Source organism: Panicum virgatum, chromosome 3K (assembly GCF_016808335.1).
Source record: "Panicum virgatum strain AP13 chromosome 3K, P.virgatum_v5, whole genome shotgun sequence".
Classification (NCBI taxonomy): domain Eukaryota; kingdom Viridiplantae; phylum Streptophyta; class Magnoliopsida; order Poales; family Poaceae; genus Panicum; species Panicum virgatum.
In genome coordinates this window covers 23,882,082-24,023,430 of record NC_053138.1, presented here as the reverse complement: position 1 = coordinate 24,023,430, position 141,349 = coordinate 23,882,082, and the positions used below count along the sequence as shown (strand labels likewise).

The 141,349-nt window shown below is 44.6% G+C and overlaps 10 protein-coding genes, 1 non-coding gene and 1 pseudogene across 24 annotated transcripts; 5 read left to right on the top strand and 7 right to left on the bottom strand.

The window, feature by feature from the left end:
* Positions 1–31,935: 31,935 nt before the first annotated feature.
* Positions 31,936–36,920, bottom strand: LOC120698523. Of its 2 annotated transcripts, XR_005684877.1 has the most exons (12): positions 36,705–36,920; positions 36,341–36,617; positions 36,154–36,273; positions 35,963–36,064; positions 35,591–35,735; positions 35,396–35,476; positions 35,217–35,303; positions 34,785–35,134; positions 34,176–34,480; positions 34,029–34,097; positions 33,855–33,917; positions 31,936–33,743 (listed from the first exon to the last, which is right to left on the bottom strand). XR_005684877.1 is itself a non-coding variant. In XM_039982168.1 (4 exons), the coding sequence occupies exons 1-4, from the start codon at positions 34,609–34,611 to the stop codon at positions 33,628–33,630; spliced, it is 684 nt and encodes a 227-aa protein (XP_039838102.1). In that variant the 5' UTR covers positions 34,612–34,774; the 3' UTR covers positions 31,936–33,627. The 2 variants fall into 2 exon arrangements, 1 of the variants encoding a protein (XP_039838102.1); XM_039982168.1 differs by lacking the exons at positions 34,785–35,134; positions 35,217–35,303; positions 35,396–35,476; ... (3 more) ...; positions 36,341–36,617; positions 36,705–36,920 and having other exon boundaries at positions 34,176–34,774.
* A 1,828-nt stretch (positions 36,921–38,748) lies between these two features.
* LOC120698522 (cytochrome P450 94C1-like) lies at positions 38,749–40,961 on the top strand. Its single transcript, XM_039982167.1, has one exon. It carries the CDS (start codon positions 38,917–38,919, stop codon positions 40,495–40,497), a length of 1,581 nt encoding a protein of 526 aa, XP_039838101.1. The 5' UTR covers positions 38,749–38,916; the 3' UTR covers positions 40,498–40,961.
* Positions 40,962–54,960: 13,999 nt separating this feature from the next.
* Positions 54,961–79,330, top strand: LOC120698521 (sulfate transporter 4.1, chloroplastic-like). 2 transcript variants are annotated; one of them, XM_039982164.1, is made up of 17 exons: positions 54,961–55,493; positions 56,747–56,795; positions 56,900–57,101; positions 60,581–60,749; positions 69,653–69,718; positions 69,811–69,918; positions 70,527–70,634; positions 70,708–70,773; positions 71,112–71,172; positions 71,291–71,418; positions 72,237–72,278; positions 72,431–72,547; positions 72,642–72,693; positions 78,236–78,374; positions 78,472–78,557; positions 78,720–78,796; positions 78,877–79,330. In XM_039982164.1, exons 1-17 carry the CDS (start codon positions 55,203–55,205, stop codon positions 79,198–79,200), a joined length of 2,085 nt encoding a protein of 694 aa, XP_039838098.1. In that variant the 5' UTR covers positions 54,961–55,202; the 3' UTR covers positions 79,201–79,330. The 2 variants fall into 2 exon arrangements, with proteins under 2 accessions (XP_039838098.1, XP_039838099.1); XM_039982165.1 differs by lacking the exon at positions 69,653–69,718.
* An 829-nt stretch (positions 79,331–80,159) lies between these two features.
* Positions 80,160–80,266, bottom strand: LOC120701629. The gene has a single exon (XR_005686194.1). It is a non-coding gene; the product is annotated as a small nucleolar RNA R71 (small nucleolar RNA).
* A 2,057-nt stretch (positions 80,267–82,323) lies between these two features.
* Positions 82,324–84,382, top strand: LOC120698520 (60S acidic ribosomal protein P2B). The gene is made up of 4 exons (XM_039982163.1): positions 82,324–82,567; positions 83,047–83,142; positions 83,446–83,669; positions 84,044–84,382. The coding sequence occupies exons 2-4, from the start codon at positions 83,055–83,057 to the stop codon at positions 84,068–84,070; spliced, it is 339 nt and encodes a 112-aa protein (XP_039838097.1). The 5' UTR covers positions 82,324–82,567; positions 83,047–83,054; the 3' UTR covers positions 84,071–84,382.
* Positions 84,383–84,785: 403 nt separating this feature from the next.
* On the top strand, positions 84,786–87,612 carry LOC120698519 (annotated as a pseudogene).
* Positions 87,613–87,932: 320 nt separating this feature from the next.
* LOC120698517 (protein ROS1C-like) lies at positions 87,933–99,349 on the bottom strand. Of its 10 annotated transcripts, none has more exons than XM_039982157.1 (20): positions 99,137–99,298; positions 97,891–98,306; positions 95,641–97,770; positions 95,219–95,309; positions 94,249–95,099; positions 93,770–94,089; positions 93,319–93,398; positions 92,895–92,979; positions 92,526–92,617; positions 92,357–92,425; positions 92,182–92,218; positions 91,787–91,869; positions 90,586–91,020; positions 90,059–90,095; positions 89,927–89,990; positions 89,622–89,761; positions 89,256–89,321; positions 89,039–89,153; positions 88,924–88,962; positions 87,933–88,437 (listed from the first exon to the last, which is right to left on the bottom strand). In XM_039982157.1, exons 2-20 carry the CDS (start codon positions 98,255–98,257, stop codon positions 88,316–88,318), a joined length of 5,223 nt encoding a protein of 1,740 aa, XP_039838091.1. In that variant the 5' UTR covers positions 98,258–98,306; positions 99,137–99,298; the 3' UTR covers positions 87,933–88,315. The 10 variants fall into 10 exon arrangements, with proteins under 10 accessions (XP_039838091.1, XP_039838093.1, XP_039838090.1 ...); XM_039982159.1 differs by having other exon boundaries at positions 98,551–99,293; XM_039982156.1 differs by having other exon boundaries at positions 97,891–98,322; positions 99,137–99,293.
* A 14,582-nt stretch (positions 99,350–113,931) lies between these two features.
* LOC120698516 (arginyl-tRNA--protein transferase 2-like) lies at positions 113,932–119,306 on the bottom strand. Of its 2 annotated transcripts, none has more exons than XM_039982150.1 (6): positions 119,039–119,306; positions 118,219–118,257; positions 116,737–116,887; positions 115,458–116,609; positions 114,663–114,978; positions 113,932–114,308 (listed from the first exon to the last, which is right to left on the bottom strand). In XM_039982150.1, exons 1-6 carry the CDS (start codon positions 119,163–119,165, stop codon positions 114,183–114,185), a joined length of 1,911 nt encoding a protein of 636 aa, XP_039838084.1. In that variant the 5' UTR covers positions 119,166–119,306; the 3' UTR covers positions 113,932–114,182. The 2 variants fall into 2 exon arrangements, with proteins under 2 accessions (XP_039838084.1, XP_039838085.1); XM_039982151.1 differs by having other exon boundaries at positions 113,932–114,299.
* A 4,102-nt stretch (positions 119,307–123,408) lies between these two features.
* LOC120698515 lies at positions 123,409–126,045 on the bottom strand. Of its 2 annotated transcripts, none has more exons than XM_039982149.1 (5): positions 125,576–126,045; positions 125,408–125,471; positions 125,153–125,307; positions 124,655–125,065; positions 123,409–124,049 (listed from the first exon to the last, which is right to left on the bottom strand). In XM_039982149.1, the coding sequence occupies exons 1-5, from the start codon at positions 125,795–125,797 to the stop codon at positions 123,804–123,806; spliced, it is 1,098 nt and encodes a 365-aa protein (XP_039838083.1). In that variant the 5' UTR covers positions 125,798–126,045; the 3' UTR covers positions 123,409–123,803. The 2 variants fall into 2 exon arrangements, with proteins under 2 accessions (XP_039838083.1, XP_039838082.1); XM_039982148.1 differs by having other exon boundaries at positions 125,153–125,313; positions 125,576–126,044.
* Positions 126,046–127,461: 1,416 nt separating this feature from the next.
* On the top strand, positions 127,462–129,267 carry LOC120700744 (protein FAR1-RELATED SEQUENCE 5-like). The gene is made up of 2 exons (XM_039984980.1): positions 127,462–128,476; positions 128,726–129,267. Exons 1-2 carry the CDS (start codon positions 127,462–127,464, stop codon positions 129,265–129,267), a joined length of 1,557 nt encoding a protein of 518 aa, XP_039840914.1.
* A 4,186-nt stretch (positions 129,268–133,453) lies between these two features.
* LOC120700743 lies at positions 133,454–134,317 on the bottom strand. Its single transcript, XM_039984979.1, has 4 exons — positions 134,312–134,317; positions 134,246–134,279; positions 133,961–134,122; positions 133,454–133,788 (listed from the first exon to the last, which is right to left on the bottom strand). Exons 1-4 carry the CDS (start codon positions 134,315–134,317, stop codon positions 133,454–133,456), a joined length of 537 nt encoding a protein of 178 aa, XP_039840913.1.
* A 964-nt stretch (positions 134,318–135,281) lies between these two features.
* Positions 135,282–138,084, bottom strand: LOC120700742. Its single transcript, XM_039984978.1, has 4 exons — positions 138,036–138,084; positions 135,718–136,340; positions 135,456–135,596; positions 135,282–135,332 (listed from the first exon to the last, which is right to left on the bottom strand). The coding sequence occupies exons 1-4, from the start codon at positions 138,082–138,084 to the stop codon at positions 135,282–135,284; spliced, it is 864 nt and encodes a 287-aa protein (XP_039840912.1).
* Positions 138,085–141,349: the final 3,265 nt, after the last annotated feature.

The window sequence follows — 141,349 nt, the reverse complement described above, 5'->3', positions numbered from 1 at the left end:
GCTTTCCTCTTGGGCAGGATGCCGAACTGGTCTCTCAATATTGCACTGACCTGCTCCACACTAAGAACTCCTGGGGCCGATGGTTCAGCACTCGGCCCGGTAGCGTACTTTGCCAACCATGCTTGTTTTTCCGCGTCTGCTCCAGAAGCTCCTGGGTTGACCATCTGCACCGAGCGTGTTGGATTGGTGCTGTCAGGGATGTAGGCGCACGTGTAGACGTGCGGGATCTTCTTGGGCGGCTCGGTGAGGAATTGGCCTTCTCCAGGATCACCGCCGATCTTGTGGACGACGTAGATCGGTCGAAACCCACTGGCGAGCAGCGACAGGCAACACGAAGAGCTGGGAGGTTGCCGGGGCGCTGGCAGGAACTGCTCCCTCGTCGACGGCCCGCAATTCCAGCACACGCCGCGGCTTGAGAAGACGCAGGGCGTGCCACCTGACCTATACCCGATCAGGAAGGTGTGGACGTGTTTGCGACGATTAGCCTGCATACACAAACACGTGGAAACATAAGTCCGAGCCGTGGTCGGCTCCCCGGGACGACTCTTGCATCAGCTTTAAAGAGCCGATCGAGTCCCGGTGTCAGATTGGATCTGCATCTATCCAGATATTGATGAATAAAGCAAATAACTGTAAAGCTGCTTCAATTAAATCTAGTCAATCCAATGCACGATGGTAAAAGCTTCACTGCTGAATCGGAACATCCTACACGTGACTGGGCCTAATGAACGTAACAGATAACTAAACCAAAACCCAAAACAGAGGCCTAAGAACTAGCAAGAGCCGATTCCCGGAACAATCCCTATTAAGGCTAAGATAAAGCATCTAGTATACCACCGGATCATCCAACCCGTTTGCAAGGCCTAATCTAACAGATATTATGCCAACTCTTAGAGATAAGAGCAAACCATAACAGATTAGATCTACTAGACATAAAAGAAGCAGGGTGTTGTCTCTGTGCAACTAATTCTATGCGACAAGAACTAGCATAAGATTAAAACATGACTGCACAGAGACAACATGATATTCGTAGATGATAAGCAACGAAGCACAATAGATCCACTAAAAGCCATGCTACGAACATCAGGATAACTCGCATTACTCGCCATAAAAAACGCTTCAGTACGAGTAATACCATGGTAAAAGCAAGAACAACGCTGCCCTGATCGCGTGAAACGATCAGGGCAGCATGGCGCTTACTTGGATGAAACCCTAGGATTAGGGGTGGCGACGCACCGAGATTGTTGTTTGCGAGACATGATGACATTCTCCTTTTCATGAATAACATAGGGTACATATTTATAGTCCGGAGACTTGGGAAACAATCTAAGCTAATCTTGTCCCGATCGGACTCTATCTCTAATCTTAAACTAAATCTAAAGATACATGGCCCATGTGGCCCAAATGCTCGCGCAGGAGCCGATTTACAAGCCTTCTTCAATCTCCTGCTTTAAGCCCATCTTGCTTTCGGCCCATAAATTAATCCTGTTAATTTACGGCGATAACAATGGTGCGCTTCACCCCTCCTCCCTGCGGAAGGGAGACGAGGGTCGTAATCAAAGTCGAGGGTTTCCCTGAACGCCTTCACACGGGCCTAGGCTCGGGGGCTCCTCGCACACCATGGCTCAAACCGCACCACTCGAATAAGTCGACAACCATCAATTATAAAGCTCCACGTGTACAACCAAACCCCCCGCTATTAACGTACGCTCCCCTAATGATTAAGCTGAACGCCAGGTCGCTGTACCAGCACGGAGAATGCCGAGGGCGGCTGAAAGAGTGCCGTTGCCGGCTGAAAAAAGACGCTGGACGGCCACCCCGGTGAGGCAACCCAGTGGGACAACGTTTATAGCCCTTGGACGAGCACAAACTCTCCTCCAAGGCCTCGGGGGCTACACCCGCAGGTGCGCTGATGCGCCCCCGCGAAGGAGACTTCACGCATATTCGAGGGTCGTAACTCTCTGTACACCACTATACCCTCGGTCATCCTCCCCGTAGAGAACAAAGAGGGACTTTATTGCTCAATGCAAATAAATATTACAAAGGGTTACCGGCGCGAGGCCGTCGAAAGATACAAACACGTTGCCACCTACGTGGCAATTTTCCCTGTCTTGGGGAGGAACGAGTGACAAAGAAAGGTACCGAGCCCCTGGCTGACGCAACGGCCAGGCTGCTAGGGATGCGAGGAGCAGCCCCCAGGCCGCACGGGTCCAGCGGAATGCTCTCCTTGCAAGCCTTCTTCTAGCGTCTCCTCCACCGAAGACCTCGCGGGGGGTCAAGCTGGCGGACAGCGCCCTCCGCACCATCTCCCCGAGAGCAACCTTGTTGCCGGGGGGGACGACGCGAAGAACAGCCGCCAGACCTGGCGCCAGCGCCACGGTCAGGCATCTCCATCCCCCTTCAGGCTAGGGGACATCGCAGGAGCAGGACCCCACGGGCCCAATGCTCTTCTGCTGATCCCACTTAAGCTGAGGGATGGTGCGCACGCCCACTCCGGTCTTCCCCCACCACTCGCAAGCACTCTTCTAGCGCCAAAGCCTAAAAAAGCCAGGCCACCCCATCTGGAGGCCGGTCGCGAAAGGCAAAAGAAAACATTACAAGATTTAGGCGATGCTGGAAGAAAGAGCTGGGAGGATGCAGAGGCAAGGGAACGCCACGACCCCTATTTATATCTGTGCCAGGCACCAAGCTTCAACCCTGTCGAAGAGCGGAGGCTTGGGTCGCCCATGACTACTCGGCACTACACGAGCAAAGGATGCCCTCGGTCACCGCGCCAAGACGCAACTGAACAAAATAAAGCAAAGCTGAGCCCCTGGACGCTAGGCGGCATGACATAGGTTCAGGCCGACCGCCCTCGAACGGTGCGCCGCAAGGCAACCAAGGAAGGCAGGGCCAAGGCCCCAAGTGCGGGACAGTGCGACGGAAGCGCCAGCTGCCGAGCAGACGACGCTATCGTCGCCCTGGCCCCCCTCAGCACGCGGACACGTCTTGTCCTTGAAACAAACAAACAAAGAGGCGCGCGCCTTGAAGCTCTCCCCCCGCAGGCGCACTACCCCGACTGACGAGTTGTCACATCCGCCGGGCAGGCGTTCAGGCGCATCTGGCGGGTGCGCGACATTGACCGATCACGTCAAAAGGGGAAGTCGCCGAATCAACCTTTGGCCGAATCCCCTGACTCGACCAAAGCCTCGGGGGCTACTGTCGAGTACCACAATTAGGGACACCCTAATTGGGGTACTCAGACTGCTTTAAAAACGCAAACACATGTTAAGCGACTGAGCCCACGAAGGCCCACGGCCTCCTTCCAAAAATGGAGGAAAGGAAAGGACTCAAAGAACCCAGCGTGCGGCCCATTCGCATCCCCCTCGAACCCGCAGGACAATCTCCGCCTCGCTCGAGGGTAGCGAATCTACCCTCGAGCAGGTAAGTCACCTCCGCCTCGCTCGAGGGTAGCGAACCCACCCTCGAGCAGGTAACTCATCTCCGCCTCGCTCGAGGGTAGCGAATCTACCCTCGAGCGGGTAAGTCATCTCTGCCTTGCTCGAGGCCACCCTTCGGCACAAGGGACGAACGGCCCCACTTCCCAACCGCTCGCCGTACGAAGGCATTGAATGCCCATCACTCTTCCACAAGTGCTCAGGACAGGCGGCGTCAGACCGCCATTCCCACAATAGCTGTGACAGGAGTCCCATCCATCACGTCTGGTCACTGCTCCGCCATCCCAGACACTGTGGCGGTATTGTGGAACCTGCGACGCGGGACAAGATAGGCTCGGTACTGTTCCTGTCACTATTCTGCCAACTCCGGCCGTCCGGACTCTGCCTCATCATACGCATGGCCCCGGGCCCACCTCTCGCTCGGGAGGGGGTCCGGTGTCGCCACGGGCCCCTCGAGGAGGGATGTCCATCACCCGCAGCCGGAGTCCCAGACCCCCCTCGAGGGGTCCGGGACCTCCGCGTGTCTCCCAGACTTCCTGGTGCGCGCGCCTGCACTCCGTCCATGGGGTTCAGGGCCGCCACGTGCCCCACCCCCACTGATGCACGCAAGACTTTGACCTGCGGGGCCCACCGAACGCCACCACGCCACATTTGGAAGACCGTACCTCCAACAGCGGCGACCACGCCGCTCGCTAGGACTGGCAGGGCGCCGGCACGATATTCGCAAGACCAAGGACGATATCCACGACAGCTGCCACGCCCAACGCCATGTCCCATAGTGTACTTTCTACAGTATCCGACCACTGTACCCCGTGATTCGGGGGAAAACGACGACGTCCATGCCCCCACTCGTGCGCGCCGCCCCTCCTTGTGACTATAAAAGGAGGAGGCAGGCTTCCTTTAGACAGGACGACGCTTCAGGACGTGATCCATCATCACTTACGCTCCGGCATCCCTATTCGCCACGTTCAACCTCTCTTCTAGCAGAGATTTTGTAACATCCCGAAAACTCACTAAATTAAATCATGCGCTAAAACTGTTTCCCGTCGTTGAGCTCGACCCCACCTTAAAACCCTAACCCCAACTTTCCGGGAACATCCCTGTTCCGATCTTCCGATCCCCGAAAGACCTGACCCGACACCCGTATCCAGCACCCTGTTTCTCCCTCGACCCGTGCGTCACGTTCACGCGCGCCCAAGCGCCGCGCGTGGCCGACCGAGCGCCGGTGACGCCGCGAATCCCGCTCTCTCTTTCTCTCCTTCTCCCTCTCTCTCCTTTCTTTCCTTTTCTTTTTCCTCTTTTCCATTTCTTCCTTCCTTTTTCTTTTTTTCCCCTTTTCTTTCTCCCCTTCCTCCCTCCTCTGCCGCGCGGCCCAACCACGCCGCCCTCCCCACTCTCGGCCTGCTCTGCCCCGCTCCCGAGCGCTGCGCGACCCAGCGTTCCCCCCCTCGCCCCTGCTCCGCTCGGCCGTGCGCCCCGCCTGCCCAGCCCGTACACGCGCCCACGCGTGCGCACGACCGCGCACGCCACGCTGCAGCACCCCGAGCCGTGCGCGCGCCCACGCCACGCCACGGCCGCCTGGCCGCACCCGCACGCGCAGCACCACGCCGTCCGGTCCCGCTCGCCTCTGCCCACGACGCATCACGTCGCCGGCCGCATCACTGACCCGCCCGCACACGCCGTCGCCTAGCGCATAGCGCCGGCGATCACGCCACAGCGCCACCTGCGACGGTCGCCGCCTCGCGTCACCTCGCCGCCCACTGGCGCCGTTGACGACGCACAGTGCCGCCTGTCGAGCCGTCACATCACCGGCGCACACCTCGCCTTAGCTCGCCGTGGACGCCCGCACAGCGTCGAGCCGGCCCCCACCGCCATTAACTCGGCCGCCGACCTCCGCCCGCGTCCCGCCAAGCCGGCACCGCCTTGCTCGCCTATAAAGAGCCCTCCCCAAGCTCCACCGCCACCACCGCACAGCTTCTTCCGAGCCCCAGCACCCCACTGCCACCTCCAGCCTCCCTCTCCTAGCTTGCAGCGCCGCCGCTCGCCTTTGCAGCCGCCGGCAACCGCGGAGCCCCCTCTCCACTGCCCCTCGGCCCGAATCAAGGTAGGATTGGGCACCACCGAGGCCCACTGGTGCTCCTCCCCCTCCTCTTGACCGCCGCCGCCCCTTTGGATTACCAATCCAGAGCCACCACCGCCGGCCGAGTTGCGGCCGGGGATCGACCCCGCAGGGCCCACTCTCTCTTTCCCCTCTACCCCGAGCCACCGCCGAGGCCCGGAGCGCCCGAATCGGGCCACCGCCGGTGCCGCTCGGCTCCTCCTCTGTTTCCCGTGGAGGGAGGAGGAAGAAGGGGGCAAATTTGCCCCAAGCCCCCTCCTTTTCCTCTTATTTGGTTAAGAGCCCCCCATCTTTAACCATTTTGCAAAGTAAACCATGCCCTTTATCCTATTTCAAAATAAACCCCTCCCTTATACAAACATGGTTCTAAATAAACCATTGACCCTTCCAAAATAGTCCAGATATTTCTAGAAATTACAAACAGGCCCCTGCCTGCCCAAGAATAATTACAACAAGGTCCCTGACCCCTTATTTAACCACTCAACCTTTGATTAACCTATCATTTCATGCACCAAACGAACTCTGATCGGCACGAAACTTTACCACGCCTCTTTTAACTTAATTCCGTCCATGCCATTCAGAAACCACTCGAAAATATTACTCTGTACTCCATATTTCATGTGTTCCCGATTCGAGCTCAACGATAGATCTCTATTTTCTGAATATTGATTGTATGCTTGTTTGTGTGCGCTGTAGACCACGGAGTGAACGAAGGAGAGCCCGTTAATGAGCAGTGCTGTGAGCAGGTGAACGAGGACCCGTTCCGCGACCCCGAGCTCGAAGCTCAAGACATCCCAGAAGGCTTTGAAGACGGCAAGTTCAATCCCATCCTTTGATGCATGTTTCTGTCCTAGTTTTTATAAACACAACCCAATGGCCTGCTTTATAGAAATTGCATATGTTTTGCTTGCATAAAAACCCGGTTGGATAGCCACCCCTTGATTTGTGATGACCATTCTTTGACCACCTAGATTAATGTCTGATTTCGCTTGGACATTAATCATTATTAGAACACTTAGGACTTTACTCATGATACTATTTTATAAAGAAAATGCGTGCGTATGTGGTATGGGATAAATGTGGTGTTTTTGTAAAGAAAGTTCAGACAGGATGGATGGCATTTCTACAGATTTGCCATTTGGTGTGCTCGTGCCAATGTGGCAGGGCAAAGAAGGGAGATATCCATCTTGTCGTGTCTAAGGACCGAGTTGGTGTGTCATCTCACCTAACTCCACTATCGTGCAAACCACTCGACCATTGAATGGGCAACGGCGTAGCATAAATCCCACTAGTTGGTGTGATAGCCATCAGGAGGGCTGAGAGCAACGGGTGACCAAGGAGCAGGGATATGCTCAATGTGAATTATACCCCGGTTATACCTCAGAGTTAGGTCGATGACCCCTTGGTGACTCCCGTGATGGCTAGTCAGGCTTAGCTAAGGTGGGTAATGGCTATGTTGGGATCTACACCGACACGACGGTGTTCGAGTTGTGGTATCCTACTTGTGGGTAAAGTTGCACACCTCTGCAGAGTTAAAAGCTATTCGAATAGCCGTGCCCTCGGTATTGGGCGAGTTACGGTGTGGTCACATAACTAGTGTTTCTTCGGGATGGGCTGGCGTGAGTTGTTTTGGAATTGTGTCCGGCAGTTGTGCCGTGTGCTACGACGGACGGGGAGTCCGGTAGCAGTTTTAAAACTTGAACTCCGTGTTACTACAAAAACTGATTTCTAAAAGGTTTTCTGTAAGTAAACCCCTGCATAAAATATCGTTTTTTTTGCAAATTAAACCGTAACCTTATCCTTGAGTTACCTATGCATATTATTCTGATATAACTCCTCCGTGGGTGTGGTTGAACTTGCTGAGTACGTTTGTACTCACCCCACTCTTACTTTTTACAGAAGAAGACCCAGACTTCGTGTCAGACGACGCCGAGTAGGGTTATCGTTCTGCACCCAACCTTGCTTGTGGAACCGGCCCTGTCGTGATGCCTTCGCTGTCGCAGTACTCTGAGCCCGCGCTAGACCCCATGTGGTTTGCGGTCTGGTGTTATGTCGTAGCTTGGTTACTTATTATTATTATCTGTATCGAGTGTCCTCCAAGGTTTGTACGGTTATGAACCATCGGATGTAATAAATGTGGCATCAGCCTCCTGGGACTGATGATTGTATCACATTTAAGTCCTCTCTTATGAGGGGATGTTTCAGACTTGGGAGCATTCCTCCCTCTCTCGCCTCGCTTGTACCCCCTACTACAAGCACTCCGGGTGCAAGATAATACAGTGCCCTCGCACACCCCCTTTGCTGGACGTACGGCTCCGCGGCCGGAACCAGGATAAACCGTGCGTTACTGTGTTGTCTCCTGCATCATCATCTGGGACGAGAAAACACGCAGCATTTATTAGTTGGGATCCGGCCCCCCGGGTCGGGACAACGACATATATATATATATATATATATATATATATATATATATATATATATATATATATATATATATATATATATATATATATATATATATAGGTAGAATATGTGTGCTTGCATTTACATAGGTGAGTAAAACATATGTATGTCAAAACTCATCAAGAATTTCATCCATACAGATTCCAAAAGTGGTCCCAATCCTCTCCTTTATTTAATGAGACTAGCTTATCAACCCGTGCTTCCGCACGAACAATCAGAATTAATATAAAAATGATAGATTATAGCTAATAGTTATAATTATCTATCTCACACCTTCTTTCATCTATTAAATATTCTACCACATACTCTAAAATACATATTTATCATTATCTATTTGCAATAGATTTTATTATCACACCTCCATATATGTTTGATATATATCTAATTGAACTATTTGTTTGGAAATTGGTATTCTTATCTCTTCCATCAACACGAATATATAGTGATATGTGGGTAGTATTTTTGTATAAACAATAACATGAGTAATATATTATTAATGATAGAAATAGTAATTTAGAATTCCATATTGGTGCACTTTAATATTTTGTTATCATTGTATAATTTAGATTTAGATTTAGGGGTTACTTTAACTTTTAATAATAACATATTTCAATAATTTATATGTAAATTTAGGGAATTGTTTGCATTATTTTTATAATGGCATAGGTGGGTAATTTACACGAAGGTTATAGAGTTGCCTTAGATTTTATTAATAATGGGAGAGGTGAGTACATTTAGAATAGATACATGTTTTGAGGTTACTCCCTCCGTCCCAAAATATAAGTCATTCTAGAAATTTTAGGACAAATTAATAAGAAGGTAAAATGATCATATTTACTCATATTTATTATCTATATTTAGCACTAATTGATTTTTGCATGCACATGCACTTTCTAAATAGGGTATGATGACTTGTTTTTGGGACAAGTTTTGAATCCTAGAATGACTAATTTTTTGGGACGGAGGGAGTATTTTAGTCTATTTTCATAATGGCAGAGGTGGGTAATTTATTAGGAAAGATAAAAGATCCAACGCCTATTATGATTAGAGCTGTCGGATTGATGGACGGATGTTTCTGATTTTTGTGAGAATTTCTAAAAATTTTCTATTTTTTTATAGTGTCCACATAGAATCCTATGTAGCTTGACGTGGCTTCAAAGGAACCTCCAATTAGTAATAGTAAGATAAAATGGTGTGCAATATGAAAACACAACAAAATAGTGGGAGTAATATATCTCATCCATTCGTAAATGTACCGTGCCTTAGAATGTCGTGATCATACTATTTATCTCCGCCATGAATTTAGAATTGCAAAATTTCACAAATCTAGCTATTTGGGCAAGTCATGGATACAATGTCATTGAATTTGTCATAAAAATAGTCCTTAATACAGTAAATTTATACTTCTATTTTATCATCGTAATAAAAAATATAATGGTATAGATGTGCACCGAAAACCAGATCGATAATTAAGTCGTTTAACATTTACAAACAAAGAAAGTTAGGGCTCCGTTTATTTTTTTTATATACACATGTTACTCTTTTCGTTTCAAAATATAGGTTGTTTTAATTAGTTTTTTCTTAAATTATATTTCTTTAATTTTATTCAAGTTTATAAAAAATGCAAGAATGTCTACAACGCCGAGTTAGTTCCGTTGTAATTTGTAAAGCATGTCTTGACGGCGTGTTGGTTATTTGATATCGTAAATGTTACTATATTATTTTGTAAAGTTGGTTAAAACTAGAAAAATTGACTCAAGACAACTTAACCGACATTTTGGAACATAAGAGCACTACATTAAGCGGCTTCAAAAGAGAAGTTCACCGCATGAACTGTAAAAAGGTTACCAGCATGTCATATGCAGGTCAGAGACTGGATGGCACTTTTGATGGCGTCTTTTTTTTTCTAACGGTGGCTGCCCCTGTGGCAAACAGCCAATCATGCCAATACGCAAAATGCTCCGAACCAGCAAAGAACCGAGACACGCCGGCCCGGGAGCGGGTACCGCTAATTTACGGTTAACCGTAGGGAGAGGATCGCTACGGTCGATCTCCCGACCGTTATGTTTTTTTTCCGTTTTGGGTAATTTTTTGTCGTTTTCTGATAAAAAAATCACAGAAAAATTTTGAAGGGCGAAAAGTCAGGAAAAAAAACAAAGAAAAAAATTTTGGAGGGTGGAAAAATTTTCTTGGCAGAAAAAATTTTTTAAGAAAATTTTTTGGAGTTAGAAAAAATTGAAAGAGAAAAATTTACAAAATCAATTGAAAAAAATTGAAGAGGAATACTTTTACATCCAAAAAAAACTCGAATAAAAAAATTTTGTATCAAACAAATAAAAAAAACCGGCCCCGCATCCGCCGCGTCGCCTCACCGCCGGCCCCGCCGCGCCGCGCCTCCCCGCTGCCTCCCGTTGCCGCTCCGCCCCAAGGCAGGCCCGCCGCCGCCCTGTCGCTGCTCCGCCCCGAGGCGGATCCGCCACCGCGCGGTCTTGGTGACCGACGTGGACGCCGTCTCGGAGGGGGCCGAGGAAGGGGAGGCGGAGGAGGAGGATGCGGCGAGCGGCAGGAACGGCCGCCCCGCGGTGGCCCCGGCGGGGGAGGAGGACGGGCCACCGCGGCAAACACGGCCGGCGCCCATCGGCGGGGGTTCAAGATCAGGCAAGGGTTCCGTCCCCGAGCGGCGGCGATTCGGCACGGATCGGACGGATCGGGGTGGGGCGCGCCGGATTCCGGCGCGATGGTGTGGGGATTCGGGGTGCGGAGGGAGATCGATTTGGGGGAATTTGGGGCGAGGAGGAAATGATGGCGACGACACGACGGAGGAGGAAGAGGAGGAGGTGGTGTTTGGTTTTGTTTGATCCGGGTTGGGTTTGGGACTCTGGGTGGGTTAGTGGGTAATTAAAGCGGCTCGCGGTCGGTCATCGACCGTGAGTTGGTGAGTTTACGGTCACCCGTAGATTCATCATCGCGCCCGCGAGCATCAATCGATTGCTGCCTCAGCTTAAAATCCCAGCACGGCAACCGGACAGGAGCCTCGGCACCCCCGGCCCGGCTCCGTACGGCGCGACGGCGACACCCTCCGTCCGGTCCCGGCCGCAGCAGCTGCGGCTGGCGCCTGGTGGCGGACCACGTCCGACGTCCGGGAAGCGCGCATGCCTCCAACTCCAACCGGCCGGGCGAGCCCACCGTCCACTGTTCCGCGGTCAATCGCGGGGGTCGCCGCCGCCCCCAGCGGACAGCGCCGCCTCGTACCGTCACCGCTCACCAGACGTACGGCGTGTCCTGGTACTGGGCAGACGCCGCCGATCGAGCAGCAGCGAGGCGAGGCGTCACCGTCCCCGGATCCCGGTCGCGGGACGGGGACCCCGAGAGCGCGCGAAGGCGTCGCGGATAGATGTGGCGCACACTCTGGCCACGGGCGGATCGATGTGGCGTGTGCTCCTTCTGCTCTGAATCATGTGAAACTGTGAAGCCATTTGCCTCCTTGTTGTCGAGCTGCTGCATTCGTCGTTCCTGTCGACGGGGCCGGCCGGCTCGGTCGTCGCACGAGGTCTGTCGCGTGGCTGTGCCAGATGCCAACGTGCATCTCATCTGATTCAGGCGCACAGCTACTGCATCAAGGCTCAGTGATTCCATTTCCATGCCCGTCACCGGTCACCCTCGTGCAGAAATGAACCCAGAGCCCCAGCTGCGACTAGCCAACTAGCAACAGTTCGTCCATCTACACGCGAGTTGCGTACGTGCACCGAGGAAATGCTTTAGGATGACAGCGAGTCTGCGAAGTGGTGGTGGAGGGCAGGAGGGGTAAACGCTGTAGTTTTCAGTTTCCAGAGGCTGGCAATTCGCTCTCCCAATGGACTCGCCACTACTCACTCCACGGAGTAGATTTTTTTTTTCTGTCGGAGCTGCAGCGTGCAGCAGTGCCTATCTATCTGCGAGACTGACCACTCGGGGACCGGACCGGATTGGATCGGATTTGTAGCACATCGTGGTTACTGCGTTGCTGCCGCATCGTGTCACCTACTGATGTTACCTGACGAAAGCTTCGTTGCGTCCGCATCGGCTGCCCACTCACCAAGAAGTGAACTGTAAACGTCTCCTGCTTATATGTGCAGTGACGTCAAATTCAGCAAGATGCACATTTCTGCAAGAGTAAAATGCACGGTAGACAACTGAACTTGCAGTGCTGTGTCAAATAGATCCATAAATTTAGAAACCGGACATCTAGTTCCTCGAACTTGCGAATCCGTTCACCCCAGGTCCAGTCCGGTTTTACATGGCACTATGCGGACATGATTTGCTACAGTAACCCCCAGATTTGATACAGTACCGTGGTTTTGTTTTTTTCTTTTTTTAATTTATTTCAGCTGAATCTTTGAAAAATCATAACTCTTCGATACGACATCGTATAAAGATGATTTTTATATGAAAATTGTAGCCCTCGACGAGATCTACAACTCTCTAGTTTTGAGTTTTTTCATTTGATGAAGTGAAGTTGCCCAAAAAAAATTATATAAAAGTACAGCACCATAATAATCACGTACTTCTACTTGTCGCACTAGAAAATTAATATATTTTTCTGTTTGTTGTCAAATGAAGACACTTGTATACTAAAATTTTAGCACTCTAAAAGATCTAGATTCTTAGAGTTTTAAGTTTTTATATTTAAAGTTGTTAAGATGTCGATAAAACAGTACAAAGCAGCATATTAAGTACGCGAAAGACGTTTAGACTTTATACTATTTTATCAACATCTTAACAACTTTAAATGTAAAAACTCAAAACTACAAGAATCTAGATCGTTAAAAGTATTAAAATTTTGGTATACAAAGTGTTTTCATTTGACAACAAACAAAAAATATATTAATTTTCTAATGCGACAAGCAAAAGTACGCGATTATTATGGTGCTGTAATTTTATATAATTTTTTGAGCACCTTAACATCGTCAAATGAAAAAATTCAAAACTAGAAAGTTGTAGATCTCATCGAGGGCTATAATTTTCATATAAAAATCATCTTCATCCGATGTCGTATCAAAGATTTATGATTTTTCAAAGATTCAGCCGAAATAAATTAGAAAAGAAAAAACAAAACCGCGGTAACTGTAGCAAATCCAGGATTACTGTAGCAAACCCCAGCCGCACAGTGCCATGTAAGCCATGCAAAACCGGACTGGATCTGGGGTGAACGGGTTCGCAAGTTTGAGGGGCTAGATGTCTGGTTTTTAAATTCATGAATCTATTTGACACAGCGCTATAAATTTAGATGGCCACGGTGCATTTTACTCTTTCTACAAGCATCAGGCAGTAACCAAAACTATAACCTAGTCAATCACAACTGCTGCTTGCTTATACAAGTTCGGAATTTTAGGCATCGGAATTCTGATCTGATGACAACAAGTTCGGACCCACACCATGTGGGAGAGCGACATGCATATAGCAATACTTACGGCACTGCTTCACCATTGAAGTGTGTCTTAAGCGACGACGACCATCATATCTCAAACAGCTCTTTCTTCAATTTCCTATGCTGCTGCTGCCCTTGAGCATGTGCAGCCCTAGAAGCTAGAGCATACGAGCGCGTTGGCAGTGTCTTAAGAGCCGATCTTCGCACGGCAAAATTGCACAAGCTAGGCAACAGCCAACCTAGTAGCTAGCCGTCACTGTTCACGGTGCCTAGGATATCCAGTAGACACCTAGGACTAGGAGGCTGTGCGTGAGCTCATCTCTGATTGGCGTTTTTTTTGTGGCAACATTGCACCAAGGTAGCGGTGGGTCGTTAGCCGTAGGGGGCAGGGGAAAAAAACGCATCTCGGTGTGCACATCGCTGTGTGCCGTCCAGTCCAATGGATGCGGCAACGAGACCGGTCGCGTCAGGAGAGCAGCGTCTGATGGCGAAGATCATGACCTGTCGCCATTGGGTGGCGCGCAAGCTCGTCCACCTGACTGCTATCCATCACCAATTATTATTTCCCTCCCTCTCCGGGAGCGAGAGAGGTGAGGATGAAGTGCGTGTGATGCACTGAATGTAACTGATGCACAGAGCAGCCGCAATGTGCGTCCGGCACAAGACATAGGAAGATGGGACTAGTAGCAGGTTGTAGTAGTGATCTAAACATATACACAATATATAATAGATTTAAGTTGGGTCCCACAATAAAAAATCATCAATCCAGACCCACGTGAGAGCAGATTTCTCAGCTGTGCTGTCTAGCATAGGAGCGGACGTGATGTCAGAAATAATTTTTTTTATTCACTAGTACCCAGTAGTAGTGCTCCTCCTACCATCTCCACAATATATCTTACCCATTTGAAGCTCTTGCTACCCCCTTACTACCTCCCACTGGTGATATTTCTTTGCCACTCCCGTTCCTCAGTTCCGTTCGTGCAGTTAGCTTGTGTCATGCTCACTGGATGCTGAAATCAGATGACGCAGATGGACCATATACGTACTCGCTCGTTGCACTGGCTCAACTACTCAAGGTCTCAAGGCGCTCTAGCGGAAATAAATCGCCCTCCCAGACAAAGTTTACATGTTAAGCGAGTCACACGATGGTAACGGATCATATTCTAGGAGTCTCTTCGCAATCCAATTTACCCGGTACATTTTTAGTTTAAAATTATATAAAATTAGAGTCCATTCTTTAGATTATCTAAGCTAAATTTTAAGACCATTTAGCACTCCTACTCATTGCGTGAGTTGTTCGAGAGCAATGCCGTTTCGTTTTTTTCGTGGTTGTTTTGGTAGCTATTTTGGTCGTATAAGGTTTTCAATGGGCTGTTGGGGAGGGTTTTTGCTGAATGCAGTTGCAAAGCTACATGTACTCATTGGGGTCGTCGGACTCCGATAAAATCTACAAATTCTTATGTATAACACTGTTATATACGTATTTGACTCCGTCGTCTCAGTGGCGCCGATCCTGTGGCAAGCTCGACTGGCTTTGCCCCTGGCTGAATGCGTCTTTGATTTGGTGGTTGATCATCCTCGAGCTTACGAAAGAAGGATTAAACGTGATTCAACCGATAAGGAGTTCAGTAAACTTTCATTCAAGACTTAGAGCGCATCGATTTGGTCAGATGGTTTAAGGATAAGTTTAGTAGGGCATCAAAATTCGGCATATCTATAGATGGTTGTAGTTGTTTTTGTTTTGTTGATAGCAAGTTTGCACCTACAAGAGTGTGTTTCTCTGCTCTATCTCCTGGTCAAAGTTTTCCATAATGTCCATCGTCACAAAATGAGAGATTAGTGCATTACTCCTGCTTTATTCAATGAATGGCATCTGCGTTATAAAAAAAAATACTCATAGCACTCAAACGCTCTCACTTTTTTTCAACGGTAGACTTTGATTTCCGTTGCTCTGCTCTGCAAACGAACAGAGGATGAAGGCACGAGGTCAATAGATATTATCCCCAGAAAAGGTATTTCGGTGGAACATTCACCCGTCAACTTCCCCCGCTTACCAATCATATACAGAAACTTTGGAGTGGCTGCTAGCTGCATATAGTATGTGCATTTCATAGTATATATCGCGTTACCGTCCGGCATCCGTTGATTCCTTTTGGCCTCTCAAATACTGAAAGGGCGCCGTGATCGAGTGATGATTCCATAATGGCTCAAGTTGATATATATATATATATATATATATATATATATATATATATATATATATATATATATATATATATATATATATATATATATATATATATATATATATATATATATAATTGCATATAATGTAGAACCCATTTACAACTTTACAAGGAGTAAGGCCCTGAAGGCCGGCCTGAACCTGATCGAGAGCAGATATTTCACTGAAGGCCCTGCCGTGTTTAGTTTTAAAAATTTTTCTCCCAAAACATCACATCGAATATTTGAACACATGCATGGAGTACTAAATAAAGTCTATTTATAAAACTTTTTGCACGGATGGGTTGTAAATCGCGAGACGAATCTAATGAGCCTACTTAATCCATGATTTGCAACAGTCTACAGTAATCATTCGCTAATCATGATTAATTAGACTCATTAGATTCGTCTCACAATTTACAATCCATCCGTACAAAATTCTTTATAAATAAATTTTATTTAGTACTCCAAAATATTAAGATTCCTTTAAAAAAATTTGGCAAAGCGATGGTCTGGGTGCACGTACGGTTGCCGCATCAGCGTCGCACAGCGGGATGGCGCTCGATCTCCACGACCATGGAGATCGAGGACTTGTGAATTTGCGATGCGCCGATGCCTTTGCGACGAAGGAGAGGGCATACGAGGTAGTGGGGGAACAAAGGGGAGGACAATCATCTGCCTGTAGTTTTCCGTGGTTCGAACCTACGGCAAGTGTCTCGGGAAAATGGAGAAAGGGGTAAAGAAACAGTGATCTAGATCCTACTCCAAATCACACACGCAATCATTGTTTCGGTAGGCCCCTGCTAGGTACATGTGCCTAGGCCTACATGTGCCTGTGCTTATCAGCGGAAGGAGAATAATTGCACCCATATGATTACTAGGAAGAAAGGCGCGCTACACCGCGCCTGGAGAATAAAGCAGTCCGTAGAGCACAAGGCTCTTAACCTTGTGGTTGTGGGTTCGAGCCCCACACTGGGCGTCTTTGTTGGGTTCTCGGCTTCTTTATAACCCAATCAATATGCATACACGAAGGTTACTTGCAAAGTAAAGAGACAGAGTGTCGCCTTCGTATTAGCCCGTGTCCAGTACAGATTGGTTGGGGGTATTTATATCCCTAACCTTTGTTAAATAATGACTATAATGCCCCTACCTTCTCGGAATATCCTACGAATATTCCGAGCCGTATATCATTTCAGTCAGATTGGAGTATACAAATTGTCCACCCTATCTGATTCGTAATCGATACGGTAACCTTCGGATCAGCGGCCGATCTTCGTACGCTTCCTTGGACCTTCGGTAGTTCCCGGAGACCTTCGGGCGGCGGATTGACTGTCGGCCTCCAGCAACCTTCGGTAACCTGTAGAGACCTTCGGCTTCTTCTGGGAACCTTCGGACACATCTGTAGACCTTCGGACGGCGAAGCGACCTTCGGGCTTCAGCAACCTTCGGCTTACTTGGCTCCCGTCTTGCAATTTCGGGCAACCTCTGACGTCCGAGACGGTGATCCCCAACAGTGTGACACTGTACGTATCTAATTCGTTGATCTTTTCAATACCCAGTTCCTTTATTCTAATCATGCAGTTTGTCAGATGCTGCCAGAAATTATGCCTCAACCTTTTTGGTTGTGAGACTAACAATGTACAGCAAAGGATCCCACATATTTGTTATAATGATGTTGTACTTATATAGGAAAAGACCCAAATGATGATGTACTGTACTTTACATACACACAGAAAAAGAGATAAAAAATTGTGACAATTGCGGTCCCCGACTAAAAATACTTGGAGACTTCCGATGGAATTATGGGAGTAATATGACAATTTTGATGGACACCTCTGTTTCTATGACTGCTACTTTTAGCTGTAAGGAGCATGCAGGGAAAAAACTCATATATCAAATACATCTATAATAGCTGCTATGAGTACGTAGGTGCTAGTCATAAAATACAACACATCAATCTATTTATAAATACATCTGTGCGAGAGCTCACCTTTTAACTTTGTCCTTACTCAAGTTCGAATCTGTCAACAATGTTCATGTCTGGATGCCCAATTGCCCATATCAATCGATCTAAGCCAAATAAATGCCTTGGAACTTGTAAGAGAAATGAGGCAGAAACCTGACTGCAATAGACCATACTCATAATTTTGGAGTCCAGTCCTATCACATATCTATATTTCATTCTTTTACAGCATATGTGATGCCATATAACCGCAAACCTATGTTATTCGGAGAACTTATGAATGCCATGTCTCCCTATTACTGCTACTCTAAGAATATTTTTATTTGGTAGGTTGTGTACCACAACTTATCAACCAAGCATGTAAATGACAATACAGTTCTATGATTATTAACAGCATAGAATTGATTGCAGTAGAAACCAATCTAGAAAAAAAAACCATCAATCACATGTTATGACACAGTTGCCAATTTGATCCACTAATCAAAAGTCACGTAACCATGGATATCTCAGAACATGGGTCATGTATTTCAAGTTAGGGTAAAAAATGCACCAGCATGTTGCACTTTGCTCTATGAATAAACTGGTAAGCCTAATCATGTATACTTTCAATTTGGAAATAAAGTTTTCTCTGCTAGTTTACTGATATCTTCAGAAATACAGCTATGCACTTTGTACTTCTATTTGTTATGCAGAAATATAGGCACCTATTTGTAATTGCAATTAGATGTAATGCCAGAAGGGAAATCAAATGTTCAAAAGTACTCTGCAGTTTGTAGTTGAAATAATTTGTAATGGCAGATCTGATCCTGCAAATAAAAGAAAAAAGTACCACTAAATTAGGAGCGGAAGAAATGGATAAAAGATAGCAAACAAAGTCGCAATTTAAAATTACTGTCAGTGAATTTGATAAAAGTGGCTAGTGCAGCCACACTCCGCGGATAGCTATGAATATTAACTACTGATTATAGTAATAATACCATGAGAACAAAGGCTCAAACAATACTTGGAAAAAGAGGTGAAAAAGAGGTATAATAAGCAAATTATTTCTCACCAAGACACAATGGGAAACCCAAGCAATAGCTCAATGCTTTACCACTCAACTGGCAAGCTATAGATTGTAATCAGAATAGACACCAATACTCAGCATGTTGTCTGATGCATTGTAAAGAGAGGTTCATTCATGTTCTCAGATTTGTTCAATAGAGAGGCGCATGTAGAATGCATGTCAGATATTAATTAGCACAGACCTTATCAGGTCACTACTAAAGTTCTCAGATGCAATGAGCAAGGTTCATACAGAAACTCATAGTATATTAGACAATAATCACTAAGAACCTTAGGCAGCTTGTTTGGTATGTTACTACATCTAAGGGGAAAGAATCATCTAAGGCAATGGGCAAGATCCGTGTGGCTTTATAGGAAATCAACCGAACTAATCTATTATATTAATAAGGGAGTGTTAAGAGAAGCCACCACGTTCGTCGAGAGGATCTAGAAATTCTCACGTTAATTTAAAAAAGAAAAGGATTTGCACCGTTGGATTCTATGAAGATCTAACGGCCTAAACTAACTCAAGAGTCCGTATCAAATACGATCAATAAATAGCTAATTTCGGAATTAAAATATTAAAAAAAATTAGTACATGCCCTAAGAGTTCATAATGAACACGATTGGTAAGATATCAAAATTTGGAATTAGAAAATTTGCACTCTTGCTTGCCCGTCCACCAGTAGACTGTTCATTTCGCCTTGATGTCCTTTTCAGAGTTCACGCATCCATATATACTTATGTTGCGCTTACCATCATGGCAAATAGGTTCCCTCCCGTGACAGTCCTGCTTGCCCGTCCACCAGTAGACTGTTCATTTCGCCTTGATGTCCTTTTCAGAGTTCACGCATCCATATATACTTATGTTGGGCTTACCATCATGGCAAATAGGTTCCCTCCCGTGACAGTGTTCGCTGGGGCAAGGAGGGAGCTCGGTACATCCATAATATAAGCTTATCCGTGAGAGTTATGATTGCTCGGTTCAAGTTACAGGTGGCCTATTAGGATTCAGGATCTCGGGCTGGCAGATAGTTGCTTGCTGCCGTTTGCATTGGCGATCATCGGAGTTGACTGGAAGCATTTGGACACAGCAAGCAAGGCAGATTCAATGATTCATATCAGTGCAACAAAAGGAAAAAGTAACGGCACCCTCCATGCAAATTAAACACAACTTAATACAATCATGTGTTTGCCTCTCCTGCAATGCATGCAACGCTGAACATGGACAGCATGCGATCGCTCAACTCAACTGATAATGTGAGCCTGGTGAATGGTGTGTTCGTATCGTCACTATTGATCTCGATTACATATGCATGTGGGTTCGAGCTATAGTGAGATATTGATTTCATTGGTGATTGATAAACAACTCAATTTCGACCCATTAATGATCTAGACGCTACACTTTGTGGCGAGAGAGAGAGAATGAAGAAAAACAACATATAGAGAGAAGAAAGTGGGGAATCTTGCTTGCCCAAAGATCAAAAGGTGGTACGAGGGTGCTATATAGGTAGGATGGTAAAGGGTTTAAATTTTAGTCTAGACATTTTAAGGATCAGGCTAGAATTGGGGCTCATATTGAAAAACATCATATAGAGAGAAGAAAGTGGAGAATCTTACTTGCACAAAGATCAAAAGGTAGTACGAGGGTGGTATATAGGTAGGATGGTAAAGAGTCTAAAATTTAGCCTAGACATTTTAAGGATCGGGCTAGATTTGGGGCTCATATATATATATATATATATATATATATATATATATATATATATATATATATATATACACACACACACACACACACACACACCTCCCTTCCTCCCCGCCGCCGCTCCGCCTCCCTCTGACCCGCCGCAGCTGGCTTCTTCTGTCCCCGCCACTGCGCCGCCTAGGGTTTGGCACGGCAGCTCATGGGGCATCAGGCTGCGGCGCGGAGCTTGCTCTCAACTCCGCTCGGCTCCTCCCGGTCGCGCGCGCCCAGCCCCGCGCTACCGTCGCCGCCTGGCCGCGCCGTCGCTGCCCTCGTCCCCGTAGCCCTGCCCGGCCACGCCGCTGCGTCGTCGCAGGCCCCGCCCAGCCGCGCCACTCCACCCCACCGTCACCCTCGCCCAACTGCTGCCGCCGCGAGCTCGCCCGGGGGAGCTCGTCGCCGTTCCCCCGAGGAGCTCCCCGCCGCTATGCGCCCCATCTCCAGAGGAATGGAGTGGGGGGGGGAGAAAGAAGAAAGGGAAAGGGGAAAGGGGAAAGTGAAAAGGGGAGGGGGTTACGGGATCCGGACTGGTGACGGGTGGGTCGACCGTAAGTTTGGAAACTTACGGTCACCCGTAGATTCATCATTGCGGTATTAGAACCATGGTCCATTACCATGCCTATATATGGGGTAGACAAAGATCCCATAAAAAATACAATTGATCTATTACCATGAACCCACTTGAAATTACTAAACAGAGTTGTCGTATTAGTGAACTACACAGTAAAACAGTGTCAACAATCATTTGTAGTAGTTATTACTAAAAATTTTTCAGTAATTTTAGGTGTAGCTACATCTAAGGTGTAAAATAACATATGTAGGTATAGCTTCAATTGAAGAGAAATTTAATAATAGAAAAGATAAATAATCAAATCGGTATCAAGAATATAATAATAGAGGTACCATAAATGATGAAATTTGACCAAATAATAAGATACCATTCTTTATCTATTTGAAATTATGATGGGACAAAAGAAAAATAATCAATCCATGGGTGTCTGGATTGGCTAAAATAGGAGCGCCAAATTTATCCCTAGGTGCCCATGGGCTAAATATGGAGTAGCCCATATTTAACCCTCTTATTTGGCATCCAAATAACAGAGCTAAGTTTAATATGAAATCCAAACATCCCCATATAATACTTAACTGTTAAATGAATCCAATAGACTTGCTCATGGGTTTATAAATTACCACAATAATATGTCAAAATATAAATATCTCCACCATTGATCTTAGTGGATTCATGACATAACGAATAGATTTTCTATGATACAAGGGTAAACTAAAAGCATCTTAGGATGGCACACCTATAACGATTACATTAAGTGCGTAGTATATAAGTGCCAGAGTGAATTACTGTTTGTAGAATCATCAAGGTGCAATTTAAAAAAAATCATCAAGGTGCAATGGGGGAGTTGAGGACATTCGTTGTGCCCTAATTTTTTTGGCACTAGTCTAGAGAAAGATTAGTGGAGCAAATGTGAGAAACGGAATACAATAGGTAAATCACTGGTGGAAGGCAGAGAGGCTTCCTAGCTATGGGAGGACGCACGAGGCATTGGTACACGTCAGCGAAATAATTTTAGAAGTAAAGACTTTTGTGAGACTATAGAAAAACATAAGTCAAATAGAAAACTATGAAACAACTAAAAACTAAGGATCCATAGTGACTCCAAGATAATATAATTTGGTGAAATTATGCATTTAAACTATGTTTATACATTAGATATTTACTTTTATCATGTACATGTTTTGCGTGATAAAATAATATGATAAAAGGCGATATCTTAAACTAGGCTATTCAGGAAAAAATAATAATAATGAAACAACAGACAAAATCACTTGAATACATTTAATTTTAAATTAAAAGGATCCCAAATATTATCATAAAAAAAGTTAGCTACCCGCGCTATTTGCGCGGGCCACCTTGCTAGTTTTGTATTAAAAGAGAGAGATGTCTCAGCCCGGAAGAGAGAGAGAGAGCGCATCCCAACCGTCATCCAGCTTCCCTTGAAGACGCCGATGCCGACGCTGCAGGAAAAAAATGGATTTGATGTCGACATATGCGACATGGCAGAATAAGGAGAGGGCAATGGCGTGAGGCTTGAGCTCAACGAAGACCAGCTACGGAATGCTTTCTTGGAGTAGAGAGGTGAAAGGCGAGGGGGAGGAAGAGGCGACCTCTATTGTGGTCGGCACAAACCTGCGCACCACAGGAAAAATGTGATTTGGGGATGGGGTGTGCAGCTCAATAGGGGGAGGAAGAAGCGCAGGCTCGCATCCATGTGAGTGTGACTCCAATCACGCTGCACTCCAGCATCTTTTTACCTTCGCTCATTGTTGCCGTCTTGCCCTTGGCGATTCGGTGGGTGGCGACGGTCTGCTTTCCTCACGGTGGGTAGGGGTCTGATTGTGGGTTTGAACAGCAGCTCGGCTCGACGAAGGCCAGCGACGGCGCGGAGACGATGGCACAAGAAGCGAGTCGAACCAGACAAAGGCGATTTGTTTGATAGGCAAGGACGAGTTACCGGCCGGAACCGGTCCGGTTACCGCGGTTACCGGTCTAACCGGCCCGGACCGGTTCCGGTTCCGGCCGGTTTTAAACCGGTCCAAATTCAAATTTTAAATTTGAATTCTAAATAATGGAAAAATCCCAAAAAAAATCTTAAAAATACTTCAAGTTGCGACGAATCTAATGATGTCAAATTTTTTCAAATATTCGTTCATTTAGTATACTTTGCGAGCATTTGAAGTTAAACAAAAAAAATGTGCATACAAAAATATACAAATATAATGTAAAAGTAGTAAAAAAAGGTTGGAAGGTTCATTTAGGCTAAAACATGTTATACAAACATTCATTTAGTATACTTTGCGGATATTTGAATTTAAACAAAAAAGAAAAAAAAATTGAATTTAGCGGGTTACCAGTCAAACCGACCGGTTACCAGTCAAACCGACCGGTAACCGGTCAAACCGGACCGGTAAACCAAGCTAACCGGCCGGTTAGCCGTTCGAAACCGGTATAACTGCGGGTTTTGAATTCAAATTTGAGTTTGACCGGTTTTTACCGGTAACCGGTCAAACCGGACCGGTTAGCCGGAACCGGGCGCCGGCGTTTCGGTCCAAACGGTCGGATAAAAAAACCCTGAGGACGACACGTTGGGCTTCAGCAGCGGCAGCGCTTAGGATGGACGCAACTTACCGATGGGCGCTAGCATGACGTGGAAGCTACGTGCCCAGGAAACATGCGCTGAACGCTGGATGGCCACCCTTTCTTTCAGTGATATAGATTTACATATTTAGACAGGACTTCGCCAAAAAAAATAAAACAAACATGATCCGTTTTGCATATTCAACCCCGACATGATCCACAGTAGAAACCGTCAGTCCCCGTGCTAACTTTTCTCAACATAACCGAAATGGCTAAGCGTGGCCATCTACTCCCTTAGTCAAATTTGGGTAAAATGGTTTTGCGTGTAAATAAAAAGCATACTCTTGATCTACGAAGGCTAAAATTTTGACATCTTAAGGTACGCTCGAAGATGGACGTGAATATATTTATGTCATCTTACTATTACTAATTAGAGACTCTTTTTGAAGCCTACAAGTGAAGCCGTTTAGGATCGTAGGTGGATACTCTAAAAAATAGAAAAATTCTAAAAATTCTCACAAAGAATCATCCGGCCACCAATCTGACAGCTCTAAATATAATAGTTATTAAATTTGTTATCTTTTAGAATTACCCACCTCCGTGATTATAAAAATAGACTAAAATAACTCCTAAACATGCATCTAAATTATCCACTTCTATCATTATAAAAAGATATAAAGTAACTCACTAATTTTCTTGTAAATTACCCACCTATGTCATTATTAAAATAATGCAAATAACCATCTAAATTTGTATATAATTATCCAATTATATCATTATAAAAAATTATATTGAACCCTAAAATTTGAATCTAAATTATATAATTATAACAAAATATTAAAGTGCATCAATATAAAATTATAAATCTCTATCATTATTAATTATATTATTATTTATATAAAACTACCCACACAATATGTACCACCATGTATTCATGTATGATGAAAGAGATAAAAATATCAATTCACAAATAAATGGTTCAATTAAATATATACCAAACATACATAGAGATGTGATGAAAAATAATATCTATGGCAACTAGATAATGATAAATATGTATTTTAAAGTATGTGTTAAGATAATATTAAAATATATCAGTTGTTGAAAAATACTATTATACCGCTATAACGCGCTATTTTGTACATTGTGAGTCAGACATATTGTTGTCCGCGGACATAATGCCTATATCAATTTATGTTTTGAATCCGGTGAGCATGTTAAATGGACATCAAGCCTAGCAAGTACGACTCCCTTCATTCTCAAATATATGACGTTTAGGACAACAAAATTAGTTTAACTCGTCAGTTCTTTCCGAATCGCAAGAATGCAAGAAGCGAGCCCTTGCAATTCTCATTTTTCTCAGGGCGGTGCTTGTGCGGTTGTGCCCATGCTCCGTCTTCCCGGTCGACACGACGACACGCAGGGAGCCCCTGATTTCCCTCTCGTGCCACGAATTTTTCCTTTCCCGATCACACGTCCTTATCCGCACAGTTCCGCGAGCCTATCCAGCTGACGACGTTCTTAGCGCGTAGCGTAGCCGAGTCCGCCACCCCCCGCACAGCTCCGCACACAAAGTGCACAGTGCACCGAATCATCGGGGACCGGCCGTGTGGCCTAGTAGATGGCCGGCCGGCTCCCTGTCCGCTCGTCCCCTCCCCCCCCCCCCCCCCCCCCCCCCCGGCAGGCATTGCCGCATCGGGGCGGTGGACGAACACGAACCCCGCGGCCCGCGCGGGAGCCCGCTGGTCCCGGCCTCGTCAGATACTTTTTTTTTTTGAAATATTGCGGCCTCGTCAGATACTCAGATCAGATGCCCGCGCGCGTCAGTGCGGCGGCTGTTCACGCGCAGGCGCCATGGCCACGGGCCGGTGCGTCGTGCGGGGGGGGGGGGGGGGGGGCGCAACGTGCGCGCGCGGCATGGTCCTCGGCGTGGGAGTGGGACGGGGAGCGGAGGGGTATGTCGACGACGGTGCGCGCAAGCGGACACAGGCCGGCCGGCGGGGGATCGTCGGACCCGGCCCCACGGCGGCATGTCGACCGAGGAACATCCGGCCAGAGTGGCGGCAGCCTTCGGGTGGGGTGGCCCGCGGCGCTCTCGGCACGGTGCGTGCACTGCGTGCATGATAAGGATGACTGATTGGCCTGGCGAGCTGACTGGCCTCGGCCTCGATCGCTCTGTCCGCGCGTCCCAGCTCTTTCGTTTCGTGCAGGTGGTGTGTCGTGTCCGCTAGCTCAGTGCGGTGCTCACCCGCCGTCCCGGCGCCGGTACGACGTCCTAACTTGATGCCTGGCCGACTGGTGAGCTTTGCCGGCGGTACTGCGGTCGGCTCCGGCGATTCCTTGCCTCGTCCTTGGCGCAGCACGAGAAACACGTTTGCACGGGCACGGGAGCGAGCCTGAGAGCCTGCGTCTTTGCTGTCTGTCCATCGAGAGGATCATATCGAGGGACTAGGGAGCGTACGCGACGTCCGTTGCGTAGCTCGTTCCGTAGGCCTGACATGTTGGTTTTTGTATTGTATATGCAGACTGGAATCGCCTGTCCTTGATGTGAGTTGTGAGATCTGGAGAGAGTGAATCGATAGGACTTGGTTCTTTGCAGCTCCCTAGTCAATGTCACTGTGAGGTCAGTTCCTGTACTCCCCTAGTCTGGAGCCAGTTGAAGCCTTGTCATCGGCCAAACAAGTAACTCATCGTCCATCAGATCTAGATACCAATATATATATAGTTAAATAGGAGTATACCTTAAGATAAAAAAATGACTATCTTATAAGTTATATGCCATTTTAATAATGATTCGGCCTACTATATACAGTCAGTAGTCAAATTTATGCTACTTTGACTGTTAGAAATACATACAAAACACGTCGCACCTATAGTCATTCACCCATATTTTTGTCTTAATCAAAAAGTGGATAATGTTTGCAATAAAACATTTTAAATTTTGATGGCTAGCTTACCCATACGAATAAGATCTCTGAGCCGAACTTTGACTAATAATGTTACCAGAATTTTCGTAAAAAATAGATCCATTTGATTAGGCCATGTCATGGACCAAAAGGGGTTAGTAAAGGATTTCAAACAATTTCTACAAGATTTCTTCTTCTTTTCTTGCCACAAATACAAACAGAGCTACTTTTCACCACTTGCGCTTCTGGATGTCGGGATCATAGGTCATCGAGATAAATGATTGGTTGGCGAATCTATCATGACGTTTCTGCATTACTGTTCGAAGGGGATAACCGTTAGGAATCTGTCTCACATGGCAGCATTGACAATGACTTATTAGATGTATTATGCTCATGACAACAATATTTTTAGGACAGCTCGGCAACAATTATGGCAGGTAGAAGAAAGCGTTAACACCAGAGCCCTCCTCGTCACACACCTCGTATGTTTCTAGACAGCTAGTACTGCACTGATTAGTTCAGATGACTCATCATCATGTTATTCTTGGTTTGTGGAGACCAACTAAGCTGAAATATAAAAACGCCTGTGGTCGTTAGAAAAGGAGTTGAATCGAGGGAGCTCAAGATCACTAGTAAGGTGAAAGCACGGCTATACTAAAGGGGCCAGAGGCTAGAGTAAGGACGCTAGCTATAATATACATCCAACTCATTGCACCATGCTGTTATTTTTTATGAGCTCTCAGAACAATTAATTTTGATGGTGTTCATCAATGAGAGCGGATATGGAGCATTTAATTTTGTCCAAAATATTGGATGCCGTGTCGTGTCATCAAAGGTGTGCGTATCTTGCCCAAAATACACCTTCATTCTATCTTCTATAGACCCCGTTTGGATAGACTAAAGTTTAGTCCGGGCTAAACTTTAGGTGACTTAAATATTAGATAATTACTTTCTCTATCCCACAAAGAGTGTCCCTTTAGAAAATTTCAGACATATTATTAGTAGTGATAAATAATCTTGTTACCTCTAATTAATTATATAACCTTGTTACCCTAATTATTAATGTTTACATATAAGCCTTTCTCATATGGTAGTATATGGTCGTATTGTGCACCATAAAAAATCTTATTAATTGTAGCAGTTGTGATGGAAACCGTGCTATGCAGGTGTATTGGAAACAGAAAAATAACATCTAATGCATTTGCATTTATTAAGGAGAGTAACTGGCCTTATGTCAGCAAAGCGTGAGCTCTCTGCCTATCTATTTGATAGGATCCTCTCAAAAACAACATGTTTGATGGGGAAGATGCATATTTGGCTGCGTTAGTACTAGTAAGTCAACTGATATCAACTCGCTGAATAAATGTAGTCTTGTCATGGTTTCTCGGATCTGTGACAGAATAAAAAGTATACTGTCAATTAAAACACAGTCACTAAGTCAATCACATGGTGAAAGAGAGAGAGGCCTAATAATCGAATTTTCTGATAAACAAATTATCTTCTTTTGCCTAAGACATTCTTGCTGATCAGGACCAAAAGGTCCAAATTCGTAATTTCTTTTTGAACTCTTATTGCAGAAGTGGAATTTTGTTGCGAAAGGGCCTGTAGCCTAGTGGTTATAAGAGCCTCGGTAGCACCTGAGGTCCTGGGTTTGACTCCTCATGGGAGCGAATATTCTGGGATTTAACGGCGTTGTGCATTCAGTAGTAGGCGACGTTCCCGTCGACAGCGATGCGCCTGTGGTGACTTCATCAATCTCGAGGATTTGCATTGCCGGCTCAGTCTTCAAAGATGCTCATAGGGGTAGGGTTTGCGTACGTGTATTCATAGGGTGTGAGTGTGCGTGCGTTGTGAGTGTATGCATTGTACTGTGTAATCTCAAAAGAAGTGGAATTTTATCCTAGTAAGAAGAAGAGTTATAGTCGAATTAAATTGTTACGTAGTTGTTTTTGCCTGCCAGAAGTTTGGCTAGTTACAATAGGCAACATAGCTTTAAAAAAAAACAATAGGCAACACTATGGTCAAACACCGTGTGGCCAAGTTTTGGCACGTGGAAATGACATCATAACTTGATCGGATAACGGGAATTGTAAATTTCTTACGTAGTCGCTTTGTCGATTAATTGATCCTCAATACAGAACATTGGGAAAAATTATGTTTGCAGCTAATATAAAAACAGAACTTTATTGTGTAAGATTTATATGTTTGACAGACTTTCAAGTTCTAAAATAAAAAGATCCATTGATCCATCGGACTGACGCCGGCAAGATGCCACGCAGAGGAAGCACACCATGTGACCCATCCATGTGATGATCAGATACAAAATTTGTTTGCAAAATAGTTAACGTTAACTTCCTAATCCCTAATGGGTGGTTACCCCTACTCCTCTAGCTAGTGGCCATACCGCCATAATGAAGAAAGAAATGAGCTAACTTTGTTTAGAAATGATTGTAATGCATGTACTCCCTCCGTTCTAAAATTTAAGGCATTTTGATTTGTTCTAAACCAAACTGTTTTAAGTTTGACCAAGTTTATATAAAAGAGTAATAATATTTTATATATCAAATGAGAATAGTTAGATCCATTATGAAATATATTTTCATAATTTACTTATTTGATGTGCTATATGTTAATATTTTACTCTATATGTTCGGTCAAACTTAGACTACTTTGATTTAGGACAAAGCAAAATATCTTATATTTCAAGATGGAGGGAGTAGGCAGGAAGATGCAAAAGGCAAGAACATTATCCTTCATCTAAGAAATGTCTTTAGAAAAAGGTGCTCCACATAGCTCAATTGGTTGCATGCATGATGTATACGTCTAGTTTTTATGAATTTGGAAAACTAGATATAGTTACTCTTCCTCTAATAATATAGTACGTGCATTTCCACATTGTCCTATATATCAGGTAACATTTTTTTAGAAAAAAAAAGAGTGTCCGGCCTCCGTGACTGCACACGGCTAAGGTTTACAGAATTATCAACTCAAAAACAGATCATAAATAATAAGGAAAAGCACATACTGGCTAATTAAAGAAATAAATCAAAAGTGGAGCCTATTATTATATCTATCCATTCCTTGTGAAGATATTCAAAACGATGACCTCTAACGCTTTACTTGCCGAACAGACAGTCCTTTAGTTCCTCACGCTGTAACAAGGACAAAAATCAAAGCCAATTCACTCCCTTGACGACAACCTTCATAAAAGAGGAATACATTTTTTCTCTCAAAAAACAAGTTGTTACGTGTAAATAGCCCAGGTAGTTGCAACGGTCCCCATAAACCCCATAAAAATTAATGTGTCATTTTTTTACCTTAGTAGGGTGCACGTGCGTGCCGCACCTGTTTTAGAAAAACCAAATAAAAAATTATGTTACAAAAAATATGTATTCATAGCCACATCTATCATTAGCTTGTGGATACAATATTTAGTACATTGTTAGATACAAATTTACCCAAAATAAAATTTTTGAGATATACAGATCATATGGACATGACCATACATACATGCAATCCATTAATGACATCGCAAGAATTATATAGGAGGGTAAAGGTGAGAATAAAATATTTGCATTGGTCATATCTTGATTGTAGCACATTTTTTTCCAAAAAATCCACATATGAATGCCACATCTAACATACATATTATAAAAATTTAATGATGCATAATCTTCACACCATGTCCCAAACGATTAAAGTTCCATTAAGTAAAAAAAACCAATCAGATTGGCCCTTTGAATTTATAATGTATTAGTGATAACCAACAACATCTACACTAAAAAAATACATCATATGAGATACCTTCATTTTGAAGACCGTAGAATATCTCTGAAAACAATATTTTTGGTTCTTCTGCCGGTGGGATCAAGATCTTTATTAGGTTTAGCTAGCATCCATGTAGTTGAATGTGAAACACCTCTTGATAAGGCAACATATAGTTGTCTATGAGAGAAAACAAGCTCTGGAAGATGGATCCCAACATTTGGTATATTTTGACCCTGAGCTTTATTTATAGTCATTCCAAAACCGAGTCTTATTAGAAATTGTTTCCTCTTGAACTTGAAAGGTAGTGAAATATCCTCTGATGGAGACAAGGGAATCCTTGGTATAAAAAGTCAATTTTGAGCATGCTGTCCATTTACAATTTCACAATCAATTGTATTGTCCTTAAAAGTTTTCACTATAAGTCGAGTTCCATTGCACAGTCCATGATGAGGATCTAGATTTCGAAGAAGTATGACATGGCAGTTCTTCTTAATTTTAAGCTCATGCAGAGGAAGACCATTTGGAGTAATTGAGTTCAGAAAATCAAGAGGATAGTTATTAGTTGAATCATCATCTACAGAATCATGACTGTAGTAAACCTTTTCTTCTCCAGGAAAAATTGCAATCATTATCATGTTGAGGCTATCAACATACTCATTTCTTGTTGACAAGATAGCACGCTCGCACATGTAACTGACGGAGGTGCAGTTGTTAGCTAGATCAGGAAACACATGATCGAGGAGAGTATCAATAGACTGATCATCATTATACTCAAGTATAATGTCATCTGGCAGATCCACATGGTCATTTGGGAAGGTCTTTTCAGTTTCATCACCAATTCTTAATAGAAACTACGAGAACCATACATCATTCTGGGCCCTCATGTTCTGCTTCAGCCGTATTATCTTGATATCATCCCATATATAGGACCGAAGCAAGGTAGCGTCACAAATTTGTGCTCTAGTACCTCTAGGAACAACATGCAGAACTTGTCTGAAATCCCCTCCAAACACTATAACTTTGCCCCCAAATGGTAGATCAGTTCCTGTAATATCCCGTAACGACCTGTCAAGTGTCTCCACAACCTGCCTTCGTGTCATCGCAACCTCATCCCATATAATTAAAGACGCCTCACGTAACAATGCAGCTGTACCACTTTGCTTGGTAAAGTTACAAACAGAATAATCTTCAAGTTTTATGGGAATTTTGAACCTCGAATGAGCCGTACGACCACCAGACATGACGGATGTTGCAATTCTGGATGTAGCTGTAGCTACTACGATGCAATCCGTGGATCGAACTCTGGCCAAAAGAGCCCTGTAAAGATATGTCTTCCCGGTCCCACCAGGACCATCCACAAAAAATACTTTCCTTTTATTACTAATGACATGATCAAAAATTTCTTTAAAACCTTTCATTTGCTCAGTATTGAGAGACTCGGCTAATTTAATATCTTCATCAGATATGACAATTTTTCTCTCCTCAGTTAGTTCCCTATAATAATCTCTATTTGTCTCATCTGCTTGGCCAAAATTTTAATTATCAGTAAAAATATATAATAAAAAATAATAATAGCAACACCGCATCGCAAATAAAGTTGGGAAAATATATTACTAGACTGATGCATACGTGGCAGGCCATAATTTCTAATGTCTTTACCCATCGAGGAGAGAATATTTGCAATGTCCCTAAGGACAAATTGCTCAATACTTGAAGAATTTCCACGAACACGCACATAGTTCTCAGCCATTGATTCAAAATGTTTGTCCCAGAGGGCACGGACGTTTGTGTACTCGCAGAAAACCATAATAGTGGCAAACATTCTTATGAGAGCACATGGCATCTGAAAAGCTACTGCTTCGCTAAGTGCATTGTCGAGTGACCTATCTGTTTCAACAAGACCAAGTTTCTCACAGTATTCTCTAAAAGTAGGACTCACCACACCACGAACTGTTCTGATTGATATGAATGATGTTGGACCTCGAACATGATTTAGAAGAACTCGAAGATAGAATCTTTCACCCTCAGACGGGTATGCATACACCAATCTTCCAATCTGGTAACTTCTTTTTCTAGTAGACCAAACTTTTTTGGACTTGTTCCATGTATAATGTTCTGGAAACTCCTTGTATAAGTATTTTCGAGCGTTTGGATCTTCGTTGTTCATTCTAAAGAATTCTGTTAGCATCGATCTTTGGTTCCTAGCGCGCTCCAGCACATCTTCAAGGTTGTCGTCATCATTGAATGGGACCATGTGCATGCCAGGAAGATGAACTTGCATCTGTAAAATAGGGGGATACATGGAAAACATTGGGAACCTATAGAGCCGGTATACTGCTTCAATAGACGTTATACACCGTGCCTTCCTGTACTATTTAATTTCATTTATCTCTATCTCTCCATTCTGGTCTTGATTCGCAATTGCGAATGATGCACAGTCCGTGCCCTTGTATACATATTTATAAAGATACTTGCAACATTTGATACTGCTTGAAACTTCAACATTGATGTGATAATTATATGGTACAATCCATTTATTATCCAACCATTTCTTACGTACAAATAACTTGTGACCATCATTCTGTCTTCTGTATATAGGATATGCATCCTTTCCTTGCTCCGTGGTCTCCCTGAACTGTTTAGGGTATCTGAAACGACAAGCACCATCCTACATGCAACTACAATTTCTGTTAAGAACACCACTAGGGCCATGCATCATATGTTTGCAGACAAGTTTGTGGAGAAAAGGGTATTTCTTTTCATCCAGAAGTTCTGCTGAAATATAGTTGTCAAAATCATCTGGCTCACTAAGCTTTAAACTGCTGTCCATTATAAGCAAGAATATTCATGCGGCAAACCTCTTTTCTGAAACTCGGTAACGTGTGCCCAAGCTACCACTTTCCCAAAGAACCCCTTCTTAATAACAAAGTTATGGAAATCAATGAGTTTTGCATGATAAACCCTCGCCACAATATCTGGTCTACCTTGAGGTGTCTGCCCAGGCAACAAAAGTTATGTGATCTCTGGCCAGTATGGGTTGCAAGTCATGGTTAAAAAGTAATCTAACTTTCCATATTTAGCAACTAATGACATTGCATCCATGAATCTACACTGCACATCTCTATCACTTCCAAAAAATTCTTAGATAAAACAACCAATTTACCAGCCTTCAAACCTCTATGCTCTCCGGCAGCAAGGGTGTCCATTATACCTTGTTATTGAAAACAAATTCGCTCGAATCAAATAGCGCATATCAAAAAATTCATAAGAGTACTGATAAATGCGGGTAGTCTAATTAATTATACCTGATAGTGATCTGCTCTAATAATTTTTTTGGTGTTCTAGATTGGAGTACCAATCTAACCGCATACTTTCTATTTTAACATACATATTCACTATTCATTGTTGAAAAAGCCTCCCACCATGAAAGAATATATTAAAATCTCCAATCCAGATCTGCATCATATAGCAGTAATACTCCCTTGTGCTGACATGCAAACGTTTTCCACCACCTCCTATTTTTAATCATGAACAATAATAATAAATAATTATATAATATATACTTTATAATTAACCAACATGAATTTTTTAGAAAAGGCATCCAAGACATAGTGTAAAAAGTTTACCTCCTTCACCGTCCTCATCCATGTTATCGTCACAGTCACCTTGTTCCTCACAAATATCTTGAACTGCACATTTAAGAATTCATATTTAAAGCACTTTAAATATGACAAAAACATGATGGAAGGCAAGGAAAAATGTAGTTTTGTGGCTGAATCACCACCCCGGTGACATCTTACTTGTTGTTTCTACATGTTTTCGTTTAACACCCGATCTACATGTCGCTTGAGAATTTCCCTTCGGAGCATCTGTTTTCAATAGAGATATAAATGTACATTACCATATTACTAGCTTTAAAATGAAATGACTATAATCTATAATAATACCCTCAGATTTCCGCTTTGTATATTTCCGTCTACTCTTGTCTTCCCAGCCAGTCTCACCACCGGGATATAGGATAGGATACGCTAACGGATCATAACAACCATGGAATGCCCGTATAAATTGTGGTCCCCCAGAATTTGGAAAAACCATAATACTCCGTTTAAATTTATTTTTTTCATCAGATCCATCCTGCCAGATAGCCGCAACCTGGTCCATAGCAGGTGCATTATATCTTCTCTGATGAACAGAAATACTGGTGTTCAATTCAGTCTTCAACTCGTCCAAATTTTCCATCTGACCCTCAGTCCTGAAGACACCAACATACGGATTGTTCTCAAGTATTCCAAGAATAGCCCTAATCAATTTTGAATCAATATGGGGTGATCTTTTGATTCTTTGTGATAGGGTCTCATCAGTGTCATAGAAGTACAACTGCATATGACGGGGCCTTCTTTCCCCGGTCTCAGTTGGTCCAATCTATGGTAAATCTGTCCATGCACTTTGAAAGCATATATACCAGTACATACACAAATTCATAAATTAGGATGGACAATTATTTATTATATATTATAATCCATAAAATAAATAGGAAAACGGAGTGAAATGCTCACCAGCTGCAGTAGCGACTCTATGGTCCACATTAGCTCCAAAGCTTGTGAATGAGAAATGAGAATTGAAGTACCGTATATTTTTTTCTGAAATACAAGGCATCTCTATTGGTCTGACTTGTAAATAGGCGGCACAGATCAGGCGGAATTGGTGTGCTCACTATATTAACTTTTTCTTGCCTGCAACAAAAATTGAACCCCTCGTTTGGTAACTCTATAACATCGCAATACTCGCATATTGGTATTTTTCCTCAACACAAGATGTCCCGCAGGCAAATCTTTGTATACTCTTTCATAAGGATCATTATTCAAGATAACCACTTCCGGTTCCCTGAATGAAACTATCTTGACGTCTGTGTCAATTACAAAGTATACATTTAGATTCCACAGATGCACATTAAAATTCTAAATCCTCGAATTGATACACAACCATACCATTAGCATAATAGACTCTTGCTTCGTCATCTGCGAAATCATCAAGATCAGGACCACAATCTGGCGCTCTGCAGTCCAAATCCTCCTCTGCATCACCAAAATAATTAATTTTCATGCTCAACCTTCATATAATATCCACTCAAATGGGACCATGTTTAAAAACAAATACTTAAAAGTACCTTCTTGTGCGGCCAACAACTCGTCATCCGGTTCCCAAATACCAATACCAGAGTCAAATTTTTTATTCCCAATGTTTCCACCTGGCCGCAAAGCATGAAGAAACAAAAATACAGTACAGGGTCAAACTTTTTTCTTGTGAGCGCCAATGTGGCTATATAAGCATTTGGCTCAAAATAAAACATATAATGAAGTACCTTCATATTTTTTCTATTATATATTTCCTTTTGTTTGGCATTCTTTCCAGCCTTTTTTTCATTTGACATTGTTGCAAACCTAATTCGGTCCATATCTTTTTTTTCTGTTTTCTTGCACTTCTGGGCGAAATAGTGGTACCATCACCTGTTTACAAAATATTATAAACCAGGTGGATTGCAAAAAAATAATAACAAGCTACTTTGACCTGTGTTCATTATATAATATTTTGTAAATTAATTATAATCAATCAACAAACTATTTTCATTGTAAACTACAAAGCCATCCACATGCAACAACACCGAAGGTGGGTTGTCTGTTAGCCCTACAACCAGGACGGCTTAAAAATCAATGCATGTCTAAAGAGGACTAACCTGCTAGGCCAGCAACGGGGGACACTCCCATCTGTGGTGTCTCCATGAAAGATGGGATTCTATCAATATGAAACACTGCCGACTGTGGTGTATCCGGCAATGCTGACATCAATGTTGGCAACTGTTTAAGTATCACCCCAATACGTGTTATAAATTTCATAAATTAGCTCGTGACAAAACATTGGACAAACCAGCTTTGTGACGAACCAGGCGCACGTATTCTTGCTGACTTCCCACAACACCAGCAACCCCATTAGAAGTTGCAGATGCATCCTCATGAAACAGTGCTGAAACTGGGAAGTCTGACAGTCCTATCACCGATAAATAGCATTAATTGTCCATTTGCACCAATATAAAGCACAAAAAAATATGTCTAACCTGCAGCTCCAACACCGTGGATCATGGTAGAAAAAGGTATCTCCATAAAACTTGTGGTCCCGTCAACATGTAACACTTCTGGCTATGGGAAGTCTGACAGTCCCATCACCGATAATAAACAGCATTAATCGTCCCTTTGCACCAATATAAAAGCACCCAAAAAAATATGTCTAACCCGCAGATCCAACACCGTGGATCATGGCAGACTGAGGTGTCTCCATAAAACTTGTGGTCCCGCCAACATGTAACACTTCTGACTGAGGTGTATTCGACATTGCTGGCATAAAAACTCTCATACTTTATGCACTACGCAAAATAATTTGGCATGTAAATTTCAAAAAACACCTATCAGCATGTCACAAACCTACTGATCGCTTCTCGGCATGCTTTCGATGATAGTCTTGCCTTTTCTTTGCATTAAGTTCTGCTTTCTTCTCAGGCGGCATATTTGCATAACGATCTCTTGCTTTTTGCCGCCTCACGGCTCTTTGATCAGCATCTAACACACAGACGTGGAAAATTAGCCGATATCACGAGCGGGTAGCTGGACAATTAGTTGATCAATACTAACTTGACGGCTCTGTGAGTTGGTGATATCCCCAAGTGGAACACGATGGTCGTCGCAGCCACGTTGCGCCATGGTCATAGATGGGGGTTCGTCAGCGTGGTTGCGTAGTGCGGGGCCCCCGTGTTGAAGTACAGCGTGAGGTTGTCCAGCGTCCGGATTTCTGTGTCCGCAGCAGTCGCCCCGATTGATTGTTCCGTCGTCCTAGAGCGTGAAGTCGTCCCGCGTCCTGTGATGGTGCCGATTATGTTCCAAGCACCGGCACAAGAATCATGAACAGAAAAAATCATGAGGAAAGGGTTTACGAAGAGTGAAACCAAGGGTAAGTATGATTTACCTTCCAATCATCGGACGAACTACGGTCGGCGACGGCGCGGACCTTGGCTCGGCGTCCGGACGCGGCGACGATCGACGTCGCGTGTTAGGGCGGATACTCGCTCGCCGCGGAGCCGCGCCGGACGGCTGGAGGCTCGCTGCCACGTCACGTTGATTTACCTTCGAATCATCGGCCGGACTACAGTCGGCGACAGCGCGGACCTTGGCTCGGCGTCCCGATGCGGCGACGATCGACGATGGCGTTGGCCCTGCGGCGCGGCGCGGCGGAACGACGGGGTCGACGGGGCCGCGGACCGTCGCTCGGCGTGTTAGGGACGCGACGGGGACGATCCGCTCACTTGCCAACGATAGTGGTCCGGCGGCGCGGATCACTGCGATCGACGAGGGCAGTGTGCGTCGCGAGGGACGGTGGTCCGGCGGCGTGGCGCACGCACAGCGATCGACGAGGGTGTGATCAGGCGGCGCGCTCCAGGGATCGTCGAGCGGCTCCAGGGATCGTCGAGCGCGGATTGGGACGCGGCGTCGGGCGTGTGGGGACGTGATGCGGACGGGAAGCTCGCTGGGACGGGACGCGGACGGGACGCTGGGACGGCGTCGCGCGCCTGAGGGCGCCGTTTGGGAAGGGAATCGCGGAGACCCCCGACCCGCGGCGTTGCGCGCCTGGGAAGGGAATCGCGGTGACCCCCGACCCGCGGCGTCGCGCGCGCCTGGGGGCTCCGATTGGGAAGGGAATCGCGGAGACCCGCAGCGCTGGCCGTGACGTCCGCCAAACCTAATGGGATTGGATGGCCGACGTGCTCAAACGAGCCAATCAGGAATCGGGTATGGTTGAGGGGGTAGAGACGCCGTGGGTGTAAAAAAAATCACCGCGCCCCCTAATTGTACTGGTGGGAGGGTGGTTTTCAGTTCATCAGGCATCCTGTCAAGTGATTTGAGCTTACACGTGGGCTTTAAAGGGGTGGGTTGTGAGGTGGGTGGGTGGGTACAAAAATCTTAGTGAAAAGTGTTCCAATTATTTAAATTCTTTATAGTATAAATAGATAGATGCATGCCAACCAATGTTACCTTGCGATCAGTTCCTCTTTGTTAAATTGTCTTGTGTTAAAATAATACCTCACCGAAGCTACCAAATGAAAATCTTTAATTTTAGCGGAATCATCGTATATCAGGAAACATGTCGGTCTGGATGTACAAAATCTTTGTCCATAGTGTAAGCATCGACCAGGCGAATTTCGACGCCCCGAGGGACGGGCAAGTTGGCAAAAGAATCCTTTGCAAGAGCATCACCGAGCAAACTGTGGACCGCAACATACTGATGGGGCGAAGGAAAGAGAGAACGTGCACAAAGGTTTTGCAGAGCAAAGGTTCAGAAACCAACCATAAAATAGGGGTACAAATAATCCTGGCACCGTGGCACGTACTATTCTAATGCTGTGCTGCACACCTCTTCGTACGATTTTTTAGCTGTTTTAAAACTTTGCTTCCAGTATAAAACGGCGCGCTCTGAGAGACAGAGACTGTCACGGCACACCCGCGCGAGCACTCAGCACACGAGCCTGGAGCGCAGCTCAGACGCGCACGCGCGAGATTTAGAACAGAGCAACGAGGGAGAGCCAGGAGCCAGCAGCAGCAGCCGCAGCAGCAGGTGGAACTGTGGAAGGAACTGCTCTTCGTCATGGGCGCGGACGCAGCCGCGCTGCCCGTCGCTCTGGCGAGCTCCCTGCAGCCGCAGGTGGTGGCCGCCGTCTTGTTCGCCTCGGCCGCGTGCACGGTGGCCCTGGCCGTCCTCCTGGCCTCGCTGCGGCTGCGGCCGCCGTGGTGGTGCGCGTGCGCGGTGTGCGAGGCCTACGTGACGGCGTCGTGGGCGGGGGAGTTCGACAACCTCTGCGACTGGTACGCGCACCTCCTGCGCCGCGCCCCGGGGCGGACCGTGCACGTGCACGTGCTCGGCAACGTGCTCACCGCCAACCCGGCCACCGTCGACCACATGCTGCGCGGCCGCTTCGACAACTACCCCAAGGGCGCCCCCTTCTCCTCCATCCTCGCCGACTTCCTCGGCCGCGGGATATTCAACGTCGACGGCGACTCGTGGCTCTTCCAGCGCAAGCTCGCCGCGGCCGAGCTCGCGGCCCCGGCCCTGCGCTACTTCGCGGCGGGCGTCGTGGCCTCCGAGCTGCGGTGCCGCCTCATCCCTCTGCTCCACTCCGCATCCAGCGGCGGCGGCGGCGGCGACGGCGGCGAGAAGCTGCTTGACCTCCAGGACGTGTTCCGTCGCTTTGCCTTCGACTGCATATGCAGGATCTCTTTCGGACTCGACCCCGGCTGCCTCGAGCTCTCGCTGCCCATGTCGGCCTTCGCGAACGCCTTCGACACGGCCTCTATGCTCTCTGCGCGCCGCGCGACGGCGCCCGTGCACGTGTTCTGGAAGCTGAAGCGGCTACTCAACATCGGGGAGGAGCGGGAGCTCCGCGACTCGATCCGCCTCGTCGACACGCTCGCGGCGGAGGTCATCCGGCAGCGCCGGAAGCTCGCCGTCGCCGCCTCGGGCGACGACCTCCTGTCGCGCTTCATGGGCTCTATCAACGACGACAAGTACCTCCGCGACATCGTCGTGAGCTTCATGCTCGCCGGCCGCGACACCGTCGCCTCGGGTCTCACCGCCTTCTTCTTGCTGCTGTCCGACCACCCCGACGTGGCCACCGCGATCCGGGACGAGGTCGCCCGCGTCGCCGGAGGCAGAGACGGCCACACCGCGGTCGCCGCCTCCGAGAAGCTCAAGGACATGCACTACGTGCACGCGGCGCTGTACGAGTGCATGCGGCTGTTCCCGCCGGTGCAGTTCGACTCCAAGTTCGCCGCCGGCGACGACACGCTCCCGGACGGCACGTTCGTCGCCAGGGGCATCCGGGTAACCTACCACGCCTACGCCATGGGCCGCATGGAGTCCGTCTGGGGCCCCGATTGCGCCGAGTTCCGTCCGGAGCGCTGGCTCCGCGACGGCCGGTTCGTGCCGGAGAGCCCCTACCGGTACCCGGTCTTTCAGGGCGGCGTGCGTGTCTGCGTCGGCAAGGAACTCGCCATCATGGAGATGAAGTCCGTCGTCGTCTCCGTCGTGCAGAGCTTCGACATCGAGGCGGTCGGCCGTAGCTCCCGCCGGCCCAAGTTCGCACCAGGCCTTACCGCCACATTCGCTGGGGGCGTGCCGGTGAGAGTGCACCGGCGAGCTCGTGCCAGCGCGCTCCGACCACCAAGCTAGCGACACCACACGGCACGCGCGAATCGCTGGCCGTACTCTTCTGCTTTGAAACAGGGCATTAGATTACATTCTTGACGCCGTGATCTATGTGTTATTCGCGACGACCCCGCTGCCTGGCGAGGGCGCTGGGTTCTTGCCTCCACTGGAGCCCGGAGATTCCCCCGGTAGGTCATGACACAGCGGATTAGTCTAATAATCTGATGCCCGACGGCACTTGTTCTCGCACATGGGAAAAAGGGGCCGCTTAAAAGTCGACTCTGCATGTCAGCATTTCCAACTTCAAAGCAGAACTGTTGAAAAGAAAAATTGCAGATTCAAAGTTGCAGAATGCACATCTAGATGTTCTTCCTCGTGGGCATTTTCTATGGGGGAAGCTTGAGCAATTATTACACACATCTTATTCCTATTATTTTAGTTGTCTGAATTTTTAACAGTTTATGGCACATACTTCATTCAACGTCGCAGATGTTGTTCTCTGATATCCTACACATCCTTAATTCCTCGTGAACATGTTATAAAAAAGGAATTCCTCGTGAACATATATATGACATATATTTTTCACCCTTAACTTTTGTTCAAACTTTGATTAACAGTATTTATTTAATTAATTGGTCAAGTAAAAGTGCTTTATACGTGCCTTGTATATATGTTTGTCTATTTGCATAATATTTATAGAAAAGATAAATATTAAAGAAATGACAAGGTGGACGGTCATAAACATTTAAGCATGAAGGTAATATCTATTTACAATCCCAAAATGACTTATCTTTTTTATTAGGATGATAGTTCTACGTTTGTGTTATTGACTGATCTTTAGGGTGGTCTTACACGTGTGACAAAATGAATATGTGCAAGCGAGGTATCAAGTACTCATATCATTTTCCTCCTCTTAATGAAACACGTGCTCACACGTTCTCAAAAAGAAAAAAGATACTCATATCATTTTGTTAAAGAAAAGGGAAGAACATTACGGAAATCTCTTTTAAGTGTCGGCAAATATAATGCCTAGAAATATACCTTGAGCTTTTAGCACAAAAATTGCACTGCCTTCTTTACACGCGTGTGCAGTGACTAAAAAAATTCTCATAGGAATACTAGAAGAACTATAATTCAACATGTGCTGAGGAGACTTCTAACCTACGGTGCATTTCAGTTCTACTGCCATTACCATCATCGCCATCATAATTTGCCCATCCGCTCCTACATTTCAACTTGCATAAAGATCAAACTTTTGACTGATCCGCTCCCGATTCCATTTCCATAAAATCCGCATTCAGCATATGGTTTAGATCATCATATTAAAATAAAGCAAAATATTTTTAAATGTATATCTTTTGTGGAGGCGTTTTCAGCTTTTGAGTAAAATTCAACAAGTAGGGAGAGAGAGAGGATTAACTCTAGGAAGGAAGAGAAATTGCGCTCACCCTATGGGTGCTTTCAATGGCGTCATCTCAGGTAGTTCTTATAGTGCTAGCATCATTGATTGCCCGACATGAAGGAAAGAGAAAGATGAGGGAGAAGCAAACTTTCATTGAAGCGTCGCACTATAGCTGAAAATGAGACAATTATTACTGTACTTTTCATAATATGCAAGCATTAATAACAAAAAAAGAGGTACTATAAAAAATACTCCCTCCATCCTAAAATATAAAATATTTTGGTTTGTCCTAAGTCAAACTATTTTAAGTTTGACCAAATTTATAGAACATGATAATAATATTTTAAATTTTGAATAAGAATAAATAAAAATATTATAAAATATATGTTCATAATTTATTTATTTGATGTGTTAATATTATATTCTTCTCTATAAATTTGGTTAAACTTCGACTATTTTAACTTAAGACAAAGCAAAATACCTTATATTTTAGGATGGAGTGTGCAGTGTACTTCTAGTTTTGTCCTAACTATAGTTAGTTTAAATGATTAAGTTTATATATTACGAAGAGTATTAATATTTATGACATCAAGTAGATTTTATAAAATTATATTTTATAATGAATCTAACATTACTAGTCACTTTATTTACTATCTCCAACCATTACAGACGTTCTAACGAACGAGCTGGACAGATCTTGAAATAACTTTTTTGGAGACATGGGTCCGGAAATGGGAAAATAGGAAGGAGAAACGCTTGCCGGATCCTATGCACGAGCCAGAGGGGACACAGTGCACTGGTTAAGCAGACCCAGGCCAACACCGCCGCCACCCCTCCCCAACCTCGTCCACACCTCGCCGCTGCCTGAGCAGGGGTCCGGAAGTCCGCGTCCCTCCAAGGATGGCGGAGGCGGGGTCCTTTCCTCGTGTATGGGCATGGCTCGCGAGGATCTGGGAGGTCTCGCGAGTGGCCCGCGATGGCTGCCGGCTTCAGGTGGGTCTGCCGGATCCGATGGCCACGGAGTCGGAGGTCCCTCGTTCGGCACCCGCGGCGGGCAAGGCGGCGCCGCCGCGTCGCTGGGCCGCCCGCGCGCGACTGAGGACGACGGCGGCGGCGGCGGCAACGGGATACAGCGGTCGGGCCCCTCGGGGTCTTCCAGCATGGGAGTCCCGCCGCCAGCGGCGGGTGTGCGACTCCAGCGGGTCTACGGCGCGGCTGGATCCGGATCTGGCACCGCCGGCTCTGCGGCCCCGTCTTCGTGGGATCCCGTCAGAGCGGGTCTTCGTTGCAGCCACGGCCGGCTGCCGTCGGTGCGGTGGCCCAGGCAGCGCCGGGTTCGCATCCGGATCCGCCAGCCCCGGGGCAGGGGACGGTGCCCTCGGTGGGGGGCTTGCACGGAAGGCATTGAGGCGTGGTGGCGCTGGCTTCACGGAGTTTGAGGTGACCTCTTGGGTGATCTCACCGGCATTTTCGACGCAGCATGGAGGTCTCGTTCTTCCCAGCGCCCGACCGCTTTGGTAGTTTCGAGTGGTTTGCGATGGGTGGCTTCGGGGCTCCCGGATGAAGATCTGATGTCGGCTTTGCCTCCAATGGTGACTCCACTCTGGCAGATGCGCCTTCGGCTTTGGTGTTGGAAGGGCTAGTTCTGGACTTTGCAACTACTTTTGGTGATGGCATCTTCAATTTCGCCTTTGTTTTTCATATAGACTAAGAGACATGAGTCACCTTGGCTTCATTCGCGGATTCTCTTACTCGAAGACGGATTTCATCTGCACTTTGTTCCGGTGGATTATGCACGGGTACCCAGTGGCTACTTTGCAGCATGGTATCTCAGGTTACGAATTCAGATGGTCTGCCGGATTTGGAGTTCGTGGCCGTTTAAAGTGGGTCAGGTCTGGTCTATATGGAAGCATTGGCCTGGTAAGAAGGGGGAAGCAACACGGTGTGACTTTGTCGTGGTGGTACTTGTTACTAATTCACCGGTTCCGGGAAGAAATTCCTAGGTCTGACCTTAATTGGTTGAACCTGGCAGTGACCTTGTTGAAGGCATTGTTTGGATTAAGATGAATTACTCCCTCAGGTGAAAACCTTTGATCTGGCCTTAATTGGTTGGGTCACTGCAATGTCGGCACGTGGGCGTGCCGTTTTCTCGTTGGAGACGTTGTCTTGGGAGCCTACTACATAGTCCAAGAGCTGCTTTGGTTTGCGAAGCAGATGAAGGTGAAGTCGCTTGTGGTAGTTTGCTGCGGCATGATCTTTAGGTCATGGAGTTCTCTCTTTTTTTTTCATAGGCTGTGTGCATCTTAGTTATGCAGAGGCCGGAATGGATCTTATATAATTGTATCATCTTGATGTAATTGTCTAAGATCAATAAAACTTCCCTTTTCTAAAAAAAAGGACACAGTGCACATGCTCCTGGGCCTGATGGGGTTGGTACATACTGTTGGATCCTATGTACCTTCCAAGTACCATATATTTTCTTCCTTAGGAGCTCCCATGCCAACTAATAGCTGGCATATGATATGATGACGATCCATGGCCATGTGCTCCGTCCAATCGTTGATGAATCGATCGATCGTTCGTCCCCACAAACTCGTTTTTGTCTAGAGATGTGAGGTCGATCGGGAAGGTCACGTTTTGTTTCGCTGGGAAGAAAAACTGCGAGAAAAATATACCATGCATCATTGTCCCTGATGCATGCATGTGCTGGGTACCAATTCTTATGTGCCAATCCGTTTTGTTGCGATCGATGCGGAGCATACTGGTGTGGTGGCACACAGACTCGAACCAACTAACCCTATGTGAATTGCTGCTCAAACTTGTGTGTAGTCTCGTGACCTTTAATTTTAGTGCGATACCGTTGGCCATCCTATCACTGGCTACACCTGCTGTACTAAGTCTTTTAAAAAATAATAATAAGGTCTCATTTGGCATAATTTTTTGGACAGCTTCATGAGTAGCTTCGCATAAAATTATGTCAAATAGCTTTTTTTTAACTAGCTTTAAACTTGAAGCCATCCATGAAGCTATCCATGTACTTCCACTGGCGGGGTGAAGGCCAAAAACGTGGCTTCACACAGCTTCATCAGGAAAAAAGCTTTTTGCCAAATATTTTTCGAAACAATTTTAGCTTCGTCAGAGAAACTGCTTCATTGGAGAGCTGCTTCACCAGCTTTTCAAGAGAAACTGAAGCTATAACAAATAAGGTTTAAATAATGCCTTCATGTGTCGTATTGCTTTTTTTTTGAGAAACCGGGAATATATTTCATATAAATTTCTGGTAGTTTACATCCCACAACTTACAAAGACAACTCTGAAAATAAAACAAATTACAACTAAGTCCTTGTAAGATCCTCCCGGTTGTCCCCGTCGCCGACGGTCGAAGCTGCCGCCCGTGAAGCCGACCACCTCTCGACAGGAGCTTCAAGGATCCCAGCAGACATGCCATCGACGCCGTCGCTGGACCCGTCGTCCCTGCCAAGGAGTTGAGAAGGGGGCCCAAGATTTGAAGCCTCCGCAGCCGCGAAACCCACCAGGAGCAGCATCGGCCGCCTCCGGCGAGCGCAGCGCCACCACAAAAGCTTCCCGCCACCGTGAAACCCAACGACGTGGGAAAAACTAACCCTAACCCTAACCTATCTAATCCTAAGAAAGCAGGGACAGAAATATACACCGCACGGCGATTCCACCGCTCCCACCCACCTCCGGAGCCGATCCGGCCGCCGGAGGCAAGGGGGAGACGATGAAATCGCCGCCGGAACTCTCCTCGCCCTCCAGTCGCCCTTTCTGTACTGTCGCGGGATAGAAAGGTCTAGAGGTGATACCTCCAATGGCTGGTGGTCACTGACGCATGTACGTGTCGTATTGCTAGTGAGACTCTCCGAGTCAATCACCCCCCTGCGCGATATGCATAGAGAGAGACCGTACGCGTCATCACTATCTGAAATCGACCCTTCAAAAAAAATATCTGAAATCGAACCCAATAGAACAATTTCAATAAATTTGTGATTTCCCACCCATATGCGGCGGGTGACGTGAGGGCTAATCAAACAAATCCACTATGGGAGGCCACTCGAACAATGTAGAGAGCCCCCGGGGGCGGCTGTTTTTTCTTTTTTATATCCCACGCCTCTTCGCCGAACAGGGCGGCAAGCTCCGTCGGGTAGCCAGCCAGCCGGTTCGTCTGATTAATTAATGATCGCGTGGCTTATATAATGGCAACCGTCCCTGATTTGCTTCGGAGGGCGCGAGAATCTTTCATAGATCTGCGGCGGTATTTCTTTCCATTTTCCTGACGATCGTGACGCTGCCGCTGCCGCTGCCGCCGTGCCTCCACCAGCCGCAGCGGACAAAAGTGTGAGATGCCATCTCACACGTCCAGCGACCATCATCCAGTGTAAGTATAAAGAAATACCAACTACTTCTTCTTTTCAAATTATATGTCATTTAATTTTTTTTATTATAAGGTTGGCCACTCGTTTTATTCAATAAATTTGCGCAAATGTAATCAAAGTTAAGTCATTTTTAAAGAATTTGTATTGATAAAGCAATTCACAACAAAAAAATAGTATTTTGCACAATTTTTTGAAGATAAATAGTCAAACTTAGGGTCAAAAACTCAAACGACCTATAATTTGAAACGGAGAGAGTATATACAAAGTGATGGTAGTTGCTCCATCTACAAAAGAATGCAAACACTAGTACATATTCGGTCTTTTGTCCCGGTTCTGGAACTACGAGTTTGGAACCAAAGATCTTGGATCTTTAGTCTCAATTCTCACACCTGGACTAAAGAGTATGCGAAATGTAAAAAAAATACTTTGCACCCAGAAAGACTCGAAACCCAACCCACGACCTCTTGTCTCGCATATAGCATTTTTACCACTCCACCTATACAGCACATACAACTTTGAATGATATGTCTTCCTTGAAAGACCCTTTAGTCCCCGTTGGATCCACAGGGACTAAACGCCTTTTTGATCTGAGTTGGACCACCAACAGGGACTAAAGCTCCCAGCCGCCCCTAGTTGTTGGACCCGAGAGTAAAGCCAGCATTGGTCCCGGTCCAATGGTGGCCTAATGTGGAGGACCAAAGATCCTTTCTGTACTAGTAAATCCTCGTTTTCGATAAGTCAAATAGTTTAAATTTGACTAAAGTTATATAAAAAAATAATAACATTCATGGTACAAAATAAGTATCATTAGATTATTTATAGAATAAATTTATATAATAAATTTATCTAGAGATATAAGTGCTAACACTATTGCTACTCCCTCGGTTCTAAAAAAAATCAGTAACTGCTAAATATGGGTAATAAATAGAGGCAAACATGGTTATTTTACCTTTTTATTAATTTGTCTTAAAAATTTTAGGATAACTTTATTTTGGGATGGAGGAAGTACATATATGAATCCTATAGTCACATTCTTTTGTGGACGGAGAAAATAGTTTACAAAAAAGTCCATTAGTGCGCCGCGCTGCTAGATTTGCACTGGAACGACTGGCTTAGTACTCCCTCCGTCTCAAAATAATTGTAACTATAAAGTTCAAAATTTCTTCTATAAAATTTGTTAACTTGAACCTATCTATCATAAAAGACAATGCAATTTTCAAAAAATTCTCGCAAAAGACAACTAATCCTTATCCACTCATCACAAAAGACAAAGTGTATTTTTATAACTTTAACCTAGCATTAATTTGCGTGCTCCGTGTTAGAATTGTATTTATTTATTTTAAGGCAGAGCGAGTATCATAGTAGTATTTGACTAGAAAACTCGCAATACTCGTCGCTGCCTTTCCCACCGAACACACAAAAGCTACTCGCAGCCAGAGCCAGTACCGCCTTCACCCGACGCCCTGATCCTTAGCGCTCCGGTCCACTGAAACGCGACGATGGTGGGTCATGTATGGAATTGAAAAAAAAAAAATAGGGCAAAGCTTTTCCCCGAACACGTGGGTGGGGAGTGTAGATCGATCGTGCGGAACATAAGGCGTCTCCGGCTCTGCGCTCCGGACCGTCCGCGCCGCTAAGATGCTCTTCGGCCTCGCTCGCATTGCCGCACAGGCGCGGCGGCGCTAATAGCGCTGCGTTCTAAAAGCGCGTTGCCCGCAAATCCAATTTTGCGGTCGCTCGTTCCGAGCCGTGCTAGCGCGCGATGTAGGACGGATCCACGTGCCGCACGTCCCGCCCACCCCCCGCACCATAGCAGTAGATTCGTATTTCGTACTGATTTTTTTCTTTTGTTTTTTCCAATTTTCTTTTTTCCATTCAATTCTTTTGTTTTGTCATAGTAACATTTAATATTTGTCCTCATGTGGATTATTTATGTGCATAATTAATATACATAAGTTGTCTAATAAAATTCTATCCACAAGTTATAACAAAGCTATATGTATAATTTATATCCGTCATAAAAATTGTGCTACAAAATTATTATGTAATAAAGTTAAGAGGAACTACGCATAAATCCAATGTTGTTTAGAAGTTGTATGTATAAATTATGCGTATAAATTATATATATTTTGAATGTTATGCTTAAATTATAGTCCGTAACAAAGTATTACTAACGAGTTATATGTCAAAATTATATACATAAGTTAGCATATTCTATAAACAGAAAGTTGTGAGAATTAAAATTTTCTAAAGATGGAAAGTTTGTTATGGTTGGAAATCGCTCGCTCACATGGCTTCCGGCGAGCGGCCACTAATTACCAGGCCCCCGCGTTGCCCTACGCGACTCTGATCTCGTCGTTCTGTCCACTAGAGCAGCGGGCCACGAGGCAAAGGCTAGTGGTCTTTTTTTAAAGCATCATGGGTTTTTCGGGTTGGGTCGGGTTTTGGGTCAAAAATCACGGCCCGTGCCCGGCCCGTTGATTGTTGCGGGTCAAAAAATACGGCCCGCACCCACCCGCCACGTAGCTCGGGTCGGGTCGGGTCGGGTTTTTTTCGGGCGGGTTGGGTCGTGTTGTTCGGGTCGGGTGACCCATGCCCAGGTCTACACCTTGGCCGTCGGCGCCGGCGAGGAACGCCACCGCTGGATCCAGTCTAACCACCCCCGCGCCGTTCTTTCTTTTCCTTCTCTGCTTTCTTTTCCTCCCCTTTCTTTTCCTCCAACAAGAAGCAGCAGCCATGGATGGCCGGGGAAGGAGGTGGCGGCGGCGCTACCGCATGCCCACTCGCCAGTGTGCGCAGTCGCCCTCGCGCGAGTGCGCCACCGTCGAGCGGCCTTGCTTCGGTGCCCAAGCCCGCGCGTCGAGCGACGGTTCGGGTCTTCATTCCGCGCGACGGCGGTGGTCCGCCGGCGAACTGGCGGCTCTGGTGTCTTTTTCGGGCGGCAGTGGCCGACGGTGGTGCGAGTAGGTACGTCCCGCCGCCTCTTTGCTCATCTGGGGTTAGGGTTCTTTCTCTGTTGTTCTTCGATTCGAATCGAAATCCTTCCTTTCTTTTCCACAAAACTCGATCTACTCACTAGATAGGCTCTGATACCATTGTTAGAATATTTTGGATCAACTAGCAGTAGATCGAGTGGATACATCTTAACCGTGAAGGAATACCTTGCTGGTACCCTCCGTAGCCACCTCCCATGTCGCCGCCTTGGACGTCGAAGTCTGTCGGAGTAGTTCTGCGCTAGGGCAGCGACGGGCGGTGTAGATGCGTCATGGTGGCGGTGCCGGTGTGGCGAGCTTCCCATTGCTTCAGCGCCTCGCGAAGATCGGGTCACGACTAGAGTTTTCGGTGGGGAAACTGTGCGGCGGCGAACCTCGCGTCGAGTGCCACTGACCCCACCTTTCTCTTTTATATGGCGCTGCGCGAAGGGGGCCCACCAGCCGTGTTGGGCTGAGCATCCTCGATTAGGACGCGAGTCAAGGCCCAGTTTGCCGTTGGGCCAATTAGCAGAGATCAATACTAACAGCAAAAAGTCTTGCAGTCAGCAATGGGCTAAATTATTAGCTTTGCTCTTAGCGAGGAGAGAGAATGAGAGAGTTTCATAGGATGATAAAAAAGTTTTATTTTCATAAAACTCACTTGACACAGTTATGTTGTTTCCGGTCTAGATAATTGTACTATAAAACTGTGCACTGAGACTGATTTTACTGTGTATGTAAGTTGTAGCATCCCTCGTCCATTCATCTGAACCTTGCGAGGTGCCAAGTGGGCCGCACCAAATCTGTGCACAGCACGGCCACCGCCCACCGTTACTGGACTAGATCCGCCGCCGCCATTGATCGGCCAACCGGCAACCGCAGTGATTGGCCCTCGCTAGTGGACAGTGGTGGATTGGTGGTTCGTCGCCGTACCCGCGCGTAGTACGGGATGTGGTAATGGATAGGTTGTGATCTGAATGTTATCTTAACGATGGCAAAATAGCCAAAATCATCCTTAAACTATGGGGCTCGGATTAATTTAGTCCCTGAACTATAAAAACGTTCAATTTAGTCCTTAAACTATCCTAACCAGCCCAACTTCATCCTTGAATCCGACGTGATACGTCACGTAGGATCCTTCAGTCACCGCTCAGTTAGCTTGAGCGTGTGAAAGACATTTTTTATCCTCCATCTATAAAGTTGATTTAACACGGGCAGCTTCTATCCCGCACCGAGCCGAACGCTCTTCCCCAGCCAGATTGTTGCGCCTTCTAGATAGCGCATATCATCAATTTATCGGTCGATCTACTCATTTATAGTAACGTAATATTGGAGTCACGCTTGGACCGTGCGATCGATTGGTGACGAGGGAGGAAGAATGGAGCGCGGTAGTGCTCAGGTTGGGCACGATGGTGGCACATGATTACACCAAAATGATGGCGGCTGTGAGTGGGCAACAATTTCCTTTCTCTGCCCGTCAAACCGTGCTTTCTCTGGCCGAGGTTTAGGCAACGTGCGCTATGCTATGCGCCGCGCCGTGGGACGGAGAACCTAGCTTGCTTTTCCCCGTCACACGATCGTGGAGCTGCTCTCTGGCTGCTCGTTCCATCTGATCTGATTAAGGTTTTCCAACTGTGAGGCCCTGCTAGCAAAAGCTACTTTTTTGTGTCAGCTGGTGGAATGTAATCGATTGCATTTATCTTTGTTTCTTTCTCTCTTGTATGGGAATATGGATTGTTGTTCGTTCGTGCTGGTTCTTTTTTCTGCCAAGGAAGGGGTCTTGATGAATACGGAATGCAACATGACAGCGAAAGAAGATCCTTTTCCTAGATGAGAAGGTCTTTTTTTTTAACACGATGAGAAGGTCTTTTTACTCTCTCTTTTTCAGAGGACGTAGCAAATGGAGTTGTGCTTCTTTTAAGGAGCTGTGTGATTTCGACGGAAAGAAATAGAAGAGGACCGCCTGGTGTACTAGCTCTAAGGCCCAAGATGAGCATAATAACACTTCATAGGTCCGTGTGGTGAACTGTGGGCTTTTGTGGCCTCTGTGTGTGTGGGCTTCCGTCTCATTATCTGTCAATCGTGGCGGAGGCCCAAGATGAGTCTAACACTTTCTGGGCCCAGACGGATTTTATATATATAGGAAAAAGTCTTATTTTCCCCTAAAAAAAGAAAAAAATCTTATTTACCTCCTTGAACTCTGGGTCGAATTTATGTTTCCATCTTAAACTCAAAACCCGGGTATTTTTCCTCCTCGAACTTGCGAAACCGGACATATGACCTCTCTGGATGGTTTTTCTTAGTGATTTTCCTCTTTTTTATGCTTATTTTGGATGAATATTTGAAAAATTATAGTAAATAAAAAAATCATAAAATCAAAAATTAAATTTTGTTGGACTCAACAAGAGTAGATCTATGCATTAAACATATTGTATGATATATTTTAGCAAAAATTATATTTTTAATTTTAAATATATAATTGCCTATAATTAATTCATATATATATTTTTCTTGGTCAAATTATGGTGAAATTTGTATGGTGGTCTATTAATTAAATGATCGAGCTGTAGTAAAATTTTCATGCTCATTGGATCATGTATGACTAAGTTATAGATTTACGAGTTTAATTTGTTTCGGGACAATTTCTACCTCTAGATGTTTCTTGGAACATTTTTATTTGTTTCGCAACTTATGTTTTTGGAACATTTTATTTTGTTCTGCAATAATTTCTGTTTCTAGAATATTTTTTATCTTCAATGGACTTGTGCGATAGTATAGCTTGTAGTCGCACGGGCGATAAATAGACGTCCCGCGCTCAACGATATTATCAGGTTGGATGTACAGTCCATGGCTATAAAATGATGAGTGGATAGTATAATGTTGGATGTACTCTTTCTGTTCCAAATTATAGAATGTTTTAACTTTTCTAAATAATTTTTCTATCCAAGACGATGTATAATTGTGAACGAAGAGAGTATTTACACTTGAAATATAAATTACATGGCTTAGCTATTAACAAGCTTAGTCCACCCTCAGCGGAAGGATTTTTTCCGCAGTTTTTAAATGTGCCACATCATCTTAAAAAGGTGAATGAAACAAGACCCTTAATGCACAGTTTTATTTCACAATTTTGTAGGTTGGGCATAACATTTAATTGTGAGGTTGCATTGGACATATTCATATGGAATAAAACTCACAGACTCATACTCCCTTCGTCTCACAAAGACCGCAAGTTTCAACAACTTTCTTAGTCCTCGGAATAAAACTCTTTAACCCTGAATGCAAGTTTCAACAACTTTCTTAGTCCTCGAATAGTGTTTGCGTATACCTAATATTAAAAGTTTTTCTCTCTCTTCATAATTTTCGTACCATATCATCATAGATGCTGATGCATTAACCTATATTATGGTGTATGAAATTTATAGAAACTTACATTGAAATAGTCTTATTGAGCTTGGTACTCTCTCCGTCCCAAATTATTAGACGTTTTGGCCTTTCTAAATACATTGATTTGTTTGGAACAAAATGTAGGAGATGCCAACTAGAAAGGTTGGCCCAACGAGATGCCAAAAGACTTTCCAAGAGTAACTAACCCACGCGACGCGGTTAGGCACAAACACAACACACTGCCATAGGTCATCGTTACTGAGAGCATGGAAGCAAAGCCGCTAGCAGCTCCGACTTCCCGTGGCAGGTCATCCGCAAACCATGCACCGATGGTACCGAAGCAAGCAGTCACAACTGGTTATCATTGCCAAGCTCAACAAAGAGCAGCTCCCACTTCCGGTCATGACCACCCCCAACGGATGTAGACCCCCAGCAGAGATCCAGACTATGGTGGAGGGGGAGGGTCGCCGTGCGTCATCGTTGCCAAGCCACGTCCCCTACACAGTAGCTCCGACTTCACGTTGCAAAATCGCCTCCGTGCGTTGCCTGGACGCAGATAAGCTAGAACATCCACCAGGGATTCGAAGCCATGACGAAGTCCAAATATGACGCATTCAGGAAAGGAGCGACATCACTGCCGCCGCCGTTGCATGTCCAAAATAGATCGGGTTTTCACAGTTGGATGTCAACACTGGGGAAAACACGACGCCCCCAACAGGGACAACGGAGCCCAACGGCGTCGCCGTCGCCAAGGCTTTTGCCTAAGACCCCACCAGCGCCAATGTCGGGCCAAGAAGCCGGACCCCTCATCATCCATCACCTTCAAACGCCGTTGTCCCCGCCGCTGTCCCGCCGCCCCATAGAGGCCTCATCAGAGGGCAACGACACATCGGTTGCACGCGGCAGCCACACAGACGTCAACCGCCAACCCTCCAACAAGGCAACACATGGGGCCGGACCTACCTCCACAGCTCGCGTGACACCGCTGCACGTTGAGGCCGTTGCTGCCCACCACCACCGGCACAAGCACCCACTGCCATCGCTATCAACCTACCGCCAGCAGCCACGGGCACGCATCGCCTCCTGCCTTAGGGGCGCCTACCCGATCGCTAGGGCACCTGGCCCTAGCCCTGCGTCTGGCTGCCGCCGCCACTGCCTCCCACCGGCAGATGGATCCCGCCCGGGTCCGCATGGGGAGAAGCGGCTGCTGCCGTGGGAGGCCCGGATCCAGAGCGCCTGTCCCGCCGCCAAGCCATGGGAGGGTTGGATCTGAGCACTAGCGCCCCCAACGACAGCCTCCCTGCACCTCCTCGCGCTGTTTCCGCCGCGCCCGGCCGCTGAGTCCCATCCTTACGCAGAGGCGCCTGCGACCCTCCTGGGCGAGAGCTCCCTGCCACTGTTCTAGGGAGCCACGCGGGCTTCCAGCAGCTTTCTCCGGCAATGGCGGCTAGGGTTACTCCGTCGCCCGAGTGGCCCGTGCTGGTGGTGGTGGGCGACACATGCTATATATCTAGATGCATAGTAAAAATTGTGCCGGTAGAAAAGCCAAACCGATTAATAATTTGGGAGAGAACTATATATTTTTAGCACATAGAATTACATAATTTTTGCTCTGTATATCTAGATATATAATAAGAACTATATATTTGAATTTTCCAACTATGTACAATTTGAATCGGTTCTTAAAAAAAAAGAAAATTGAATCGGATAAAGTAATACCTAGATTTTTTTCTTCCGTACGTAGTTTGTTCTCCACCACACGCACCTAAAATGCACCGGTCACGCATCCCGTCCACGTACACCACAATCCGGACGATGCTCAGATTCGTGGATTACGTGTACATCAACGCCTCAATGATCCACCCTATGGACCAGTTGTCCAATCACGATAGTCGAATGGCTTCTGAATATTGATGACCCAGCCGATCACGTGGTGTTGCTGTGTTACCAATTTTAATTGCATCTAAATTTGTGTATTTAAAATTCCAAAAAAAATACTAATAGATAGAGCATGCAAATATCTACCATTAGACCCGTAACCCACTACTATTTTATAGGATGATTTCTCTTTTTTTGTTTCTTATTACACAAATTTCAATTGCATCTCAAATTTTGTATGATGATAAATGTTTGCATGCTCTATTCAGTCACATTTTTTATGGAATTTTAGATGTACAAATTTAAATATAATTAAAGTTGATACCGTTTGTAACACTAGATACGTTCTCACTGTTCATATTGCAGGGAAACATTTTTGAAAAGTGATTGCAGGGAAACATACAGTGGCCATTCGAGGGGACGAGTCTCCTCTGCGGTACTCCCAACCCAAGTCGGAATTCTGCTGGCCGACCAGTTTACTCTTATATATATATAAAAAAAAACAAAAGAAAATTCCTCGCCGTCGCTGCTTCCGCCTCCCGTCCGGCCGTCCCCCCTTTCCCCTCCACCTCGGTTGCCCGCCGGCCATCTCTCTGCTGGCTCCCGCGTCGCCCATGTGCCCACCCGCATCGTAATTTTGTGTGCCGGCGCGCAATTGAAGCCATAAACACAGTTGATTCTTAATTTTCAAATCAAATGGAGAGATCTTACGCGTCAAGGAGCTCCGGCGAACTAGCCACAGCGTCCGGAGGCGGAAGGCCGGTGAAAGTGATACCGCTGCGGCACCCACCGGGTTTTGGGTCGCTCTCCTCCTCCTCGCAGCCCTGGTGGTGGGCGGCGGTGGGAAGGGCTCGGGGCATGAGGCCAGTGGAATGGGCAGAGGCGGCCCTGCCGTGCGTGGCGTGGATGCAGAAGTACAGGTGGAAGGAGGACCTCCAGGCTGACCTCGCCGCGGGCATCACCGTTGGCGTCATGCTTGTGCCCCAGGTATAATATGGATTTTTGTATTGCTTAGGAGATTGAGTACCTCTTTGGAGAGCTTCCAATAGTTAGTTTCGCGAAGTCGCAAATTATTTGCAATCGACACAGCTGTAGAGTTTAGAATAATCGCGTATTAGAAAGATCCTCTAGCTAATTTGGCGTGTGTTCTTTGCTATTATCGTTCTAAAATATTTCTGTTATGTAGTTTTATTAAGTACCGATTTTTTTCCTTATGAGCTCCTTAATTTATTGGTTGCTCCTATGCCTGTCTTTATACGACTGTGTGTTTGGTTTTCCTTTTGTTCCGAAGTAGCACAGAATGTTGTAAAAAAGGCTATTCTAAATTTAGAGCTTTGTGAGTTCTGGTTCTGATATCTAATGTCTTAATGCACCTTAATGGAGCTATTCAAGTTGCGCTGTTGTCGTGAAGATCTTGCAGATTCCTTGTATAAGCTCTTTGGGTGCATAACTAATGGAGCCCTGCCTTTATGTTGTCATGTTGTGTTGCTGTCCATGCCATTAGTACACCAAGGGATACCCCTCAGCTGGTGGATTGTTTGGAGGGGATCACTGGATCTGAAGGTCGATGGTAGTGTAGGGATGCGAGGACATAAGATTTATACAGGTTTGCGCCGCTAGAGTAGCGTAATACCTTACATCCTATTGGGGTTGGTTGTATTGCTCCCTGCGCTTGAGTGTTGAGGTGCCAAGTGCCAACCTAGGGGTGGGGGTAGGGTTACATGAGGAGATCTGGTAGGGCTCTATCTTCTTTCTTTCTTGTGGGTACCCGGGGGTCGCATCCCCCACATGTGGCTCCGAGAAAAACATTGTTCTTTGTAAACAATAGTTCTCTATTCATTCAGTTTTTAGATGAAAGCTACATTTATTAAATGACAGGAGCTTGCCTAACTGACAAGTCGATTGTGCCTGTTGTTAAACTTCAGGATTACAATTTCAATTGTTTGCTTGCATCCACAGTTTTTCCATGTCATTGTTGCTGCTTGATTAGGTGCAACTTTCGATAGGGTTCATCCTTCACTTTTGTTGAACCTAAATAGAATGATAAATTTATCTATTATCTTTCTATTGCAAACTGCAAATATTCGATAATATGTTATGTTCATAAATGTGGTCGATAAAATAGCCAAAGCCTATGATAGTCGAGACATCTTATTAGATGAATCATGGTATTAAATGTGGTCTGTTTAATTTTTCTCCCAATATTAGAGCATATTTTTTTTTCTTGTGCTATACTCTAGGCAATGTCATATGCAAAGCTGGCTGGCCTTCACCCAATTTATGGGCTCTGTAAGTGTTCCAATATCTAAAGCTTTTCTCCATATTTTCCTTTATGTTCTCAAGTGATCTCAGTTGGTAAATGCAAACAATATCTTTTCATTTCTTCTGAACAGACACAGGCTTTGTCCCGTTATTTTTATATGCAATATTTGGCTCATCACGACAACTAGCAGTTGGTCCAGTGGCACTTGTTTCTCTGCTTGTATCCAATGTTCTTGGGGGTATAGTTAATTCATCTAGTGAACTGTACACAGAATTAGCCATATTGCTTGCATTCATGGTTGGGATATTGGAGTGCTTGATGGGATTGCTAAGGTAATTCTGTTTACCCAGGAAAATTGGAGCTCTTGTTTATTTTTGATGTCAGAGCATTTGAAATTTCAAGTATTCAAGTTGACCTTTACAGAGAAGAATGTTTGAAACATGTATACAGGTTTACCCTTGTACTGCAATTCCAGAACTCCAAAGGCAGAAACATGAAAATAATCATCTATTGCTTATTGTCTGAGGCTTTGAGCAATAGAGCACTGCCAATGCCAATAGCTTAACATTTAACCTGCTAGCTAAAAATATCTACTATTTATCATGTTAGCTTTCGCAATTGTTTTGGCAAAAGTGCTAAGGTGCTATTCCTGGTAATTTTAGCAAAAGTGCACATGAAGTCTTACATTGAAGGGGAAAAGCGCATATCCAAAAGTAACATTTATCTCAGAAGGTAGCACGTGTTACCTTTGGATGATTAGACAAGTGATAATCTCCATTAGTCCTAGGTGGACATATATGTAGCTAGGGTATGGGCCACTATGGGCCTAGATAACATATGGGCCTTAACACCCCCCCCTCAAACTCAAGGCGGATATGAAGCATTGAGTTTGAGCAAATGAAGACGATGATGTTCTCGAGTTTGTGCTTTAGTGAAAAAATCAGCAAGTTGTTGCTCTGATGAAACATACTCAAGGGCAATAGTTTTCTGATGACAATGAGAACGTGTAAAGGCAGCATCAACACCAATGTGCTTTGTAAGTTCATGTTTCACAGGATCATTAGCAATCTGAATGGCTCTAGTGTTATCACAAAGAAGAGGTGTTGGGGTATCACAAGAAACTCCAAAATCAGTTAATAGCCATCGAATCCATACAATCTCAGCTGTAGTAGTGGCAAGTGCTCTAAGTTCTGCCTCTGTACTAGAGCGAGAGACAGCAGCTTGCTTCTTGGACTTCCAGGCAAGAGGAGAAGAACCAAGAAGAATGCAATAACCAGAGACAGAACGGCGATCTGTTGGATCACTAGCCAAGTGGAGTCTGAATAAGCATGAAGCTGAAGTGAGTTGTCATGAGCATAGAATAAACCCTGAGAGGATGTCCCACGTAAGTATCGCAGTACACGAAGCAAATGTCCAAAATGAACTAAAGTTGGAGCACTCACAAACTGACTCAAAATATGAACAGCGTGAGCAATATCAGGCCTTGTGACTGTGAGATATACTAGACTACCAACAATATGGCGGTATCGAGCAGGATCTTCGAGAGGGGTACCATCTGTAGGACGAAGCTGCAAGTGAATATCCATAGGAGTGACAGCTGTCCGAGTATCAGTAATACCAGATCGAGCAATCAGATCTTGAATGTATTTAGATTGAGAAATGTAATACCCCTTGTCAGATCGTGGAACCTCAATGCCCAAGAAATAACTGAGGGGACCCAAATCAGTCATCTGAAATTGTTGACTAAGGTGCCTCTTGACCAAGGAAATATGCTCGGCATCATCACCCGTGATCAACATATCATCAACATAGAGAAGAAGCAGAGTACGACCACGTGAAGAAGTATGAATAAATAGAGCCGGGTCACGAGGACTAGGTGAAAAACCAACTTCTATTATCACGGAGACAAAACGCTCATACCAAGCACGGGGAGCATGTTTGAGGCCATAGAGAGCACGACGAAGACGACAAATCTGTCCTGAAGGGACATCAACACCTGGAGGTGGGTGCATATAAACTTCCTCATGTAATTCACCATGAAGAAAAGCATTCTTGACATCCATCTGAGAGATAGTCCAAGAGCGACGGGCAGCTACTGCAATCATAGTACGAACAGTAGTCATATGTGCAACGGGTGCAAAAGTCTCCTCATAGTCCCTCCCCTGAGTTTGCTGAAAACCGCAAGCAACAAGACGAGCTTTATACCTCTGAAGGGATCCATCTGATTTGGTCTTGATTTTAAACACCCATTTTCATGTAATAGGTACAGCATGTGATGGCAAAGGAACAATTTCCCAAGTACCTGTCCGATCAAGTGCAGCAAGCTCCTCTGACATAGCATTCTGCCACTCTAGAATACCAGATGCTTCCTTGTAAGTGGAAGGTTCAGCAACAGCAAGTGCAGCACTTACATGGGGAAAACCCAATTTATCAGGAGGAGCAATAGCAGCACGATCCCGTAGATTATATCGCGGACCAAGAAGAGAACAGTTAATGAAGCTCTCACTAATAGACAATGGGTTTCAGATATAAGGGGGGCGCGCTGTCCTATCTGAATATTTTGGTTTATGGAGCTCCTCTCAGAGGTATGGCTGCAACCAGAAGTTGAGGACATGACAGTAATCAGAAAAATCTGCTTATGAGACTGTTTATTGGGCCCACTCACTTTAGGCCCTGGGAAAGGATATGGAAAAGTTGGGCTCCGGGCAAGTGCAAATTCTTCATGTGGCTGGCTACACACAACAGGTGTTGGACAGCGGACCAACTTGCCAGAAAGGGTCTACCACATCCTGAGTGTTGCCCTCTTTGTGATCAGATGGATGAAACAATCGATCACTTGCTCGTTTCCTGTGTCTTCACCCGGCAATTCTGGTTCAGGCTGCTACAAAGTGTGGGCTTGCAGATTCTAGCCCGTAACCTGATGAAACTTCCTTTGATGTTTGGTGGGAAAAGGCGAGCGAGAGAGTTTCAGGTCAGGTCAGAAATGGGCTAAATTCTATCATCATTCTAGGTGCATGGTCAGTTTGGATTTTGGAACCATCGCAATTGTTGTGTTCGATGGCGCTCCACCTGATTTGAATGCAGTCTACAATGTGATCAGAGAGGAGCCGCGTTTATGGATCTTAGCCGGGGCTCGAGGAATTTCTTAGCTCCTCGCCCTGGTGCCCTCACAAGAGCAGTTGGGTCCTTGGTCTAGTTTAGGTCTCGGTGCTTGAGAGAATAGTTATCTAATTCTGATAGTAATGGGTTTTTGTACAGGTTTGCTCAAAACAAAAACCTTTGCTGTAACTTTGGGTTTCTTTAGGCCCTGTTTAGTTCCCAAAAATTTCCTACAGTATCCGTCACATCGAATTTTTGGACACATGCATGGAGCATTAAATCCAGTTGAAAAAAATAACTAATTACACAGTATAACTGTTTCATACGAGATGAATCTTTTAAGACTAATTAGTCCTGATTGGACATTAATTGTCAAATAACAACGAAATGTGCTACAGTACCAAAACCCAAACTTTTTCGCGAACTAAACACAGCCTTACACCCTTTTCTTCTTAATATATCGATACGCAGCTCTCCTACATGTTTGAGAAAAAAGAGATAAATAATGCTCCTGTTCTCTAGTGTTATATCAACGCAAAGTCATACTTTTCCGTTTGGTAGACCTAAATTGTCCTTGCATTGTGTGACTTCATCCTATGCTCCCTGGCTTAACTATTTTCTTATTTTGGGGAGCAGAACAAATATTTCATATTGGTATGCTTGTTCTCACTAAGAATATATGACTATTTCATATGTTTTATTCTGTATACAGGCTTGGTTGGCTTATTCGTTTCATTAGCCATTCTGTAATATCTGGGTTCACTACAGCTTCAGCCATTGTTATTGGTTTATCCCAGATCAAGTATTTCTTAGGTTACAATGTCACAAGAAGCAGCAAAATTATACCACTTATTGAGAGCATAATTGCAGGAGCTGATCAGGTGGGTTTCCTTGTGTCCCCATGATTTTATTTTTTGCTTATTCCCCATCTTATATTATTCTTAACTGTTCTCTTAGTATTTTTTTACCTTTTCATTTTGCTCCTTATCTTGCATTGCATTGGATTGTCCATACTAAATCGTGTCTTGGAAGGGAATTGATAAGTGATAGTGGAGAAATCATGCATAAAACTGAATCGTGTTGCAACTCAAGGCAAAGGTTACAACATATAGGTCACCAACCATATCTTAGTCTTACTGACTTATAGCAACAGGATCAGGAGACCACGATTGGTTGGGATCATGTTGAAGACTGAAGTGGTTAATCCTTTGGTGAAAATATCAACGAAATGCGAAGTCGTCGGGACGTGAAGAATGCGAACATCACCGATGGCAACTCGGTCATGAACAAAGTGGATGTCAATCCGATGGCAACTCGGTCACGAACAAAGTGGATATAAATCTCGACATTCTATGTTTGTTGATGCTGAACCAGGTTGGTTGACAAGTAGGCGGCACTGACGTTATCACAATAAACCAGCGTACTTTTTGACAGAGGACTGTGAAACTCGTGAACGAGCTGATGGAGCCAACAAGCCTCAACAACATCATTGGCCACTAGAGCGAGAAACTGTATTCTGACGCTTCAACGACCAGGACACCAGATTACCATGAGGAACACAATATAACCTGATGTGGATTTGTGCGTATTAGGGCAACTGGCCCCATCAACATCAGCTTATACCACTAGCTTCTATGGTGAGGTAGGGCGAAGTGGGAAACCGTGATCAAATGTTCCCTTGCAGATAGCGTAGGATGCACTTAACCGCTGATAGGTGAGGCTCAAGGGGATCATGCATATGGAGGCAAACTTGTTGAACTGCATACGAGATGTCGAGCTGAGTGAAGGTGAGATACCGAAGAGCATCAACAAGGCTGCGATACCGAGTCGGATCACTGATTGGAGCCCCATCAGCCACTGACACTTTGGCATGAGTATCAACAGGAGTGCTAGACGGCTTGCAGTTGCCTATACTAGCTTGCCGAAGAGTATTCAAGACATACTGCCATTGCAAGAGAAATAAGCCAGATCTACGCTGAATAGCGACTCCCCAAAAATGGTGCATCTCACCGATGTCCTTCATGAAGAACTCCTGCTAGAGGGCAGAGATAGTACGACGAAGGAGGGAGGTGCTGGAAGCAATGAGCACGATATCATCCACATACAAGAGCAAGTAGATAGTCTCGGACTCTCGACGGTTGATGAACAATGAAGTATCAGTCTTGGCCTCAAAAAATCGATGGCGCGGAGGGGTGATTGGCCATGGTGAGTTCTTACATCAGCAGATTGGCCCGTGCGTCCTCGACGGGAAGGGGCGGCCACGGCGGAGATGCAGGCTGATCATGCCAAAACGATTATTGAGGCCTCAAATGATGGTGAGGACGAGTGTGCAATCGGTGACGGTTCACCCAGATCGCCCAAAGCATCAGCCATGCTCTTGAAACGTCTGCAGTATTCTGCGATGGAAAGATCACCTTGCACGTATGCGTGGGCATTCGGGTAACCCGAAAGTTTCTGGTCGGGTAATTCGGGTATTTAGAAATTTGGGTTTTCAAAACTGATACTCGAAAAGCACCCGAAAAAATAGAAACCCGACATTTCGGGTACCTGAAAATTTCGGTTTGGGTCGGGTAGTCCCGAATTACCCGATAAATCCTTCTCCCTCCTTAAGAAGTGCCTCTTCTCTTTCCAACTCGTCACCTACCTGTTGTTGTCGCTAGATGCCGAGCTGCTGGCGGATTGGCGCACTGCTCCTCCATGTCCTTACTCCGGCCAACGTCGGCATGGTGCGCTTGCGGCTGATTGCTCGGCTCTAATTGCAGGAGGCAGCAAAGGCAAAGAAAGGCCAGGGAAGAACAGAGGAGAGAGCATTAGGGGGAGGCGGTTTGCAGCTGCTAGCTTGCTCGTGGAAGAAATCAAAGAGGAAAAGAGAGGTGCCATGCGTTGCTGCTCTGGAATCTTGGAGAAGGAGATGGATGTGCGTGGGGGGGCTGGGGGATGGGGGGTGGGGGGGCTGGGGGATGGGGGGTGGGTGCGTCGTGGGGGCTGGGGGCTGCGGTGGGAGGCTTGGGGGTGGGGGCTAGGGTTACCTGCAATGGGAATGAGAATGGCTTGGTGGGCTGGGCTGAGGTTTGGTGGGCTAGGCTGACTGAAATATTTGGGTTGGGCTGCTATTCGGGTTTTCGGGTAATTCGGGTACCGTGGTTTGAAACCCGAACTACCCATAATAATTTCGGATATCGTGGGTTAAAACCCGAATTAGTGTTCGGGTTTTTCGGGCTCGGATTTTTCGGGTTCGGGCTCGGGTTTTTCGGGTTCGGGGTTCGGGTTTCGGGTATTCTGCCCACCCATACTTGCACGAATGTGCAGAACTAGGCGATGAGGTAGAGGGCATGCGTCTCGCAATTGTTAAGAAACTGGGTCTCAACAGCAAGCCTTGCGACATGCGTCGTGGAGCTAGAGGACAGCACCATGTCGACGAGGTCGTTGGAGATGGAGCCCAAGATCTAGGACATGACTACACAGTCCATGCGCGTCCAGTTCGGGGAGGTGGTGGCGGTGCTGTTGATGAAGACGTGGCGCTCGAGGGAGAACTTGCTAAGCATCAGAAGGAACTACTCGCACCAGCATGTGTAGTTGTCGGAGTTGATGTCCAGCACGAAGGGGATGAGATTTCGGAGGTTCTGCTCGGTGACGGCCTGAGCGTGGAGATTCGAGATGGCGGTGGCCTCATGGAGCAGCATGGCGTCGGGAACACCGCGATCACCATGGTTGGAGAAGTGGCGTTGTCATTGTCGTCTCCTGGAGGGAGGTGGCGTTGTCATTGTCGTTTCCTGGAGGGAGGTGGCGTGTGTGTGGGGGGGGGGGTTTACCGGTGATCACACGCTCCTGCGCGGCGTGGACGAGGGCGTCACGCATGCGCTTGTTAGCGGCGTCGCGATCTTGGGCGGCCAAAGCTGCTTCCTGGTCAGCCTGGGCGTCGTGAGCAAAGGCGGCGTCGCGCTGGTGGGCCAGGGTGGGAGGGGAGGGAGTTGGAGTCCCTATCATCGGCGGCTCGGCGCAGCCAAGGTGGGCGCGCTTGGGCAATGGAAGAGACAGAGGGTGGAAACTCGGACTCGTGATACCATGATAAAGAGATGACTCGGGAAAATAGTAGATTGATTATGGGGTGCATAGCACGGGTTACATATATAGGCAAGGAGGTACTAGGGTTGGTTTATAGAAAGCATCAAAACATGAGATCCTTGCCTAATTAATCATCTATAAAACCTTAACAAGAGCACAAGGCCAATGGGCCTGTGCGGCTGCAGCCAAGAGGACCCAAAGGGCCTGACTGAAATACAATCTTCTAACAAAATCGTAAGGGAGAGTGTTGGTAGATGTGGAATCTTCTGTTCCTGACATTACCAAGCACCTTGTCAGGGGCGGGACCAGGCCTATTCAAGGATATTCATTGAATATCAATTATTTCTGCAATTAGCCCTATGTGATGGTTTAGACAGTAAAACATTATGGTTTAAGCATTTAATTTTTTTTAACTTTTGAAATTTTGAATACACACACTACAGATCTTGAGCCCGCCTATAGTGCTTAGGTAGACATGACCTCATTTCATAATCCACTGGAATCCTCTGGTTTGTATTTACTTGAAATTTAAGTAAGAAAGTTAAGCATGGCTGCTCCAACACCCGAGGCGTTGTTTCCAGTTCGGCTGTTGGCTTTGAGTGCTCTGTCTTCCACGCGACACCACGCGGGTTTCACGAGGACGCCTTGACGGCTGCGATTACTCCCGTCGCCCAGGTTCCTGCAACTTGCATGGTGACCGAGGAACCTCTAGCGGCCGCGGTAACCCCTGCCGCCCCGGTTTCTGCGGCATGCGGGATTGATGATAATCCTTTGGTGGCCACACCCGCCGCCTAGGTTCCTGCGGCATGTGGCATTGATGAAGATCCTTTGGTGGCCACGCCCGCCGCCCTGGTTCCTGCTTCACGCAGCATTGATGAAGATCCTTTGGTGGATGCGCCTGTCTCCCCGGCTCCTGCATCACGCGAGATTGACGAGGAGCCTTCGGTGGTTGCTTTTACTCCAGTTGCCCCGGCGTCTGCACCGAGGGCCTCGACGCCTGAGGAACCGGCTGGCTGTCGTCTACAACGGTGTCCCAGCCCGATGCCCGTCGGCGACGATGCTGTGGCATCTGCTCCCTTGACCGGCGCCCCGGTTCCTGCTTCACGCAGCATTGATGAAGATCCTTTGCCGGTGGTGACCACTCCCCTGCTGGCTGAGACCACCCCTCTGCCGGGAGGGACGAGAGCTCCGCCGGCTATGATCATGACCACGCCCGTGAACCAGCTGGTCGCGTCGGAGCTGTCTCACAGGATTCTACCGGACAATCTGATTGTCTACACTCGGAAACCGAGGAAACGTGAAGAAGGCTCGCCCAAGATGACAGAGTTCCTGAACAAGATCGTCAAGCCTGTGGAAGCCATCGTGCCGGCTCCAACCATCCAGAAGCGAAGAAAGAAAACTGCTAGGCCGGTGAGCTTGCCGCGTCGCAGCCGCCGGATCGCCAACCTACCACCAGAAACGGACAGGTTTTCAGCTTCTACGGTCTGCAGAAAACTTGGGCTGACAGATGATGAGGGGAGGATTTCTGATGAGGCATTGGAACGCTATTCCAAATTCTACAATCACCTACTAGGCTGTGACCATGTTACCGCGTTATCTGCCTTGTTTGGTTGGGATGTCCCACCTGAGGGGCAAGCCCGGATTGCAGCCAACTCGACTATTGTGATCTGAGTTGCATCAGGCCTTTTTTCCTTTGTCTGGTCGCTTTCATTATTTGTTAATGGATAGAACCAGCATTTTAATCTGGAATGTTCGGGGTCTCAATGACAAGGGACGAAGAGACAACCTTAGGAAAATGGTCAATGCATCCAAACCAGCTGTGATCTGTCTACAGGAAACCAGTTGGCACATGTTACAGAACGTGGTGTAGTCTCCTTCCTTGGGCGTGATTTCTCCCAATTTGTTTTCTTGCCGGCACAGCAAACAAGAGGTGGCATTTTGATAGCCTGGCGGGATGGATCCTTCTCAGTCGACCATCACTTTGTCAACCAATATTCAGTATCAGTTCTACTCAGCAGCAAAGATGATCCCTCGTGGTGGCTCACAGGAGTATATGGCCCTCAACATGATGCTGATAAGATCTCCTTTCTGGAGGAGATACGTGAGGTCCGAGCAGGATGTCCGGGACCTTGGATGCTAGCAGGGGATTTTAACATGATATATAGCTCTGAAGATAAGAACAATGACAATATTAACAGAGCCATGATGGGACGGTTTCGCCGGTTTGTCAATGATTTGGAACTTAAGGAAATTCCACTATTAGGAAGGAGATATACTTGGTCGAATGAACGAGAGTCGCCCACACTAGTCAAGCTGGATCGAGTACTGTGTACTAATGATTGGGAAGATATTTACCCTGAGAGCTTATTGCAAAGCCAAGCCACAGAAATGTCAGATCATTGTCCCCTAATCTTGGGTCTAAAAGAAGGAATTTTGGGCAAAAGGAGATTCCACTTTGAGAGTTTTTGGCCTAATTTACCTGGGTTTCATGAGGCGGTTCTACACTCTTGGGAGGAACCAGTACAGCCCTGCTGTTGCCTTGAACGAATCTCTATCAAGCTGAAACGGCTAACCAGGGCCTTACAATCTTGGAGCCAAAAGCAAACTGGGAACATCAAGGAGCAGCTCGCATTGGCTCGGCATATTTTACATCATCTTGAGATGGCACGAGATCATCGGCTCCTCTCTGACGATGAAGATTGGTTGAGACGAAAACTGAAAAGTCACTGTCTTGCCCTAGCTTCCCTCGAAAGGACAATTGCTCGATTACGTTCTCGGGTGAGGTACTTGAAGGATGGTGATGCCAATACCTCTTTCTTCCACAAACAAGCCAGGTTCAGAAAATACAAGAACTATATTTCGAAGCTAAAAACTGAAGATCATGTGGTCACGACACAGCAGGAAAAACATCAGATTCTCTTCGATTTTTTTGATGGAATTCTAGGTACAGCTGCAGAGAGAACAACCACCTTAAATCTTGAGGCTTTTCACAGAGCTGGCTTTGATCTTTCAGCACTTGATACACCTTTCTCTGAAACTGAAGTTTGGACAACAATCAGCTCATTACCAGCAGACAGGGCCCCAGGGCCAGATGGCTTCACTGGAAGATTCTACAAGTCTTGCTGGTCTATAATCAAAACTGATTTTATGGCAGCTCTTCTGACCTTGCAGCAGGGGGATGCAAGGAAGCTTGAACTTTTAAACTCAGCCTACCTCACCCTGATTCCCAAGAAAGCTGAAGCACTAGAAGCCAAAGACTATAGACCAATTAGTCTGGTACATAGTTTTGCTAAACTAGTCACAAAACTGATGGCCAACAGACTTGCTCCTCTCCTTGACAACATGGTGGCTTCTAATCAGAGCGCCTTCATAAAAGGCCGATGCATCCATGACAACTTCATGCTAGTCCAACAAACCATCAAGGTTCTTCATCGTCGCAAGGTGGCAAGTCTTTTCTTGAAATTGGATATTTCCAAAGCTTTTGATTCGGTTGCTTGGCCTTTTTTGCTGGAGATCCTATCTCATTTGGGGTTTGGGCCTTCTTGGTGCACACTTATTGCCAATCTCCTCAAGTCTGCCTCCACACAGATTATACTGAATGGTGAGCCGGGGGATTATATTTACCACCAGCGTGGTCTTAGGCAGGGAGATCCTCTCTCTCCCATGCTATTTATTCTCGTTATGGATGTTTTGAATAGTTTGTTTGCTCAGGCTGATTTGGAAGGTCTGCTGAAACCGCTGCAATCAACTGGACAGCGGCTCTCCCTCTATGCAGATGATGTGGCTCTTTTTATTCACCCAGATGAAGCAGATCTCCAACTCACAAAATCTCTACTGGAAGTTTTTGGTAATGCTTCAGGCTTACACACCAATCTCCATAAGAGTAATGTGATTCCCATCAAATGTGATAGAGATATTATTGAAGTGGTCAGTGGTACTCTCCAATGCACTACGGCTTCTTTCCCTTCTGCCTATTTAGGACTGCCCATTTCGGATAAGAAACTGAGAAAAGGTGATCTGATGACATGGATTGAGCAAAAAATTGCCAACAAATTACCTGGATGGAAGGCTTCACTTATGAGTTTATCTGGTCGTGCTGTCATGGTACGTTTTGTTCTCTCGGCAGTCCCAATCTATTTACTGGTGGCACTGAAAGTTCCTAAGTGGTTCATTAAAGCCATCGATAAAATCAGAAGGAGCTTCTTATGGAAGGGACGAAAAGAGGTCAATGGTGGCTGTTGCTTGGTGGCTTGGGAGAAGGTCATGCGGCCACTCGAACTAGGAGGACTCGGTATCCATAACCTTGAGGTCATGGGATGGGCACTACAAATGAGGTGGCTTTGGATAGGAAAAACAAAACCTGATCGACCATGGGCCGGCCTGGAAATCCCGGTACACTCGAACACCTCGGCCATGTTTGCCATCTCGGTTGTAACCAATGTCGGTAATGGTGAGAATACATTATTCTGGTCTGACCATTGGCTTCTGGGAGAGAACTTGGAGAAATTGGCACCCAATGTTGTCAAATGTGTTCCCCCCAAAATAAGAAGAACAAGGACTGTGGCTGATGCCCTCCTCAATCTAACTTGGGTTTCTGACATAAAAGGGGCACTTGGTTGGCTTGGGCTAGTTGAATATCTGCAGCTATGGGATCTAGTTTCAGATTTTACACTTAATGATTTGGAGGATGTTCACCACTGGAAGTTGGAATCCTCAGGTTCCTTCTCTACTAAATCAGCCTACCGAGCCTTCTTCTTTGGTTCCATTACATTTGAACCTTGGAAGCGTTTGTGGAAATCTTGGGCTCCCGGAAAATGCAAAACTTTTATTTGGCTAGCAATCCGGAATCGCTGTTGGACAGCTGACCGGTTACAAAAAAGAGGTCTCCCTCACCCGGATCACTGCCCCCTCTGTGATCAAGAGGAGGAAACAGTACAACACATCCTCACGACATGTGTTTTTGCTAGACAATTCTGGTTTGCTGTCTTGCAGCCCTTGAATTTGGTCGCATTAGTCCCTAGCCGAAGAACCGTTTCTTTGGCTGATTGGTGGTTGAGAGCTTGGAGGAAAGTCCCTAAACAGCACAAAAAAGGTTTCAATTCACTGGTCATACTAGGTGCTTGGATCATTTGGAAACACCGTAATGCATGTGTCTTTGATGGACTAGCTCCCTGCCTCCAAGTTGCTTTGCAAGCCTATAAGGATGAATTGCAGCTTTGGATAGCTGCAGGAGCTAAGGGGCTCAAGGCCCTGCGTGTACAACAGATAGAGTGAAGACGCCATTAGGGTGTTTGGTCAGGTCCTACCTCTCTACTTTTTTTTCTGTAAATCTTTTAGGATTCTTGCTCAACCGTCACCCATTCTGGCCCAAGGTGGGTGATCGGTGATGTAAATTGGCCACTCTCTTCTTCTTAATACAAAGATGCGCAGCTCTCCTGCGTGTTCGAGAAAAAAATATTTTAACAAGTTTTCTAGACTCAACAATTTCTGTGTCACTATTCTTAGCAGTCATGTATCGTTTCAAAAATCTGATTATTGGAACAACTTAATGAGACTAAGATTTAAATTGTATTGCCCTTGTAAATTAAAATTTGTTATGTTCCTTTAACTGTAGTGAACTATGCTTACTTCTAACACCCTACTGTCCATATTGCCTAGACTACATTGTAACCAACCATGCTTATTCACACTGCCTAATAATATTAGTTCCTTTTCGCAGTTCTCCTGGCCTCCATTTGTCATGGGATCAACTTTTCTTGTGGTTCTTCTAACTATGAAAAATCTTGTACGTTTTAATTTCTTTATTTATCATAGAAATTTTCACTATATTATGTTCCATTATTGTTGTTTCATGTTTGTGACCCTAAAACCTTGCAGGGAAAATCTAATAAGAGATTGCGTTTCCTAAGAGCTTCAGGCCCTCTTACAGCAGTTGTGCTTGGAACAATTTTTGTTAAAATTTTCCATCCACCAGCCATACCAGTGGTGAGATAAGCTCATCAGCTTATTTATTTGTAGTTTGGTTAGGAGATATAAACCATGCATGGTCTTTACAAGAACAAATTGCAAATTTAATCTGATAACATAATTATTTAATGTTTTGAGGCTATACATGTCGATTATGTTTTTTATTACCATGCTTCACTCAAATTTGATAAAAGCCATACCATATGCCATACCAACAAGGCAACAAAGTCAGCTGTGCATTGGTTGTTTTCTGCTTGATCCGGTTCGCCAGTTCATGATAGTGTAAAATGGTACATGAAATCTCAATGACATGGAGGAAGCTTTTGCGTACACTGAAGAAGAGACAATGTGCCTCGAATTATGTTTGCTGTCGGTGCAGCATACTGTTTAGATACAGTAGAAGATAATAGCAATGATTAAACCTGGTATTATATAGTGCAATGGGCTCCACTAATTATATAGTAGTTTCTTCAAAAAGATCTTAATTATGGATTTTTCTGGTAGATTAGACACATAATTATAGTTATGTAAAAAATGACTTGATTTATTACCATGCTTATGTCAAAATATACCACACTATGATGGACAACTACATCACAAGTAAAGCTCTATCTCTCCTGTTTTAGGTTGGTGAAATACCACAAGGTCTTCCCAAGTTCTCCATTCCTCGAGGATTTGAGCATGTATTGTCGCTTACGCCAACAGCAGTACTTATCACTGGTGTTGCTATTTTGGTAAGAAATTTGTTTAGAACTACTTTTCTTAACTTTCCTTAGTGACTATTAAGAAATTGACCATATGATTCAGGAATCTGTTGGTATTGCTAAAGCTTTGGCGGCAAAGAATGGGTATGAGTTGGACTCCAACAAAGAGGCAAGCCATTGTCAATAACTAACCTGTTTGTTGCTAGAAGCTGATGAACATTGTTGCCAGATGTAATTTTACACCAAAGCATATTATGCTTGAGCTAGTGTGATATCTTTGATCTCTTTATTTTTTAGCATATGAAATCTTAGTAAATTATTGCACAAACTCAACTGCTACCTCAAAGGTGCTTTAACGATTCACAAATTTACAATGGTTTAATAACAAATTTGGTTTACAGAAATATATGGAACTATATGTGCTTTTGTATTTAGAAATGTGCCTTTTCTCCCTTGCAATATAATTTATTCAAAGTAACTGTTGCATTCATGTTTTCATTGGCACAGTTATTTGGTTTGGGTATAGCAAATATCTGTGGTTCATTCTTCTCTGCATATCCTGCCACAGGTAAAATATTTTATCAATATATAATGAGGAATAACCTAGTGCTCAACTTGATCTGAATATCGTGTTTCAGCTGCTAGAGCAAAACTTTCAAATCTAATATTGCTGTCTGTCCATGCAGGCTCTTTTTCTAGGTCAGCTGTGAATCATGAAAGTGGGGCGAAAACCGGGTTATCTGGAATCATAATGGGCATAATCATTGGTGGTGCTCTCTTGTTTATGACACCGTTATTTAGTGACATACCTCAGGTATGACGGATATATGTCATTATGGTTCTCTGTTTTAAACATAACCTTTGTGTGTGTGTTTTTGTCTAGAACCCCTTTATTTTATCTATCAAATTTTCTGCTTCGCGCACTCTTAGCAATTTGTCTTGTGACTGTTTCGAGATAACTGCCATACATAGGTATACAGCATTGTTTGAAAAGGATTAAGGTATTGGACACGGCTGATAGAACATAGTCTCTGTTATTTTTCTTTTGATAAAGGAATCTCTATTGATCTTGGAACATTACATCAATATGATACAACCGAACCAAGACCACTTCCAGCCTATGCATAGCTAAGACATGCACAACATAAAACAAAGTAAAAAAAGAAAAACTAATGACATGAAACTATCATGACACAATGGGACAACACCTGCTCCTAGAGGATCAGTGTCTGTTGCTGCTGCTTCACCTATTAGTGCTCCTTTGTAATCTTGGATGATAAGGACATAAATCCAACTAACATGGAAGATATTTACTTTGTCATCTAGTAGGGGCACACAAGTGGGTTCAAATAACTCCTGAATAGATATTTTGTGGCCACAGTACCACTACAGCACCCACTTCACAGCTGTGCTGTGTAAATGTTCATCATTTTGAGTGTATGTTTGACTTCTACTTCTTGCTACAAATGGTTGTACCTGCCTATTTTGGCCTTTTTACTTCTCTTGATGCAATGATACACAGCTCTCCTGTGTGTCTGAGAAAAATGTATGTTTTGGGTTTGCTATGGTAAATAAATTATGTAAACCAGAGTACACGTATATGCTAATTTGATCGTAATTTCTTTTCCCCAGTGTGCATTGGCTGCAATTGTGATTTCTGCTGTTACTGGACTGGTAAGGACGTTTTAATATCATACTTAGCACATACAATGATTCAAACAGATAGTTCGTGTTGCATTTTTCTCCTTGTTTTTAATTCTTGTTTTGCGAGTTAAACATTTTCACATATGATTTCTCATGGATATTGGTGTACTGGTAATATCCAGGTAGATTATGAAGAGGCCATCTTCTTGTGGGGTATTGATAAGAAGGATTTCTTTTTATGGGCAATCACATTTATCACAACATTAGTTTTTGGCATTGAAATTGGTGTCCTTGTTGGGGTAACTCGATAGCCATCTATTTTCAACTGATCACAGATTTGTCAAATTTGACATCAAAGCCACATCTTGTTAACTTTAACATTTTCCTTTGTAGGTTGGATTCTCATTGGCCTTTGTGATCCATGAGTCGGCAAATCCGCATATAGGTATGAGAGATGGTTCCAGTCAGCTAAATAGTGCCATAGTTCCCTGGATTATGGATCGTTAGATTCAGGGTTTTGTCTTACATTTGCATCTTTTTAAAAGAAAGAATAGTTAAGGGGTGCATCTCCAATTTGCAAACTGGAATTGGAGAAACTAAATATTTCAGTGTATCTAATAAATAAACAACCCTTCCCCAGACCCCGCACAGTGCGGGAAGCCTATGGCACTGGGTACGCTCTTTTATCTAATAAATAAACAAGTGAACAAATCATGTAAATAAAGCGAAAAGACCACAGAAAATCTCTAGATCTAACACATACAGGAAGCTAGCAATCATTAATAAAGAAAAAGATGACTCGTGAGCAGCTATGTAGCCCAACCCATGATTGCTACATTATTTCCCAAGCCCCCACTCTGGTCTAGAACCATACTGTTATAATATGAAAATGGGAGACAAAGAGAGCTCCTCAAAGGGAGCTTGTGAATAGTAAAAATTGCCTTCTTTCTCATTTATCTCATAGTCTCTATATATAGAGGAATTACATGGGAGTACTAATGCTATGACATTAGTATAGACCTTGAATTCACTCTCTAATGTCAGCAATAAGGTGGGTTTATGGCTGGTTCATGGCATAACCAAAGCCTTAAACCCATGGCCATAATCCCATGGTGGCTGCCTGGAAGAGGTCAATAATGATTGTAGGAAAGTAGGATGCGTATAATGTGGTCGATGTATTGCATTGAGCCCCTTGGGCGGTATATATAGGAGTACATGGCTTGGAGGGCAAGTAGCCTCTCGTAGAGATAAGGAAGGTTATCCTGGGATTACAATCAATCCTAAACTAACCATATCCGGAGTTGTCTAATGTACTCTAACATCCCCCTGCAGTTGTAGCGGTAGCAACACGAACGGTCAGACTGGAGAACAATGGAGACGTATCCCCCCTGCAGTCGGAACACCGGTGCGAAAGCTTTGACTGGAGACTCATGCAAATGATAGCCCTTTAGTGCCGTAGTAGCCGAAGTCGAGGTGGACGTGGTCGAAACCGTGGAGGGGGCGCGGGTCGAAGTGTCGTCGAGGCGCTCGAGTACACAAACTCAGCAGCTTCTTGCCGAAGACAGCAGCAGGACGGTGCGGCGGATGACGATGGTAGATGGCGCGGTTTGCGACTTAGGTCACGCTCAGGACAGGGGTGGCGACGACGCTGGTTGCAGCAAGTGTCGCGCTCAGATCAGGGGTGACGACGATGTCTTCCTTCAGGAACATCGGCGGCGATGTCCGCGCGAGAACAGCTGGAGGCGCGGAGGCGGATCAAGCGCCTGCTTGATGAAGACCGGCGGCGAGTGGCGCCACCGCCTGAAAAGGTGACGACATCGGTAGGGTGGCTTGATCACGAACGTCGTCGCTGCAGCCTGAAGGGTGCAGAACAACCTCGTCCTTCGGGAGTGTCAACGATGAACGGCGACGAACGGCAGGGCGACGCAAACCGATCTTAGATCGGGAAAAGAAAAATAGCAGCAGCAGCAGCAGACGAACCTTGGGGAACAATCTCGGGTGCCCCTAGCACTGCTCCCTCCCCCTCCCTTATCTCCTTGCCCCGGTCAACTGACAGAGGGAAAAATCAAGGCAACGGGGAGAGGAGAAGCCGTCCCTCCCGGACTCCTTGGCTGGGCACCCGCCCGCCCTCGAGGGTGCAGGGCCCGCGCTCAGGTTGGAAGGACCAAGCAGCAGGGTGCCGGCAGTGAGGGGGAGCGTGGGTGCTCTAGCGGATCGGGAGCGACCGGCAGCGAGCAGCAGGGGGTAGCGAGATGGGGCGGCGCCCCCACGGCGGCGCGACATGCCAACGACGGCGGTGAAGCGACGCGGTGGAGGTGCGTGGAGGGCGGTGGATCTCGACGGAGGGCGCTGCCAGCAACCGGCGGCGCGGAAGCCTGGCCCGATCCGGCGACTCCCAACACACAGCAGCCAGGTGCCCCTCGTGCTTCCTCTGCAGCCGTGGTCGCGTACCAGGCAGCGGTAGGGGAGGTGCAGGAGGAGGGAGGGGGCGGCGGCGCATGGGAGGAGTCGACCGGGAAGGGACGACGAGGCAGCCGATGGGATCGAATCACCACCGGCAGGTAGGTCCATCGGCTCTGCTTGACAACGCGACGGCGCGGCGGATCGGAGGGATCCGCGCGCTGATCCTACGAGGGCGCTGCCCCCGGCGGAGATCGATCTCCCCGGGAGCGGCGCGGCGGCGGAAGCGGAACCCTAGGTCGAAACCCTAACTCGTGATACCATGTAGGAAAGTAGGATGCGTATAATGTGGTCAATGTATTGCATTGAGCCCCTTGGACGGTATATATAGGAGTACATGGCTTGGAGGGCAAGTAGCCTCTCCTAGAGATAAGGAAGATTATCTCGGGATTACAATCAATTCTGAACTAACCATATCCGGAGTTGTCTAATATACTCTAACAATGATCTTTTGTAACACTCCCCCTTTGACCGAGTCCATCTTGAGATCAACATGTTTGTTAATTCCTTTGAAAAACCCTGTGGAAAAAAAAGAATAATTTGTTCTTTGATTACTCTATCATAAACCTGAGGGTTTAAGGAGTAATTTATGCCTTGTTTATCTCTAGAAAAACACCGTTGGGGAAAACATGAGATATGGCATTCTCTTGTGTCAATCATTGTCTTATCCACATTCCTCCAAGAAAAACCCTATGGAAAAAAAAACGAGGAACATGTGCATGGATATGCCACAAAAACTCCTTTAAAACCCAGTGGGGAGAAAAAAAGAAGCAAATGATATGGCATATATATGGTCATTGCTCAATCACAAACCTAGCAGATTTTAGAAAGTAATGCGTATCTTTTATATCATCTAAAAAACCCTTTTAGGGGAGAAGATATTACATAGTATGTCTTGAATACCTACTCCCTCATTAAAAAACCCCGATGCGGAAAATAGAAGATATGACAAATATTCTTATATTGATGTTACCTCATTAAAAACTTTTATATGAGAAACCTTGAGACGAAAACTCATAAAAAAGAAAAGAGTTCAACATGATGCATGAATATGTTATGAGGAGACTCCCCCTGAACCTTGCAAACCTCAAAGTCATTGCATACCAATTCTAAGAACACTTTTAAAGTGTGAAAGTTGGTAGAGACTCAGTGAATAAAGTTGCGAAGCAATAGCATATTTTATTTGCAAGATGTTTATCCCTCAAATGTGTTGATATACATGAGAATAAAATACTTTGTGGGCAATCTAGTGATACCGCACTCACATGACCCATTTGCATCCAAACAATACAAGAGCTATTATCTTGATAGATAATGACTAGTGAAAGTGATCGGGTGCTCTAGCCTAAGAGGGGGAGGAGGTGAATTAGGCACTAATAAAAACTTAGACCTATGGCTCCAACTAGTTTGCACAAAACTTAAACTAAAACATGCTATCTAGATGTGCAACTAGGTTGTTCTAGTGTGAAACCCCTATCCCAAAAGAGTTTAGCAACCTATAGCCTTTCCTATGAAGAAACTATTCTATGAAAGTAAAGGCACACAAATTGCTAGTAGAAATGCGGAAGTTTAATGAGCGGGATAGGAAATAGCAAACTCTTGACGCGGGTGTTTATCCCGTGGTTCGGTTAGCCACAAATGCACACCTACATCCACGTTGTTGTAGCACTCACTAAGAGTATTGCTACTCGGCCACCAAGTCTCTTCCGTGAACACAATCACGGTCACCTTGGCTCCGGGTTCCACTAAGGAGCTTCTCCATAAAGGATGGGGGTCTCCACGTCCCCCGCACAAAGATGTCGTCGCCGCTCCACACCAAGTCGGAGAGTCGATGACGTTGCCGGCGAGCTTCACGCTCCAAGGTGCCGGCGCACCAAGCTCTTGTTTTGGTTCGCTAAAGAACCACAGCACAAAGGCTCGAAGCCTTGCAATTTCACTCACTAAGAGCTAATCCTTTACACAACACTCTCAAAGTGTGCTAAGGGCTAAGGATATGATCTTGATGCTTTTGTATGGCTTGGAGATGTTCTTGGGTGTGTGTGGGATGTCCAGCAACTCCAGCAATTTTCAAATGGCCGGGGTGAGGCATATATATAGGCCACCAAGTCTTGTAGCCGTTGCTCCAACGGTCAGCAGAAAATCTGCGTATCATCGGATGAACCGATGCCTCTGGCAGGGGTAGCGTCGGTTCATCCAGTCACTCTAAGACACGAAGTAGCCGTTGAACTTCTGACTGCTGACACAGTGATCACCGGTTGAACCGATGCTTGCCCGTCGGTTAAACCGGTCACTCACAGTCCTCTTCTTTTCTGCTGACATCAATGCACCGACGCAATACTCCGATGCACCGTCGGTTGAACCGGTGTTGAAGAAATTTCTCCTGGGCACTTGACATCGTCTCTGGTACACAGTACGCCCAATGCACCGATGCCCTTTCTTGGACCGTCGGTTCAACTGGTGCCTATAGGCTGACTTGGCTTTGATTCCCTTCTGCACCAAACATCATAGCGTCGGTTCTTCCGACAAGAGTCGGATGCACCGATGCTTAGGCTCGGGCCTTGCTACGCCTATCTTCTCTTTCTCTTTGTCATCACTTGAACCTAAAAGGCTGAGAATGGTCATCTTAACAATCATATTAGTCCAAGTGTTGTGTTGTCATTCGATCACCAAAATCACTCGAAATGGCATAAATGGTGCCATGTTCGTTTCAGCTAGTGATTCAATGAAACCATAATTGATCACTCAACGAAGTCATACATTCACATGTCAGATTTTGGAATGTTATGTGGGAATAATCATTAGAGTTTGTGATGACTTTTATGAGAACTCTACCACAAAGTCATCAGCTGTGATCTGGCATACATTATGGGGATTAGTTGGCCAGTTTCTTCATATCCCACTATGATTATCTCAACTTTAGTACCATATAGATATCAATGGATATCCATCTACCAAATGGTATTGTTGGAGTTTCGCATTTTGAACTAGCAAGTATTTATAAATGCAATATAGGTCTGTTGCAATTTACAAGATACATATGTGCTTTGATGGCTCTAAGGTTCAATCCCAGGGTCGAAATGGATATTGGTCCACTTTTAGGGATTAAACAACCATAAGTGTTAATGGACATGATCATCCAGTATCCTTGGACACTGTTTACCCATTATTTCCAATTTTCCATCTGGCCGTCTATTTGCACACCTCGCCCTCTCCCCTTTCCCCTAAGGCTGAAGAACCAGACTCTACTAGTACAAATTATATCACTGGCAATCTGATTAACAATTCATTGATGTCTTCTGCAAATCTTGCAAACACAAAATATATTTAATGTTTCAAATTTTGCTAAAGTAGGCCACTCCAGTAAGTGGTACTCCTGAGTCCTGATGGTACTGGGAGAACATATATTAGTTGGAAATATTTAATACATTGGAATCATTGTTCTTTCTGTCACTGTGTTGAAGATTTTTAACTTTTTGGTTGGGGCTGATCTTCCCTTGCTTATACATATTTTCATGGACCTCGTACAGCTGTGTTGGGTCGTTTACCTGGCACCACTATATACAGGAATATATTACAGTACCCTGAGGCCTATACGTATAATGGGATAGTAGTAGTTCGAATTGATGCACCCATCTACTTTGCCAACATTAGCTACATCAAAGACAGGTAAATTAATTGGTCTGTTTTTTTGTCAATTGTGCTATTAAATGGTCTTTGTTACAATATAACGTAAGCTCTTCTGGTAATTGTAATCCTTTGTCAGGTTGCGTGAGTATGAACTCAACCTTCCAAATTCAAACAGGGGACTTGACGTTGGAAGGGTCTATTTTGTGATCCTCGAGATGTCCCGTAAGACATTATTTTCTGTTGCATTGTTTACGGGAGGCTCGTGAAACATTGCTTTGTGCAACAAATTGTTCTCGGTTGTGTTGGTTTCGAAAAGAAAGTTATGAGCTTTTATTGGGCTTTCTGAATCACTTGTTAAAATGATAAAATATTTTGGTCATGCAGCTATTACATATATTGACTCGAGTGCTGTTCAAGCTCTTAAAGACTTGCACCAAGAATACAAAGCACGCCATATTCAGGTTCTTCTCATGGGCACACTTCATTGTTGCACTAATCTGTGTGTAAGCAGTATTCAAACCCTTTTTTTTACTGATTGCAGATTGCCATAGCTAACCCGAACCGACAGGTGCACCTACTTCTATCAAGATCAGGTATCCTTGACTTGATAGGAGCTGCGTGGTGCTTCGTGCGAGTGCATGATGCTGTGCAAGTATGCCTACAGCATGTGCAGAATGCATCTTCCAGTGCATTGAAGCTGGCTTCACAGGCATCAGGGGACTCGGCAGATTCCATTTCAACTTCTAAGGAAGAGCAGCAGCGTATAAAGCAGGATGGCTTCTTCAAGAACTTGTGCAAGGCAAAGAACGGGAACGCTGACTCCGGTACTGAAGTGCAACCACTGCTCCGACAAAATCTTGTGTAATAGTAATACTACGTGGTGGGACTCACTCCCCTCACTGACCTATATGTGTGTGTGTGTACGTATTTATTTGTCGTTGTTAACTTGTTACTGTGACATGAAGAGAAGAAAGGGAAACGCGCCGTTGTTATTATGCCGTTTCTTTTCCCCTTTTTGATGCATATAGGCAGGGCTGAATAAAATGCTCGTGGCTGGCTAGCTGGCTCGGTTCGCAGCTAGCTCGGCTCAGCTCAGCTCGGCTAGCTCGGCGACGGAACAAGCTGGTGCCTATTTCGTGGAGGAGACACCCACTTATGCGGTGGGCTTGGGTTCTGAAGGCCACAATTTGGAGGATGAGATCCGGATCTCTGGGAAGGAATTGTGGTGCCGGTGCCGACCGGTACCAACCCTGAAGCTTGGGAGGCGGAGTTTAATTTTGATCCGTTTGAAGAGTAAGTGAAGGTGGCGCGCCGATGGTTCGCCCTGGCAAAGTACTACTCAGTTCAACGCTCGAGGGGTTTATTTTTGACGAGACAAGCGGCTTAGTGACCGGAGAAGCCAATCCCGGTCAGATTCATCTTGAAATTTGATGAGGAGAAGGTCTATAAGTTTGTGATCAATGGGAGCCTGTGGAGGCACAAAGGAGATGCATTGATTGTGGTGCCATATGATGGTTTCACTCAGACCAATGTGGGGGGTCGTGAATTTTGAGCTGAAGTCCAGTCTTATCAACATGGTGCAGGTTAGCTCATTCTGTAACAAACTAAACGACGACGCAAATGCTTATTTGCAGAATGTTTTGGAGCTTTGCGAGGCCGTAGTGATACGGGGTGTCGCAACTGATGCGATCAAGCTACGTCTGTTTCCATTCTCCTTGCTGGGGAAGGTAAAATGGTGGTTTTACAAAGAGAAGACGCCATCAACACATGGGATAAATGTTCCATGGCGTTCCTCGCAAAGTTCTTTTGTTGGGCAAAACAAATGTCCTGCGCGGGAAAATTTCAAGTTTCTAACAGACGGGGATGGAATCCATCCCGGAAGCATGAAAAAGGCTGCAGGCGTACATCCTGGCCTGTCCCCATCATAGAATGGACGAATGGCTCGTCCTTCAAAACTTCTACAATGGGCTAACACCGACATCAAGAGTCGACATTGATGCTGCTGTTGGAGGAGCCTTCCCTGACCTCACGATTACCGAGGCTAAAGCATTGGTTGAGAAGATGGTCTCCAATCAGAGGTGGAGCAAAGAACGACTCCAACTCCGTACGAAAGGCATGCAACCGTCAAAGAGACGGACATGATTGCTGCCAAGCTGGACCTCCTCATCAAGAAGCTGGATGAAGGGAGCAAACAACAAGTCTATGCTCCCGTACACGCCATGGATTAGCACTTCGCGTGCAAAGTCTGTGGTAATGATGGACATTCCGAGAACGACTGCCCCAAGATTCGTGAAGATGCTGCCTACCTCCACAACAACAACAACAACAACAACCGGTATCGTCCACAACAAGGAGGCTAGAGGTGGAACCAGCTGCGCCCACTATTCCGGGGAGGTAACAATTTGAATTCAAATCAACCTTCCCTGAGAGAACTAGTTATAGACCATGCTAAAATTAAATAAAACATAAATAAAAAAATTTGACCAACGACAAAACTCTGCAAAGTTTGATTATAAAAACTGAAACTTTGTCTACAACACTTAAAAACCAACTAAGTTTCAGTAAAATAATAGAAACCAAGCTTGCACAAATTGTTGCTTCTGTATCTGCTACTGAAAGTGGGAAGATTACGGGACAACCCGAAACTCTCGTAGAAAAATGTCAGCATAGTGTCCACCGGATGGGGTAACCCGTCCTGGAGGCCACCACATACTAATTGTGCAGGTAGGACTACCCATCCACGCTATGACTCGTGGGGCGGTCTGGTGGCAGCAATACGCCAATACAAGAGGATTCAGGGGTCGCCATAAATCAGCAGCTTGATCTACGATCAGTACTACGAGTATGCGCTTTGTGATCTAGGGGCGAGTATGAACATAATGCCCAAGGTAATTTTTGAACAACTCCAATACCATACTCTTTCCCCAACATATATGTGCAGATTCTTCAATTCGATATTCCGAAGGGATAGTCAAAAAATATTTTAGTGCGAGTCAGAGACTCTATCGTCCTTGCCAACTTTGTGGACATGGATATTGAGGGCGACCTCGCAGTGCAGCTCATTCTTGGACAACCATTCCTGAGGGTCGCCAGGACAAGGATTGACGTAAAAAATGAGGACATGTTTTTCAAGTTTAAACAGGGAAGAGCAGCGCTTCCTGATTCGTCAGGATAGCGAAGGGTGAGCTCTGTAGGGTGAGCCATTACCCCAGCTGAAAAACCTACCAACCACACCACCACGGAAGATAAGAACAAAGAAAGTGTGGCGGAAGGTAGAGAGCGTGTCTTCATCTCTACTTCTCCAAGACCAGACGACCAATGGTAAGTACTACATCGGAGAAAAGTCTTGTATGTCGAACTTAAAATGATGGGTCCTTGTCAAAGGTAAATTAGTATTTATAACATATTTGATTTTCCACCATTTTGCTTTTTCACCTCTTTTGATTTTTTTCCCATTTCATGTTTAAATTGGAAATTTTTATGCATGCTAGAATTTTTCTAGCACTTTTTTTTTATAAAAGCTCCAAAAATTTCTCACATCTTATAGAACTTTTAATCCTGTTGTATCAGCAAATTTGCAGATGTGACATAATTTTAGTTCTTACAGCACTACTTAGACTAGTCTTATACGTTTAACGTGAAGTCGCTCCGCCGTGCTTCCACTTCTCCGGAAAACATCACGAACATCTCGAGTATGGATGAAAATGGTATGGATATTTTCCGACCGTATTCGAATTCGATCCGGTCTAGAAGGGTTTTTATCTGTCCGTATCCGATTCCGAGTATCCAATATTCGTAACCGATCCGTATCCAAACGCTTAAAAGTTATATTTTTATGATGTCGATATCTATTAGAATTTTATCCGGCAAAAACTAACACTATACGTATCCGACTCCATATCCAAACATAAATATAAAAATAAATACGATATCTCTAATATCCGTCCGTCTCTAATCTCGAGGTCAGATCGATCTCGGCTCGGGATCTTCAGGTGGCTGGCTCCGAGGCTCGCTCGAGCAGTCGAGCTTCGGCTCGTTGACAGCCCTCCCGCTCAGGGCTCAGCCGCTCAGGGCCTCACGTTTATCTCCTCCCTCTGTTTCTTGAACCATTCACTTCTCTCGGACTCTCTCCTCCCTTGCTCTCCCTTCCCTGGTGGCGGCGGCGACCGAGCGGCGGCGTCATTTGTCCTGTCTTCGCCTAACCCTTTGCTGGCGACGAGCGCATCCTTCAGGTATGCCCGCCCCTTCTCTTTCCTTCTTCTGTGCGAGACGGAGGACCCCAAACCCTAACAAAACTATTTGTATTCGGATCTGAATCCAGTTGCAATATATTAACTAGTGCTAACTTCGATTTCGTTTGCAAGAATTATCGGGTGTGCATGTGTATACCCATGTCCTATGCTGGGTCTGCCCCTGATCTGGACTAAACCCTAATTATTTTCGAGTCCAAAGCCTCACATCCAAGCTGGTCCCTAGATCCGTGGGGCTGTTTGTACGATGGGTATAGCTTCAGGAATATCTGGGGTTTACTTCACATTTGACCATCAGCTATAGATCCCAAGGATTTAGATCCAATTAAATTCTTACATGCCTAGTTAAATTGGCTTTTACTTGTGTAATTGCATCTCTGTATGTATTTGTAGTGCTTTCATGTTGCAATCTCTTTCTGTGCGATATTATTTACATTGCTCAATGGGTTGCACTTCTGTAGTTTTAACAATGAAGATGATCGCTGCCTACCTGCTCGCGGTTCTGGGTGGAAACACTTCCCCAACTGCTGATGACGTTAAGAACATTCTGGAATCAGGTAATTCAGCTATGTTGTTTGTAACTGCTGTTGGTTAGTGTGCAGCTTATCTTAAGGTTCGGCTTATGCGGCATGTGATAAGAGTGACTGATCTCTAGTTGATTAACATAAAGGGGATACACCTAATTACCCCCTGTTGGTTCAACACCATAGGAAGCATTCTATTAATGCCACAATTTCCTTTTATCTATTATAGTCTATAACAGAGGAAAGCGCTTGATGTTTGGAGGATTATGCGAGAAATTTCAGCTATATGGTGCAGTATATTATTTATATTAATAACGTGCTCTGTTTTCCTTACAGTTGGGGCTGAAGCTGATGAAGAGAAACTGGACTTCCTGCTCACAGAACTCAAAGACAAGGACATAACAGAAGTGATTGCAGCTGGAAGGGAAAAGTTCGCCTCCGTCCCTTCAGGTGGTGGTGCAATTGCTGTGGGAGCTCCGGCTGCTGCAGCTGGTGGTGCTGCACCTGCTGAAGAGGCAAAGAAGGAAGAGAAGGTTGAAGAGAAGGAGGAATCAGATGATGTAAGTGGGTTTTCACCTAGCTAATTGTTCTTTATTCATTCATCCTATGCTGCTCATCTGGCAGGATTATCTTTCTAACCAGCTGTAGATATTAATTTCATCCACCAATCAAAAATTTTCTTATTGTAATATTGTCATTGCAAGCATCATTCAAGTTTGGCCCTGCAACTGCCCTTCTCTACCCCATTGCCTGGACTAACTGCACATGCATGGGGTTACATATCTTTTGACACTTACATTAGTTACCACATAAGCAATGTAGCAATTTGCGGCATGTTGTTTATCCCCATTGGCATTTAAGGATGCTGCGAATTCTTTCGTATAAAGTACTAGTACATCCTTACTGATTGTTACTCTTGCTGAATTTCTTGCAGGATATGGGTTTCAGCTTGTTCGATTAAGCACTGCTGCCCCGCATATAGTTTCTTCTCACGTGTGGTCTGATACACCGGTCGGTATCCGCAAAATAACCATGCCGAGAACTAGTATCAGTGTGCTATTTTGCTTGTGATGATGGACATTTCTAGTACTCTTTTTTGAACGCGAACATTTCTAGTACTGTGGTATCATGATATGGAGTATTGAGAACTACTCTGTGCTATTTCGTGTGTGATGATGTACGTGTCTAGTACCGTTGGTATGGTAGCATGTCCTCTTCAGGAAACTAAAGAAGTTGAATGTTAGTCTGCATATGTGAAATTTCGGAATGTTAAGTACCGTAACACACCTCCCACTATCTTATGAGGCATTGGTCGCTAGCTATCAAAACTCGGGGGTCGGCTTGTCAATGTACAACCTCGTCAACGAGAAGTTGTTTCATATGCTGCCCACCTATGCGCGGTTCTGCCATGTTTGGAGCGGCTCGTGGGTGAATCGAGCACCAACCTGCCATGGCCCATGGCCACCTTTCGGCGTCGAACGCCCCGGACATCGTCTAGTCGAGGTAGCACCGTTGCTTTATGGCGTGTGCCCTGTTAGTTACGGCAAGCCTGCGCTCGAGGGTGGCGTAGCGTAAAGCGGAAGGGTCGAAGGTCCCAGAGGCAAAGCACCGGCCATCACGGCGTCACGTGAGTACGTGATCGCGCGGTGCCCCCGCCCGACGCGGCACGGCAGGGGCAGGAGAAACAAAGCACTACGCACGGGACGCGGCACAGCATCGCGTGCGCGTCGCTCTGGGATGCCCCGGTGAGGACGTTCTTCGGAGACCGCGAGACTCCACTGCGGGCTCGGCCGGGTTCGGCGATGGCGGCGGACGCGACGACGGCGATGACCATCGACTTCCTCCGCGCGAGGCTCCTCTCCGAGCGCTCCATCTCCCGCGCCGCCAAGGAGCGCGCCGACCAGCTCGCCAGGCGGGTAAGCGCGCCCGCTCCCGTCGCTTCCTCCCGCCGCATTGCCGGCCTTTTTTTTAGGGATCACCGATCCCCCGTCGCCGCAGGTCGCAGAGCTGGAGGAGCAGCTCCGCGCGGTGACGGCGCAGCGGCGCAAGGCGGAGCGGGCGGCGGCGGAGGTGCTCGCCATCCTCGACTCCCAGGGCTTCGGCCGCCTCTCCGACGCCGCGGACGACTCGGGCACGGAGGACGAGGTGGACGCGGGCGACCCCGACGCCGCCGAGGGGGACCGCGGCGGCGGGAATGCGGCCGAGGACGCGCTGTCGGGATCGGAGCTGGGAGCCCAGACGGCGGCGGCTCAGGCCGGGGGCCTCTCGTGGAAAGGCCGCGCCGCCGCGAGCCACGACTGCGAGAGGCGGCGGCCGACGCAGCAGCAGAAGGGCAGGCAGCTCAGGCAGAGGCACGGCCATGGCCACAGGAGGGGCTACCTCTACTCGCGCGCCGCGGATCCGTCGCCCAAGTACCATCCGGGGCAGTCGTGCCGGAAGATCAAGAGGAAGGAGCTGAGGTCCAAGCGCTGCGCATTGCTCGAATTCTAGCTGACATGTGCTTTGGTCATGTGATACGCATGCTGTTCCAATTGGCAGATCTCAGACGGAAGGCGAGGAAGGAAAGCATATTGTGGCGGAGAGCACGGAGGACGGGCAGGAGAGATCTGATTGTACCGTATGCACTGACGAGCAGCCTGATTTTGATGGCGAGGTGAGCCAGGATGTGCGTGGTTCTTCTGGCAACAGAGGATTGGATGACGAAGGTGATCAGTTTGCCATGGTGTATGAGAAGGACGGGGAGATGGAGAGGGTGCTGGAGAAGCAGGCTGAGCTAATTGGGCAGTATGAGGCTGAAGAAAATGCTCAGAGGGAGTGGGAGAGGAAATTCAGCGAGAGTCGGGATTCAACTGCGGTAGGCATTGTCCTTTTTTTATACACACGCACTTTTATTTAGTTCTTGCATTTGACTGGATAAGAAATAGAATGAGCTAATATTCCATATTGTGCACTTATTTCTGCTTTCCAACTTCCAGGATAATGTTAACTTAAACAATAAGCTAAATCAGGCTGAAAATGCTTGTGGGAGAAGGGAAACTGCTCAGATCGTGGATAAAGAAATGGTTTGTGAACATGCAAGATCCAGTGAGGATAATCTCCATGTTATCAACAATCCCGCTGAATATTTACAAAAGGGCTCCGTTTCAGAATTGCCTCAAAATGCAGCCAAAGTTGGTGTTATTGAGCAATGCAAAACTGATGTGTCTGATCATGATTTTGTAGCGAGTACTGTGACAGTTGCTTCGCACAATAGTGAGTTGCAGGTTAGGAAGGATGTGCTTACAACTAAAAGCTATCTTGGAGGAAATGGTAATAATCTTGGGAAATCAGTTCCCCCTCCACAAGGGAGCTGTGGTAGCATCCTAAATGCAAGATATGACAAAGATCAAGGAGATGGAAATTCAGACAGTGGTTCAAGCTACCATGTCAATGCTCGCTCTTCTGAGCACTACACATCATCAGTTGGGAGTCCACTAAATGATACCCCTAAAAGCGAAATCTCAGAATGGAGCTCCTCATGCTTTCATAACCATACTGATAACCAGCTTGATACACAGATTCGTCAACCATCAAGCAATGATGTAGGAGGGGTGCTAGAGGCCCTTCAACGTGCCAGGATTTCTCTCAGAGCAAAGCTGTGCCGGCCAAGTCCACCCAGCCAGAATATAATGGCACTTCCAGCACCGGATGATTTGCTAGTCAACAACATGCAACTTTCACTCAGCAGGTCAAACCCTCCCAGCCAGGGGGTATTGGCACTACCAGAACCAGCAGGCTACTTTAACAGGCTCCCACCACACGACGATGTGAAAGTACCAGTAGGCCCTGCTGGTTTGTTTCGTTTGCCAACAGATTCGTTTCCCAGAAATGAGACGGGCTTAAGTGATGGCTATTGTTCAAGGTCATGTTTGACAGTGGCAAATCAACACCACATATCATCAAGCTACCCTGCTAGCCATATCATGTCAACTCCATCTTTTTTGCAATATGGCTCGGAGTTGTCACCAGATCTGTATCATGATCCTCATAGTTCCATGTTGCTGTCCATGCCTACTTCTGGTGGTTGTAACATCACTGCCGGATTTCAGAATGGGGAGGGGTTCTTTTCTCCCTGAAGTTACAAGGTTTGGCAGTGATTTCAGAAGGGTAATGCCTTCTGGAGATGATGGTATGCTCTTCGAGCATGGTCATGGTTTAAGGCATTAAGTTCAGTTGTACCTGTGCATGCTTTTTTTTTTTGACAATTTGTACCTGTGCATGCTTTGAACCTCACGTTGTGTTGAGTTAGATGCCATTTGTTGAATTGATTTTGCCTTAGGTTAGGTAGCAATGTATGTCATGTTAGGTTAGGTAGCGATGTATGTCATGTCGTGTTGCAATCTGGGAACAAAGTTATGTTTATACTAGCAAGTATCAATGTTTGAAATGTTCCTCTGTTCTATGGAATTGACAATCATTACCTCCGGGTGTATATGCAAGATACAGGCAAAGTTGCCAGCCCTAGAGCTCTGGGTTCTGCTTTCTCCAGATGAATCCCTGTTCGTTGACGATATGCATCCATCAGGGCAGGTATTGCTTTTTCCCTGGTATTTAAGGGTCTCTGTTCTTTATATCACATACGTTGTGGCAAAGGAGTCTTCCATCACGGCAAGTACAGCTCGCTTTCTCCGGCAATCCTTATTTTGCAGCTCATTACAATACTACTACGTTAGGCATTTTTGTATCACCATCATTACTATCATCATCCTACACATGGTGGGATGTTCATAAACAACTAAACCATTGATGCAGATAACAAGAACATACATGTATAAAAACAAAGATAGCAATCAAACCAATGCTTTAGGTATGTCCCACGCAACATGATATCATCGCATAAAAATCTTGTACAAGTACAATTGATTAACTAAATGAAATGTTGATAAGATGCTGTGTCTCAGAAAGAAACGCAATAACATCCTACACCGATTGAAGTTTGATAACTTTACATATAACTTGCACCAGTAGTGCGAACGAAAATGATTGGTTCTTCACTATCTTGATTAGTTCCAGCATATCAGAATTAACAGTCTTCAACTCCATGGTTTCTTGCTAGAAGAATGGCTTCGTCCGGCAGGAACTAATATATGGTCCACACGCAGGTCGAGAGCTAAGGACATCATATCACCATAAGTAGGATGTTTATAAAACTGATATCTTTGCTGAATTACGGTACTTGCTCAGCTGCTGCTGTCTTGCGGGATTTCGGCCTTGCTACAATATGCAAATGAGGGCACAGAGGCCTTGGTGCCCTTGTCTCCATGTCGAATCCTCGCACACAGACAAATCCTGCATTGCATTTCGGTTGCGCAGAAAGTCATTAAGTTGAAGCCTAGAACTACTAAAATCCATAATCTTTGCACATAAAATGTAAGTTTACGAATAAATGTGCACATCAATTCCACTTCTAATTTTCATCAGTCTGTTTCTCCGTTCATATTGGCAATTTTGTTCGTTAGCCTTAATCATTCTGTCATTCAAATATGGCCCCACTATCCTCAGGTTATCTTGAAAAGTAACACCTGCATCAACATATAGCCACCATGAACTGTTTTCTTCATTATTGAATAGACACCACGTGGCAATCGTGAGTCTCATATAGCTATTGGGACACTGTGAACGGTGATTGAGCGCGCGCGCGCACACACACACACCATGGTTTAGAATACTGGTCATCACAGGATCTGCATTCTGCAAAACTATTTGATGACAATTTGCAAGATGTTTCCAAGCAATAGCATGTGATGACAAAATGAATGGAAGTACTTTTCATACCTCTCCAGAAGCATTGTTGTATTTCTTCTGTTGTTAGACCTACATAATCAAAATAACTGTTGTTGGTACTATTGCAGATAAAATTTCATTGAGTTGTTTGTGCAAGGGTGACAACCTTTGAATATGCTAGATACTGAAGTCCCGAAGAAGACCATGCGCCTTTGCAAATTCCATAGCTGCGCCCTTTCGACATATATAGGGTTGTGACTAGAGCTGTGGTCAGCAAATACCTGTATGAACAGAAACAGATACACAGAATCTCAAAATGTCTGTCCATGGAGACAGTGATGCTCACAAACAGTAGTTATATATTAGATATAGCTCTGTTATACCTCGTTGACTTGAAAGTAAGTGCCATTCAGTGGGAAACTACCCCTCATAGCTGTTCGACAAGGAACCTGTTCATGTTCCATTAACTTATCATTAGCTGAAATGTGCACAAAATCAATAGCCATTATTCTTCTTGCTCAGATCTGTTCATATTATCTAGCAAAAAAAAAATCAGCCTGACAGTTCAAAAGTCTATGTTACTCTTATTCTTGGAAGTGAATATCATAAAATAATAAACTATTGGATACAAGTTTACACCTCTATTCTGAGCCAAACTGTACGTACATAAACGTCGATTTTGTTTCACAACTCATGCAACGTTAATTCACTATTTAGATAAGTTATTGCTGGTTTATATTGTTCCTTACCAAAATTGTGCCTCTCACATATCGGTATTGATTCTCTTGCTCATCAGTACAACTGTGGCACATCTCATTATTGCATAATCTGCCTTCCATTTGCGGGTCGCAGCATGGTTTTGGTACCTTGCTTATTTCATTTATTTCGTCTGCACAGTAGTAATAAAATTAGTAAAAATCAACTTTGTATGTCAACCTGATGCACTCAAAGAAAATAAGCTTTCTTCTCTCTTCTTGTAGTGATACACAGGTCTGTGTATTTTTTTTTGGGTGGGGGTGTGTGTGTTGGGGGGGGGGGGGTGCAATAAGCTTGCCTGGTGTCCATATGGCCAATAAGTATGGGGTAGGATCATCAGGCTCCCGCCGTTCAAGTCTTAGCTGTTAATCAATTGCTGAATCAGGAATTGTAGCTTGAAATGTTTCAAAGAGAACTGGCAGAATCTCACCTGTTGTACAAGTGGATGTGAATCTGGAAGTTCGTATCTGCAAACACAGAAATTGCAGTTAAGGACTAAATATCGTCTAGATGAATGACATTATTTAAGATGGACAGCAACAATGTTGTGAGTCTGAAGTGATGCATATTGATGCTAAGCAAAAAGACCACCATAAATTGGTGAAAAGGCCAAATAGGTAAAAACTAAAGGTTATATCTTCAAAACAATACCAGATGTAGTGAAGCACATGTTCTATATCCCTTAAAAATTGTCAAGTTTAAACTTGCTCGCATTTGCAAGGTATGGAAGACACAAATACCTAGTCTTGCATCTCGCAAGTGCGATAGAGTCCTCCCCTACAGTTTTGAGTAAAGAAAAATGCAGTAGAGTTCAACCTTGCAACTTTTTTCATACATATACAACATGCTCTACCCAAATTTTGGTATGTTTTAGAGATTTTTTCTGCACTATTTGAAATTTGATTTTCATGCATTTTCACCAGACATTTGCCCAAACAAAAATAATGCACCACTTACACATAGTGTTCTGTTCGGAGCCTGTGCACATTCTTTAGTTTAGGTACAGGAATTGAAGCTGCTTCAGTGCTGATAGCAACCAATGCTTTTGCAATATCATCAGACTGGAGTTCCTTATTGCTTTCTTTAATGCAATTTTCTAAGTTATGTGCAAAAGCTTCCATGTTAAGCTTTATTGTTGGAATTTCACCATCTTCATAAACATCTTCAATATCATTTTCCATTGCTTCTGGGGATTCTTCCTCTCTTGGACTTGCAGGCTCCTCGATTATTGGCTCTGAGTTCTTAGGAAGAAAGTCCCTTGCATGGATACTCCCCTCAAGGCGAGGCAGATTAGTCGAATTCATAGTGTACATGCTGCTATTCTGGAAAGCAAATTGATTTGTTGACTCCACTAAGCTTTTCTCCTGAGGAGCAGGAAGTGCAAGCCTTGCACTTCATTCCAAATGCAATCAGGAAAAGAAATAGTCAATATAAAGAGGTAACACATATTCCCTCCGTCCCAAAATAAGTGTTCGTTTAGAAAATTTCACATTACTAGTAGTGGAAAATAACCATGTTACCCCTAATTAACTATAGCAATTGTGATTGAAAACCACGCTGTTCATTTGGCTCCCTATGCAAATGCATTGGAATCAGAAAAGTAACATTTACTGATCTGCTTAAGCATTTGATTGGCTCATACAATTTTTTCTTGGTATTTGATATTGCTTTAATTAGATGGACTTTACTACAATATAAAAGGACACTCTTTGTGGGACAAAATTTGAAAGCTAAACGAACACTTATTTTGGGATGGAGGGAGTAAGTAAAGGTCCTAAATAAGATCAACTGAAGTGGCAATTATGCTGAAGTGCATACAAAAATGATATGTTCATGTAGCCTGTGCATAAGGACCAATAAATTCACAGCTCCAAGTGTGGCAATGAATCAAATTGTCTGTGAGGTATTGCACAATTCTCTTTACACCCTGAGTGGTAGGTTATGTTCTCATGTTGTTTTACTGAGGTGCTTCCAGTATCTCTCAAGTCTCAACCAATGAAAGTGAGGCACCCACGACAAGGTTCATGCGTGCACACTGAAAGTAACAATTATTCAGACTAATTCGTGGGTTCTTAAGTCCACCAATTGCTCCACAAAGCTCTTTTCTACTTAATTATAAGCTATTATGACTACAGATGCACGGAAAGTGTGACAATACCTCGCAAAGGCACTTGCAAAATGCTTGCACTCACTCCTCATTGGGCATGCATTGCAATTTGGCTTGCTTTTGGTACAAAAGACCTGCATGGTTGATGGGAAGAAGTCATCTACTCATCCATATGTTCAAATAAAAGTAACATGTGGGACTCAAGGCACCTCTTATTTGGGATTCAAGTCTGAAGGGGAGAAAAGGAAATCCGAATGGAAAAATAACAGATAGAAGTATGTATCAATCATACGAATTATCTTTTCATTGAATCATAGTAATTCTAATCTTATAGAAAATACAGTTATTTTTAATTAGAGGCATTAGAGTTTTGTAATGAATACAAAATTCACATTTGGCTGCACATACAAATTCAGCTAGTTTCAAAGGACATGCTTATGAAGTACCTTCCCAAAGGTAATCATCTGGTAATGTAGCTCATACCTGTGAAAATGCGATAGTTTTGTTAATTATTACTGTCAGGACTTGTTTCTACATGACATGCAAATAGTGCAGTTGGCAAGGATTCACAAAAACCAATAAAAGAATCCGCACTTTGAAGCAAATGCTTTTGTAACTCACAATGTTTGTTGATCGAGTTTGCAAAGGCGGGGCCAAAGATATTTTTGTATAGTTTCCAACACAGGATATCTGTGACAATACAAAAAAAAAGTGATGGTTTCATATTTTAACTGAAAAAAACAAAGACCCATAAATGACATAATCGGCGTGGACAATGCATGACACTTACAGCTCCAAGAGATGTAACTGTAGAGACTCAGGAAGGGGTTGAATGGGCACCCACCCCAATCTTACACATATGCGACCAACATTGATGTCAACCTGAGTAGTAAAAGCATTGGTATGCAAATATTAAATTTACTACAGGAAAACTAAATACTCAATAACAGCAAAGCCTCATAGGCCCAAGCAAATTCGGGTAAGCTAGAGATGAAAGCCAACAGAGAAACCAGTAAAAAAGAAAAATATAAAATATATAAATGCATTGTTAATAGTAATAGTACATAAAAAGGTATTAATAAAAGCCTTGTTCATGGATCAAGCAAGTGGACTGCTGATTTTCAAGGCTTCTATCGAAGGACAACAGAAACAAACTTACAGGGAAGGCAAGATGATGCAGTGTGAGAAGACGAACGCATTCAACACTTTTAAGCCCCAGTCCACGTATACTTAGCAGGTAATCCCTGACAGTAAACCAAATATATTTTAATAAAAACACTTCTCACTTGTTAAGTATATGAGGCTCATCTAAATGCATGTGTTTTTCTATGGAGCCCTTCACTGCTTTAATCTATGTTACAAATTATAAACTTTTCCATACTAGTAATAAAGTTGGCATTTCACAGAAATTAAATTTTAATGCACCACGAATCTATTTACTGATTTCCATTGTTGGCTTCACAATGCTGCACCCCTTGCTGTACTTAATTCATTCACATACTCTTATGATTCTGGTCTGGTCAGTTCCAGCACTAGAAATGTGAATGACCATGAAATGAGCGAATGTAAACATAGCATCTTACTTTGCAGAGTCTGGGGGGATATCCCTGAGCCACTCAAGATCAATGCTCCCATGGTCTCTAACCAAACGATTCAGAAAATTCTGTAAAACCACCAATTTTAACATTAGGAAATTTATATGAATGATGATAAAACTTCTTATGCTATAGTAGGAAATATCCTTATGGTTAAAAGTCATCTGTATGATAGCGCCTTACTCCATGTATTTGCATATACTAAGGAATCATTACTAACTCTATCATGTGGCATAATTACTAACATAATTATTCCTATAATTGACTTTCGACAAAGACATCATGTGCATATAAAAAAATAACTTTCCAACTCAGTATTAAGGAATAATTACTAACTCTATCATGTGGCCTTCTGAGAGAGAAAAATGGTTTGACTTGCAACCAGACATAGGTGGTGCATATAGATCATAGTTGATCCTAGTAACTATTCAATTAATACCTGTATTCGCTCTGCTAAAATATTATTCATTCCCCTTTCCCGAATGGCGTGGGATATTCTTTGCACATCTGCACACCTTACTGCTTCCCAATCTACAGAGTCTCGTCTTTCACAACTTCTTTTTTTCATGTGGTCTTCACTACAAGCCTGCCTTCGTAATTTATCCCAGTCAAAATTCTCTGTATTCTTTTTACTTGTGGTTCTTGTTTTCTTTGGCCTTGATGCTTGTGCTGCTGTATCTGGTACTCCATTATAGGAAGTAAATCCAGATTTCAATGTATATTCATCTTCTCTTCTTGTTGTTTCCACTGTCATTTCACCTGTCAGAAAAATAATTCCGTGCTCCTTCAATTCTGATGCTTCAAAACTAGACCCTTTGTCATGGTGTCACTTTAATGCATGGTTAAGTTTTTGCCAAGCAGTTAGCAGATTAGTATTTCATTTTACTAAAATTATAGAAGAAAGCGATGTATACTAACCTGGAAGCTCTGTGCTTGTTTTTGCGGAGTTCAGAGTGGTGCCAGCTGTCCTATTACCACTACACTCTGCACCATAGGAATCAAAAGGCATGAAAACAGAACTCGTACCATTTTTAATTTTTGGTGATGCAGAATCTGAAGGACTGTTGGAAGATGCTGAAGACAAATTTGGCTCATTTCTCAAATTTGGTTGTTGAGCATCAACAGTCATGATAAATGGCATAGCAGAACTAGAAGGAATCCCAAGTTTAGCAAATCCATAATCGTTTATTGCTGCCATTCGGAGTCTCTGGCATTCAATCTCACTGGTTGTGGCATCGTTTCCTCTTAATGATCTTCCACGGTCAAAATTTCTTAAGAGCTGCTGATAGGAGGAACTACCACCAACAAAATTTCTAGGTATCCCAGAAGCCAAAGATAATCTTGATTGAATAGTTTCCAAAGAAACACTTTGAGAGGATGAGGTTTCCTTCTGGATCTGCGTCTGCTGGATGAGTTCTATAGGCTCGGTTAATTCTACCTCTTTATGTTCTATTCCTGTCCCTTGGTGATTGCAAACACTTCCATTTGCTGATTTGTAACCAAAGGAATAAGTTTCACCTTCACTCCATTCACTAGCCCTAGTATTGTCCTTTGGCTCCATATATATTTTCTCATAGGTCACTGATAGATCCTCACAACCCACTCCTCTATCAGGTTTGGCACCATCGGAGAAAGGGTCAAATACGCTTTTTTCTCCTAGTTCACTCGTCCTGATGGTTTGTTCATTGTTTTGGGTGGTAACATCATCCTTCCAGTTGCTGTTGACTGACCTTGATGGAAAAGTTGCAGCAAGGGACATATAGGCAGAGCTGCAGTTTGTCAAAATAGTAGTCATAATGAGAGCTACACATAAGATCTTTATTCGTTCATCATTTTGATTTCAAGAATTGGTAGTATCATTGAAGCAAAGAAAATGTGAACGTCATACCTTGAAAGATGATCAGCTACATTCTGAGTGAGGAATACTCCAACTACAGAGTCAACTACAGATCCTTTCCAAGGGGAAAAGCGCCTGTCCCCTGATAAACAAGTGGATGAGAAATTAGCCACAAGCTTCAACCATGGATTCAAGGCGATAAAAAAATTTTAATTGTAGACTCTGTTTTCTCACAAGCTTCAACCATGGATTCAAGGCAATGCAAAACATTTAAAGGCCCATGTAAACTCAGACCAACCTAGAAGGAACTAGGCGGCAGAAAATAAGAACAGATAGACACCCAAGTCACACTAAATTCCTATTTCAAGGACTATGTAAACCAATACACTTTAGCTTCCATGGCCCTGAGAGTGAGATAGGTATTAGTAGCAGAAAGGGAAACTTATTTTTAGCATAGTATAGATGTTCAGTACCTTGAACAAGTCGCATGCGTGCTATAAACGAATTAGCACGGCCTTGAAAAATTTCTCTTTCTTGCTGCCACCATCTCTCCTTCTCAACATCAGTTCCATCAGGCTCACTTGTGTTCCCCATCAAAAGATTCCAAACTCTTGCTGTCTCAAAATCCAACTCAACCTTAGCCCGAGGCCGCTGCTTTTTGACCAACTGCAAGGGCCTCTCATATGGAACCATCACCCCACCACCATATGGGACAAGAGCATTTGATAGACCATCTGTTCCTCCAAAAGAAATGACAGCAGGTGTGCTCCGAGATAAATGCATCTCAGTTATGTGCACCTGTTCAGTGTTCAAATCAAGATGTTTCAGCTTTGAGGCAACTCCTTGAAGGTAATCCACATATTGTCCTGTTGATGTATTTGCTGAGCTCCCTTCTGGTACATCACAATGAGTATCAAAGTTGATTCTTTCATTGTCCAGGGTCTGAGGTGATGAGTTTGGAAATGTCTCTTCTGATACTTTGGTGGATCCATTAGATACACCATAAATAATACTTCCAGCTGAAAGCCTATTTTTTAGCTCATCATTTGGATGAATGGAACTGGAATAGTGCAGTATTGCTTTTATTGACCGTTTTTTGGTCATAAACTTAATGTACGAACTTTCACACAGAGCATCATCCATGCATGGCTCCATGCATGGCTGTTGCGGTCTTGTTGATGCTTGTGAAGTATTATTCTCGAGATCCATCATAGAATAGAAGGAATTTCTGCGGACTCGGGCCGATCGCTTCTTTTTTATCCCACCAGCTTGGCAAAATGCTAGCATCTCAGAGGCAGTTCTCAAAATAATAGAATCCTGTGTGCCAGTTAGGGGCGATTCACCATCGTTATGGTTCTCCACTTCTGATAACCTACTCGACTGTTCATGCATAGACCTAGCTGAGGAAAGAAAACCATCTACATCAGAATAGTTCAATTCCAGGTTCATTTTGTTTCCTTCCATTACTGTCTTTACCACCCTTTCTGCATTACACAAACTGGACTTGCTTGTATCATCAGGTTTGCAAGTTCTTCCAACATTTTCTTGTCCCCTTGCTAGTTCCGTACTTAAAGATCCAGAACTTGCGTTTGAAACTTCTTGTGCAGGTTTTGGTGTGACCTCTGGCAAATGTATGTACTCGTCTATCAATTTGTTCAGTCTGAGACTCATGCCAAAAGCTAATCCTCCCGGTGAATTTTCCATATCTACTTGTAGACCATGTTCAATCTGCACTTCTGATTCTGAGCAGAATGAACTTCGAGCATGGACGGGTTTCTCATAGTTCTGGTGGTGCAAGTTGGCCGTTGATGAACCGCCTCCCAGCACTCCTTGTTCTTCAGGTTCAAATTGCAGGCTTCTTCGAACTGATGCAGATCTTCTAGCTGCAATTCCTGTTCCTCTAGAGATTGATTGATCACTCGCAGGATCTGAACACTTCTCGAGAGAGCTGAGACTTCTTTTCTTCCGGACATACCTTCTCTTAACTTTCTGATTCGGAGATTTTCCATCTGGTGTTGAATCAGATTTTTGCACTTTGGTTAACTTATTCTCTCTGATTACCTTTGGTCTGTGTTTTTTCCTCCGAGTCTTGATTTTTTGTGATGGGGTTTCCTCATTCCTGAAGATTTCAGTTTTCTCAGCACCTGCAATCTGCATCTCAATTTGATTTAGTGTTCTCTCCTTGGGTACAGCTGGTGTTGGCAATGGTGTTTGTTCACTCTGATTGATTTGTGTCTTGGGCCTTTTTTGCATAGGCTGGTAAGTATGCATGTCATCATCATCAGTTCTTTCTGCAAGAACGGCAATTGATCTGTGAGGATGCTGGACTCGTGTTTCCAAGGTGTTTGCAGGAACTGCTGGTTCCAAATCATAATGGTTATCACAGAAAATTGCTGCTGCTGATGGTTCCGGTTGGCTAGCTTCTGTTCCATTTTCAGTCTTGGATGCTTCATCATATAGACCATTTGCCCAAAGATGCTCAGAATTGTATTTATCTGGAGTGGCTAGTTGTGCAGGATTCATCATCATATGACCTGCAACAATATTTGGTGCTCTTCCAAGTGATAAGAAATTACTCCCAGCAAGCTGAATAGAAGCTCCACCTTCAGAATAATAGAGCAACAGCAAACAAAAGGTGTTCAGTTATTCATAATGTATGGTGATCCAGCCACAAAGCTGAACCGGCATGACACCAGGAAAGAATAAGATAAAGACATGCTTACCCTCTGAAGCATCAGGCAAAGCAGGGGCTGGCATAGAACTACGAGATGGTGGCGACTGCGGCCTCAAACCCCTTCCTGTCAGCCGACTATGGAACACTACGATACTAATAGGCACCTGCGTGCACCCCGCAGGCACATTCCAGGATGGCTGGACAGAGGGGCTGCCGTGCTGTTCAGTTGCGCTGCTCATTGGACTTGACAGGACAGACGTGGAGAATGTGGAGAGTAAGTCCGGCAAGACGATTGGGCTGCTGTAGCCTGCTGCGGCTGTATGAGCAAGATTTTGGCAGCCTAAGTTGGGTAGGCCAGCATTCAGGAACAGAGGTCTATTGCCAGGAATGTTTAGATCGCCCCTCCCCGCCGACATGCCCGTGCCAAATCCACCGGATTTTCAGGAGTTGCATGCAGGGTGCACCCTGAGGGAAATCCTTGCTAAGAATAAGATCACAACAGACTAAGGAAAAGTGACACAACAATGAGAAGGGGGCTAAAACCTCCCAAAAACCGCGGGAAATAATTGCACCAAAACACTTGTACAAAGTTTGTAAATTCGCTGCATCTTCTAATCGATGTTAGATTATTCCAGCCGGATTCATGTTACTGGACAGGGAAACACAGTAAAGGAGAGATCAGCAAATTATTCCAGCTAGTTGCCTTCACCTCTCAGATGCAGGAGAGGGAGTAGGAGCCCTCATCCTTCACCGGCTGCTCTCCGTGCTGCATCGGACTTCTCCGAGGCAACGGCGGCTCGGTTCGCGTCGCCCAAGTGTGGCCTTCCGCGTCGGCCCAGCCGAGGGAGCTCGGGGACAGAGGAGACTAGAAACTACAGAGGAAAGGGAGGTTGGAATTTGGGAAGAGAAGGGAGGAGACCAGTGAGGGAAGGAGCTCGGGGATGAAGGCAAGTCCGGACCGACCGTGCTGTGTACAAAGAGGAGGAAGAAGAGGGGGGCCGAGAGAGGAGAGGAGGGTCCTGTGTAGCTGGAAACTGATTTTTGATTTCTGTGATCTTGCGAGAAGATAATGCATCCATCAGATGCTTGTTCTAGCAAAATGCAGAATTTTAGGTGCAGCAGCCATCTTTTGCCCTTTCAAAAAATGGAGAATTTTTTTTCTTTGGTGAAAACCTCAAATTCATACTGCTCTCGCTCCAGAGAAGAGCACCGGTTGAACTAGGGGAAGACTCGCAAAATAGTTTTTGGAGAGCTTCGTTTCGCACAGCACGAAGGGAATAGAAGGGCGGGCAAACCTGGTGGGTGCTCGTCGCCGGTGAAGGGCGGCGCCTTGTCGCCACAAGAAAAGGAAGGCAAGAGAGAGGGAGCGAGTTGAACAGGAGAGAGAAATAGATGATGAGAGTGATCATCCACCAGCGACGCGCTCGGCGGACAAGTGAGAGACAGAGGGCCGAGGGGGCTAGAGAGAGGCGAACAGGAGAGAAATAGACCATGGCCGGGAACGCCGCGAAAACGTTAGGATCCGATCCGTCCCTCTCGTAGAGATCAATTTCAAAAAGTGAGATTAAGTAACGAATACTAGTGGAGATGTACGTGTTTGTTATCTAATTTGATTGCATAATTATCTTTGTTTTGAGCTCTGAGAGCATGTTTGCCCCTATTTTTTTGACTTTGCATATTTGTCTCTATTTTTTGAATCTGAAGCTTCCACTTACTCCTGTTCTGTGAAGAAGAGTTAACGGTATTAAGTACAAGTTGAAAAGACCGAAATGCCCTTGACATGAATGAACTAATATTCGATCCGAATTTTTTATACAGACTTACTGTCCATTCATTTCTCATGTCTCGATTACAACTAATACAAAAATAAAATCACCACACGCTAAAATCATATCCAGGTCATCATACACAACAAATCACTCACTAGTTATTACATATCCCAAACACTCGTCATTTCTACACATTGAGTAAAGCAGCAGGCCTTGAAGCACCTCTTCCTCTGCCTCTGCCTCTGCCTCTACCCCTCCCAATCCCAGTTGGTGGTCTTCCTCCTCTAACATGAGTGGCACCATCACTTCAAAAAATGGAGTGAAAATGCATTAGTAAATATCCAATGTGGGATGTGGGCATGAATATGTTCAAAGTATACTGAAAAAGTGACGCACTACATGATGAACTTGTATCTCTACCTCTCCCAGTTCATGATCCTCCTCCAATATTACTTACATCATCACTTGTTTTGAGATAGGAAAAATGCATCATTAGGTATGTTCAAAGCATAAGAAATAGAAAATAAGTGCATCATTGGCTGTAACAGTTGTAGTTAAGGTTTTCCTCTTTCTATATGTCTTTGAACCCCATACAGCAATCTCCAATGTGCCCAAACCATAACAACAAGTTTTATGTGGTTAGCATTTATCCTACAAACAAGAGCATGTTCTATAAGCTAGTTCATCTTAAATGCCTAATTAAACAACCTGATTTGTCTACTGTAGAAAGGATGAAGTCAAAGAAACTTACCCAAGTTGTTCCATCGTCCCCGGGTCGCGATGTCACTCTCCTGGTTGGCTTGCTGGCACGCATCGCCCATCACCCACCGCTCATGCCTGCCTGCTGCGTCGGCTGCCTGCCAGCCGCATAGGGGCGCAGGCCATTCGCACAAAGGCGCTGGCGGTTATGCAGGGGCGCTCTGCGCGGATGCGCCGGTCGCTGGCCTCAGCACTGAGCAGCGTCGGTCCCTAGCCACCTCGTCCCAGCACACCCACTGCTCACGCCTGCCTACCGCTGCACCCGCCCGCCACGCCCCCACACCCGCCCGGCCGCCCCTAACCCTACCGCCAATGCGTGTCAACGAGTCGGGTCACAAACGAAACAAAGGAGAATGCGAGGGGAGGAGTTGTGTGTCTTGGATAAGCAGTAGTATAGTTTTTTCCTTTTTTTCTTTTTTCTGAATTTTTTTGGTCTATTATTTAAGTCCAGCTCACAAAACAGGGATAAACGGTGCCTTCGATTTCGAAAACTAGAGGCAAACATGCAAAGTTAAAAAACTAAGGACAAACGTGCATTAACAAGGGCAGTTATGCAATTATCCCATTAAATTTTCCTTTCATCAAGCAACAATATCATTTATTTTCCTTCCAAAAATAATATACGTCTTTCTTTTTCTTTTGTAGAACAATGATGTCAATTATTATCCTTCCAAAACAAATAATAACTCGAATTATGAGTGAATGTATGTGCAAAGTAAAGTGTGTGCTAAAGAAAAGTAATATGCGGGTACAAGTGGGTATAGAAAATTTCTGGTATAAAATATATTAGGATTTTGGTGAGAACATTTTCCATCTATCAATTTCGTGGGCCTATACCCCCTTTCGTCAAACTTTTAGGCTGTCAAGTGGAGCCTCCGTGAAGGGTAAGGTGAGCTTAATCTTGATGAGAAAATATTTCGATTGTTTCAATGTTTATTTATAGTAATAGATAAATAATACTTGTTGATTTTTCCCATGATAGCTCTACATCTTTTCTTTTACGAAAGTGTTGACGCTAAATTTTGCAAGGATAATTATGGTAATAAGATTGGGAACGTATTAGGTGCAAATCAATCTCTCCATGCAAACTATGGAAGCTTCAATCTAGATTATCAGATGAACATCCAAGGGGCATGAGGAATTGGATAATTTTACAATCTAGACCTGCCCTTGGATTGGGTAATCACACTTTTTCAAATCCCCCTCCCACCCCCTGCGCTCCTCGCCTTCGTTGTTGATATCGACGGAGAGTTCTGCGAAAGGCCAATAGCCTGTTCAGTCCTAGCTGCTGTCAGAAGACTTGGTTAAGTCCGACCCAAGCATGGTCAAGGATCTGGTCAAAGGCGGCATGGCCAAGTTATATGGAGCAAAGTTTATTCAGCATTGTCTATATCCCGAATGGATTTCTAATATAGTTTCTGTTTTCAAGAAGAATGCCAAGTTGCAAGTTTGTGTAGATGTTAGGGACCAATGTTATCAGATCGTCCGACTAATCATGATTAATCACGACCAATCACCCTTATCGGTTCCTTGTACCGATTATGTCCACCGACTCGATTAGCTCGACTAGATTGCAAGTTGTCTGATTAGTCATCGACTAACCATGATTAGTTGTCTGATTAGACATCGATGACAAATATCCGATTCGTAATCCATTACTAATCTCTCATAACTATAGCTTAGCATAAGACAATTTGCATAGGGATACTTGTTGAGTGAGATATTTATGTGTTGGACCAACCAACCATGGTTGAATATTAATATTTATTATTTGCCTACTTATTCTCTAGTGTAATCTATAATTGACCACCTATTTTATATATCCTAAGTATCAAGGGATTTAGACATGACGACTAGACTACTGACTAGGTTCGACTAGCCTCAACTAATCAGTCTAATCAACAACTAATCACGATTAGTCATCTTATCGGTGCTTTTATGACTAGGTTCAATAATACGATTTGAAAACATTATCAGGGACTTGAACAAGGTGACGTCGATGGATGGTTACTCGATGATGATGCCAGCTGATATGTTGGTTGATACTACATTTGGGCACAAGGTGATCAGTTTCATGGATGGAAATGTAGGATATAATTAAATTCTTACGGTAGAAGATGTCCTGGATCCATTGGACTCTACGAGTGGGTCGTGATGTTCTTCAGTTTGAGAAATGTCGATGCTACTTATCTACGTGCCATGAATTATATTTTTCATAAGCTCATCGGCTTAATTGTGGAAATTTACATTGATGATGTGGTAGTCAAGTCAAAAGGTTACCAGGAGCATCCAGAAATCCAGAATGGACAAGGAAACATGGCCTCAAGATGAATCCAAACAAGTATGCATTCGGAGTATCAGCTGGGCAATTTCTTGATTTTATGGTTCATGGGAGGAGAAGTGAGGCCGGTCAAAGAACCATCAAGGCAACTAATGAGACAATTCCTCAAACCAACAAGGCCAAGTTGCAATCTCGAATCGGCAAAAATAACTTTATCTGAAGATTTATTTCAAATTTATCGGTAAAATTCACTGTTTTTGCTTTGCTTAAATTGAAGACAGATCAAGCCTTTGGGACGTTGAACAGCAAGAGTCATTTGATAATATAAAAAGATATTTGATATCTTCACTCGTGTTAATAATGCCACACAAAGATAAGCCATTCAAGTTATATTTATCTGCTAATGAAATTTCTATTGGATCAATTCTGATACAGGAGTTTCAAGAGAGAGAACGTGCATTGCTCTATCTTAGCAGAAGACTCCTGGATGTTTAAACCCGGCATCCTCCAGTGGAAGAATTGTGCTTGTGTTTATATTTTTCTTACACTAAGTTAAAGCATTATTTGTTATCGGTTGAAAGCATAGTGGTTTGCAAAGATGTGTGATACAGTACATGTTGTCCTTGCCATATTAAAAGGGAGGATTGGGAAGTGGATCCTTGCTCTCACATAGGTTTATCCAAAATATGAATCGGCTAAAGCAGTTAAAGCTCAAGCCATAGCTGATGCCGTGGACATTGTTCTTTGATGGATCATCCCGCAAGCAAGGGTGTGGCATCGGCTTGATTTTAATTTCTCCTTGGGAGGCAAATTTTGAGTTTGCTTAGACCCAAACAGTACCAACAATCAAGCAGAATACTTGGCAATGCTCAAATAAATTCAATTATTGCTGGAAGTAAAACCCGATACAATTGAAAATTTTGGGGTTTCACAATTAGTTGTCAATCCGTTGATTGGTCGATATGAATGCAATAATGATGTTTTGTTGGGATATATGGTGAAGTGCCTTTCTTGATGGTTTCATGGTCGAGATATTCCTAAGGTTCAGAATGAAGAAGCTAATCAGCTCGCGCAAACTACTTCTGGTTATCGGCCAAGGGAAAATATTTTGTTTGAAGACTTGGTGGCTGATGATTGGAGGAAGGAAATCATGGATTATTTGAAGGATCCATCACAGAGGGTTTCCAGAAAAATACGATACAAGGCATTAAAGTATGTATTGTTAGATGAAGACTTGTATTATCGGACGATTGATGGAGTATTGCTCCAATGCCTAAGTGATGAAGAAGCTAGAAGTATTATGGATGAAGTGCATAAAATATTGGTGGTGCTCATCAATCGACTTAACAAAAAAAGTGGGTGATTGTGCGCAGTGCATATTTTTTTGGCCGACGATGCTAGAAGACTGTTTCCGATACTACAGAGGGTGTCGAGAATGCCAGAGATTTGGAGATGTCCAAAGGCCCCCGGGCATCGGCCATGAATCTGATAATAAAGCTTTGAGCGTTCCGTGGTTGGGAAAATCGACCTGATCGGCCGGATTTATCCATCATCTGATCCAGTAAAGGGCGCAAGTTTATTCTGGCAGCTACAAATTATTTTACTAAGTAACCCGCAAAAAAATTATTTTACTAAGTAGGTTGAGACAATTCCACTAAACCCATCTACTTCTAAAGATGTGATTGCTTTTATCACAGAGCACATTGTCTATCGATTTGGGATTCCACATACAATCACAATTGATCAAGGGATGATGTTTACGTCCAATGAATTTAAAAGTTTTACTGCCAGTTTGGAAAGTAAATTATCAAATTCTTTGCCCTATTATGCTCAAGCCAACGGATAAGTAGAAGTGTCTAACAAAAGTTTGATCAAGTTGATTAAATGAAAGGTCGATGAATATCCGAGAAAGTATCATGGTTTCTTATCAGAATCTTTGTGGGCTTATCAAATGGTAAAGCCCAAAGCTTGCCGAAAGCACGAGTTGGTTTGTAAGTTGATATTGCCGATAGAAACGAAGGATGATCGGTTTGAAAAATGGTCACCTAATTGGGATGGTCCCTATCGGATAAAGGAATGTTTCCCTTCGAAGGCTTACATCATTGAGACCTTGGAGGGACAACAATTTCCTAAGGCATTCAACAGGAAGTACTTAAAGAAATATTTAATTTCCCAAATATTTGGGTGAATTCATAAAAGTTGATGATCAGGTAAAAGTCATCAATGGAGAAATAGCCGATACGTTACATGTCGCTTTAAGGGCAAAAATTAACACATTCATGTAAAATCAATATAAGCAAAGGTTGTTCAATCATTGGGGCCTTCATATACAATTTAATGATCAAGGAAAAACAATATTTACATTAACGATAGCCCGCCACAGCCCCTTTCAAACTCGTCAATCAGATCATCAAAATCTGTCGGACCCTCATCCTTAGGGAAGCCAGGCTGCAAAAAATGAAGCTCATGCTCGGAACGAGCTTGCACCATGGCTAGAGCAGCTGCAGCCCCCTGGCGGACCCCACGGGTGGCGATCTCCCTGGCACGGTTGAGGATGTCATGTAGGCGGTGCACCAACAAAGTGCCTCTAGCGTTCACCGCGGTGGCCGCGTCATTCGCCGATTGTTGGAGGTTCTGAAGTTGAGCCTCAAGAGCTTTCCACGTAGAAGAGGAGGCAGTCAAGATTAAAGACTTGTTGGGGTTGGGGAGAAGGTTCTGCTCGGGAAAGATGAACCCTACCTGCCACTCTGGCATCGGCGTCGGCCAGCATCGCTTGGGTGCTTGAGGTTTCGCCCTCCGTGGCGGTGAGAGCACCTTGGGTAGCCTCTAGGCAAAACTCGAGCTGCCCAACTTTCTGAGTTGCCTCGAAGTATAGATCTTGGGTCTCTTTCTTAGGCAGCGGAAGAGCCGAGCTTCGTCTCCATTATAGGAGTCAGTGGAATTTGAGGAGGATCCTACTCCTACTACAGATTGAGCATCTTGGACGTGCCAGAAGTTTCACCAACCCTAGTCAGCAGGTTGAGGGGTATGGCAACTCTACACAATCAGCAGGATTATTAGTGTAGCCATGAAGTAAAGAGAGATACAAATTCTTTACCTCTGACGATGAAGACCGGCACGATTGGCCTTTGGGAACCTTCTGCTTGGTGTTTGTTGCCGTCCATGATTATGATTCAAGAGCGACTTGATGAGAAAGTTGAAAGAGGATGAGATTGTAGGGATAGCAGCAAAGGCAGATCTATTTTCCTTGCTTCACCCAGGGTCTGTATTTATAATAATGGAAGATGTGGTGGTAGATTGTTAGACCCGGGGCCATGGGATACCTGACAGGGCGCGGATCAGTACTGGATATGGGATGAGGCATCGTTTGATCTCTAATGCGTTTATAATATATTTCAATTTATCTCACGACGATTATAGACTATCGGATGATGTGTAACCCTTCTTTTTGCAGGACTTTGATAGCCGATAGATTTAGTAGTCCTCATCTTAATTATACTAAAATTGGTCAAATCCTGTACCCTGCTACGTTAATCCTATCAGCTAATTTGTCTAGTTTAATCCCATTATCTCAGACAATCTCTGTTAGGTTCGATCTTTGAACAGTGAGGTTAAGTTAGATCATATTGGTTCGGTTTGATCTGACATAACATGAGTTATCAATCGGCTGTCTTAGTCGATCGCAACCAAGAATCGAGTATAATCTTATTATAACTAGATTCATCAGCAAGTTTCATTTAACTTATCGCCCTGGTTATTAGGGCTGTCTCGGTTAGATCCGATCCGACTAATGGTGACGATAAGTTGAGTATAATGAGTTGGATGCGTCTCTTTGTACTTAGATTTGTTTTTAATTCCAGCTGTCACCTGTAAATTGCCTTTATAGCCGATAGCTCTGCATATGTATCGGACAGTTTGGCTGATACTCTTTTTACGGAACTATTCCGAATCCCAGCCGATGGTTCTGTATTAATTATTGATTATTTTTTTCCTTATCAATTAGGCATGGTGCGAACCTCGAAAGAAGGACCTGCACCGGAGATAAGCAGAGCTCCTAAGCCTTATCTTGTCATGCCTCACAAGATTCATCGCTCCGAATTTTACGGCACTAGAAAGTTCTATTTTTCATAACTTTAAAGTTTTACGGAGTTAAAGATTTATACAGATAATATTTGCATATAGCATTATCAAAATATTTTTAAAGTAAAACTTTCAAAAAAAATTGTTAGTAAAATTTCACATAAAAGTTTTGCGGTGGCCTCCAAATCTCCTCCTCCACCCTCTATTCCTAGGGGTCTCCAAAGAGTCCTCTCTATTATAAGTTAGAATTAAAGTTTATTACTGGAGTTGAAGCAAATTTAGAAGCCCCTATAAAATTGAGGCACCCTCCGTTTAGTATTTAGAGAGTCTGATTTAGGGGTTATTGCTAGAGTTACTCTAAAACCAATCTCAATGGGAGTCTAATAGGAATATCATTATTATTAATTTTATTATACATCGGTCCATTTACTGACATGTTAGAGTCATTACGAGGAGAGAGGAGAGATGTTTTATGGGATGGGAGATGAGTTTTATCACCATAACAGTCCTCCGGTTTGGTTACCAAGTTTTCAATCTTGCTAACTGTGTTTTCAATCTTGTTAACTGTGTGACAACACTTCCCACCGAGGTAGATGAACTTCAATACATTGTGAGGTTATGTAGATTTATTCCTTATAACTCCAGCCATGCTCGAAATAGTAATGGGCTTATGCATGCACCAGCACATGCAGGAGCACCTCCTTGCCGAAACACACCTTTTCTCGTTGCATCTCATGGTTGTTACCAATTTACCATGAAGAAAGGAAGTTTTGTAAGAGCGCACATCGAGGTGGGGGTGGGAGGATCGTGCATAATAAAACAAGAGTGGTTAATATGCAAGAAATTTCTTGGCTTATTGTTTGTTCAGATGGTGATGCTTTTGAGGGAGAATTTTGGACCGTGCAATGTGAAAATATTTGGACAAAAATGTTAGGAGGGGCACCTGCTGACGAGGATGAACCATCCAATATGATCTGGACTGTTTTATTTCTTTGGTTATGGGCGACCAGGTCAGGGCCTACAGCAGAATCCAGTTAATGAGCCTAATGCTAGCCCTAATGCAAAGACTTGGGGACGCTGGCCTCCTGAACAAATTGGCAGCCAGGTCAGGGCCCACAGCAGAATCCGCACTCAGGCTGGTCGCAAATTTCAGCACCAGTGCTCATTAGTGTTGTTTGGCTTGGCATTGTTTTTCTTTTAATTAAGAAAAATCCCGATCTCGATCATTCACAAATGAATGCCTACAGACAAGAAAACAAGACCAGCGGCTGCGCATCTCACAGATGCAGAATCAAACTAAAAGAAACAGACTTGCCGTGCCCCAACTGCTTTAACTATCATCCAACACACCAAAGCTAGCCTATGAGCAGAAAGCCAGAAACCATCTAACAGAAGGTCTAGTATTCAACTCGCCTTCTAAAATTCCATCCACTCCTTGCCCAAAACTCCAGCATCACCTCCTCCAGGCATCTGCAATTCTTCTTTAGAAAAATTCCCGCTTCCTTTTTAGAGAGCTGAGACGAAAGTCTTCCTTGGCATTGGTTTAATTGCCTGAAACTGAGCCTCACCCGAAACACTAAATCTGATTATTTTCATGCTAAAAGTAATTGATTGCCCGAGGCTGAGTCGTTATTACACGCACTTGGACGCTCACTTTAGGCCCCAAAAGTCGAGCCTTTTTTTGGCCTAGCCTGCAAAATGCTCAGGTTTTTGTTGCCATCACATTCACACATGAATTTGATCACTTGAATTTTTTGCGGTGGCTGTAATTTACGGTTAATAAAAACTAGTGGACTAAGATCGTTCTATGTAATATAAAAATTCATATTTTAGGTGGTTCTATGTAATCTAAAAATTCATATCTTAGTGGACATGAGATCATTCTATGTAATCTAAAAACTAGTGGACTTGAATAAGCGAGTGCTATCAGAACCACCGGATCAACTTCGTGTATATTAGTCAAAGATATCTAATAATTCATATCTTAGGTGATATGAATTAATGAAGGACATTCATGCATGCAACGGATTTTGTATCTCACCTATGGCAATAATCCTATGACTAATAACCTAATTGTTGTTTCACCATGACGTAAAAAATCCAAAATAACTTGGGTGGACTAATAAAATATGCACATTTTTTTTACAGCTCATGAAAAAGGAAGGCTGTCATCACACACACATCTTGTCTGCAGAACGCTTGTTTTATATGTTTTCGTCTCTCTAAAACATATATATGATTCATATTTCCATTATAAATAATAAATTTGTAACATATGTAAATTGGCTACATATACCAAGGTCATTCCATTAAGAAAAAATCTCAGTTAGTTCTACTAATCACTCCTAAAGAAAAAGTCAGTTGAAGTTTTCCCTCTCCAATTTTCATACATATGTGTCGGAATAACTAGTGATCTTCAATATACCATCTACTGTTGTTGTGCCGGTTTGTATCAAGTGTAGTTTGTACGAAGTTGTTAGTCAACGCTCCAAGCAATTATCATGTGTTTATCCGCTACACGCAGAATGAACGAGCGTGTATAAAGGCTAATTGGCAAGGTGTTTCGCTAATGTTCTAGGACTAGCAGTGGCAGAGCTAGGAATGAAGCGAGAAACAAGAGCAGTGCTTTGCTAGCTAATGCATGCGGTTATGGCCGTAACATGGGCTGGGCCGGCGCCGTAGGCCGCACGAGGAGTGCATCCTGGTTAGAGCGTGATCGTGATCGGTGTAACTTCCATCGGACAAATTGATGAACAATTAGATACAGTGTAGTTTGTACGAAGTTGTTAGTCAACGCTCTAAGTAATTATCATGTGTTTATACCGTTACAGGGACAATGAACACGCGTGTATAAAGGCTAATTTACAAGGTGTTTCGCTAATGTTGTAGAACTAGCAGTGGTGGAGCTAGGAATGAAGCGAGAAACAAGAACAGTGCTTTGCTAGTGTTCGAGCATGGTGCTGGGCCTAATGCATGCGGTTATGGCCGCGTAATGTAGGCTGGGCCGGCGCCGTAGGCCGTGCGAGGAGTAGATCCTGCTTGGATCGTGGTCAGTGTAATTTCCATCGGACAATGGCAAAATGCAATGAGGGTACCCTTCTTTTATTGATGAACAATTAGATATAGTGTAGTTTGTACGAAATTGTTAGTCAACGCTCCAAGTAATCATCATGTGTTTATACCGTTACACGGAGATTGAACGAGCATGTATAAAGGCTAATTTGCACGGTGTTTCGCTAATATTTTAGGACTAGCAGTGGCCGAGCTGGGAATGAAACGAGAAACGAGAGCAGTGATGTGTTGCTAGCGTTTGAGCATGACGCTGGCCTAATGCATGCGGTGATGGCCGTAACATGGGTTGGGGCGGCGCCGTAGGCCGCGCGGAGCGTCATCGGTGTTACTTCCATCGGACAACGGTACAATGCAATACGAAGGTACCTTCTTCATTGATGAACAATTAGATACAATAAAATTCTAGTACGAGGGTACCTTCTTCATTGATGAACAATTAGATACAATAAAATTCTAGCGGTGTTTGCTAAATTTCATTTGTTGCTATTGACACGATTGATTGTATACTTGACCGGTCCCTGAATGCGGCAGTGAACCTTATACTACTTTAGTTCTTTTAGACAGTTAGTGATGGCGTCAAAGGACTCACATGCACTCATTTGTCGATCACATGTAGTTCGTTTTGACATACAAATCAAATTTGACCACTTAATTAGACAGTTGAAATCTAATTTTTAGGATCGCACTCTTTATGATATTTTTTTTCAAATGCAGGATAGCATTTTTTAGGGGAGGAGAAAACAAACGTTAATGTGACAATGTCACGAGTAGTAGAGTATGGTCGGCGGCGGACACGGCAGGCGGCAGCGTGTAGCTCGCTGACAAAGGGTGTGTTTAGATGCTGTAAAATTTTGGATGAAATTCACTGTAGCAATTTTCAACCGAAGATTAGAAATAATTACACTAGTGGACGGGAAATCGGGATAGAATCTATTAAGCCTAATTAATCCATCATTAGAGGTTTTTACTATAGCACGGCAATGTCTAATCATAGTTTAATTAGGCTTAAAAGATTTGTCTCGCAATTACACCTGGGGGTTATGGAACGAGTTTTCTCATTTATCCACATTTAATACTCCTAATTAGTGGTCAAACGTTCGAATCTACTGTAGCGCGAAAAAAATTAGGATCTAAACACACCTGAAGGAAGAAGTGCTGGAACAGAGAAGGAAGGGAACTGAAGTAATGAGCAGAATTGTCAACCCAGAGCAAAAATTGCAGCATAAGATTCTTATTTTTTGTATGGCAATGGTGGTTGGCAAGAAACAAAGCTAATGATGGGCAGAGAATGGCCAATGTGTCATAGGTATGTAGTAACACAATGTGCCATTTGTTGGAATGGGAAAAGGTTTAGCAATCACCCAAAGATGTAATGAAAAATGGAACCCACCGGCTCCTAAATTTTTCAAGATCAATTTTGGTGCTTCTTACCACCAGAAGACTGGTACTGGCGGGTGGGAATGTGTAGTACTAAGAAACAATAGAGGAGATGTTTTGGAAGTGGGGTTTGGAGAGCTGCAAAAGGCTTTCAAGTCATTTGCACGTAGAAGCGATAGGAGCTCTGTTCAGTTGGGAATGACTCATGTTGTTATGCAGACAGATGCATCGGTCCATGGTGAAGCGCTAGTAGGAGTCGTACGGAGCTTTGTTTAGGCAGGCAAACGCGAGATTTGTTGCATTTTGATTTTACTAAGACAATAATCTCAGTCTGTAGTAGAGCACGTAATCAGATAGCAGACAGTTTGGCTGCCTATGGTGCTAGTTTGGACGCGGCTGCCTCAGACATATTCATGGACTATGCATCACAATTTGTAACTCTTTTGGTCTCAAGTGACAAACCTGGAGCTAGTGTTTAATGGAATGTTTTTTCCATTCTAGAAAACGAAGGAAGAAGCAGCCGAGGCAAGAAGACGAGAGACGACTATCCGCGAGATGAGGAAGCAGGAGGGGAGCCAGAAGATGTGCTTTGATCCGGTCGTTTACCAGAGCAACACCGAAGACCACAGGACGGCGACGCCGCACCCGGGTCCCGGGGACCCGGTCCGTTGGGCGTTGGCAGGCAGTTGGCGCCCCAGCCCCCGCGCGCGCCTCAATAAACGGCCCTGCGCGCCCCTGCCGCGCCCCACCCTCCCCGACGGGCGGGGCCGGGCTCGGCCCCGTCCCCGTCCCCAGGCGCCAGGCGCACGAGGCCGCGGGCCTCCGCGTGGGCGGCTCCCGAAGCAGGCCACGCCTCTGCCATTCCCGAGCCAGGCCAGTCCACCGCTTCTGGAGGTTGGTGCCTCACCACTGCTCCCACGGTCCCCATCCATTCATTAATCATTACTGCTTGCTTTTCCTCGACTCGGCTGCATCTCTCTTTCTCTCTCCCGCACGCGTAGGCGTACTTTATGAAAATTTGTCAAAAAAAAATACTCCCTCTTCCATATAAAAAATATATGACGTTTGAAACAGGGACACGATCTCCAAAATATAACTTTGACTGCTTATTTTTATAAAAATATTTATTAAAAAGTGATATATGTATATTTTTATGAAAGTGTTTCTTAAGACAAATCTATTCATACAATTTTTACTTTTTCAAACTTAATAACTTAAAAATTATTCATGATTTATATTCTCAATTTTTGACTCAAATTTTGTCCAAAACATCATCTAAATCCTATATGGAGGGAGTAAGAGCATCGGCAATGGTAATAATTAGTACCAGCTACGTACTCTGATGACGTAGAGATGAATAAATGAAAAAATATTTTATACTATTAGATCCATACATTTCTCTCATATATTTTTGGACTACGTGAAATAGATCAGTTATTTGTCTATTGCTAGTGACTACTTTTTATTCTATTTTTTCATTGTCACATCAGATCTAGCTAACTAAATAGCTAGCCATTGTGGACGTTCTGCATCTAGATTTTTTGAACATGCTAATTTTTTTTTATTTTGGTGCTAGTTTTGTAAAGAAATCAATTGATACTAGCCAGATGAGGAAAAAAAATATGCTAATCTTCTTAGTTTTGGTACATGCATAATAAAAAGACATATTAATAAAGAGTACATCCGTTTTTTCTCTATCTTTATAATCTATTTTAAAAAATTCAAAATATCCTGCATTTGAGGACGAAGAAATAAACTTTTCCTGTCACTCCACGATCCACCACCTACTCGAATAGAACGGCATCACCGTCCTTTCGTCGTCTGTTTTTTTTTTAAGAATTCGTCGTCTGTTCCTATCCACCCCGTGGGCCGTGACAGCACTGGCACGCCGCACCTACCGCCCAGCCGGTCCGGTCTGCCAATGTGCGCTTGTGCCGTGCTGCCAAGTCCCGAGCCTGTCCTGGCGTGTCGAGACGTTCCTGACGTGTGGGCTGAGTACTAGTCGTGCTAGAGGCCCTAGAGCGATAAGGTCGACAGCTCGTGGGCGCGCCTCCTCGGTCGCCGCGCCTAGGCCCTCGTGCTCGTGCCGGTGAAAGAGAAAAAGAAATGGAAATTACCGCGACAAAGCGGCGAAGACAGAATCTTCTCCGTAAGATGACTAGGCAGGTGGTGGCAGTCACTGACACCTGCCGGCATTACAGTTGACCTGTACGGACGTTGTACCGGCGGTAAAGGCTTTTATTAACTCTTTTTTTACTATTTTATTTACCACCTGGGTTGATCATCCAGCTGCCTCATGCTTCTGCTCTCGTGCCGTGTGTCGCATCGCAGGTTGCGCAAATACGGCAAACCGGCCACCAACCGGTCACGTTCCCGTATACGACGACAGGTGCCGGGCCCGAGCGGTGAGTGGCCGTGCCCGTTGCCACCGCACACCGCTTCGTCAGAGGGCATCTATTGGTAATTGGTGCGAACTGCGAAGCGGCGGTGGATCGGGGCTTGCCTCTGCTGGCCTGCGCCACGCCGCCACGGCATGACCGCGCCCCCGCGCAGATGACGACGGCACACCGCTGCGGCGCGCCGGCAAAAGACGAGCGGTCGCTGCAACAACACAACAAACACTACGCGGATCCACCACGCAGCTTCGACGGAAGCCCAACAATCCCTGCAACTTTTTTGCTACCTACGTTTGCCGCTTTCTACTTTCTAGCCCATTGAGGGTGAGGCGTCTCGAATCGAATCGGATCGCCAATTTCTTCTTCAGCGTAGACCGTGTTGATTCACCACAGAAGGCGTAAATGCCAGTACCCAAACGTACACAGAATCGACCAGACAATGTGTCGTGCCATCCTATTAGACCGTGAGCTCTTTAGTGTCTTTTACAACAAAAAAATCGACGGGCATAAACATGCGACAGTACCGAGTTGGACCTTTCTTTCTGAATAGACGAGACGGCACCTTTCATAGGCATAGCACAACTGAGCTATCGGACACGGCTGCGTATCAAGACATGCAATATACCATCCGATCAGATAGCTCCTTCCCAACAACTTTGGCGTATCTGCTCAGTTGCCCTTCTAGCGCATTGAGGTGTCGCCTCTCGATTGGCCCAAACACTAGCTGAAGGTCCTGAAAGGCAGAGAATTAACAAAACTGATGGCAGGAATTTCAAAACTAGAGCCATCTCGTGAAAAAAAGAAACAAATAGTTGTAATCTCCTAGCCACAGATTTTATGATGTTAGTCATTGTGTAACAGAAAATTGGAAATTTTGGTAGGGAAGAAGACACTACTCATTATAGATGTAGTTCAGAATATACTTGCAGAACAATGGATGATTAATGGTGAAAAACCTGGCTAATTTCCTGATGAAGACTACAAACACAAAATCAGTGCCTGCTGCTGACATGCCCCCATTTCTGTGCGCAGCGTGCCTAGGACCATTTTCAACTTTCATATTTGAGATCGGATTATGTGTATGTACCTTGTACTTAACTTTAGAACCATTGAGGTCTAGGGTGATATTTTCAATGTCCTTTATGCTGGAACCACACTCAGTTGTATCTGCTTTTTCTGAATCAACTAACTCTTCATCAATCATCATTTCGGATTCATAGTCATTTACATCTTCGTCATCCTCGTCACTGGGAGACTCGTGGTGGTCAACTTTTGCTGAAGAGTCATCTGAAGGGCCACAAATCTGAGGCTGTGGGGTTTCATCTTGCATTGTAGCATAATCAGACAGAGTGGAATATTGACTCTTATCCAGTAAAGGCTTGGCTAAATCATAGTGAATCCACCTGCAGTGTTGAGGATTAGATGTTGAAGAAGAATGTCAGATTTGCAGAACAAGTCCTCGAAATCTTAAGCGTGAAATTTAAATGTTAAAAAGTGTTTAAGTTATGTGTGAAAGCCTGCAGCTTGAATAGATGGGAATGGAAACATAAAAGTGGTTAACCAATAGTTTCAGTAGTCAAGCTTCAGGCAAACTTTTAAACAGATGAAATGCTAAAGTATGGTTTCAACGTTTCACTAACCAATGATCTATAGGCAGTGATAACAGCATTCTCCTACAAATTACTACTACTAACGATGCACAGTACCCTTTCTAAAAGAAGACACATCCTAATCCTGTCCATCTTTCAACCATATTGCATAAGTATAGCAGCACATAACCTAGTGCATTTCCTCTAGGTTCAATATGTAAAGTTTGACTATTGTTACATTCACATTAAGCAATATGCATTGCAAAATTAGTGGCAGTGAAAAAAGGAATTACTCGTAACGGACTGGACACAGAAGTTCCGATGGTCGATATGCAGCTTTGTATCTCATCTTATTGCAAGAATGTATATAGTAACCAAGATAGTAGTACTGAAGGCTGGGACAGTGTTCATGTGTTGTCTTGACCCAATCTATCTCCTTCAGAGCTGTATACTTTCCAAGTGATAGGAAAGCAAGGTCAGGATCCCAGAACAAGTACTTGCTTGACAAACATTTAGGAAGGATATCAACTACACCAACAGCCACAAGTTTTCCATCAATCCTGTACTGCTGATGAAAAGACCCAAACCCACATGGTGGAACTGTATTATCACCACTCTTTGGGGGGACAAACACAATTGGTGTATCTACTAGAAATCTCCTGTATGAGCTTTCTGTAATTGTCTTCTCCTTATGCACCTTTGTCTGATACTTTCGGTACAAAGCAAACTCCTCTGGGTCAAAATGAGATGTGCTCATCCTAATCTCCAGGCTTTTCCTTTTTTGAGGATGTTTTGCAGAAATTTTGTTCACAGAGCTTTGCTTTGACCTACTAGTTTTATCTGAAGCTTGAACAGGTACAACAGCACCAGTATGGTTCTGCATTGCCGGATTGGCGGCCGAATAGAAATTAAGATGGCCATTACAAGCTTTTACTTCAAAACCAGCTAGTCCTCCAAGACGTTCCATTGTCATGACCAGCTTTTCTGCAACAGAATTTGGGGAAAGATCTGCTAGTACTTCAGTTTGATTAGCACTTTTTTCTTTAGGCAATGCACGTCTGACTGCTGCCACTATCTGGAAACTTATATTACATGTATACACCAAATCTTGTACTCCTGCTTTATTTTTTTGCATTGCTTCTCCTACTTTCTTCTTGACCTGAGGTTTAACAGTCTTCACAACAGCTTTAGGGAGTTGAACTGTAGAACCTAATATCACCCCTTGGAAGTATGTATCAATTGCCTCATTGATTTTGCTTGACAAACAACAGATGAACTCATCTTCTTTCAAGAAATTTGGGCATGTGGCTTCTTGAAACTCATTTGCTGATACCTTAGATACTTTTGAGGTAGGTGAGTTCGAAGGTTCACTGAGTGAACGTTTTGTAGGGCTTGCCTTACGTTGTGGACTTCCAACCTGTGGATCAAGTTCACCATCAAGGAACCTGTGCATGGATGGGGCCATGACATAACATAAGAAAATTTTAGGAGCGAAATGACTAGAAAATAAATACTGTGAGCTTAGCGGGGTCTATGCAAAAACCAAGGAATAGACAAAGCAAACTATAGTACCTTTGCATCTTTTTAAGTACACGACCATGCTCTTTTGAACAAATGAAATCATTTGCCTTCAAGCGTATCGTATACGAGGGACAGCATGTTCGTTCCATCTCAGGTTTGTAGAGAAAACAACCAGATCTCCTCCACCCACGGTCAAGGAGAGCTGCGAAAATTGCAATTACAACCATAAGTCAGATATGCCATCAATAGTGCTTTTATTATTTAGTTATTTATCGGATAGTATGGAAGAACTTGAAGTAGCAAAATGTATTACTTCACTAACAAGTCAGCTTATTCCACCTCATTTTCACTCTCCGTTATACAAATTCTCTAGTTTCATCCATATTTCAGTAGATGCATTCCTGTTCTAAATAAACTCATGGAATGCAATTTTTCACTGTTCCAAATTGTTGCATAATCAATCAAATTTAACATCCCCAAGATATTATTTAAGCCCAGGGTGTAAATAGATTGTGTCCAACTGTCCATGTGGGTGGTGCTTGTGGGTTTCTTTCTTGTTTAATGTTGTGCCATGTTGTGCACCACTGTCTATGTGGCGCCCTTGTAACCTTGTGCTTCAGGGGTTCTCCAGGAGTTGCGTCACTGTAATCCTCTTCCTCTTAATGAAATACGTGCTCAGGCATTGTCGCAAAAAAAAAAGGAACTGAACATCCAGTGGCTAACAAGACTATAGCACTCAGTGAAACACCTTTCTTTCTCCAGGTTTGGATATAACAGTTAGTTGAAACTTGATTGCAGTATTTCTGGGCCATAACAGCAAAATACTATCAGGACTAGTAAAGTTTTCATATAATAACTAACTAAATTATGTAGTGTACTCAACAGCCACAAATTGCTTGTAAACTGCTCCACACTACGATTTCTGTCAGGAAACAATTACAATGACAGGTATCTCACAATTACTTAGTTTCACAAGTTTTTGGCTAAGCTCACTATTTCACTCCCTATAGTGCAAGGACTGACTGTATAAATATTAACACCATTTAATTTCAACATACTTCAGCTAATTAATTGATCGATCAATTTTAGCAATTGCGCATGTATTATTTGGCCATTTACTAGTTTGCTAACTCATGTTTTGAGTATGTGAAGCATTTAGGAATATTTATCATCTTACAGACCTTATAGCCTTGAACCATGTGTACAAAAAGGACAAGTAGCAAGTTTCCAATTTCCTTCTCCATGTCTAGTGTGTTTGGTTTGAGGAATCGCCCTCATCCTAGATGGTGGTGCATCATGAGTCCATCCCATGAATTTTGGTGGGATGGCACCTCATATTTATACTAATTATTAGCTTGTGAGCAATGCAGTGAGAGATCAACTCATTCCATTCCACAAACCAAACAAAAAAGTGAGTGAGAAGAAGATGGACCATCCCATTCCTCAAATCAAACACCCCCCCAGTTCTCACTTTTTAGTGGGAATAAAAAAGAGTATGGTTCCAAGTATCATACGAAAGAGAGACTTTTGTACCTTGGTAATCATCAGCTTTCAGACTATTAGCCCACATACCTGCAAGATTAATAGGACAGTGAGCAGCACAATAAATAATTAGACAAAGCCTTCTATAGGCAAGCATACAGATGACAGAGAGAACAAGAACGAAAAAGGGTAACAAAAGGAGAAAAATGATGAAACATTGAATGTAAAGGCAAAAACAACCCTGCCTGCTATATCCCCTTACTTTGCAAAATCGATTAATTACATAAAGTTTCCTCTTACTTTGCAAAATTGAACAATTATATACTGTATAACACCACAGATAACATATGTAACATGGTTCATATCTATCCTTCTAGTAAAGAGCTAACAATGGCCTATTTTCCCATTTCATTTCAGTGAGTCAAAACCAGATGGTTGCTGGCTTGTTACTATTATACAGGCTGAGCGCATCAATGAGGTGTTGAAGCACTCATAGGCTAACAAATTAATGATCAATTGTACATTTGACTATGCGTCAACAAATTCATAGACGATGCCCCTCAATTGGCAACCAAAAGCCATTTCCGTAAGAGCGTAAGCATAAACAACGATGATCCAACTATGGGGCCATCGTGATTCTGCAGTGCCCCTATCAGAAACATTTATACACAGAAATTCACAAATTATCGTGGTGATCTGGGGCCAGACGCCCTACGCGTGACGCGTCAACTCCCGATACTAGAATCACCGGGCAATTCCACGAGATACTAGAACACACGGGCGATTCCACGAGCTAACCAGGCGTCATGATCGGATCCAGGTCGAAGCAGAGCGAATCAGTTTCATCGGATGGGGTTTCGGGAACGGGTACCGTGGGAGATGCTCGTGGGCCCGGAGGATCGGCAGTAGCCGCAGGTCGTGCGGCGCCGGCCGTAGTCGATCACCACCGACTCGCCCCCGTCCCGCGCACCGCCGCTGCTGCTGGCGCCGCCGGCCATCGCGCGGGCCGGGTGACTCGTCGTCGGGCCGGGGCAAGGAGGACGGGTTTGGGTTTAGAAGGCTGGGCGATGTGGTCGGGCGAATTAGCTGCTGGCACCCTGGATCTGGAACTCTCGATGGGGCATTGGGGCTACTTGTAAAAGAGAATACTCTCTGTCAGTTCGATACAGGCAGGCTCGTCGGGTGTTTGGATGTACTAATGGAACTAAATATGAGCTAATAAGAGCTAATTAAGAACTAACATGCTCTGTCGACCAATTAGATCAGTCTTAATGTACCCGCAAAAAAAAGATCAGTCCTAATGTACAGTTCCATGTCACAGTTACTAAGATTAAAAACTATATAACGGTGTCAGGTGAATTTCATGAGATGAAACTCTCTCGTCCTATAAAACTCTCTCCTCTTCTTTTTACCATGTTATCAAAATTGATGATGTGGCGTAGAATTTAATGCGACGAAAATCTCCATGAAATTTTCATTGGGGCTGGTCTTAACCATCATTTTTATAATTAGATTAGCAATTAGTAATTAGTCTTGCATAAGATCGACACCTTCGGCAACAAGCTCTATCGACTCCTATATTGGAGTAATTAGGTTAGCGTTTAATCTAATTATAAATTAAATTCTAAGTTCAACTCCAATAATGTCCGCCCGTTGCCGATGGAGTTTATCTTATGCAGTTATGCATATATAAAAAATGTTTGTCTCAAAGATTATTGGCTAAGGTGCTTAATTTGCAGCAGTTTTCAATCTCACTCCGATGACAAAAGTGGACTCTTAACAACAGGAAGGGGCTGTGTGTGAGTAGGATTAGGAAGCCTAGTGGGGGATTGTTAAAGCAGTCTAAACCTAAATAATGGTTGTTTTTTTAAGGACTGTGAGACTGCTATGCTTTAACAATTGTAGCTAGAAGCAAAGGGAAAATTGGTAGTGGTAGTCTTGCACGATTGTACACTTTTAGTGTTGAGCAGGAGAAACCCCAAAGTTTCTCCCTTCTTTCCCTCGTCTTTTCGTTCTATTTGAGAATAACGCGTTAAAGTTTTTTAGTGACCAACATGACAACACCCCAAAGTTTCTCCCTTCTTTCCCTCGTCTTTTCGTTCTATTTGAGAATAACGCGTTAAAGTTTTTTAGTGACCAACACGGCAACACCGTCCGGGGAAAGCAAGAATCTTCAGGTGCAAGCTTGGGAGCATTCACCCAAAAAGAAAAGAAAAGGGAGTAGATGTGAGGAACCATCCCAAGTTGATCCCGTTAATTAAGTCATCGTCCATTGATCAACTAGATTAAAAAGGATCAACCCTGGTAGTTCTTGGAATGTGTCATGAGCAGCGCCCAGAATTTAAACACACTCTACTAGCACAACATATCGACATCATCTACAAATACAACCGCACATAGAGTTTAGATTACATAAAAGAGCTTCAAGTACGAGAACATCAAGTCTTAGAGTTTTGCAGCAGAAAGTTCTACGTCGCGCTCATTCCATACATAACTCAAAATAGAAGGTTAACACTATATGCCGATAGTGTCCTTTTCATAGCCACCGGCTATCTACTCCTCACCCGCACCTCCGTCCGCGGAGTAGAAGTACCCAAAGATGGCCTCCGGCTGCGTCTCACCTGCAATAACTTTAACGAGAGCACCATAAGTACAAAAGGAACTCGCAGGTCTTATTTGATATGGGTATATACTAGCCCGATCTCAAGGAAAATGCATTTAGTTAGTAGCAAGGATAGGTCATGGTAATTAATTTTGCATAAAAAGCATCTACTTTGATCAAGTTATAATAAGCAAAAGACATAGCATCTATGATCTCTACAACATACATCAATACAATTGCATAAGTAAAGTGATCATGAATCATAAGTTCAATCTTCCATGAATTTCCTCGGTAACTCTACGTTAAAGTCAAAGTACAAGAGCATGCTCAATGACCGAGAGCGCGGCTATTGCAATAGATAAAAACTCTGTAGGGGTGTACAACTTTTCCCACACGAGAACAAGACCAACGACCATACCCATGGCCAAGGATAAGTGTTGATTCATGCCTCAACCTTTCACACAAACACAACCGACTATGAGCGAACGGTCGGGAAGGACAAGTGCACCGGATCCGCCGATCACACTCCATCACAACTCGCACCGAATCCGATCAAGGCAAAGTGTGACTCATGCTAATTGGCTTACCGTCCCATTATAAAGTATGTGGTTTGTACGGAAAGGTGCTCAAGTATCAAAGCGATTACGCATCGGTCCTTAATCAACTCAAGCAAGTCTAACCATTTGAGCTCCATCCCAAAATGGCCCTACCATACTTGCCCAAGTCCGATTCATCTTTCATATTTTCTCAACTTTTATTCATTCTTGACTAATCATATAAAATTAATCAAATATCCTATAGCTCGTGAGTGGTGGTGACCTTGCCACCTCTCGTCTTGTACCGTAACTAAGTATGACTAAGCATATAGTTCGTGACACCTATTCAAACATACTTATCTAAGGATGATATCCTAATCAAGGTTGATAATGCATCAAATAGGTTCTAAGCAACCAATGATATATATATATATATATATATATATATATATATATATATATATATATATATTAACTCATGCACAAACAAGACACATATACTTTATTGATTCAAAATAGAGTGTAAGAAATGTTTAGGTGCCTGCCTTGATTCACAACGGAAGTATCGTCTCCAACGATCTCCGGCTCAACCTCCTCTTACTCCGGCATCACGGTCTCTACACGAGTGCAATGATGCTTGATAAATAACCATGCCATGAATGATTGCAATGATATGCAAATGATATGAGAAAGTTTGCGTTAACGTTGCAAAACTATGATAAAAGAGTCTAGACATATAGTACATATGTGTATTAGACTTAGGTAAGTGCCATACAAACAAACAATTAAAAGTGGGATGTGTTCTATGGGTGCTCGGATACTCTGGATATGTGTCCGGATAGTCCGGACAGCTAAAACCCGAAAACTCCGGGTATAAGCCCGGAAACTCCGGGTTGCCCGAATACTCCAGGTATAGCCCCGGATACTCCAGATTTTTCTGCGCTTCTTTGTGTAGAAAAGGGAAAATGACTATTGCCGGTGATTCCGGCCACGGTTTGGGGTGGGGTTTGTTTCTAGAGGTTCTTGGGAGTGTGGGGAGTCTATCTTGGTATCTAAAATGTGCATGCATTAGGGTTTCAAAGCTCTAGGTCATCCATGATGGAAATACTCTGGAGAGTTTCATGGCTTCCAAATGGCAATGGGAGTAGATCGGGGATGGGATAAACTCACCGGCGATGAGTGAAACACCGGCAAGGGCTTCAAGATGGTGTAGAGGGCTTGGTGAAGTTCGAGGTCATCCTTCTTGCTTGAAACTTGAGGAAGAGGAGGAAGAAGATGGAGGTGAAGCTTGGGGAAGCTCCTAGTCTCAAGGAAGAAGATGAAGTCGACGTGGTGCAGCTCTTCGGCGTCGTTCTCCGGCGTAGCTCCGGCGAGGTGGAGGGGCTTCAATGGTGAAGGAGAGGGTGAATCTCCTCCACGGCTTAAGTAGAGAGAGAGAGTTGTGAAGTGAATGGGAGTGAGAGAGAGAGAGAGCAGGAGGGTGCTCTGGGGAAGGAGAGCTCGGGCTGACGCGTGGGCCCAAGTGGGGTACGTGGCGTCGAAGTTCTGCGAGTTTGACACGCACCCGTCCTGCCAAATCCGAAAACTCCGGGTATAAGTCCGGAAACTCCGAGTTTAGGTTGCTAGCCCGGAAACTCCGGGTATAGATCCGAAAACTCCGGGTTTATCCGAATAACCCTTTCTTGAAAATATTTGACAATGCATATGATGTCATGCTGAATCTATAATTATTCTAGGGATGTTACAGTAGAAGCTTCCAAACATGTAAAAGGATGGAAACTTGGAAGCATTCGCCCAAAAAGAAAAGAAAAGTGCAGAAGCTGGGAAGTTCAGTCCAAAGCCAAAGCTAATCTGGCCCAATCCAAGCCTCAGTGCTTCACCTAAAACATAACCTGACTTAGCCGTTGCCCCCAACCAGGTTCTTTCGAGGCCCAAAACCAGTCCCGGGCTCTATACTGCGTGTAGAGCACTCAAGATCAAAGCATGCTACCACTGACAGTGCAATACGTGCTACTGCGTTATCATGGTCATGGGTTCGTTAGTACACTGGTGAAAGGTCAAAAGTACGTTTAGAGCTGTGCCAAACTGCCAGCATTCATCAAAGGAGAAATGGCACACACTTCCCATAGAACGAGTCTTGTAAACTTTTCTCAAAAGACATACCTCTCACCACAGGTATATGCAACGCGCAGATAGAATCTGCAGACCACAACATCTTCAAGAGAGATGAAACAGGATAAGTTTCAACCACCAATGAAAGGAAAAAAAAAACTGATGGTCGGTTATTGGTAGCCGGTTTCAACATCAGCTAAGCAACAGGGTTCCTGGAAAAAAGGAATATACACACAATACTGGCAGCCGCTAGAGTGCTCCACTACAGTCCAGAAAAGGCAGTCGCCAGCATCTGGGGGTGAAAACAGAGGATCCTTGAAAGCAGCACCGTTGCATCCATACTGCAACAGACGCACATAGATATGTAGCAGTGGCTTATGTTTCTTTCATGGAGTATCCATTTTGATGCCCAGGTTCATCAGCAACTCCTGCACGGCCCTCCAACCCCAAGGCAAATCATGTTCATAAGTACTGGTCAATCCATTCTCAACTGGAACACCATCCTCAGACAAGATATCATCTTCTTCAGTCTTTGTAGCAGAGTTGTCATCAGCACACAAAGCGCTGCCGTTCTCCGTGTCTACCATCTCATGAAGTTCGTCTATAGTTTCCGGTTCTTTCTGCATCATTGGCTGACCAAGAAAAACAAGGAATCATTATATGTGTATGGTAACGATAGGAACCTAGCAAATGGCAAACAGGCTCACAAATGGATGACAGATAACCACAATATGCAGCTCACACTTACTAAATTCTGGTGGGCATTTTTTTTATTTCAGGAAACCCCTGAATTGTGCACTTCACACCCCTTCCTCCTAATTGAATGAATACTCCAATATCTTATAGATAGATAAATTCAGATCCTATTCTAAGTTTTAGGGTGGTTGCAACAACTTATCTTTGCTGATATAGGAATTTGAAAACTCTACTGGTGCTCGGTAACTTAGGCTAGTAGAGTTGTAATTCATCATCTATAATCAGCTCGGTCACTTGCAAACTACATCACCTCTCTCTCTCTCTCCGGAAGCTAATAACACTATTATCTCCCAGCCAGAACAATCAAAAGATACAACTACACATTTCAGATAGAATGCATAGAACATATACTGAATGACTTAATAGACAGCTGAGCAGACAAACAGGTATATAAAAGCTCCTGGTGGTTCAATTAGTAAACAAACTGTGTTTGCTGTATGACATGTAAAGAAGGCGCTGATGGATTTCATTAAACAGGTACCTCTTGTGGGTTAGCTTCATTTATCTTCAGCGAATCCACTTGAGCAGATTCATTTGTGGGAACGGCTAACTCCTCGTCCTCCTCAGCAACAAAGTATTCGTCTTCTTTGACTTCGTTTACGACCTGATTATCATCCATTTGGAGCTCATCTTCTAAAACAACCGCTTGAACAGATTCATTTCTGCTTTCACTGTCATCTGTAACAACCACTTCCTCGATCCCAACAGATGCTACTCCCTCCTCTTCTGCTATTTTCTGATTCTTCACATCACCCCAATCTTCATAGACGACCAAAGTGTTCACAGTTTCACCTGTCTGAAAGATCCTATTAGGCCCATTCTGCCAGTTCAACTTTCCCGAGGAGTCTCGCAGCAAGAACTTGAACTCAATCAGCTTGTTGGCAGGTAAATCCTGGTCAAAACAGGACAAACAAAAAGGTGGCGTTATCACTTCAGAAAAAAGCAAACGATCAGATAATGGGCACAAACCGAGGCTCACTTTCTCTAAGATCCAGCCGTGGCTTTCCGCCAACTCCAGAGGCATCGCGTTCGCCGGATCCCAGAGGCCGAGCGCCGGGTCGTCGCCGACGAGGTAGACGCTCTGGTCCAGCGCGCACTGCTCCTCCAGCACGAATCTGACACGCACTGTCTTACCTGAAACTGGGGGTAAAGGAACATTAAAAAGAGTACAATTAAAACGAAGGATCCATGGCAATCAAAACAGATTAAGCCATTTAGGCCATCGCGGACTTACCAACTGGTGGAGACGAGGTTTCAGGCGCAGCAGAGCCAATCCCATGGACCTCCTCCTCATCAGCCTGCAACAAAAACTCCCCCCGTAAACCATCAGAAAATCACAGTGCGCCGAGAAGAACACGGGCACTCGCTTCCCGTGTCTGGAACGCGGTGACGAGGGACTCACCTGCGGCGCCGCCGGTACGTGACCCTCCTGCGCGCGCGACGGGAGCGGCTCGTGGAGCGAGGCCACGGCGACGAGCGCCCTCCGCCGGCGTCCGCGCGCCGCGAGGCCAACAGCCCCCACCACGCGCCGCGGCACCCGCGCGCCGCCCCCGCAGACGAACGCGGCCCGGGCCCGCGCGAGCGACGCGCCGGCGCCGCGGACGGCCGCCGTTGCTGACTCCATGGCCGGCGATCCCGTCGTCTCCGATCCCGCTCCGCCCGCCGCCAGCTAAAAACCCCGCCCTGCGTGCGCGCAATGGGTGCGTGACAGGCGCGCTCGCAGGGGCAGGGGCCGGGGCAGGACTATATCGCCTGGCCTCGTGGCCGCGCCCGCGCCCGCCCCGCGATGCCGTGCTCGCCGGTCGCGCGGTCCCGTGGGGGTTCGGGGTGGTGTTCAGCGGTGGCCGGTGGGGCACGGCGGCACGGGGACCCCGTGGGGAGGGTTGGGGCTTTGCGGGTGAGGAGGGGAGAGGAGATGGCGACGAGCCGACGAGGGAGGAGGGGACAGCTGGACAGGTGCGGGGTGTGCAGTGGGCTCCCTCCCGGCCGATTCCTCGTCGTTCGTCAGTCGCCTGCCGTTGGATCTCGCGCGTGGGCAGGAGGGCGTTTCGGTTTGCGTGACCCGGGAGAGAGGCAGAGAGCTCCGCTGCCGTTACGTCGCCCCCCGCGCCACGGATCCCGCGAGCTCACTGGAGACTGTGGACTCGCTCGGTCAGCTGCGCCCTCTTGGGTTTTGGCGTTTTTTTTTTCACGGATCGCGTTAACGCGCGACCTATCGGCGCTGGGGACCGCGCGACCCTTTTTCCATCAGGACGTGATAGCGATATTTCCTTTTCTGAGACCGCGCGGCCCTTTTTTCACTAGGGCGTGATACCGACATTTCCTTTTCTAGTTTCCATCCCGACCTACCCGCGGCTTCGCCGCAACACCTGGCCCCGCGTGCTGGAGGAGGGAGGCGCATCGGCGTCTGGTCCGATCCAGGCGCGCGAGAGGCGCGGATCCCCCCCTGACCCGTGCGCTGCAAGGAGGGAGGCGCCCGCAGCAGTCGCGGCGCGCCGCATCCCCCCATCGCCCCATCCACCACGACTCGCCGCATCTCGCATCCATCTATCCAGCCCACATCGCCGCATCTCGCCGACACGCACGGGAGGGCAGCCGCGACCGCAGCAGGACCCTCGCGACTTGTGTCCTCCCTCCCCGATCTGCAACTCCTTCCTTGCAAGTTTGCAACTTTTTTTCGTGCTCTTTTCTTCTCATCTGCTCGATCTAATCCTCCTAAATCTGAACAAATCTTCCCAATGATCTTCGAATTGTAGACAATTTTTTATGTCCATCTATATATTAATGCAAATTTATTGCAATCCACACAAGTTGCTAGCAGTTTTGGATGGTGCCTCTTGACTAATGATCAGTAAATAAATTATTATGACTTAATTTCTTCTAATAGATCAACAGGATGTGTGCCCCCTTACAAGACTCTTCTGAACATATAGGTTTATGGATTGTAGTCCTGAGATGACAACTTGTGTTCATTTTTTTGTGGCAACTTGTCTTTCCTCAGACTGCAGCTTATCTACATTTCGAGTTTTTTTTATGGCAATTTGTGTTCATTTTTTTGTGGCTACAAAAAGAAATATGTATTGTGCTAATTAGTATTTGTGTGCCTTCCTATATACATTATGAGTTTCCTTGCATGACAACTTACACTTAATATTTGTGTTTTTTAGGTGCAATATGACTTGTAGTGGGGTTTTTGATCTAAATTCTGCACCACTACAAGAGCATGATTTCGTTGCAGCCCCTTCAGATCTTGAGTTGCAGCAAATTTCTGGTGCAGCTTTCCCACCGATGTGTGTTGCAGGTGGTGCAGGTGCACATGTGTCCAGCAACAACTTGACTCTCCCTGTAATATCTAATGAAACCCTTCATCTGCCAAGCAACTCAGCTCCTCCTGAACTGGCAACTCAGCAACTTAGCAACTCAGCATCAAAGGTGCTCCCGGCTGAATCTGGTGGTGTGACAGTTCCCATGGCTGAGACAACCGCAGATGGAGTTGATGTTGAGGATGGTGTTGAGGTTTTATCCACTCCGCAGGAACCTTTTGTAGGCATGTCTTTTAATACTTCTGATGCTGCCAAAGACTATTACAGTTCCTATGCCCGTCATACAGGTTTCTCTATAAGGATCGACACATCCCGTGAGTCGAAGAAGGCCAATGAAAAGACAAAGTATATCTATGTTTGCCAGAAGGCTGGGGTCAACAAAAAAGAGAAGGTTGCTGATGATGGGTCAATAACTGAGAAAAAGATTGTGAGGCAAAGGCGCGGGGATTATGTAGATAGGACGCACTGCCCAGCTCGCATGATTGTGAGGAAGACATCCCCTGGACACTGGGAGGTTGTGAACTTTGAAAGGGAGCACAACCATGAGCGTTTAAGAAAATTCTCGCTCACAAAATACTTGAAGTCCCACAGAGACATACCAGCTGAAGAGAAAGAGTTCATCAAGTTGCTCCATGGATGCTGCAGCACGACAACTCGTGCTTACCAGATAATGGCTGAGTTGTATGGAGGTATTGAAAACTATCCATACACCGAAGTTGATGCTAAAAATTTGCGTGTTGAGTACCGCGCTGAATATAGAGGTAAAGATGTGAAGGCGATGCTTGAGTACTTTGAAGAATTGAAGAAGGAAGATCCGGAATTCTATTATAGTTACACTCTTGATGAGTTTGACAGGGTTGAGAATCCGTTTTGGGTGGATGGTGCAGCAAGGAGAGCTTATGAGCTGTATAGTGATTGTTTGTCCTTTGACACTACTTATTTGACCAATGCCTACAACATGACATGTGCTCCTTTCATAGGTATGTATGTCCAGCAAAAAAAATGCTAGTTTGCCCATTGATGGTTTTCATTGATTGTTATTTATTGGAGTCCAGAAAAAATACTGGTTATCACACTGACTATAATGCTGTATACTCTTTGAACAATTTGCTACTTTGAGAAAGCACAAGTTGACACACTAGTTGCACATAAGTTGCCATCTTTATTCTGCACCAGTTGATAGCCTTCAGCTATGAAAAAAATACTAATAATTTGTATTGTGTTAGCAGGGATTGACAGGAATGGTATAACAATCCAGCTGGGTTGCGGCTTTCTGAGGAATGAGAAGACTGAGGGTTTTGTCTGGCTGTTTACTGAATTCAAGAAAGCAATGGGCGGCAAGGATCCTGCAAATATAATAACTGATCAAGATATTGCGATGAAGGCTGCTATCGCAGAGGTATTTGTCAGTTCAGTTCATAGAAATTGCCGTTGGCACATTATGGAAAATGCTAGGAAGACAATGGGTCCTTTCTTGGATAGCAAGGGGGATGGTAAGCAAGAGTTGGCGGATGACTTCAAGGATTGTATTGACAATAGCTTCACGCCGGCAGAGTTTGAGCAGAAGTGGCAGGCTTTTCTGGATAAATATGAGCTCAACAATGATGAGAGGTTCCAATATTTGTATGACATGAGACATTGTTGGATCCCTGCGTATTTCATGCATTGTTTCTTCCCCTTCCTCCAAACAACAGCACGGAGTGAAGGCTTCAATGCTGTCCTGAAGCGCTATGTCAACCCAAAGAACTCGATACTCAACTTTGTGCAGTAATATAAGAATATACAACAAAGGATTTTCAGCAAGCAAGATTTGCAAGAGGCGGCCACAGCCACGAAGGTCCCACGCTACTTGACGGGGCACCCTATGGAGCATCAGATGAAGAAAGCGTATACAAGGAGGTTGTTCAATGTGTTTCAACATGAGCTGCAGCTAAGTTCGAGTTACTATGTTGTTCGTGTTGAAGGGGATGACTTGATAGATGTTGTTCCGTACAGGCGTTGCCCCGATCTGTTGTATGGGACATGGATATTCAGGGTCACGTCATCCAGGGTGGAGGGTTTGTATAGCTGCACTTGTTGCAAGTTTGATAGAGATGGAGTGCTTTGCTGCCACATATTGAAGGTTTTTGACGCCCTTGCAGTCCGCGAGGTGCCTGATCGGTACATTCTCCCTCGATGGTCAGTTGAGACAGTGGTTGATAGTGAGGTGGAAGTTGCCGCTAACGAGCCTCTTCAAGAAGCCCAGATTACAGACCATGGGAAGCATGTTATACGTTACAACAGGATGTGCACAAACTTTAATAAGATTGTGAGACCTTTTATGGCTGATGACGAGGGGTATGCCATAGTATCAAAACAAGTGAGTGCCCTACAATCTAAGCTTGTTGCTTTGGGGAAAAGGAGAGCGTCAAGTGTTTTTCCGGGGCTGGAGTGTGAACAAGTTGATATTGAACAACCCGCTGCGCCAAGGCCGCAGAACAAATCGCGCAAAAAAAATAAGCTCATCAACCGGAGGGGGTGGGGATCCAAATCTGTCACAACAGCCTAATGGTGCGTATTGTCTTGACTGAACGTAGCAACTTATACTTCCTTGCCCCTAGCAATTTCTACTCATTCAGTCTAGCAATTTGTACTCCTTGTTCTAGCAACTTGTGTGTATTATTCCTAACAACTTGAAATTGTTTTGACTTTTCAGGCTCGCATGTTGCTGGTGCTGAGATTGGGGACCCACCAATAACAAAGAAGCAAAGGCGTCCAAGGTCAAAGAGATACAAGACAGGGTTGGGGTTGCTTCCCCCAAAAAAACCACCGTGTGGCTATTGTGGTTCAACAGAACATACCACATCGACATGCTCCGCCAAGCCGGCAAGAAAGTAAACAAAAGAACTCTCGGATAAATCACTAAATGAGGTTGCTACTGCGTGAAAAAACAAGATGTGTTGCAGGGGGATGCGTCTAACATTTTTTCCACTTCCTTGTAATTTATTAAACTGTAATTAGTGATTTATGATTTTATTAAAGCATTATGTGTAGTGATGTAATAATGAATAGTTGATGCTTTTGTATATTTCAGACTTGCTATATATATGGATAAATATACTTTTTATAAAACTTTGTGTATGGTGGCGTATGAAAAAAAAGATTGGAAAATTGCAGCTTGCATGTTGAATTAAGTTAACAGAAAACACAAAAAAATGCAGATCTGATGTACAGAAGTTGATATTTCAAAAAAAAATATCTATGCACAATTTGCTGTTTTGACTTCAGACAAGTTGCCTGTTGGGCTGGTCACAAGTTGCCACGGTAAATACCTCCATATATTACATAAGTTGCTGATCACAAAGAATACCTCCATATATTACATAAGTTGCTTCTCACACAGGAAAGTGGGGGGGGGTAAAAAAACGATCAGCTTATCCGAGCATTGTTTAAAACCATAGAGAACATCTATATACAGAGTGCATGCATCATGAAAAAATCACAAGTTGCTGTTGGACTAGCCACAAATTGCATACAAGTTGTTCGTTGAACTGGTCGCAAGTATATTACAGAATATCTAAGCATATATGAGCATCAATTAAAAATAAAATGGGAGCATCTATATACAGAGTATATGCATCATGTGAAAAAATACAGACATCTCTCCTGCCCTTCCCCACTCCGCTCCTAGCCTACTGATTTGCCATCTTTCCCTTTCCCTTTGAGAATAGTTCAGTCTTGTTCTCTAGCTTGTTGGTCGGGCTATGAAACCACACATGAAGAACTCGCTTCCTCAGCTTCATTTCATCAAACTCCATCATATTTGAGAGGTTGTGTCCATCCCAGTTCTCTATAGCCTTGAGGGTGAACAGACCGCAGTCATGACTGAGATTGAGGGCACAAAAAAAGAGAGACAAATGTTAGATAATGTAGAACTTACAAAATGTTACAATATCTACAGTTTGGAATTCAGTTTAGGATAAAAAGATAAGAATGACTTGTGCTTACATCCTGAATTGCTTGTACCCCTCAATGAACTGCGCCTCGAAGTTGTAAATGGTGGGAATCTTGCACCCCTGAACCTTAGATGTGTACTTGTTCCATAGGGTAATCACTTTTGCACGCACCTGATTGGCTTTCCATCTCAATTCAGCATTGTCGTTGTTCCTTAGAGAGTCTATGATTTAAAACTTCTTATCTGGAATATTTACAGCAAATGCGAACCAGTGGCCATCGCCGCCCGGCTGCACTATATTCTCTTGGTGCACGGGAAAGAGTATCTGTAGAAAAATCAGTTGAATAACTCACATGATAACAGAAAATAAGTTGATGCTAAGGGGATAAATAAGTTGCTGGAAAAGAAAATCGAGTTGCTGATAAAAAAAGAAAAAATGCTACTGAACTGCGCAAACATGCTAATCCAATTCAATTTCTGTTCTGCATTCGGTTAAAAACATAGTGGGAAACAAAAATGGCGCTGTGAATGGGAAGTGATATGCAATGTTCAGCAATTGAAGCAGTATGCTGTGAGTCTGTGACCTCGACAAATATCTAACTTTGAATATTGCTATCAGAAAGCTACCTAACTCTGAATGTTGCAAATCACAAACTACTCATTACTCTTAATATTTGCAAATCAGAAAACAAAGACATTGGAAAACTACTCCTTAGTAATATTGCAATTACCAATGGGTTCCGTGGGCTAAAATTTGCTATAATCATACAACACAAGTTTGCAAACTAGGTTACTAGGCAGACAACACAAAGTTTTCAAGAAAAAGAAAAATATGGTTTTACCATTTCATAGTTTGAATCGCGAAACTCAAAAGCGTTCTTGACAATGTTGCTGTTCATGGGCCCTGTCATCATTTGGATCTGTAGCAAAAAAAAAGTATATGGCAAAAAAATGCTCAGATATGCACATGGGGGAATACTTTCAAAACGATAAGATACACAAAGATGTCAGAGGGGTCAAAAGGGGGAAAATGATATTACCGGCACCCATGGGAACATTATCTTTGTCCTCTTCTTTCTAGGGTCCTGTGACAGCACGTAAGTCCCGAGATGCATGGCGTTGGTGCCTAGCGATCTCCCCATAACCATGCCCGCTGCTACCTCATGTGTTGTAAGTGTTATCTCTTTGGATTCAAAGAATATTGTGCTGCCAAACAAGAAAAAGGTTTTCTCCATGACTGATGGGCGAAAAAAAAGATGGGGGGATAAGATCAAGGTATATTGCCATACCCCCTCTTCGTGCCTGGTGTGTCTGCATATGATGCTGTACAGTTCATCTTCTGTTGCAAGTTGACCCTTGTCCATTTCTTGAGAATCCTCATCGTCTGTAAATCCCAGTGAGAAGCTTGGAGCATCGGGTGCATCCTTGAAACCTTTGCTGTCCTTCAAGTTGTCGACACGCTGCTATCGGAACACATACACGTGCACAAAAAATTAACACTTGCATGCTGTATATCGGATTGAAAAAAATGAGAAGAAAAGAAAACATGGGTTGCTATTACCTTTTCTACTGCAGCTTTATGCATAGCTTCCGTGTGCCCATCACCAAGTGTTTGGGTTGCAGTCTATGTAATGAAGACAAAAAAACGGATTAGCATAAGTTGCTAGTTTGCAAAAAAAAAATGTGATGGGGCACATTTGCATGCGTGAGTTGCTACCTCAGCTTGTTTTGGGATGGTATCTGATTTTTCTGTAAACTTCCTCTCAAACACTTTGGTCGCTGCTGCACCAGGAAGCGGCTCTACCTTTCCCTCATCTTGCTCCTTTGCAGTATTGGATTTGGGCACCCCCGGTGGCAAGCCTCTCCCTCTTGTGCTAGCAAGCTTTTTCCTTGACACTACATCTGACCGCTCCGCCTTTCTCTTTGTTCTCTTGGGTTTGGGCACTTCTTCCGGTAGATTGTCCACATGCAGGGGTTGCAACAAATCTTCCAGAAGCTTGGCCTCAAACTTTTTTGCTTGCTCTTACGGTTCAGAATACATCTCATCGGACATTGTGACCGTGTCCTTCACCCCTTTAAATTCCTTTTCGACAATATCATTGAAGACTTCCTTCTCATTGGGCACGAGCGGCACATCGAGAAACTCAGGTGGTTCAAAGATCAAAGGCTTCCTATCGGGCGGTGTAGCCATTAAGTCCAGTAGTGTCATACCTCCCGGAAGCCTGTACCGATTTGCTGGTGTAATCGGTGACAATCCGCTAAACTCAGAGCTGGATTGTGTGCCCGATTGCGTACTGCGTGGTGTGCCTTGATAATTGTCACCGGCCTCATCTTTAGGTGATGGTGCTTCATCAAAATCTGTCAAAAAAATAGATGCTGTGGTCAAATATAAGTTGCTACAGATCGAAACATAAGTTGTTGCTAAGAAAAATCATAAGTTGCTAAATAACTCAATCCAAGTTGCTGGTTCAACCAAAAAATTATTGATACAAAAATTGCTGCTGGACTGATAAAAAAAACATATGTTTACCTTTCTTTCCATCATCTCTGATGCTAACATCATCCTTTGATGCTTTGTCGTCATCCTTTGCTGCTTTATCGTCGTCCTTTGCACCTTTATCATCATCCTTGGATGACGCACCTTTAGATTTATCACCAGACTGATCTTTGTGTGATGATGGTTTAGCAGATACTTAAAAAAACATAAAACATAAGTTGCTGCTATCTCCAAAAAGAGAATATGCTACTGAACCAATACAAGTTGTTGGAGGCCTTCAATACAAGTTGTTGGAGGCCTTCAATACAAGTTGCATACCTGATTGTTTGCTGGCTGGTTTGGCTTTGTTGGTCTTCTTTCGGTCATTGGCCCCATCATTTGAACCGCCATCATTGTGGTCGTCTTTATTCCTTTGTTTATTAGTAGCCTCATCTTTACATGAGGCTCCAGAGGCAGATCCTACGAAGATAAAATAATAAAGAACCCTTGAGATTTCCATTGATCTTGCTACCAATATACAAGTTTTGATCCAACATATCATGTCAACATATTTACCTTGATTGCCTTTCATCGACTTGTACTCTATGTCATCATCTTGCTTGTTTGCGTTATCTACATCTTCAAATCTAACCTTCTTCTTGCTTTGCACTATCAAAGAAAAAGAAAATGTTTCTGTTAGAAAAACAAAACTATAAGAAGCATATGCGATGTTGTTAGTCAATACCTTCGTTCTCAGTAGCTCTTGGGTCAATTTGTGATGAATTGATATCATCTCCAAATCCATCGTTGTTCTCATCATCTTCGTCCCCCTCTGTGTCGCAAGAGTCAAAGTTGGCATAATCTTCATCGTTGCTGGAGTCTTCTTCATCACTCCTAATCTCACCGAGTGATTCTTCCAGAATGTCGTTCTTCCTTTTACTCCTAACCTCCCGGGTACCTTTAGAGGTACTGGGGCCTGCTTGACCTCCTTCTGCATGTGCTTCTTGCTGTTGTACCCCTTGGCACAACTTTTGTGTAAGGTTGACAAAAGCTTGATTGATTGCAATACTGAACTCGCTCAGTGCACTTTTGAGGACCTCCCGATTTTGCAAAAAAGAAAAAAATTGCAAAAACATAAGGCAGCAACGAAAAACATAAGATGGTTGGATTATATGAGAGAAATGCGGGAGAAAAATGATGCGTGATGATAGAAAAAAGGATGGAGGGTAGAAACATACAACAATGACCGATTCCGGCATGTTTGAATCGATGAATTGTTGGATCCTTTCTGGTGGGATCATCGTTGTTCTTAAATGATTTGGCTTTAGCTGTACCAAAAAAGGAGAAAAGGTGTGCATGAGTGAATAAAAAAAGGTTACTGGTTTACAAAGGCAGTATATAACTTTGCATGTATAACTCTGTGACTCTGTACATGTGTATCCAACACATGTATAACTTGCTACTTACACATACAAGATATTTACAAAGTTACTAACTCCCACACATGCAGAAAGTTGGAGGGAAAAAGATATTCGTGCATGAATCTTACTTGTAGTTTGCCGAACTGAGTCTCGGAGAGCTTATCCATGAGGCAGACTTTGGAGACGAGTTGTCCCGTCCACGCAGCGGCTCTTACTTCCGAGTCGTTGTTAACGATATCACCAACATCGAGTGAATCTAGATACAATATCTGCATGCACAAAAAAGAGCATATTGAACACCAAAAAAAAGGATAGTCAGGTCTTGAGAAAAAAGAAAAGGGGAGACTGAAAAATGAAAAAGACAAGGTGCTACAAGTCTAGTGTCCATACGGTAAGGAAGAAGAGGCACCCGGACACAAACTTTCGCTTCCCAGACTTAAACTTTGCAATTCCTTTAATGAGCCTGTCCACTACTAGTTTGCACCAGTTGTATCCTTTAATCTCTTTGGTGATTGAAATGGAATGGAAAGCCCTCACACACAACTTTGGGCTTGATGTTGGGCACAAGAAGGTGCTAATTGCAAACATTAGCCAAACCTTCAACCATTTGTCATCTATTGAATTCTTTCCCTCACCAAACAACCATTTTTCAACTTCTACAAATGATGGTGCCTTATGATCATTCTCATGGCCGAAAACTTGATAGAACTCAGTGAATGTATCAGAATAACTCTTCTTTTCATAAACGACAGAGTTCGGGCCCATTGGTAACCCGAGCACTCGTTTAACAGCTTTATTGTCCACCTTTATTGTCCCCTTGTATGGGATCACCAACTCGGACTTGTTGATGTCGAAATTGTTAACTAGCCAAGTTGACAACTTCTCAGGAACAATGTTGCACTTTATTTCAAGGAGTCCCTCAAACCAAACACTTGCAATTCGCTGTTTCTGATTACCCTTGAGATTTTCATTGATCTTGCTCAGTCTTTTTGCTAATCTTTTTTCCTTATATCCTAAAAGAAGAAACGAAGCATTTAATGAGTTTGCACACAATTCATGAATTCAAACTGCTTGAAAAAAAGATTCATACAAGCTACCACATAATTCATGTATAAAGCTGCTAAAGCGGACATACTACAAGTTAACCATAAGAAGAAAAAAAAGGATTCATGCAGCATAGTTTTTCTGCTCTGAATGATACCTGCTCTGCGTGCTTTCTTTCTTCATCAACTTCTGTCGTTTCATCATTCACTACACTGCCTCTAAAAGTACCCTTGTCTGCTCTAGAAGTAGCCCTAGTTGTTCGCTTTGGAGACGAGGCTGTATTAGTAGCTTCAATATTGCGTTTCTGGGCCATGCTATAAAAAAAAGTGCATAAAGAAAATGTGTCAGACAAAATAATAACCCCCATGATAAACAAAATAAGTTACAGCGAAAGGGATGAATAAGTTGCTGGAAAGGAAATCAAGTTGCTATGTGGGTTCAGAGAAAAAAACAGAGTTCAGTGGGTCCTAGTGTCAACAAAACATCCTCTGAAAATAATAATCCCCAGTTGAATAATAACCCCCCATAATAAACAGAATAAGTTGCTGCATAGGGAATGAATAAGTTGCTGGAAACACAGAGGGCATATGTCGAGGCCATGCGTGCTAAAATTCTAGCTGAAATACTAGGAGGCAGTGGAGGTGGGAGTGTCTAGTGGTTTTTTGGTGTCTAGTGTCTAGTGCTTCTTTAGTTGTGTTGCTCCCTGCAGATTTTTGCAGATTATGCAGTTTCTGTAATCACTCATTCATGCATGACCTGTAGTAGTTGATAACCTGATATTCAGTTTAGATTATGCAATTTTTGGAATGCCACCTGAAACTCTTGTGAACTATGGCTATGGCAATGTATTCTTGACAATTCAGATGATTCTGATGGCTGCTGTTCAGCCATGTGCTTCTGGGCTTTTGTGCGAGCAGGAACACAATCAGGAATGTGTTCAGCCAGAGAGTGCTTCCTTCAGATTTTTCAGTTATGCACAGACATATCTAATGCACAGAGAGTGCCTTTTCAGTTGACTGAATGTACTTCTAAATATTTGGTTTGATACTGTAACTTTATTTGGTATCCATATTTGGAATATCTGATGTACTTCTAATATTCTTGTTTCTTAAAAGCCCAGCTAAATTAAGTTGTGAAACCTCTGTGGCTAGGTTAATGTACATGACTGAATTATTTAAATCACTTTGGTCTGTCCATACCTGATTTGTGACGAAGGTTTACACCAAGAGCTACAGCACTCTTTATGCCCATGATATTTTCGTTTCTTTTTCAGCCAGTGAAATGGTGAACAAACCTGCATTTCTATCTCGTTTCTTTTTTTCCTTTTTCAGGTTAAAATGTTCATGGTCCGAATAGGCAGAAAAAAATGATACAAAGTTGCCACGCAATTTGATACAAAATTGCCTTAAACAAAACAACTAGGCAGAAAAAAATTGGAGAATAGAGAGTAGTCATCGTGATTTCCCAGCAGGGGGATGTGGTGCCGTGCCGGGCGCTGCCCTCATCGGGGAGTTGGCGCCTCCCCCACGACTCGACGCCCTTGTTCGCGGGCGACCCACGACTTCATTCGCTGCGTCATCATCGGATCCTGTGTCCGTGGAGGTGGAGGAGGTAGTCGGCCTGGCACCCGCATCGCAAGCGTCTTCCTCCCTTGACGCAAGCACCTCCCGGCGGGGCCTCCTCTCCAATGCCGCTGGCGGATGTTCCCGCCATGCCGCCTCTGCCGCTACTCCTCGCAGCCGCCTTCGCCGCTGCTCCCCGCACGAGATCCACCCGAGCAGGGGCCTCTGCAAACCCCTGTCAGGACCTCCCGCTGGTCCGCCAACCTCCGCCGGCAGCACCTACGCGCGGAGCGGCGGCGGTTTGCCCGTAGGAGCAGGGAACTGCGGGATGAGGAAACAACCCTGGATCCGGATTTGGAATGAGGGGAGGGGATGTCGGGGCGAGTTGATGGGCCGGTTTGGACGCGGCCTGCTGGGCTGGGCGGTCGCGCGCTCGCCGCGGGGCGCGACTAGTCGTTCCTTAGCTTTTACCTTTTTGCACGGTAGGCCGTGGCGTGTTTCCAGCTTCGGCCCGAGAGGCCCACTGCCGTGCTGCACGTCGCACGCGAGTGTATGGCTGGATGAGCTGTGTGTGAAAACAAAGGCAGTTGGATTCAGATACTACAACTGGATTCGGCATTCCGCTTCCGCGAGTTTTTTTTATTTTTATATTATTTTTTTCGATTTATCAAAAATATATGTCGTTATATTTTTTTGCAAATATGTCAGCCTGCCGCCGGTTCGTTTGGCGGTAAGCAGATACCGCCGGATGAACCGGCGGTATGGCCCGCCTGACAGCATTCCGCCGGATCAACTGGCGGTAGGAGGCCGGCCGATGGGCCTTGGTGGGCCGGGAACCTACCGCCGGTTGAAACGGCGGTAGCTGGCCCTTACCGCCAGATGAGCCGGCGGTAAGTAGCTACCGCCGGACCAACCGGCGGTAAGACCCCCCCACTTAATCCCCGCCCGGCTCCGCAAGCGCCGCCGCCCACCCGCTCGCAGCCCCGCGCCGCCGCCCGCCCGCTCGGTCTCCTGCGCCGCCGCCCGTCCGCTCCGCCGCCCGCGTCGCGGCTGGTGAGGGGCGCCCCCCGGCCGCAGTGCGGCGGCCTTCGCCCGGTCCCCGCGCACCGGGGTTTGGCCGGCCGGTGCTCCCCCGGCCGCGCGCTCGCCACCTTGGGTCGCGCGCCTACTCGTGTCAGGTATATTTTAAAATTTAGTTTTATTAATAATAATTGGTAGATTAGTATTAGAAATATTAGTGATTTAGATATAGCTTTAGGTGTAGAAATAGTTTTAATAAATATTAGTGATTTACATATAATTGTTTTTAATATAAAATCGTAGAACATGAAATTGAAAATATTAGTTTACATACGAATATAATTGAAAATATTAACGAGTTCAAACAGACATATTAGTCTCATAAAAATATTATTAATTGATATTATATTACATAGAAAACCTACGAATATATGTCAGTAATAGAAATTGTAGAGAAACAATTAAGATAGATGTAAAAATAGCAGAAATAATTTTTAGCATTGATTAAATTCTAATGACGAGTAATTATTGTCGTAAATATTGGCAAGCATGCCAGATGATTTGTATTTTCAAGTGTTTTATGGGTCAGGAGAAGTTAGATATGGTCTTGAAGGGGTAGATTTGTCAGAGTTTAGCTCGATCACAAAAAAGTACCCCGAGCTAGAGAGAGGACTTGGATTTCAATATCCAATTGGCTATTTAAAGCTTTCGGCCTTAGTCGAGATGAGCATGAGATCTCTGTCATGGCAGTGGTCAGTCGAAGGGAACCAATATTTTGGGAGCTATTGCCGCTTGAAGGGACGCAAAACTGGAGGAACTATGTCAATATAAGTAGTAGCCGAGGCTTACCGCTTGTGTTGTTTGTTCAAGCATTCGAGAAGATTAGTTTTAGAACTGAAGTGGGTGGAGATCATGAAGGGCAGGGAGATATAGTATCGGAAGAAACCGAAATGATGCATGAACCTCATGAAGAAGGTGGTCAACTCGAGATTTTAGAAGATGATAGACATGCTGCACACGAACCTCGTCAAGCAACTGGTCAGGCTGATGAAGGGGAAAACATTCCAGAGATAGTTGAAGAGTTTCAGAGGGAGGGTGAACAACAGCACAATGTAATGAATGATGACTCCTCGGATGATGATGATGATGATGATAATGATTATCATGTCCCACACAACTGGTCCGGGTATGATTTTTCAAAATTAAGTGTAAATGAAGGTGAAGCGGTCCCTTGGGAGTACAGGCAAAATGAGGCATGCATCGGTTCGGTGTATGCCAACAGTGACAATATGAAGGAAGCTATAAAACGTTGGTCGACTCTCTCTTTGCAAAGACAGTTCAAAGTTGTCAAGAGCAGTCCGAGAACATATGACGTGCGTTGTGTGAGAAGCGAATGTCCTTTCAGGGTGTACGCTTCTATGGGCAAGTGGCAGGATTTCTGGGAGGTCAAAAAAATTGTGGAGCACACATGCCTGCTTGAGCAATTAGGACCACAGCACCGCAACCTCAGTGCAGGTTTCATAGCTAACTACATGTACCCTTTGATCGTGGACAATCCTAGTTATGAACCTAAGTCAATCATTTGTGCTGTTGAGGAGGAGTTTAAATATAAAATTAGCTACAACAAAACTTACAGAGCGAAACAGAAAGTGCTGCAAATGAGGTGGGGGACGTATGAAGCTTCGTATCACAATATGCCGGCATTGCTACACACTATATGTCTTAGAAATCCTGGTAGCTACTATGACTTGAAAACGTATCCATGTGCCCAGAAGCCTGGAAAGCAGGTACTCCAACGATCGTTCTTTGCCTTGGGCGCTTGCATTGAGACATTTCCGCACTGCCGGCCAGTCATTTGTATAGATGGGACATTTTTTATAGGAAGGTATAAAGGCACAATCCTCACAGCTGTTGCAGCTGATGGTAACAGACAATTGTTGCCTTTGGCAATTGCCTTTGTGGAGAAAGAATCAGGGGATACTTGGTATTAGTTTTTGCAGAGGGTGAAGCAGATGATTGTCAAAGATGTAGAGAACGTGTGTTTGATTCTTGATCGGCACAAGGGTATATTACAAGCAATCGATGACATACAGAATGGTTCTACTGAGCGTAGTAGGACTGCACTTTGGCCGGACCTAAAGAGTAGGTGGTGCATGAGGCATATGGGGGGCACACTTTCATAGCCAGTTCAAGAACAAAACCCTTATGAAGTTGTTCAAGCGGTTATGTAGCCAGAATCAAGAAAGGAAATTCAACTTCCTATGGAAAAAAATTGGATGAGCTAACAAAAAAGCAAACGGCGGAGCTAGCGAAGAGATCTGTCAATACAGAGGAGGACGACCAGGTCTCACTTGAAGACGTGGGCTTGGACGGTCCGAATGTCAGGCGCAAAAGGA

Bases quoted from the DNA above. Each gene is read 5' to 3' on its own strand.
- LOC120698523 (XM_039982168.1), bottom strand. From the start codon at position 34,611: ATGCAGTTGTACTTCTATGACACTGATGAGACCCTATCACAAAGAATC. The intron at 34,098-34,175 runs GTATTATTATAG...TATTGAAAACAG, and splicing joins TACAAAGCGGAAATCTGAGG to ATGCTCCGAAGGGAAATTCT. The intron at 33,744-33,854 runs GTAAACTTTTTA...GATTAAAAATAG, and splicing joins GGATGAGGACGGTGAAGGAG to GAGGTGGTGGAAAACGTTTG.
- LOC120698522 (XM_039982167.1), top strand. From the start codon at position 38,917: ATGGGCGCGGACGCAGCCGCGCTGCCCGTCGCTCTGGCGAGCTCCCTG.
- LOC120698521 (XM_039982164.1), top strand. From the start codon at position 55,203: ATGGAGAGATCTTACGCGTCAAGGAGCTCCGGCGAACTAGCCACAGCG. The intron at 56,796-56,899 runs GTAAGTGTTCCA...TCTTCTGAACAG, and splicing joins TCACCCAATTTATGGGCTCT to ACACAGGCTTTGTCCCGTTA. The intron at 70,774-71,111 runs GCAAGCCATTGT...TCATTGGCACAG, and splicing joins AGTTGGACTCCAACAAAGAG to TTATTTGGTTTGGGTATAGC.
- LOC120698520 (XM_039982163.1), top strand. From the start codon at position 83,055: ATGAAGATGATCGCTGCCTACCTGCTCGCGGTTCTGGGTGGAAACACT. The intron at 83,143-83,445 runs GTAATTCAGCTA...TTTTCCTTACAG, and splicing joins TAAGAACATTCTGGAATCAG to TTGGGGCTGAAGCTGATGAA. The intron at 83,670-84,043 runs GTAAGTGGGTTT...AATTTCTTGCAG, and splicing joins AGAAGGAGGAATCAGATGAT to GATATGGGTTTCAGCTTGTT.
- LOC120698517 (XM_039982152.1), bottom strand. From the start codon at position 98,257: ATGTCGGCGGGGAGGGGCGATCTAAACATTCCTGGCAATAGACCTCTG. The intron at 97,771-97,890 runs GTAAGCATGTCT...ATTATTCTGAAG, and splicing joins TTTGCCTGATGCTTCAGAGG to GTGGAGCTTCTATTCAGCTT. The intron at 92,618-92,894 runs GTAAGTTTGTTT...TTTACTACTCAG, and splicing joins TGCATCATCTTGCCTTCCCT to GTTGACATCAATGTTGGTCG.
- LOC120698516 (XM_039982150.1), bottom strand. From the start codon at position 119,165: ATGGCCGGCGGCGCCAGCAGCAGCGGCGGTGCGCGGGACGGGGGCGAG. The intron at 118,258-119,038 runs GTACCCGTTCCC...TTAATCTTGCAG, and splicing joins GCCCACGAGCATCTCCCACG to GTATGTGGGCTAATAGTCTG. The intron at 114,979-115,457 runs GTAATTCCTTTT...TCAACACTGCAG, and splicing joins CTGTGTCCAGTCCGTTACGA to GTGGATTCACTATGATTTAG.
- LOC120698515 (XM_039982148.1), bottom strand. From the start codon at position 125,797: ATGGAGTCAGCAACGGCGGCCGTCCGCGGCGCCGGCGCGTCGCTCGCG. The intron at 125,066-125,152 runs GTGAGCCTCGGT...TGTTTTGACCAG, and splicing joins ACGGCTGGATCTTAGAGAAA to GATTTACCTGCCAACAAGCT. The intron at 124,050-124,654 runs GTACCTGTTTAA...TTTCTTGGTCAG, and splicing joins ATGAAGCTAACCCACAAGAG to CCAATGATGCAGAAAGAACC.
- LOC120700744 (XM_039984980.1), top strand. From the start codon at position 127,462: ATGTGTGTTGCAGGTGGTGCAGGTGCACATGTGTCCAGCAACAACTTG. The intron at 128,477-128,725 runs GTATGTATGTCC...TTGTGTTAGCAG, and splicing joins GACATGTGCTCCTTTCATAG to GGATTGACAGGAATGGTATA.
- LOC120700743 (XM_039984979.1), bottom strand. The intron at 134,123-134,245 runs GTATGCAACTTG...TGTTTTTTTAAG, and splicing joins ACCAGCCAGCAAACAATCAG to TATCTGCTAAACCATCATCA. The intron at 133,789-133,960 runs GTAAACATATGT...TTTTTTTGACAG, and splicing joins CAGAGATGATGGAAAGAAAG to ATTTTGATGAAGCACCATCA.
- LOC120700742 (XM_039984978.1), bottom strand. From the start codon at position 138,084: ATGGCGGGAACATCCGCCAGCGGCATTGGAGAGGAGGCCCCGCCGGGA. The intron at 136,341-138,035 runs GTGCTTGCGTCA...TTCTTCTTTTAG, and splicing joins AGAGGAGGCCCCGCCGGGAG to GATATAAGGAAAAAAGATTA. The intron at 135,597-135,717 runs GTATGGACACTA...TTGTGCATGCAG, and splicing joins GGTGCCTCTTCTTCCTTACC to ATATTGTATCTAGATTCACT.